Source organism: Passer domesticus, chromosome 6, assembly GCF_036417665.1.
Source record: "Passer domesticus isolate bPasDom1 chromosome 6, bPasDom1.hap1, whole genome shotgun sequence".
NCBI lineage: Eukaryota > Metazoa > Chordata > Aves > Passeriformes > Passeridae > Passer > Passer domesticus.
Genome location: NC_087479.1, coordinates 59,128,064 through 59,232,242, shown reverse-complemented (window position 1 = coordinate 59,232,242; position 104,179 = coordinate 59,128,064). Strand labels below are relative to the sequence as shown.

General features: G+C 40.3%; 1 protein-coding gene and 2 long non-coding RNA genes across 11 annotated transcripts; 1 reads left to right on the top strand and 2 right to left on the bottom strand.

The window, feature by feature from the left end:
- Positions 1 to 20,256: 20,256 nt before the first annotated feature.
- Positions 20,257 to 87,250, bottom strand: LOC135303885 (synaptotagmin-9). 4 transcript variants are annotated; one of them, XM_064426096.1, is made up of 8 exons: positions 86,949 to 87,250; positions 56,355 to 56,706; positions 53,798 to 54,344; positions 28,637 to 28,757; positions 27,465 to 27,636; positions 26,756 to 26,885; positions 26,030 to 26,186; positions 20,257 to 25,040 (listed from the first exon to the last, which is right to left on the bottom strand). In XM_064426096.1, exons 1-7 carry the CDS (start codon positions 87,094 to 87,096, stop codon positions 26,079 to 26,081), a joined length of 1,578 nt encoding a protein of 525 aa, XP_064282166.1. In that variant the 5' UTR covers positions 87,097 to 87,250; the 3' UTR covers positions 20,257 to 25,040; positions 26,030 to 26,078. The 4 variants fall into 4 exon arrangements, 2 of the variants coding, with proteins under 2 accessions (XP_064282166.1, XP_064282167.1); XM_064426097.1 differs by lacking the exon at positions 26,030 to 26,186; XR_010365292.1 differs by lacking the exon at positions 26,030 to 26,186 and having other exon boundaries at positions 25,017 to 25,040; positions 26,756 to 26,880.
- LOC135303884 (uncharacterized) lies at positions 68,949 to 75,856 on the bottom strand. The gene is made up of 3 exons (XR_010365291.1): positions 74,929 to 75,856; positions 73,157 to 73,191; positions 68,949 to 72,907 (listed from the first exon to the last, which is right to left on the bottom strand). It is a non-coding gene; the product is annotated as an uncharacterized LOC135303884 (long non-coding RNA).
- On the top strand, positions 86,672 to 103,652 carry LOC135303886 (uncharacterized). 6 transcript variants are annotated; one of them, XR_010365297.1, is made up of 6 exons: positions 87,331 to 87,871; positions 88,000 to 88,137; positions 89,472 to 89,648; positions 97,932 to 98,053; positions 98,273 to 100,323; positions 100,434 to 103,652. It is a non-coding gene; the product is annotated as an uncharacterized LOC135303886 (long non-coding RNA). The 6 variants fall into 6 exon arrangements; XR_010365299.1 differs by adding an exon at positions 97,707 to 97,843 and having other exon boundaries at positions 98,273 to 103,652; XR_010365298.1 differs by having other exon boundaries at positions 87,338 to 87,871; positions 98,273 to 100,237; positions 100,295 to 103,652.
- Positions 103,653 to 104,179: the final 527 nt, after the last annotated feature.

Below are 104,179 nucleotides of genomic sequence, written 5' to 3'. Positions count from 1 at the left end.
TGGAATGCATAAAAGTATTTACCAGAACTGTAATCTGTGCATGTAAAGCTGTATTGTCAAAAAGCTCTGAGCTAACAGATCAGTCTTAGGTGCAATGGCTGAGATGCCTTCACTCTTTAGGATGCAGAATCCATGTTCAGGAGAGTTCTAATGGTGATCATTACGCCACCAATACACGTTTCAGGAGAAAAATGAAAACCACAGGATTTCTACCCTGCTGCAATTTTTTTTTCTGACCTGTGCACTTGCTAGGCTTCAAGAAGGTTTTGCTGCGTGGCTGATACATAATTTCAGAGTTTCACAGAGTAATCCACAAGGCTCAAACAGTAAATTCATCCCTTGAGTTATTGTAATGTAGTTTCTCTGGAAGGAGCTGCCTTGTTGTGATGTTTAACAAAACTCAGACCATAGAAATAAATAAGCCAAAAGAGGTTAAAAAAAAGGAATAAGGGACTGGAGGTGGTTAGAGTTATTTCACAGGAGACCTATAATTTGTTTTTTGAGTGTAGACTCAATAGGTTTCTCAGTTTTTAGTCTTTCATTGGTGGCAGTTAAAAAGCAGGTATCTTTTATGAAAGAATATGATTTTATTTCTAATTCTAAAACTGCCACTCAAAACTACAGCTTGTTTCATTCTAAAATCTACTCTCAACTTTCACTTGCCTGAAAATGTGAAAATAAATAAAACTGACGAGATGTTCATACCCAATCTTTTTTTCAGTTATTAGTGCTTCTACTTTAGGCTGAGGTTCTGGGGTGAGGTTTTTTGGTAAAGGAGTAAACTCTGTGTCTGCAGCCTTGCAGGACAGGGAGAGGCCTGATGGTTGGTGGAATTAATTACATGTGGACATACTTCTTCTCTGTATGAGATTTTGCTTAGCAAAGACATGCTGCTCATGATCAGTGGCTATTACCCAGTCTGTAGAAGAGGAAAAAACTGAATTATTGACTCTCAACTCTGTCTATTCTTTGATAAAATTATTGGTTGCACATGTTTATGCTTATACATAAAACAGGTTTTCCTACCACTCACGATTCAAAGATCCTTGAAATTTAGGTTCTACTTAAAAAATTTTATATGATCCTACCAAAAGAGTAAGTTAAGAGAATTCCAGAATAATTAAAAAGTCAAGAAGCACTGTGCATTTGATTTATTAACAAGGAGTACATTTGACAGGTGATGTGCAGTCACAGGTGAAAAAGGAATGCTATTTATTTGGTTGATATTGCTATACTGTAAGGACTGGGCAATGTTCAAAAATGAATTCCTGCTTGAATTTACAGGTTTTGGGTTTTATTTCATTTTGCTTAGGGTGTTGTTTTGTGAAATTAATAATTTTTAATGCTTGCTTTCTATATTTGCACATTATTTTCTTTGCACACTATTTTCTGTTTGGACTCACAAGTTGTCTTTTCAAAATTTCACAGCTGTAAATTTGGGATCAATGATTTAATAGACTTAGACACAAGAAAATAAGATATGAATACCTTAAATGCACTTTTAAATTATCTGACACTCTTCATTTCTCCTGGGTTCATTGATGACTAAGTTGCAAATTTAGTAGATCCATCATAAAAAGGATTTGAAATTGCCTTTTACTTCGCATTCTAAAATGATCAGAAAGTTTTCTGGTTTTGTGAAGAGGATGTTCAAATGGCAGCAAATTGTAAATGAATTTTAATGATACATTTTAAAAATTGAACTAACCAATAAAGTAAACCAAAATAAGTTCAATAGACTAAGGGGGAAGACAGCTCTCCTGTCTAACTGCTATGAGATGAAAATGTGTATTTTAGAAGGTTGGATATAGTTTATCTTGGAACATATGTCAGTCGAGACGAGATGACACATCCATTAAAGAGAGTATCCAAATTGCTGCTCACAGCATTAAAGTCACTGTTCTGTTCCAGCAGATCTGTTTAATAACTTCCACGAATTACATTTCAGGAAATGTTATGCCCTTATTGATGGTGAATGTTCTGGTGTGTAGCTCTGGTCTCCAGGCATTTGGCTTTCATTGAGAGAATTTATTTTGATCAGGTCAAAGAAGACAATATTTGGTCTCTGACTTCCTGCATGTGTGTGATATGGATAGGTAAGAAGAAAATAGTGATCATATTGTTGTATATTTTTGTTCTTTACTGAATTTTTCATAAGCCTCTATTTTTCTGCCTTCCTGAGCTGCTTATTACCTATTTGATACCACTCTGAAACGTTCTGCAGCTTCTGCTAGTAAGTAGAATAATGTTTAAATTGCAGATTTTGGCATGATTGTGATTGTCAGCACTGAAAGCTGCACTTCAGTGCCATTTGGGGTACCAGAAGTGGGTAAGTCACAGCAGCAAAGACAGACTGTTTGATCATTAAGTGACACACACTCTGATGTGTGTGGTGGATTGTTTTCTGTTTTTTCTAATAATCCTTACTGTTAAACAAACATTGTTAATCATCTTCCGAGATTCTATTTACCCTTCTCAATTAACTGTAGTAAGATCAGGGCTGTTTTTCTGCACAGGATCACACAACATTTTGTTGCATGACATTTTTTGCAGTGCACAAATAGAAAGTTTATCTGTATTTGTCCTAATTAGAATTATTTCTAGAGAACTGTTCTTTGTGCATTCAAATCAGAGCAATATGACCTACTAGCCTGTTTTAAAGAAAAGAAAATGAGGTGGAGTTGCCATTACAGTAAAAACCTATCAAGAAATATGGGTTTCTTTTATTTATATGCAATGATATGCAAAGATGCATTGAAGCTAATTGGCTTCCTTTGAGAAGCAGGCTCAGGCGATTAAAGGAAGGTGTAAATTATCAGAAATACAAAGACTTTTGGTAGATCTGACAATCAGGCATAGCTCACTTCATCTGGAGTGTTAACAGCTTTTAGCCTGAGTGATTAATCCCTTGAGGTTTCTGTTTGGAAGCACAGATCCTTTCCAGAGACCTTGCTAATAATAACATCCCATTCGATCCACACCTCAGCAGAGGGATGGGCCTTAAAAAGTTATTAGAATTATTTCCCTTCACCCCTTAATGAATGCAAGGTGCACAGATAGAAGGCATAGAAGGCTTCAGAAATTCAGAATTCAGCTTCAGCCTGTACAATCAAGCAGAGAGTAGTGTCAAATCAGAAGCAGAGTGTTTATCTGATGAAACACACTCCTCTCGGCAAATCGTTGATTACTCTTTTCTAATGAGAGCTGACTTGGAATAATACCAAGAAAAACCACTGTTTCCTTCACTGGAAGTTTAAAGAAAAGCAAATGCCTTTATTCAAACCCATTTACGGTGCAAGAAAAATTAATTTTTATCATTGCAAAAATCAGAAAGGTTTGATGAGAAAAAAAGAGATTTCTGCACTAGCTGATGGTGTTTTTTAATCTAGTGATAAAAAGTCAAAGCTGAAGATTTCCCTTCTATAAATTCAATTTAAAATATACAAAGGGGAGCTATTCCTCCGTGATCATTACTTTTGGACACACAGTAATAGGTATTGGCTGAAAAAATGCAGACAACATGAAGAATTATTTCACCAGATCACTACATTGCTGAAACTCCAAAAGGTTCAAACTGAAGTGTTTGAAAACCATCCTGTAGGCTAATTGTGTTTCCTCAAGCCCCAAGGGAACACATGATGTCTCCATGGCAACTGCTCCTTACTTTTTTATTTAGAAAAGTGTTTGTGCATCATACTTCACATATTGTCAGGTGTAGGGAAAACGTAATACTGGAGGGTTTTAATAGTCAGCAGCTTTTCCTTTTCCAGTATTGCCCTTAGTGTGGATATTCCAGTTGTGTTTTCTGGCCCTAACTGCCTTTTCTTAATCAACTGTTCATTACATTTTATTTTTGCATTGCAAAACATTTACCTGATAACAATAACAAAAAAAAAGGTGTCTTATTTCCTTGCATTATTGCAGTGACAATTCAGCAGGTTTGAACTGCCCTTCCTGTGTGGGCAAGTCTCATGTTAATTTAGCAGAGATACCAGAGCTGAGGCAGGGATTGACATCGACACCAAATCCGAGCACGACGAACCAGATTCTTTTTGATTTTTTAATCCATACCTTGTGATCAGTACCCGGCTACTTCACCAGCTACCAACTGGTGCAGAATAAGGTGTAACACACTGAAAAGGGAACCCAAGTTCCTGGGAGTGAACAGGAACCTGCTCTCTGTGGTGTTCAGGCTGGCATGTTCAGGAGATGAACACCCAGAGTCTGTATTTGCCTTTCAAATGAACTCTCAAAATGAATGCAAACAACTCATTTTACCTCTGTAACTCAGCTCCTGCATCCACAGGTGGCATTAATGATTTGTTTTTCCAAAACACTGCAGCATCTGCACTTTTGCAAGGAGATGAATTGCAGCTCAAGGCTTTTCCCTCTTGCTGAACACAAACCCACTGGCTTTCAGGAAATATTTTGCCATCCTCAGTCCTTGCCTGTTAATGTTTATTTACACTGATGATCCCAGGGCTCTGTGGCTGTTTCAGACACCTGTACAGTTCTTGTAGTTGTAGTCTGTAGTAATTACATATCCCCTGAACAGAGAGAGACATGGTGCTTCCTCCCAGGAAAATCCTGGGAAGCTGTGTAGAAGCTGTGGGAAACTTAAAATAAAGAATTCAAACAATTATTATCTCTCTTTTTGTAAATATTGTTAGTAGATATAGTTCTCCAAAGTGTGCTATTCATAATTCACCAATAGTATAAAATTTTTTCACTTTAAAACCAATCAAGTATCAACTTAACAAGTCAAAGTATAAAAGTCAACTTCTTCTTAATGAAAGAATTTTATTTCACCTTCTGATAACTAGAGTCATTCACTGCATCCCTAACTCAACAGTGTCAGCAGTCATTCTAGAGATTTACTCAGCAGTTTCAGTTTCACCTGCTCATTTTTGTCAACCCCCTCTTTTGGCTAGGTCTACAGAATTGTAGCAGAATTGTATTTCTCTGTATTTGACTCAGAGCAGGTTGAGGATTTCCTGGCCATTTGTCACTACCCATGCTTTAACTCACAGCTAAAATTGTGCCAGGGCAGGCAAGAGATTTATTTATCCTGTTGACTTCCCCTCCAAACCTATTCCTACAGCTTTCTGGTACTTTTCAATAAGGATAATTTTTAAAGAAAAATTTATTTTTAAATTGTTACTTTACTGACAAAATTTTTTCCCTTCAAACATTTGGCTTTGAAATCTGTGTGCTTAAACTCCACATAATGGCAGGCTATAAAGCAAGAATTGATTTAGATGCTTTATTGAAGTCTGTCCTCTCAGTGTCCCCTTCTGATTCTTCCCCCTCTCCTTGAGGAATATGATCCCAGAATGGTGATGACTACAGTGCTGCTGTTGTTGTTGTGGTGTTTGGATGCATCAGTGAGGAATATTTTTAAGAACATTTCCTATTTTTTCAGTTATGCTTCAATAAATCAAGGAATAGCAAAACTGCTGTGTCACCTTGACCAAAAATAAGTCAACTTCAAGGATTTAACATAGAGAAAGCAGTTCCCAGACAGTTTGGAGAGTATAAATTGCTGGTCCAGAATAATCACCCAGTAATGATCACATCTATAAAGAATTTATAATTGGCTTTTATGGAAAATATACAAACAACACTCTTGCCCCAACTATGTAAGACTAATAATTAATTTAATTATTACTGATGTATTGTATTACTGTACAATTACAAACTGCCAGTCTAATTTCTAGCTCGTCCTGAGAAGAACTTTCTATCTCCTGTGCTGGGGGAAATATTGGAAGGCAGATTTAGACATGCATTGTGCCAGCTGATCCAGGCATTTAGCTGCCTCCATTCCAACAGGTAAACCACTTGCTTGTGTTTTTTATTTTCATAAAAAGCACCACCATAAATCTGTATCTTGCCATGAAACTGAACACCAACTACTTGTTAGCAGCTGGTGGGAGAGAAAAATATTGGCTTCAAATGTGTTTGGTGTAGTATTTCGGATTTATTTTTCCCAACAGGAGTAATAAGCAAGAAGGTGCTGTAGAGTGAGAGCGTCCCATTCACAATGGTATTGTTTTTCCCAAAACCTAATAGCAACAGGATTGCTGGCATTTATTGAATGTCTCCTTTAATATCACCAAAGAGATGAGCTATGACTTCCCAGGAATATTTCAAACACATAGTAACAGTCCCTGCTTGAGACTCTCAGGCCTTTTACATCTAATTTTGATTTGTTCATTTGCCTGACTTACAGCAGAAGACATTTCTTAATACTTGACCTCTCCATTTATGAAGTCTTCCTTTAGATCAGAAGCATTCAGAACTAAGTCTTAAACTTTTGTTTTCTATTAAAAAAGTAAATAATGTATGATCTGCTGTAAGAGCTTTTGGGGCTCCTAAAGCAGCCCAAAGAGAACAGGGGAATTGCAGATTATTTGTCAGATGGGTAATTGTAAAAACCATAATAACTGACTGCACACCTCCTAAAGGCTCTTGTCTGCAGGCAGAAAACCTGGTAGGAAAAATCTGGCTGCCTTCTGGTGCATTCTCAGTGCAGAATTACAATAGTGCAAGATAATAATAGAGAATCTGCTTTCAGAATTAATAGTCATATCCACTTCAGGTATTTTTAGTGATCCTAATGGGTTCTACGTCTACAGAAATGCTGGGGCTTGTCCCTTATATTATAGAGTATGTTTCCAAAATGAAAGAAAAAAATTAAATTTTGTAGAAAAGAAGTGAAAATGTGAAGCATTCCAGAATTCATTATGCTCTACTAGTAGCAATTTTAACTCTTTGGGTGAAAATCCAGTCCCAGAAACAGATGTTGGCTTCAGCAAGCATTTCAAGCATGGCTCTTACACTGTGCTGAGCCCTCCAGGCTTAACCTGAAACAAAAAGAAGACGAGTAGTTGATGAAAATCTCTCTTTCTTGAGTGATATTTGTATCAGGCAGGATTTTTCAAATTAAGAATTTAGATACCAGTTAAAACATTAGTATGCAAGGTACAAGGAGGAATGATCATTAATGTAAGAATGAATTGAAGGGATTTGAGTTAGAGATACTGAAAAAAAATCAAAATTATAATAAATAGGAATATAACCTTTTTTTCTAAGCAAAAATTTCTGTGGATTGCAAACAAACAGCAATAAACTTTGGGACAGTCATTGTGGGAGGGTTGTGAAAGATGCTGACAGGAAAATGCAGAAAATTGAGAAGAAAGGGTTACAGTTTATTTTCTCCATCACTTTATTAGCTTTCCATTCCTTTTGTCCAGGTACCAAAATGATAAGTTGATTTCTATGATTTCCATTAATTGACAAATAGCCTTAAAGAGACTTGTTAATGTTAGATTTAAGAGGTGGTTTATGGAAGAAATGTAATTATGTGGTAACATCTGGATCTTAGCTTGGAAACAGAACCCCTGAAGGACCTTCACTATTCCTGCCATTATCCCACACAATTCATGGGTGCAGAAATACCAGGGACTGCACAGTAACTCATAAAAAAGAAAAAAAATAAAAGACAGTAACTCATAAAAAAGACAGTAACTCATAAAAAAGAAAAAAAATCTGCTTTCCATAAATAGACATTCATTTTTAAAAAATGGCCGGAAAGGAAACACAGAACTCAGAGAAACAGATTGCTTTTTATGGCTGTATTTTTAGCACTTTTCATGAGTGACAATTACTGTGGAAAAACAGCTTCTCTAGTACACTTTTTCTCAATATTATGTGTGTGTGAGTACAAATTTACATACAGGGCTAATAGGGAAAGATTTTTAGGGTGGCATCAGTCATTTAGTGCGTACATTAATTCCCATTTAAACTTTATTTGATCATGTCTTTTAAAGCTACATTTCTCTAGAAATGTAATGAAAGATTGTTTTTTCACCAGTCACAAATATCATCTGCTAATTTAAACCTACCTGGGGTTGTTTATTCTGTACCATAGAGGCACATAAAAGCTGATATTTCCCATTCTCTTTTTTGGGAAAGAAAGAAGCACATTTCTCCTGGTGTGCCTGGAGATGAAATGGAGAATCACAAGATCCAACTGATCCCACATTCCTTTGAAGGTGTCACAACATCCTGTTGTAGGTCAGGGTTTAGGGACCACAGCAGAGTCCTCAGTGCATAATTTGCATTTTCACTTCTGAAATGTTCTCCTTTGCTATTGTAGATATATTGATTAAACTGGGAATATTAAGAAAACTCGTTCCTCCTCTTCACCAGCGCAGGAAAAAGCCACTCACATGCTCACTCAGTAATTGTATGTAGTCCAGTTAAACCAAGTAAATAATGAATTTGATTAAATCAAGGATAATGGAAACCATAGCATTATGGTTCCTTAGCATCAGAGACCATGGAAGCTAAGAGAATTTTCCAGGAGAAGCAGACTGGAGATTTTGATGCAGGTTAATCTTTAGAACCACTACAGCTGCATATGTCATAAACTAAAGTAGCATTTCATAAACAGCAATTTTAGTTTATTAGGTAGGGTAGTTTAATTTTGGCATCCTGAAATAACAGATTAGACACTTTGCTCCATTTCATTTTTATATGTATTTTTATGGCTCTGCTTTTTTTTTGTTTCATTTGTTTTGGAGCCTTTGCAGATCTTCTTTGACAACCCATTAAAGCTGTCAGGAATTTTTTTACATCATTGCCTTTAATTCCAGTCCTGTCTCATTTTTTCCCATCACATTTTCCTCTCCTCTCCATCTCTCTTGCTGTTGTCTACTTTTTTTCTTTACGGCCCTCTTGCTGCTTTGCTTTGTGATTCATTATTTGAAGTAAAACTTTCTCCATATGATGAAGAATCACAGGCATGAATAACATGATATATTCTTTCCTCCAATACAGGCATTTATCCCAAATGGCAGCCAGGAGCTTCTGAGTAATTTTGTTTCAGAGTATCTGTTGAATCCCTGTAGTTTCAGCAGAACATTGATTATTTCTCTGATAATGTTGTTCAAACTCAAAAAGACTGTCAGTAATGTAGGGAAGATGAGATAAGTGGAAGACCACTCTGAATTTGAGTGAGGAGAATGTACACTGGAACAAAATAAATTCCCTTAAAAGCAAACGCTCGTAAAAATAAACAGGGCTAAAACTGGGAGTGTATTTATTATGGAATGTGTTGCAGAGGCTCAAAACTTTGATATTTTTACTTGTGCTCTCTTGAATAGCTGGGAAATGCATCAAATAAATGCTGTTTATATCTGATAGAGATGGACAGATAAATAGATTTCAAATGTCTAGAGCAGTGGGAGCTGTTTGCAATCACGCCCCTGAATTTGTTGCACTTAGTTGGGACAAGATTTTCTGAAGCAATGAGTAACCTTGAGGATCTAAATTCTGATGTCACAAGGGGACCTGCTCTAAGATCTTGCTGTAAATTATATTTGTCTGTTTCCCTACATGTATTCCCAGCTAGGCACCGAAAATAGAAGCCAGCTGAATCAGTAAAACCTGTTAATTTGGCTTTAAAAGGAATTCTTATGGAGAAAATGCTCAACCTCCTCACCTGGGGATTCCTGATGGAGAGGGGTCAGGGTAAGGGGTTTGACAACAAAGCAATGGGGCTGGTGAGAAGAACCAGCAGCACTATTAATTACTGTTCCTTCAGTGGTGTCCCTGTGCTGCTTTGGCAGGAGAAGGGCAAAATGTTTCCATTTAATAACATGTTATCAGGGGATAAAGGGACAGAAAATTGTGCGGTGCAGTTTCCACAGGTATTATTGTTGTTTTTAATGAAGGAATGGGACTATTGCTGGGTTAAGAATGATTTATTGCTTAGATAAACATTCATTTTAGAGGTTGTGAGATTTTAAAGGAGTTAGTTGTTGGTTATAGCTTAAAGTAGTCAAAAGTGTTTTTGTTATAAGATAATATATAACTTTCTAGTTTAATGGATAGGTGTTATAAAGGAAAACATGAATTTTTTGCTACCATCCAGTCACTCTACTTCTTCCTATGATTGCAACATATCCCTCCAATAAGGATGATTCACACAAGTCATAACATCCTTAAATGAATATTTAGTTTTTTAATACCGAAAAAAGAAGCACTGCAGTCCTTTGTTAATTTCCTAGGTGTTCTGGACCTTGTATTTTAGGTATGAAAATAAATGAACAGGTTAAGCAGAACCATGTTAAGCAACTTGCTGAGTTATTATTTTATAAGCTGAGGCATATATTAAACCAGATATTATTTTTCCTCATTGTAGTCAATGGCAATATTCCCAGTAGTGTTATTAAATACAAGAACAGGCCAGAAAGCTGTTGTGCCTGAATTAAAAGAGGGCAGAATAGATTATTATTTCAAGAACTTGGAGCTTATTTAAAACATTTTTGTATTTGGGATTTTGTTGTTGGTTTCTGGTTTTGTTTTGTTTTTACTGAGCATCGTGCAGTCACTCTTTGCATGAAAAGTGCACTAAAACTTGATTAAAATATTTTAATGAGTCACTGAGGGACTGCAGTGATGCCTTCCTGTGTTAGATTATTTGCAAAAGGAGGGACTGTGCCATGCAAACTCAGTGCTTAAATCACAATGTGAAGCTGTAACAGGAATTGTTTGCTGCAATTAGGGAGCAGCAACAATTTGAAAGGCAGAGACTCCAGGTTAGTCTGGACTAAGAACCTTCCAGCAAACCCAGTGGAAAGCTTCCCTCAGAGACTGGATGGAGTCAGCAGCACTTTGTGGATTCTCAGCAGATGGCCAGGAGGTCTCCAAAACTTAAATCTGAAGGAAGGGCTCTAATTCTGCCACCTCAAAGTCGTGGCTGTGCCCAGGGCACAGCACTGCCCAAGGGAATCTGCCACGTGAGCTCCACCAGACACCCCAAACTGCAGAAAATTCTGAATATACCAACAGAAAGGGCAAAGTTTGTTAGAAATCACAAATTCAAAAATCATAAATAACGTGAAAGCCACATGAAAAATCTCCTGAAGTCTAAACACAACTGAAATGGATGAGTTAATTTACTCTCTCATGCTGAACATTCTGATTTTTCCAGAGACTTTCTCAGAAACAAAGTGAAAGCTGAGATGCTCACCCAGTGTCTTGGTTCTGCCTTGACTGTAAGGAAAAATTCTGAACTCATGGCACTGATGAAAAAAAATGATATTTTGTGTCACTGAAAACCAGAATGCATTTAAGGGCATAACAAAAGCATTTAGATGGATTTTAGGTGCCCAAATCCGAAGCTGCAGTTTTGAATCTTTCAGTGCTATTGATAATTTTTTGTGAGATTTGGGAAAGGATTAGATGTGTGAGATGACAAGGATTTAAGTAACTTATCAGAACTGGGTGTGGAGAACCAGTTTCTGAAGAAGACCTGGATTCCCAGTTATATTTTACATGAAAAAGATGATGAACAAAATACAGAAAAAGCCTTGGGCTTCAGATAACCAGATGTCTGCTGGAAATACAAGAGAGAGGAAACATTCCTGGACATTCCTGGCTGTACACTGGCAGGTCTTGCTCAAATAATAACAAGTTATGCAGGAAATATCATAAAATGACACAAATTCTCTGAAAAAACATTGCATGTAGTTTTATAAGTTTCTAAGTACTTTTAGGATTTCTTTTATTACTGTTCTTTGACATTGTCAGTAATTTAGATAATCATACAAAATTTTGAAGATTATAACCTCTTAAATGATGTTTATTATGTTATGTAAATGTTCCCTTTTCAAATGTTTTTTGAAATTTTATAGTGGCTTTTTTACAATTGGGAACCATAATGATGGGTTGTTGGAAATATCTCAATTTTCTCTGAATTTGTTTCAGGAGTAATTTAGATTAATAAGGCAAAAATAGCATTTTTAAAATTACATATAAAATAAACTCTCACCCAAATACTCTAGACTTTCTTTATAATTTCTGGCACCCTGTCTACTTTACATTCTTGACAGAAACAAAACCATCTGATGGGATTCCAGCTGAAGGTGTGGACATCACCTTAACCTGTGAGGCAGCCCAGGGTCTGACCTCAGTGTAAATACCTGGGAACTTTCATGGACAGGCTTGGAGCTGGAACCAAACTTAATCTTGAGTTGCATCTAAAGTCCATTTTCAGTGTAGGAAGCACTAGAAACACACTCAGAGCTGTGCCACTTGGAAATGATCTCTGCTTGATCTTCATTTCCCTGGTTTTGTTCAAGGCTTCGAGCTTCAAAGCCAGTCGTGTGAATTTGTATGAAAATTCACATTTGCAGGTATGAGCCATGCAAAATTCATCCTGTCCAGGTGGCATTTTGGGGGACATTTCCTGATGCATTAGGCAGGAGCAAGGGCAATGATGCTTCTTGCTGAGAAGATGAAATAAATGGTTGATCCTTTGAAATACATTTTTCTAGAGAAGATATGATTAGTGGGACACATTTTGAATAAATTCTATGTGTCTGAAGGAGAAATCGACTTCTAATGAAAAATATAAATACCCAGGGAAAACCTTCTATGTATGTGAAGCCAAAGGAGTTACAGGAAGGCAGAGGAAGGAGAAAATTACTTGTAAAAGGATGTATGAAGTAAAATTATTTTGGAGACGAGAAACAGATCTACCCTGTACTTTTCTTAGCACTTCCCAGGAAGTCCTGTGTTTCTCATTTTATTGGCTTAAGGGAAATGCTTTTATTTCCAGAACTCAAACCAAGGCACAGAAGAAGAATGCCCAGAGTAGGCAGTGCAGAAGGAAATGTCAGGGACTGAAGGCAAAACACTCATATCAGATTGCATTCGTTTGTCCACAGTGATACTGAAATTCATTCATCCACTTCAGTAAAACCCAAACCTTCTTCTTTCTAAGCTACCACAGGGCTTTTTCCAGAAACACAGTGAATGATGTGAGGATTCATGATAGAAGAAGGTCATCTTCCTTGACTGTGTTTGTTCAGCATCCTCTACATAAGCAGGAGTGATGCCCGCCACTCCCGACACCAGGATGTTGGAAAAGCTGTTTATGACTTTATTGAATTAAAAAATACAACCTGAAGGAGACTTTGTTTAGAGGATTACCTGGGTTGTGATTTAAAGGTCAAAGGAAATACTTCAAAGCTCACTTCATTTTTAAATATAATAGTTCTTGGTCAGGTAGTCTCAAATTAAATACTGAAAAGTCTCACCATTTTCCTGTGTAGAAGACATCACTCTAGGTGGATTTCTGTTTTGTCTGGATTTCCCATCCTTCCATTTCTGATGTGTTTACACGAGAGTATTTTTAGGACTTTATATTTTCCTAGTTTAGTAGCATCAGAGTGCTGCGAATAGCTTAACAATTCACTGGAACTTTACAGTATCTTAACCTGAGAGAGCAGACTCCTAACTATAAACTAATTACAAACTGAGCCCTGCTGATTCTTACTGGAAATGGGGCATTCCTTTGCATCCATGCCTGACATTACTCAGAATTACTGCAACATAATCACAGCCATCAGTAGGGGGATGCAGAAATCTTTACTCTGGTTGTGGTCGAGGGTCCCAGGACAAGGGAAGAGATGAGAATCTTGACTCAGAAGGCTGATTTATTATATTATTATATTATTAAATGCTACAATAAAACTATATTAAAAAGAATAGAGAGAAAGAATCCATCAGAAGGCTGGAAAGGAATAGAAAGGAATGATAATAAAATCTTGTGACTGCTCACAGCCTCAGCACAGGTGGCTGTCATTGGACATCAAGTAAAAACAATTTCACATGCTGGGTAAACAATTCTCCAAACCACATTCCAAAGCAGCAAAACGTGGAGAAGCTGAAGCTTCCCAGCTTCTCAGGAGAAAAGATCCTGGCAAAAGGATTTTTCATAAAATATGTCTGTGACACTTTACACTGGAGGAAAAGAAGTCTTTGTGCCAGAGATGATCTGCATTAAAGACAGATAAGGGCAATTTTACCAGCAGCAGAAGGGGAACCAGTAGAAACTCAAGGTCTCACACAGCTTGTCCAGGCACTGGTGATGCTGTGAGGGCTCCCCGGGCCCATCAGGGAGGGTGAGTGCCTCCTGCTCTCTCTGCTGGTGCTTTCCCCAGGAACCCCAAAAGGGAACTCTGAGTTCTCCCTGCAGAGCATCCCTGGCACAGTGCTGCTTCAGAGCTGTCACACTTGGCACAGGAATTGTGTCAGCAGGTGCAAGGAGAGCCAGAGGATACCAAGCATTTGTTTTAAGCTCTTGAAATACACACCAGTCCTTTGATTTTGCCTGACACACAGCCCTAGGCAGCATAAAAATGTGTGTTTATGCACCCCCTCTACTGCCCTGTTCCTTTGGTAAGCAGATCAGGATGAAGAAAGTTCAGGAGTTTCATGAGTGTAAAGAAGATTTATATTATTGAATGTCAAAATTGGGAAGTCTGGGCAAAATTCTGGAGCAAAAAGGCTGTGCTGCCAGACTGAAGTTATGATGGCAGATGCAGACTGGTACCCACAAAAGAGGTTTGGGATCTTTTATCCCAGGTACCAGCAGTGGATAAACCAGACTTGATTTTACCCCCCAGTTAACAACTTGGTGATTGTGTAGCCCTCCATGAAGAAAAGAGGTAAAAGGCTCTGCTTGGAGCTCCAGTCTCAATAGAGGAATTATGCTTTCCTGTAGTTTTTCAGTAAGCATGGTCATTTTTCACTTGGAAAAAAAATTTTGTAGGTTCAGGAATTTGGGAATCTGTGCAGTTCCATTTATGAGCAGGATTAGATGGTAATGATTTAATTGATGGTTGAGCGTGCAGATAAACCATGTGTAAAAGATCTCTTCAATAATTATATCTTTTCATGGAGCAACAGGTTTTTGTAATTTAGGTTCCAGACAGTAATTACAAACCAGATGCTATTTTAGGCACAGTCTGCAGCACACCCTTGGTACTTACTAGGAAATTCAAAACAAACACAAAACCACTGCTGGAACACTTGAGGCAGAAAGGTGAATTAAACTGAGGTAATGTGGAATCACACATGAATTTCTGTGAGAGTATTGTATATATTGTTATGATAACCTCTATCAGGGGTCACTGCCATGGAGCGTGAGTGATTTGGGTAGAATAATTTTTTTTTAAATGTTTTGCATTAAATCTTCTGCGTCAAAAAGTCCAGGTTTTGTTTGCAAACATTGGATGTGGAAAAGAAGGGATGAATTGTTTCCTGATTTGGGGGTTGGACCCTGGTGGGAGCTCAGGCACCCACAGGAGATGCTGCCACCACCTTGCCATGCCAAGAGAGTACACAGATTGAAACTAAGGCTTGTTAGCAACCTGGGAAAGCCATTCATGTAACAGGGTGTTAGGGGAGTCTGGGTAAGAGAAATAATGCACTTTTGGAACAAGATAATGCCATACTCTGAGAAACATGAGACATTCTGTGAGGAGCCAGGAATTGTTAGCACTGAATACAGTGCTGCTGACTCCTCCTAAACCCTGAGATGTGGGATTTACTCAGGCAGCCAAAACCAGTAATGATTTACAGCTTGCTTTTTTTTTTTTGTTTGTTTTTTTTTTTTTTTTGTTGTTTTGGTTTTTTTTTTTTTTTTTTTTTTTTGTTTGGTTTTTTTTTTTTTGCTTTGTCATAACTAATTGCCCTTCTTGTTCATGGCAGGTGCCAAAGGGGAAAGGAAATTAATAGAGAGCTGTAAGTGCAAATCTTTCTTCAGAGATCTTTACTCTTAAGGACAGCAACATTAGAGTTTGTGGCTTTGGTTTAAATAAAAATTCCAGAAGATATTTCTCATTTAATTGTTGTCATTTGGACAGCTGGGTGGTTGTGTCTGTTCCCCTGAATCCCCTGGTAACTCCTTTTATAAACACAGCTCTCTCACTTGTCTATTTGCTCTCTGTGTGGCTGAATATTACATTAGAAAGGTGTCAGAATGTTCTGACATCTCAGCCTGTGTTATGGCCTCAAACATTTTATTAAGATACTTATTCAAACACCTGAAGACACCAAATGTTTGATGTCTTTAGGAACAGACATGAGTAGCTATTGATTTTGTGATTTGCTGTCACCTTGGATTTTGCAGCATTCATCAAAAGTGTTTCAGGCCTGGCCATTACTATTAACTCATTAAAGTGAAAACTGGCAACTTAATTCTATCATGTCCTCACATCCTGCAGCAGCCCTCATGTCCCTATAATTTTGGACTGTTACCTGAAGAGAAAATACACATCTTTGTAATGAAGCTGTTATTGCTGTGAGGCGAGTGGCAGATGAAATGTGAGTAAAGGCTGAAGCAGCTCATTACCAGCCTTGTCTGTTGGACCTGGTCTCGCTGGGACAGCTCACAGGTGAAGAGTGAGAACAGCTGAACCCATCTGTCCAGTAAAAATCACTGAGGGAAAGACAATCATGGAAAGATTTTGAGGATAGGAGGAGGAAAAACAGCAGGTTTTTCCTCCTCAGACATAAAAAAAACCCCAAATAATAATAATAATAATAATAATACCAGTCGACAATTAAAATGAAAATCCATCAGATATATATCTAGATGCAACTTGGAAGTTATTTTTTCTGGCAATGGAATTTCCAAGGCAAGTGGTGTCAGATCTTCTGAAAAGCTGCAGAACCTTTTAAAGTTTAGCTCAAATTTGTGTTCTGCCTTGGCAGGGCAAGGGCAGAAAAGGGAGTGGGGCAGAGTGGGACTCCAGTTCTCAGGCAGATTGGAGGAAATGGAAAAGCAGTTCAGCAGAGCCCCACACCCAGTAATAAAGATGCTCCTGATGAAAGAAAGGATATTTTTTTGAGCAATCTTAACCTATTATTTGGAAAACCGGATTTTTATTTAAAATGGATTTATAGTAAGAGTAGGAGGAAGTAACTTCCTGTCTTTCCTGATCAAGGGATGATGCAGCTCCAATGTCATATTGGAAATTGCTCCTCCTCTTTCAATCCACTTTAACTTTTCAAGAAGTTTAAGTAGTGTAGAAAAGGAAGAAGACTTTTACAAGGGGCATTTACAAACAATTCAGTAAAGATGCAAGAAATTAATTAATTAGGGGAAATCTGACAGAAAGGCTTAGGTCCTGATAAGAATAGTAAAAGTTATTTATTGTCCAAAATTGTACCTGTATTCCTAATTGATTCAGGGCCAGACTTAGAAAAGATGTTCTGAGGACTTACTGTTCTTTTCCTGAAACGTGGTCTATATTAAACCCATTTGAACTGAAAGGAAAATGCCAACATTTTTTGAGAGCTAGGTTTTGAAGTGAGGAAATACCAATATCAAAGGTTGTCTTCTGGCAGATGGAAGAGATATTTCCACCGAAACAGCAAACATTTGTACTTGAGCTTCACTAAAATACAAAAACTGATTGATGAATTTGGAATTTCTTCTAAGCTATGTGATTATTCTTCAAATGTTATCCAGGTTTTTTTTTTTTTAATACTATTTTATGTTGGAAATTATATATTTATTTTTTTTTTAGGAAGGCAAAAGTTATTGACAAGGGTCCAAACTGTTACATTTTGAAAAGATAGTTATTAAAACTATATTCCATTTTCTGGATGAAATGGCTACCTAATGTAGCTGAACTCTATTTAATATATTGCTTTAAAACTGCTTTTGTGTCAGTTACCAGGATATAAATGATGGTATTATAGTAATATTCTTGAAACAGAATTTTGCCTGCTAAATTGAAAATTACAGAATAAGGGTGCAGTATAGATTTTGTTGTTGTTATTATTAAGAATGATTACTCCAACAAAAATATTTGTATTGACAGTTTTACGTTTGGGTGAGGATTTAAGACTAGTTAGTTTATTGACATTTCTGACACTTCTAAGCGATTCTTTAATGTTAGAGAGCTTTAGTCAAGCTCTTTGAACCAGATTGTTCAGGCACATCTGATGTCTTGGAACATTTGCAGATTTTTCTACATGTGCTGCTATTGGAACATGGGTTCACTGAATGTTTTTTGGCAAGTTATGAAGTGGTTTAAAGCCATGGCCTTTTGGATGGTGTGGTGGGCTAGCTTGAAGTGTGTGGCTAATTAATATGGGAATGATAAATGCATTGTAGAAGGATTCTTGGCTGAACAAGGCCATGATATTCTCCTGTGGGAATTGGACAGCCCTGGCCTGCAGATTGCAGAGTTACTCTGAAGACCATGTACCATTGTCAAACAGGACCAAGACAGACCATGCACTGTCCTCAAATAGATACAACAAGGAAAAATGAGCATTGTGCCAACATGAAGCTAATGACATGCATATCATGGAAATTGCTAATTTGGCACACCTTAGCTAAAGATGCTTATGGCATGACAACCAATCAGTAATTAACATGTGTGTGTGAATACAGCTACTTAACCAGTGAGCTTTAGGCATCAGTGGTGTGTGACAGTGTGTAGAGAAGGATAAATATGCCAAAGTTGCTGAGTAAAGTAGAATGACATGTAGCCACATTGGTGTGAGTGTCATTATTCGGCCAACTCTCCGTGGGACCCTCCTCAGCTTAAAGCCATGACCTTTTGGATGGTGTGGTGGGCTAGCTTGAAGTGTGTGGTTAATTAATATGGGAATGATAAATGCATAAGTGTACCTAGAGAATTATGTGATTCTCTTTAAATGGCAATATAAGAATACCAATCAGGGAGAAAAAAACATGAGAAACCTCTGCTAGGGCCCACTGTGACAATATTGTCAGAGGTGACTGGAATTCATTCTCAGAACATGACACTCTGTGACTTCCTTCCCTGGAAAGGTTACTTTTGGAGCCCACAAGTTTCCTGACAGGATCCTGTCTTTAGAGCTTGCAGCCCTGCTCCCTGCCTCTGCCCCTTGCTGAGGGACTGATTTCTGTGTAGCAGCTGGTGTCCTCAGCTCCTGGGGGACATCCTGCACTCCCACTGCTGTCACTTCAGGCTCTGCAGTGTCCTCACCAGGCATTCCCCCGGCGGGAAGGCACAGCCAGCAGAGCTCCTCGCTAACGAGGCACCTCCCCTCATTTTCACCTCACTGCTGATCAGCTGGGCAGGATTACAGGGCTCCTCAGGTTGAAGGCCATGTGGGATGCCTCGCTGCTACTGATCAGGCTTTCCCGGGGAGGATTCTCAAACTTTGGCTTGCAGGCATTAGCAGGCTGTTGCAACCACTGTCCCTTTTCCTCTCAAGTCTGTGGGCTACATATAAAGACTTAAAGGATGATTCTGCTGGGAAAGTGTCTCAGAAGGAGAAATGTGTGGGCCTGTTTTGACAGAGGAAGAGGCTTTTGCTTGCTTATTAACAGAGAAACAGAGACGTGCAAACCAGTATTACTGAAAGACATAAAAAACAATTTTGAAGTTCATACACCTCCTCTGCTGAGGTGTATTTTATGGTGCCTTACGGGACAGGGAGGGATAATTAGCACTACATTCACTGCCAGGGACAAAATGCCTACAGATGTGTCCCTTGCCAATCTTCCATCTCCCAGTACCCCAGCAGGAGTCTACCCAGGGCCTAAAGATGTTCCCACTATTAAGGACAGGTCAAAACTACAGGCCTGTTCCCATCTCTTTTCCAAGAAGAAAATATTCCCAAGAAGAAAGCAGATCAAAATTAATTTCTTAGTGGCATGGAATATTGTTTTGTGTCTTTATACGACGTGTCAGCAGCCCAGTATTAATGTGGTGTGTGCAAGCAGGCCAGAGCTGCCCAATGAGGAGAGACTGCGCTTATCCCCAAAGACACAGAGGGGCTCTTACTTAATTAGAGTCATGCACAGGTAGGACTCTTGCTGAAGGATATGTAAGTTCAGTAGGTGAGAAAGAGAAGGAAAAAGGACAAGAGTGCTACTTTTTTGGGTGCAGTTTGTGTGGTCATACAAGATATATTTTTGCTCTTTTCCATTTGTTTCTGGGCTCTGCCAGGGAACCTCTCAGAATTTCCTGGAGCTACATGTCAGGTGTTGACAGGAGGGCTGCTAATTTTGCCAGCATGCCAGGCTAAATACTAATTTTGGTAATTTAACACAATGTCACTTGATAGAAGCACTTCTGTAGCTTCTTGGTTTTCTTTTTAATATGAAACACAGATGAGATTCACCACTGACATGTCAAATAATCTTTCTGCCATGATGGCTGTGGACACAGGATGAAACATGAGGAGGTTTCAGTATCCAAACTCCTAAATTATGTGTGAGGGCTGTAAAGTTAAAAGCTTTTTCTCTCTGGCCTCAGGTACTTTATTAAAACATGTTATCTGTGGAGAAAAACTCAGCAAAAACATTTCCAAAGTGTTTGCTGGCTTTCTGAATAATGAATTGAACTTTAATATTTATTAAATACAAAATAGTAATAAATTACAATTGCACAATTTCTTGCAGTTTTTATTAAGATCAAAACTTATTTGTTCAGACTAGATTTATATAAATAAATCACAGTACATTTTTACTTGTGTTCAGAAGATTGTAATACATATTACAAAATTAAGAATTTCTTTGTCCCTCAAACCATCACTGCAAAAGGAATCATGCATTATTTCTACTAAACAAACAAAATGCCCACCTAACTGAGAGAGCCTTGATACGGGTATGGCCCTGCTCTCCAAAATTAGACATGAAACATAGAGATACCAGGACTATTTATTGAACAAGAAATAATAAAGTATAGTACAATGTCGATGTGTTATCAAAACCAAAAGTATACCAAAACAACACACCTCTCTTCACGCACCTTTGCGATGGGTATCGAGGATGGCAGCTGGCCAGCATGCAACCGAGCAAAACACCTCAGTTTTACAATGTCTACGTTCGAGCAGAAAGGAGGAGGAACCAAAGAGCCCAGACACCAAAACAAAGGAACAAATGAAGAGCCCAGATGTTTGCAAGTCCTCCCGTGGCCTCCCCCTGAGTGCCGCACGCGCTGCCTTCGCTCCGCGGGTGCCGCCTTCCCTGGGCAGCGCCGCCACCGCCCTCTGCGCGCCTCCAAGGACATGGGTGTGCTCCCAGGGAACCTCCAGATGTGGCTCCTTGCCCAGCCCACTGTGTTAGAAAAGAGCTGTAGACACAGCTCTTGGAACTGCCTGGCCTTGGAATGCAGCTGGCACCTGGCACGGCTCGGCTCGCGTGCTGCCAGGCTGGCACTGCAGCACGGAGTCATGGTGGCACTAACTGCAGCAAGATACAAGGTGGTGCTGTCACCAAGTCTGTCCTGCTGCCCTTTTCTGCAGCACAGGGGGCTTCTATTAAATTCTACAGTATTGGGATTACTTTCACTATACGATTTTTCCCCCTACTGGGTAAGAAATCCATTGTTTTCTCTCTCGATACTGAGATGCAATCGTTTGGCAATGCACTAAGGGGAAAAAAGCATTTAATCAATGACACTTCAGATGGAGTCACCTGATCCACTTTTTTCACTTCCTTCTGTTCAAACAAAATGTATTAACACCAAAATCATTTCAGATGGATTTCTAGCTGGGTCAAACAGATTTTTCAGCTGAATTTCCTGGTCCCTGTTTATTATTTGTTACTTTTCAACCAAAAGAGTTTTCAGCTATTTTTTATTTCAGTTGCAGACGCGTCCCCACAGTACTGGAATGTTGCTAGGTGATAAGCATGTAAATCAATATATCTCCTGTGTCTGTGGCTTTGGGTGCTCATGTTAATATAGCTACATACGATGCTTGGTGTTTAAAACACATGAATTAAACCAAACTAAACCAAACCAAACCAAAGAATAAAAACAACCCAAAAGCCCCCTCAACAACCATCCCCTCAAGTCAAGAAGGGTGGACTAAAATTACCTTTTTTTTTTTTCATTCTTTTGCATTGTCCTTTGCTGTTGTTTCATTTTGTATTGATCCAGGTGTTCCCCTACCAGTAGTTAAATTGTACCTCTATGTAACAAGTGTCTCACATGTGCTGCTTTTGTGTTTTATGGATCTGCTGGCATGGAAAACTGAGCCATGCAATGGCTGGTAAGAACAGTTTTAACACTGGGTCTTTTATGCTGCATATTGGTTTTCTGTTCTGGTAGTCCCCACTTCCCCAGACTGAGATGAATGTTTGCTTATCCACTGCCAGGGCTATTTTCAGGGAAAAGTGAAACAAAAGAAAACAGCAATGCTTTTAATGTCTTGTGATTTCAGTGGAAGCAGATAAAGAAATATCTGAGCACTCAGCTGCAGAGGAGTTGGGCTGTTGGTGTTTTGTCACGGGAATATCAGGCCACTGTCCATGGTACTCGGCCTCACTGTCACTAATTGTGAAGGTTTTCCCATTGCCACTCAGTGCTTTTTCACAGAACAGCACCCGACACAGAGGCTTGTTATGGAAAACTAGAGGTAACAATTTAATAGCATATTGTTATAGAGCAAAACGGGATTAAAATCTTGCTGAGATGCATTTCTAAGAGATTTTCTTTTCTATTTCAGAGTTACGATATTTGTCAGTATCGTAATAACGCATTCGCAGCAAATAAGAAAATAAATTAGGGTTTCAGCTTTGAAATCATTATCGTGAGTCTATTGGTAATTACCACTAAGAATCATAGCTCAGAAAAGAAAGACTGAGCAGCATTGGGGCCATAGCTTTCCCTGGGTTTCCAGAGGAGTTTATAGCAGAATTATCTACCCACTGGTCCTTCCAGCAGGCTGTGGCATTGTAATACAGCCCAAAGAGAGCAGCAGCCTACTGGCCAACCAGAACCAGAACAGAAAAATATTTAGGGTCTAGGGAATATCACTGGTTAAGTGGAGTATAAAGGTGAAGAGTGAAATATCCAAATATAGAAAATACCTATCACTCCATAGATGCAGTACTATGATAAGGCAGGTATTTGTAAAAAGCACATAGTAATGCCATAGCCTGAGTAACAGTTTGCAAGTCATGACCAAAAATTAGGAGAATTCAATAAATTTCGGATGTTTTCCTTGTCTCTAAGCCTTTGAAGTCTGCTGGATTCCACTTTAAATGCTCACTGTCACAGAGATTTCTTTCCCTGTTTTAGTAGAACTTCGTTCAAAATAATTCTTTTGATGCCAGACCCTTGAGCATTAAATAAACTGATCACGTTAATAAAACAGAAGAATTGCAACCCACTGGCAATTATAATAATACCACTTTTCAGCTGATGTCCCTTTGAGCTGCTGGGGACAAATCCTAGAAAGGCTCCTGCACTTTTCCATGGACACAAATTGAGCCTGCTGTGTAGGTGTTTTCCCCTTCCCAGCAGTTTCTGTTGCTAATATTGCAGTGGGAAGAGTGCCCACTCTGCAATCCAGGCAGAGATGCAATGTAGAGCGATTTCTCCAGGACATCAGAGAACTCCACTCCAAGGAAGAGCTCCTCCTCCTCCTCCTTTGCTCAGGCCCATCTCCCCTCGGTGACTCCTGGGTAAAGAGCACAGGATTCTGCCCCAGGGGAGGCTGATGCATGAACAGAAATGCACATTGTCATGTACCACTGGCCTCCTGATAGAAAGCTGAAGGTGCAGTGAAACAGTTTTGCCATGGCAACATTATTTTGATTCCTTTGGAAATGCCCAGTGGTTGCCCTCCTGAAATTGTGCTTGGGCAGGTTTGGAAGTGCTGGTTAGTTTGCCAGGTATACCCTTGCCTGTGGTAGCTGTATTCTCCACAGCATGGCAAGAGATTTTGGAAAGCCACGGTGCTTACAGGAACTCTGATTTATACCTGCAGCATACATTTAGGGCAGATGCAAGGTCTCCTGCAAGTTTCAAGATATTCTTTACCCACAAGTAGTTCTGATTTTGTGGAAGATTCTATTTCATAGATTATAAAACCAATTTTTCAGACTTGAGGCCAAAATGTTAAATATTTCTTCAAATCTGTGCATGCATATTTGTGTCAGCAGAGTTGCAGGTCCAAAATGCTTGGTGAACACTCATCACATACAAGATGTGAAACAATGTGTGTGCACATAAACTTATCTGAACTCTATCTAATGACCAGGGCTCCCTCTCTGTAAGTACACAGCAGACAGCTGTATTGTATAAAACATCCATACTTTTCATTTTCATCTTTAAAACAAAAAATTAATATGTAAAGACGTGAGTCAAGTTCTCTGTAGAAGACACTGGAGGATGAGAGAACTCCATGCATGGCTAAATGAGTGGTGAAAAATTTATTCCATGGTTCCTGCTTTGGGGCACAAATTTCATTACGTGACAAAATGCAGTGCTTTGATTCATTTTCTTTTAATGGTCAGAATTTGTCAGAATTTACAATATACCATCAGTAAAACAGCCCTGCTAACTCTACCACAAATAATAAAGAAAGTCTTCACAGGCACTATATATTTGGAACAGCATTTTCAGACGACATGGGGTGCATGTGTTTGTTTGTATGATCCAGCATTGCCACCTGGGACACACTTCCAACAGTTTGCAGTGTCGTGGACATGACTCAGAAACATTGACTGGAAAATCATCCACAAAGGTTGAGCACTAACAACCTCCATGTTATACAGATGGTTATCTCCTTTCTCAAAGAACATGCTGTCATTACAAATACCATATGCATCTTGTTCTCACCCAGAAGAACTTTTTTTACAGTTTTTCAGATTTGAAGGATTTCTGCAAGGAACCATATTAATTTGTTTTCATGTCAGGTGAAAGGAGGCACCAGCTGAGACTGAGGACACAACTTGTAATCAAAAATAAGTATCTGATGGCAATCATTCTTGAAAAAAAAACAACTTAGAAAGCAAATAATTCACAATACTGCACCTTTTTTGCAAATACAAGGACAATATTTGTTGCTGCTTCCCATATTTGTTGGTTTACATTGCTATCATTTTGCTTGTAAACCTGGGTTATTCTACTGAACAGAAATGATGACTCGAATTTGGGTAATGCTTACGACCATACAAATAATCTATCAGTAGCAGTGGTGTCAGCTGGAGAATTAATGCTACAAGTGGATAACATCACGCTATTTGAAACCAATAGCTCTTCACACAGTAGAAGACTGAGGGTCCTATTCAGCAAATATTCAGGGTCCTATGGCTGTGGCCACAGAGGTTCCAGAAGCTCTCGCTGAGTCTAATCCTGATTCAGGAACCAAAATGATATGCTGTGTATATATTTCTCTGCACAGCCTGGATGCGCTGGACACCCTCCCCCACTTGATTCCTGGGAAGGAAAAAAATATGTCTCTGTTTAGCTTTTGGTGACATGAAAAGCAATCCAAAGTAATGAAATCTAAAGAAGTTAGCCAGGCATGTATGAAAAGAACAGGATGCCTGTGAAAAGGGAAGAGCTGTCAAAACCTAATTGTGGGCTCTGGCTGCAATGAAATTTATCAGAGAGGGAAGACAGGTTGGATATAAGGATGTAGACAACTTCTGCTAAGAGACACTTGTTGTGCTCTGGGCAATAGTAACCCTTACACCACACCTCGTGTGCTGTGTCGGGACATTCCTGCCAACACTTGGCTGTAGCTGAGAGCTCCCAAATGCCCAGGTCAGCATTTCAAGCGTGGCACTTGAGCCAGCATCCACCCTGTCACTGGGGGCACAAAGAGCTGGGCAGAGCTGCCCCACTGCTGGCAGCAGCTGTGCTGGGAAGGCATCGAGCCTTCCTCCTGCCACACAGCCCGTGGGCACTCCCTGCTCAGACTGTGCTGCTGTGGCACCAGGAAACACAATTCCTTACGGACACAGGACAAGACTGTGGGATTCTTCCCAGCTTGCAGCATCTTCATAATGCCTGACAATGTTTTATGAACTGCCTATGGCCAGTGGTCACAACCAAGCAGGGAAATCTTCAGTGGCACTGCGGTAACACAGCTGCACTCTGGTGCAGAAAGTAAACTCAGAGGAGCTGTGAACTGCCTGCCTCCAAGTATTAGTGCCCACAGCATGATTCCTGGCTTCATATGGGTACTGTGCTCTTTCCTGTCTTTCAACATGACTCTGGGGCTGTTCATAAACAAGATACTTCCCTTTGACTGGGAGCACTGCCTGACTCAGCCAGTGAGAGCAGCAATGGGAGCAAGTCATGGTAACTTCAGGAAGCAATTTAGTTTGATCTTTGATGAATTTCTGTGTCTCATGAATCAGGATTAGTGTTCCCTGTATTGGGGAGAGGATTAGACAGAGGGATTAAAAGGACATCTTTACCCCACTGGACTCTGTGGAATAGCCCCTGAGGATATGGCTAAGAAAGAGTTCAACAGGAATGCCAAATTTCTGCTGAATAGGTTAAAAGGGTGAGGAAGCCTCTTCGGCAGCCATCCAAGCGCAGAAGACCTGCATAACATTCCTGCTGAATAGGGCCCTAAAGACAAAAAACAAAACAAAACAAAACAAAACAAAAAAACATAGGAACCTTGAAAAGCTTTTCTGATTGTGTCGCTTCTTATGAGCGCCTCAGATCTCCAAAGACACTTAAACATATTTTTGTGAGTGCAGTTAGGCATCCTTTGAGACGTGCTAGTGCCATGGATGATATATTGTTACAAGAAAAGAAGTCAGATTAGGTGGTTGTATATAAAAGAAATAAGTCTTGATTGTTCTGTAAACAAGGTCCATTTCTTTATATCAATTAACAATGAAAGTTACCCAAGATCTTATTTCAAAAGAAAAACCAAACCCTCAGCTGAGTATATAATGTTTGGTGTCTGTATATTATGGACAACAATTCCCTTCTGTCTCCCTAAAACTGAAAGGAGCAGACTTAACTTGTGTGTCACATTTTAACTTTAAAGAGTTTCCAAACCCTTTTCTGGGATTCACCTCATGCACGCGGATCTTGGGTTTGCTCATAAAATTTTATCCAACTTCTAATGCCGTGTGGGAGAATGTTGAAGATGGTTGCAAGGGGGAAGCAGCAAATCAGAGCCTTACCTCCACAAGAGGATGCCAGTGAGCGATGGGCTTCCGAGGGTACGAGAGCATTTCGTTCCAGTGGTCGCGACCTAGACTCTCCGCGTCGTTGCCTACTTGACAAACTCCAATGACCTCATTGTGACCTACACTGTGAAAATGGTCCATAATATTTTTTTCTTAAAATTTTACCTTTGGAACCACACCGGTTGCATATTTCATCAGAAATGTTAACCGTGGATTTTTAGGATTACTTCTTGCCTGGGGAACACAAAGCACTAGGAAATACGTAGGCTTGCTCTTTGCATTTCCACTGCTCAGAACAATTTGAAATTTCCCCCCTTGTAGCACACAAAAGGTTCTTTCCCTCTGCTCTGTAATTAGCTGCAAAGGCAAACAGGCTCTAAGACACAACTTTATAAACGGAGCGTGTGTATGTAAAGGCTTAGCATAAATGTACAAACTGAACATCAGTGCTTAAATGCCCAATTACCTCAGTTCTGCTAAACACATCTGCAGCTTACTGATGTCAGTTATGGATGCAAATCTCTATTTTAAAATTTAGTAAGGAAGTTCTGCCTGGCAAAACAAAAAATGTGGAGACTTCTACCAAGCTCAACCTGACATTAATTCCCTGCTTATAGGGAAAAAAGTAATAACTTTCTTTCTGGGTGCAAATCCAGCGTGCAAGACTTTATCAGCCAATATTTGACAGCTACAGGCATCTCACCGGTCATAATCCATAACAGCTATCGACAAGTTAATTTGGTCAATGTTTTCTGGAGGGACGTCAAAGACTATGGCTTCATTGTAAACGGGATTTAGGGTGTTCCTCTTGGTGGAAGTTTTCCTTTTCTTTAGCCGCCTTCCTTCACACATTAAAGAAACCTTCACGTAGGGATCTGTGTGGGTCATAAGAACAATGTTGGTTTTTGACAAATGCAAATGGAAAGTGAAGGGAGACTTCTTGTGTGCCCATACCTGCTTGCAGGATTAATCTCCTGGAATTTGAGCTTCTCTGTCACCGTGGAATGCACAGGAGGCAGTGCAGGTTTGAAAGCTTTACCTGGTTGACTGCTTATAATGAACTTTTTAGGTTCAAGAAGCTCCTTGTTGTGTACCAACTTCTCAAAGGATATTAAAATATCCACTGAAGCATGTTATACATGACTATTTTATACAACAGCCTGTGTATCAGCCTATTTATAGCAGCCTAATTACTTGTTAGATTTGTAGGACAGACAGAAGATGACAATGTTTTTCACAATGGGATTTACTGATGTATGGTTAAATACAATTCAGAGTGTAACAATTAGTGGCTTATATTTCTCAAGAGAATTATAATTATTTTTAAACTCCTGAATGTAGCAAAAAAGAAAGCTATTTCTTTGTAGCTCCTTTCTGAGAGCTCTACAACTCCCTGCTAGTATTTAAAAAAATCTATGAAATGTTATTTATATTTATAATTTTTATTGTGGGCTTCTGAAAGGATTGCTTAAAGGATTCTGGGATGATCTGCACTTTCTCCATATGTCAGCAACAGCAGAACTGGCTCAGTGGCTCTGGGGGACTGTCAGAGAGGGCCAGTCTGCCTTTGTGTCTGCTGCACAAACAAATTCCCAGTGCTGGGAATGCATTTTGGCCAGCTTGTTTTACTCTGAATTACAGTGGCAATAATAATCTTGCACTCTTTCTGAGAGAGAAACTTATTTTAAACTGTTGCTTGGATCTAAGCAAACTAAAATGTATTATTTATTTCTCATCAACTGCTGTACTCAGGTAGAGCTCACAGTATAACAACCCCCCTCTGAAAAATCATTCTGGGAATTAATAGTGTTGAATTCTGTGTCTTGGGAGGGAAATGGGACAGAAATCCACACTGAGCATTAAATTCATTCCTACCTGATGCTCCTGTGATATCCATTGCCTTTAGATTTCTTGCCTTTATTATTGTAATAGTTAGTCTACCAGCTGTTGGAAGGTAGCAGAGCGAAAACATGAGGTCACCAAGATCCACATTATCCTGTTCCAAGAAAAGAAAGATAATGTGAAGCAATAATAACAATTTTTCTACTCCTAGCAGGTTTTAAAGATAAAAATATACCTTTGGGCATCTGCAGTTATGCAGTAAAAGCTGAATTCTCTTTCTGAAACATATCTGAAAAATCCAGCCATCCATGTGCATACAAAATTCAAATCACTCTGTTGCTAGACCACCAAAGTTCTGCAGGGAAAATGAGGTTAGCACTCAGTCCTTGGAGATGACACACATATAAATGATGAGGTGCCCTGTGAGGGACTGGAAAGCCTTTGTCCTATTTTATATATTTTAGTGATTTGCCTGTTTTGCTGACAAGCAGCCACAAATGTCTGTGCCTTTCTCTCTGGTCTGCAGGAGGAACCCCACAGAGACAGTCATAGAAAAAAAACCCCATGGTTTGGGCAGGACAAAGCTTATTCCAGCTCTTATTTTTGCATGAACTCTGGTGTGACAGGTCCGAAGTGTCTATGGCAATGGGACAGTCTTCACCAGAAGAAGAGTAAGGGTTATCAATAACTGTTGATCATAATAATTACAATAATAACAACAACAACATCCTGTGCCTCACACAGACAAGTCCCCTTAAGTAGACTTATTCATCTGTTTCATTGATAGAGTAATTTGCAGCCCTTTCCTGTGTTGATGGCATCAGGGTTCCAAAAAAAAAATTTGCAAACCCTGCTTGCAGTTACAAAGCATCACTATTTTTTTAAAGAGTGAAATCCAGCTCTTTCATTAAAAAAAAAAAAAAAAAAAAAAAAAAAAAAAAAAAAAAAAAAAAACTCACAACAAAGGAAGGATTGCATTAAATGATTTCTTTGATTTGATTTGCATTTTTTTGACTGAGCAGTGAATTCACACTTTCACAGACCTGCTTCCTGTAACTTAATATTCCATTCTTGACTGAAAAAAAAAACCAAGTTACCTTGAAATTAGCAATTTCAAGGCCACGTTCCAGGTTTTATAGGGAAGGGAAATGCAGCTGTTGTAGAGTATGTTTATCTTGCTTACTTAGCTTTGTGCAAAAGCTTCTCATCTTTCCTGCTGGCTCCTTCTCTGTCAGTCACCAAAATCTGAAGGGTGGTGGATGACAGAGAAGGAGAGGGAAAATACCTGGAAAGAGCCCCTAGCCCAGGTTTGTGTCTGAGGCAGCTGCTGCCCAGCCCGGTGCCCAGAGCCTGTGCAGTCCCTTTGTGTCACTCCATGAGTTAGCAGGGGACAGAAAGCCTTGCTGGCACAGAGCTGTAGAAAAATATTGTGTCAGAAGGGAATTCTGGAGGTCACTTTGTCCAACCCCTTGCTCAAGAGAGGCACCTTTGCTTTAGCTCACAGCTCATTCAAAAAAAACCTCAACAGGTACAGTCATTCAAAAGTAAGTCCCTTCTTTGTGCTGTTATTTAAGAGATGCAGTCAAAGAAGGAAAAGGCTGATATTATGGGCCATTTTTTCAGGAATAACCAGCTTTTAACCCTATCACCTTTTCCATTCTGAAGATCAGTGTTTCAGGGTGGCTGAAAAGCTAATAAAGGCTGGAACAATATCGAGGTGGCTGCTGTGACTCAGGCTGTTTAGTGCCTCTTGATAGCTCCCACTTGGAAGCAAACCTGCTGCAACAAATTGTGTCCCTGACTCACTTGGTGGGAGGATCAAAGCGCTGCTTGGGATGCTGTGAGAAGTCCTACAGGTGAAAGAGGTGTCAGCACATCCAGGAGAAATGTCTCTTGGCTGACACCTGCCCTTATCATTACAGGAAAATAACTGACCTCTGAGATTTTCCCAGTGATCAGCTGGAGCTTGATACCTCTAACCAGGAAAAACTATACCTATAGGTATAGGTACCTAAACCTATGCCTATAACAGAGGAAGCAACGTTTTCACGTGTCCTTCCCAGTGTGAGAGCAACTTCCAACATGTCAACGTACTTCCCAGCTCTGAGGTGCTGAGATTTGCAGCTGTGAAATTCTCTCTTGTGCTGCAACTCTGAGGGGACCAGAATCTCATAAGCCATTTAAAGATATTATTGACTGAAGCCATCTTTTGGGAATTTGTCACTCTTGCAAACACTGATAGGTTGTTTTTCCTGAACTGGTCACTATCCTTTAGAAGACAGTGTTGCTGAATCAGTCAGGTTTTTCCCTTTACCACAAAGAAGCCCATCAGGCTGTTTTAACTGTGTATTTTGGCATACTTTAATATTGTCAGCTGTGGCAGATTTATATGCATAAATATGGACAGTTATTGATTGGGGATATTACATAATTTTTTGTCATTTATTTTGTAGTGCTTTGCAGTTCATCAGATAAGGGTTAGGTTTGACTTCAAATGTTTCAGAATGTACTGACACAGCATTTTGGATTTAATGTAATCATGGAGGTACTTCAATAAAAAACATCTGATCTATGCACCACTGAAATATTTGTATATTTTTATATCTGTATTACAGAATAACCTTCTTACTTATTTTGTACTACATTATGGTAGACACTCAGTACATTATTACTTGATGCAGGTATTTCCAACTGCTTTGTGTGTCTGAATACAAAATTCAGAGCTATACTCTGTACTGAATACTCCATATTCAACTCCAGTGCTCTATGTGGTGCCTAGGAATTCATTCTGTGAGTACTGTAAATTTACTGCCACTACCAAATACAGAAGTTTCCACTCCAGACTTGATCATCCTGAATGAACATTAAAAAAAAAAATTACCAATTTTATCAAGAAGTTTATAGGTAAAAGAATTGTTATACAATTGTTTTAGGAATTGAATTCAGATGCCAAGAAAAATCAGAGAATCACAGAATGTCCTGATTTGGAAGGGACCCATAAGGATCAGGGAGTCCCAATCCCACTCCTGCACAGAACAGCAGAGTCACACCCTGCATATATAACTGCAGAAATGAGCTGCAGAAATGAGCTGCACAAATGAACTGCTTAGGAAAAGAAAGGATCACACGTGTTGAATGCAGTATCAGAAATTAGGCCATAATATACTTACCCACAAGCTACAACTGAAAAATAATTGTCACCTGCACTGTGATGGGTCTTTTTAGCAAGTGCTGTGATGACAATACTTTGTTAATACTTTTTGAAAAACTGCACCAGGCATCATATGGGAAAAAAACCAGAGTTATACTGGAAAGAAAGCCTGTGATTTCTTTACTCTTTTCCAGTTGTAGAAATTGTAGGTGTTGCAGCAATAGGTCACAGATGATTGTGAGATTGTCTGTTCACAAGCCATTGCCTGAGAATGAGACTGAAGGGAAGCTTGAAAGCAGCAGCAGGGACGAGGCACCTTTTGCCATGCAAATCCTTCTCTCAGTCTGAACAAAGAGGCTCTATCTTCTCATACTTTCATTTTAAATTGTAGGGAATTAATGCCTACTCCATCATACTGGCTACTTGTAAAGGTTTTCTAAAGTTTGGAAAGGATTTTTATAACAGAGAGAGTCTTGCCCCTTGTCCTGGCTATTTCTCCGTCTTACCCCTATTTTCTCTAATCAAAGGGCAACATTGAAAATTTTTACAAACAATGGGTCCTCAAGGTTCAGTTAGATGGGTTTAATGAGGGAATGTTCTTCAGAGAGTCCCACAAACTTTGACTGCCCCCTGTGGTGGAGAAACAGCAGCCAAAGGCTAAAAACAATTCTGGCTTGAGCTGTCAGAAGCCATGAGAACCTGACAGCTCTTCCTTAGCATTACCTCTGGTTGATTGACACATTAGTTCTTTGGCTTCTTTATTTACTAATTATTTCTCTAATTCATCTTGCAATTGCCCTATGAACTGCAAATATGGCTCTATAGCACCCTGGTTTATGGCTGTGTAGCTTTGAGATGGTGTGGACATGTCAGCAACTTTTAATATTGCCTGCAACCCCAGATCTTTGGCCTGCTGCTTCACTACCAGAGCCCCCAGAATCTGCTGGTGTGTGCTCATGTCTCTGGCACCATGCTCTGGCTGAGACCAGCCCTGTCACAGGGATGACCCTCACATCCAGCAAACACAGGTCTTTCCTACAAATGCAGCTTTTATCAACCAATGTATCCGAGCGCAGAGAGGATTAGTGCACATCTTCACAAGTTCAGAATCACTGAGCTACACAGCTTAAGCCACGGATTGTCACTAAAGGTGTGCTGTATTAGCAAGAAATCACTTTGAGGAGCAGAATTAACAAGCACAGAGGGCAGGATCTTCTGCAAAGATTAGTTCCTGTTTGAATTGAGTGCTTAGGCACTACTGTGTATGCTCCACAAAACGTGGCACTACTGCCAGGGGCATTTTGGAATTCCTGCTCAGGAGAAGATTTCATAAATAGTGTAGGTTATCAAGTCATGCATGTTGTACTTTCCAAATTTGTGTCTAACCTCATTCAGTGTGGTTGTAATACCATACTGGGCATGTTACAGTGCAACTGTGACAGCCCTAATATAACCAGACCTAAAGGCTGGTCACTTTCATTAGTAACTCAAAAGAAAATAATCAGACAATACTTAAACTAAAATTATAATTTACTTATATGTACATGCCCTATATAATTTTTCATTTGGTCCCATTTAGCAGGAAGCATAACTGAATATATATCCTCTAACAAACACACCACTCTCCCATTGTCCTCAAAACCTGCCCAGGTTCAGAGGTAGAAACACAGCCTTTATTTTTAATCTGTAACCTGCCTGTTCCTGTATTCTAAAACAAGTGAAACAAGATTGGGATCAGCTTTTCTTTTGCAGTGCCCCAGGCTTGGGCCTCAGGCCCGGGGTGAGGGCTGAGTGCCTTGATCTTGTGAGCTGTGCCTTACAGGGAGCCTCTGATAATCCCACCTGGATTTGTCTCTGAGCCCTTGCTGTGTCCCTGCAGTTCTTTATTCAAAGGAGCAAGAGCATGAAGCTTCTTCCTTGAAAATGTCCCAGTGTTACCTGGGAGAGTTCAAACCAGAGGTGTAAATCACAAGGTTTGCCTGAAAACTGTAAATAGGATGAATCCCATAATCCATGAAACCTCAAGGTAGATAAGGTTGCTGTTAGGAGCATGGAGACATGACCCCCTCCCATCTTATGCTTCCTTTTTGCTCTGTTCCCGGTGGAAATACTTGATACATTATAAAAATCATATTTTTAAAACAATTTTCAGTGGCTTCTACTGAAAAGGTAGGTTTCTGCTCTTCTCAGAAAAGGTAGGTTTCTGCTCTTCCCAGAAAACACTTCAGGTTTTCCCCCCTGTAAAACTAACCCAAAATAAATATACCTTTGAAAATGCTGAACTCTAATAGTGACATTAGCAGGCTTTTAGTCTATAATCACACATGATTTATAGTTTTAAAAATTATTCAGTTTTGCTGGAGATTAGCCTGCAGGATAAATCCCTCCCCAGCACTGTGTCAGCAGCTCCATGCTGTTGCTTGGTGAGTTTAAGTCAGCATATTAAACAGGGAGATGTGTAACCTCCAGGAGGATGGTGACTGAGGGCCCTGAAATGGCCTCACCTTTGATGCCTTTGAGGCTGCATTAAGCTGCTCAGGCTGGATCAAACCTTCCCAGGGAAACCTCCAAGTCACCTGGTTGTTAGGGGTATTCTGACAAATGGGAATGACATTTGGGATCAGAGCTCTTCTCATAAATACATTAGAGTGCAGAAAATGGGTATGTAAAGCAGGCAGCAGGGGATGGAAGAAAACAAGACAATTTATATCATTTTGCTTCTGCCTCAGATCTGCAATGAGATTTGCTGTCCCCAAGTTAGGCATTCATAAGGTTTGTGCTCATTTCTTTGGCAACTTGAGTTTTGTATTTCTGGAGCAGAGAAGCTGTGATGGGCCTGCACCACGCAGTGCCTGTGCCACTCTAATTAAAGCATATGTCTCAATTATACCAGGTTCCTCCCTTCTCCAGCTATAAAAAGACAGACACCACTTTTTCACTTTTCTGCTATGTTGCAAAACTAATTATGGGTTGTGAGGTGCCCACATGTATTTTTATGCATCTCACCAAGCTAACATTAACTGGAGCACTTAGCAGGCACTGATGCCCTTGCTTATTTCCTATTAAGTTAGTAACTCTTGAGAGAGGTTTTTGAGGCAGAAGTGGTTTCAGAGATTTGCTAAATTCCTGCTGCTGTGTCAGAGCTGCACAGCTCAGGCCATGGTAACTCTGCATGCTGCCTCCTGGAGCAGCTGGACATGTCTCTGCAAAGGACACAGGAAAACAGGAACTGAGCAGAGGTGTCATGGAATGAGAAGGTATCGTTTGAATTTCACAGAAAGGACAGATTGCCATTATTTTATTTAAGTCTCTTTTTCTTCTCCAAGCTGAGGAGCATCAGTTGCATTTTAAGCAACACAAAAATATTCCTAGTTACTTCCAAATCTTTCCTGGAATTAAGGGAATTAAACTACTACAGTGCAAGATAAGTTTCACTGTACCTCATTCTAATATTTGCTAATGAGGGGATTTGAATTTTGCCAGGATTTATTTCAGAGGAGGTTCACTCAGCTAAGGCAAGGATGAGTTAAGTACACTAGGTATATGTGTTAAGCCCAAATGATTTACACATGCTTTAAGTAGGGTTATCTGCTTTTTGGGATATACATTTATTCAATTACTTATCTGTGTTGAGAAGCCTGGAATAAGATTTGAGTGATAAAATACTAATTCTGCTAAGGAACATGTCCAGGACACAAATACTATACAAATCCCATAGCCTATAATCTGTTTGGGAATGATAGTAAATCTAAAGTATCTAACATGAAGAATTTGTGAAATTAGCTGAACTTTTTTTTTAATATAATTTTACCACAGAGTAATTTTGAGTTATAGCTATGAGAAATATATACAGATAAAAACTCTTTTGAAATGTTGGATTTTAATTGAATTTGCATGTGACTAAAAGAGTGCCAGTTGCTTCTCATCACACATTTTGAGATGAATAGAAAAGATATGACTGGAAAATTCTATTTTCATGACATCTTAAATCAAAGAAATGAACCCTAGTAGAGGAGATATTTATTAATGCCTGAATCAATCCATATCTACAGAGATGTGATTAAGTAAAGTAAGTGGAAAATGGGAATGGCCTATCTTTTAGAATTATTCTTTCAATACATCAATGTCAGGCTATATTTCATGTTTTAAGTTAATTTCAAGGGGTACCATTTTCTCATTGTGATTTCATTTAAAAAAAATTATTTCATTGTCTCTATTTCTTTATGCTTTTCTTTAAAAATGAAAGCAAATAGGCAAAGCCTTTTGAGCTTGGTAGGTCTGGTTTCACTTACTGGGAAAGAACATGAACAAAGAATTCAGGAGCTTGTTTTCACTGCAGTGAAAACCGAGCTGAAGTGTTTGCATGTAATTCACTCTGGATTTTGCACTCATAGTTTCCTGAGCATATTGGCAACTTCTCTATGAAGACATTATCAAAAACAAAGCCAAGACCATTTCCTCTGTCTCCAGAGTGTGAAGATCTTTAACATGGATTTTTAGAGTTTGTGTTTTGGGTTTTCTGGGTTTTTTTCCTCTCCTGATTCCATTATCCTTGTGTCATGACTACTTTTCTTTAATCTAGGCCACATAAGAAGGATTCTCCAGCCACAACTTTGTGCTGTGTCAGTCATTCAAGATGCCTCAGAAATGAGGGTAGTGGGAGCCAAAGTAAGAGACTTTCACTTCATGAAACTCGAGAACAAATCCAGTCAGTGTCCTTGAGGAGAACATGCTCACAACTTTCTCCTGCCACAATGTCCTCAGCAGAATCAAGGACAGAGGCCTTTTCTTGTAGGTAATCAATGTACCTATCTCTCTAAAGACCCAACAACTCCAATGTCATCATTTATATCCTATAAATAAGTTGGCAGTGATTAACTGAAACTTTCAATTGGTGAGCTGCATACGATCCTTGGGATGCATTTATAGGATATGCTTGTTCTTAGAGTAATTTAAGAATTTGTTGGCAAATTATTCTGTATTAAGAGCCTTTTATAAAAGCCTCCATTCCATGGGATAAACTTTATCTCATACCTGTTCTTAATAATATAAATATATATATGTTCTTATATATATGTAAACACATATATGTTCTTAAATTCTATAGATTTTACTAGCTTTGAATCCTATATGCAGATTTTCAGCTCACAAGAACTACAGTGGTTTGCTGAATCTGGGCCTAACAGTGAATCTAATTAATTATCCTGTAGCTATTGAGTTAGAAATAATGTCTTAATTTGTTCCAAACTAAATTGATGAATGGCAGAGATAGTCTGAATTGAGCTAATGAAAATTAGCAGAGACATGACTGCAAAAGCTGGAGTACTTGTCCTGTTTGTGTGTGTGTGCCTGTATCAGAAATTGATTTCATGGGAAGAGCAGAAATGAGGCCTTCTGGAAGTGAAACTTCTGCAGAAAGTTAATAGAAGTAATTTTTAACTCCCTCATCAGTTATTAAGGAATAAGTATAGAATTGGTTCTGAAGGCTTTCTAGATGGCATTGTTGGCCAGAGAGAAAAGTTAATTGAAGTTTAAGTTTCGCCTTGCAAATTAAACTATTCCTCTGAAAATTATGTTAGTTTCTTGAATTGTTAGTGCCTTTTATTTTTTTAATTATTCTATGACTTGTCACTTTCTAGAAAATGGAAAGTTCAGTATGGAATTAATAATAGAAAAAAATCTGCCCTAGCCCTTGTTTTCCAGGCTGCCTTGGATAATTTTGGCTGGTGCTGGGAGGCAGGGTGTGTTTATGGGTGGGTAAGTGGGTGTAGGTCAGGGAAGGCTTAAAAAGTAGAGGAAATAACTGTGCCTTCACGATGGGATGTATAAAAATGGCACAACCTGTGAGACGTGAGTTCACAAGCAAGGTGCTGTGGAGAAATTGGCTTCTCCCTTTCTCCCACCTCGAGGTATCCCCACCTCATCAGTGCTCACACCTTTGGAATGACACTTCCAGAGCCTCCTGAGGGTGGGTTTCATTTCCCACTCCTAAAGCTTTAAGAGGAAGCACTCTGGCACAGAGCTGAGTCAGACCGTTCCCTCTGCAGGGAAGGCAGTGCTTGCTTCAGAAACGTTGACAAGTTTTGGAATAGCAATGAAATGCAAATTGCCTTAGACAGGAATATGTGTTTGGAGGACATGTGCTTTCTCAAAAGGAAATGAGGAGGGAGCTTCCATTGGGAAAAATAAGAATGTTGTTGTCAGGTGAAGGTGGTAGAAATGGAAGGACAGCTAGGTCAGGCAGACAGGGAATGTTCCACCGAGGGCAGTGTCACAAACCAGTGGAACGGTGCAATCTGGAAAACTGGGACACTGACTGGATCTGAATTCTGAAGCATTCATCGCCTAAATTAAGGACAAAAGTTTTTATGAATGTCCATCAGCATCTGTCGTGTGAAACCCAGTAATTTTCCCACAGGCTGGTACTGATTTGGATTAGACCTCTCTTTTTTGTGAAGCGTGAGACTGAAAAGACCAAAGTGAAGCAGAGGTTAATGGCATTATAGTATGCACTGCCTTAAACCAGTTTAACCTGGGGGGGCCAACCTTGCAGATTGAAAAGAAAACTTTTAGTGAACATCACAGAGATGGAAAGAAATGAGAAAATAAACCCCCATAGTTTGAAGGCTAAAGGCTGGTTTGTTACATGAAGGAGAGGCTAAATTATGTGTTAAGTGTTCAGTATCTCTAGGCAAACATGAGTTTGAAGAAAATGAAGCAGCAAATCCATTCTAATGCATAAAATTATTTTTACCACGAATTATTTTCCAGTTACCCTTTGCTTGCATTCTGACATAAGTTGAAAGATATGTTCAGTTATCTCCATATACCACTAATAATGAACATTTCAAATACATCGAAGAAAAATTGCAAGGGAGGAAGCTGGTTTTAAAGGGAAGTTAACTAATCAAATGTTTTAATCCAAAATGTCTTGCCTGTTATTTTTTTTTCCCCTAGTGTGTTTAAATGAAAATGTCAATTTAAACTAGATCTGTATGCAAATGAATGGATTGGCCTTTCACTCTACCTTGAGTTACAATGGCTGCACGTGAACTCACAGCTCCACTAAAATATCAATTTCATTCTCAGTGCAGGCATTTTGTGTTGTGCAAAGCAGCTGTCTGCTACATCATGTATTCTGAGCACATCACTCTGAGGAGAGGAACTAAGTACCTGGGTAATGCTGCAAAAAGATGGAGAAAGTCACAGTATCAGGGAAAAAGAAGTTCTTTTCAGTCTGCAGAAGCACCTATAATGTGTTGTGGATGTCCACATGTTCATTACACTCACATTAAGTGTTCTGTACTGATGTTGCCCCTCAGGCTTAGCACAAGGTGTTCACAAAATGGGTAATAAGGAAAGGCCATTTTCACAAATCTGAATGTACTATTAGTCTAAGTTTTTTCTACAATTTTCCATAAATCGATACAAAAAAAGAGTCCAAATAGCATCGTGTTTGAAAAACAGAAAGTTAATGTCAAACTCTATGCTGCAGTAGCCTGCCATTCTAGAAATTTTCTCTGAGGTATGTTTAATTTTTTAATTTAATCCGATGTCTCTTCACAGATTTTTTCCATCTGTAGTGGAATTCTACTCCAGGTGTGATTTCAGGGGAAGATATGGGGGCCAGTGTAAAGAATGCAGAAGCTGGAGAAGCACATGTGCCTTGCTCCCTGCAAACAGGCAGCCCCTACATCCTGACCCTTTGGAAACACTGTGCTCCCCTCACAGACCACCAGAATAATTTTAGTGCCATGAATCCAAACCCTGCCAGATCATTTAAAACTTCTGCTGAGTGGAACAGGCTGCCCAGGGAAGTGGTGGGGTCACCGGGGATTTAGAAGACATGGGGATGTGGCACTCAGAGACAGGGTTTAGTGGTGGCCTTGGCAGGGCTGGGTTAATGGTTGGGCTACTTGATCTGCAGGGTCTTTTCCAACCTAAACAATTCTGTGGTTCTGTGATATCAGGATATCAAATCCACTTTCAATGAAACCCCTGGTGCTCCTTTTCTCTGTCTCTCTCTGATCCTTTTTGGCTTCTCATCCCACTAAAAAAGTAATACAAGTGTTATTACCTAAGTGGGACTTTACAAAAGCAATATTTTCTGTGAGTAGCTCCTTTTAAGTTCAGTGCCAATTCAGCAGGTGGGGAAAGCAGCATTGACTTATGAATCTATTTCTCCTACTTTTTTTCCCCTATGATTTACAAAGGGATTTTCTTCATTGCTATTAAAAGTTTGGAGGGGGTTTTTTTTGTTGTTTTTTTTTTTTGTGTGTGTTTTTTTTTTTTTACTTTTCATAGGCGTCCTTGTGATTCTAAAGCCAATAATCAAGTGTCTTTCTGCTGAAATTTCTCCATGTCTTTTGTTTCTCTTGAGAAAATTTTGGGCCATGCATGCCCTCAGATCAGGTAACACTGAGGACAGTTCACAAAAAGAAGTATTTTTTGCTGCTAAAAAGCAACCTCATTTCTAGAGTTCCCTGATGCTGAAATTCTGTTACCTTTGACTTGGTTGCATTAAGTGGTGCCATTAAATACAAAACAAAAATACACTTTCTGATTTGTCACTTGTGTAACAGTAACCTAAATAACAGTAACAGTTGTATAACACTAACTGTGCCTGACTCCAATGCAACATCCACAGAAAGCTTCCTCCACCTGAGAAAAGGTGAAAAGAGATCATTATGACTCAAAACCAGCTCGGAGAGCATTCCACATAACCTTCCATTGGAACAAAAGCACAACTAAATTTCACAACACACATTGTACTAGTAATACTCCTACATAAAACTGCCCACTTTTAAAGACAGAGAAAACAATTTCCACAGAAGTTTCATTTACTTCTTTATACAGAAATATATAGAATATAGAATAGAAATAATAGAATATAGAAAAGAAAATATCTGCAAATTTCAAAGTGAAGCAGCCAAGGTAAAGAGAATACTTCACTGCTGGAAGTATTTTACTAATGGATGTGGTGCAAAGGTGTGCAGTTGTAGTGCTTTGAGTGTCCTTGCACAGCCATTTCATCTTAACTGCAACTAAAATGTAAGGACAGAACCATGTACTTTAATCTTATAAAACCCTAAATATGTCAATATGGATAAAACTCCTGCAGCATCAATACTGCAAAATGATCTCATTTTATAACTTAGAATCTCTCTGGTTTCCAAATGCAAAAGGAATTAAAGCAGTAGTGGGAGGAAGAAAGAGGATGACAAGAAAATTAATGATAACCAGACAGCATCTTTCCAGAAGTGTGGACAACAGGACAATTTTCATCCTTTGGTTCTCAAACCATGCTAAAAAGAAAATTCCACATTTGAATCAGGAGAGTTTTGGTGATGGTTTTTTGAGGCATGGGGTGGAAACACGGGAGACAATGCTCTTTTCTTTCCTCCTATGGGTGCTACTGAGGATTTGATAACAGCCTGCAAAACCTGCTGACTGCATGTCATGCTGAGATGCTGTTGGTATCTAACTCTCAAAGGTTAGAGGTATCTAACCTCCCAAACCAATGCCATGGCATCCATGGTGATCCACTTCTCTCAGGCAGTACCAGGAACGTTTCAGTGTTTCATTGCTGGTGCTGGCCACAAGTCATTTCATGCAAATCCAGCTGCCTGCTTTTGTTCAGAGACAGCTCTGGACTATTGCCATTAGGACACAAATTGACACACATTGGGATATGTGGATCTGGTCATGGAGAATTCATGCTGTTGCTGTGTATCATCCCCCTACCTTACAAATAAACAGAGTATTTTAATCATGAAGCTGCTAAGCAGTTTACCAACCCAGCACTACATCTACTTAGCAGTACACAGAAAAAAAAAAAGAGATTTAAAGCAAAACAAAAGACTGTGAGGAAGCTGAAGGAAGGTGAAGAGAGAAGACAGGAATCCATTTTAGAAAATGCAGACCCTGAAATCAGTGCATCATCCATCCAGGTGTCTACAGCCTGAGCAGGGGAAGGTGTGATTGTGCAGAGCTGATAACAGCTCTTTTTCTGTAACACTTGTTCTCTATCAGATGTGTTCCTGCCTCCCTATTATATTTAGATGTGCACTGGAGGCAATTTTAGGGCCACTTCAGTGAGCACGTTTTTTGTCCTAAAGAATGCACAGAGGGTAGTGTAAGATGTGAGATAAAGAGAGCACTAAATATAGAAGTGCTTTAGTGCTTTAAGTCCATAAAGATGAGTCAACAGAAGCCTCTCCTCCTGGCAGATTTTTCTTCTAACTTGTTTTACCTGACACATGCTACATGTGAAACACACCTAGAGAGGAAAATGACTGTAGCTTGTTCTGCTCTTCCTCATGGAATTATGAGTGTGGTGAGCTGCCCAGACTTAGAGCTGGTTATGACTATATTTTCAGAATAAATGGTATTATTCAGTACATTCTCACTTATGGGTGGGGGAAAAAAAAGTAAGTAACACTGTTAGGCAGCTTGTGACTTAAAATCTCATGGTTACTTAAATGCCTTCTCAAGTTTTCAGTTTATTTGAATCAGTTTGATTAGTTTTGGAATTGAAATAATTTGATGGTTTCAGATAAGAGTTGTGAACTGGCTTGTCCTAAATTATGAGTAGACTTTAGAACTCTGTTGATCTGATTTTGGGGACTTGATTTGATACCTTATAAAAGGGCATAACTTCAATTTTTTTGGAAGTATGATTTTGAAAGAATTTAGTGTACTTACCTCTGACTGTCCTGACTCAAAACTGTCAGAAAAGGATGTGTGTGCTGATTTTGCACTGAAATGTTTCCCAAAATAAGTAACTTTTGAGAAGAACATGATGATGGGGATGAAGACAGTGAGCATCTAATGCTATAGATAAATTAAAAAAAATCTGTATTGTAATGAAAAAAGCATCACTGTTAGAGATGGGATAAGAAGCTTTTTATGTGTCCTTTTAGGATAAAAGCTTGGTGTCAAATGAAGTGTTTTTCATGGCTTTCCCAAGAATGCTGGTGCTCTATACATTAAGTAAAGTGAAGGATTTGGAAAAGGAGTTGGAAAATGGGAAACAATGCTGAGCTACCAAAAGGGATGGGTCAGGGTGCTCACAGCAGAAATCTTAGGGGAAAATAATCTGTCTTTATTCCATCAGCACGGCTTCAGCCAGTCAGAAGTGATGAAGCAGATGCTGAATTCAGGTAATTTCTGATGGAGAGAACCCTCTCTGCTTTCTTCAAAACCAAAGTTGGTAACTCGCTCACATTTTAATAATCAGGTTTTGGGGAGGAGGACTACCTTCAAATCTTTGCTGAGTAGGTCATTTTCCGTTTTTTTTTTTTTTTTTTTTTTTTTGTTTGTTTGTTTGTTTGTTTGTTTGTTTTGTTTTGGTTTTTTTTGTGTTTTTGTTTTGTTTTGTTTTGTTTTTTTTTGTAGAGAGGAATAGAAGGGTGGTAATTTGCTTATTCTTCAGTTCTATTGCATTTCCTGATGCACAGCTCAGGCTACCTGTTTACATGATTTCATTTGTCTTTTTGTTCTGTTTACAAGATACTATTTCCAGACTATTTCCATCCAAGCAAGAGGATGTGCATGAAATCTGAGCTTCAGTGGGAATTCCTTCCCTGACTTTACATCAGAGTCAGGATCTAATCCTGAGCACTACTCATTCCTACCTGCATAAAGTGTGGTGGTCCCAACAGAGTGAAGTTTATAGTTAAATTAGCATTTACTGTAAGATCCTGTGCTCAGTGAAGTGCAGATATTGAAAGGTTTTCATTATTTTAAAGTGATTCCTTTCTTCCTGATGATCATAAATATCTCTCTAGGGTTCTTGAAACAAAAGTCTGCTGCCTTTTTTCCTATCATTTTTGTACACACTTTTGTTTCACTTTACTGCATACATATTTATTTTATTGTTGGGGTTATTCAGAAGAGTTTTCATAATGCAGATCAGATGGTTGATTAAATCACAGCTGGCCTTTAAAAATACTTATAAAACCCCAGCATGCTTTTAAAGAGAAAACACATATAGAGTTTAATGAATTCTGAAAACAGATGTACAAAATACAGTATGGAGAATTGTTCTGTTGTTCTTTGGAGTTAACCTTCAAAGTGTTTCTCCTGTTCACTGCTCCTTTCTAGATAATTTTGCTGCAGGAAACAGGAGGAGATGTGAGGTAGGGGGGGGCAATGACTTTAGACACACATTCTGAGGATGTCAGTAATTGGTTGCCTGGCAAGAAAAGTGATGTTTCCTGATGTTGTGATAAACTGTTGTTTTTTTAGATGCCAGGTTTGCCCCAAATATCTGAGAGGGAGATTTCTCCCCAATAGTTCATATAATCCACTGTGAAAACCACCAGCTGTCAGTTGTTTTCTGCTTCCCTGCCCATCACAAGCAAGATCCCACCACTAGTCAGGAATCCTCTTCCAGATGGTGCACGTAGCTGTAATCTGAAGTTTGCCTGGAGAAGGGAGTAGTGAATGATTGAGCACTCACTAAGGTAAGAGGTAGCTTGTGACTCCTGTTTTCTGGAGTAAATAGAGCAAGGTGTTTAATCAAGCAACGAAGGGCCAGGAGAATGTAGCTACACAAATCACAAATGCCATGATAGCACAGACATTGCTAATGCATTCCCATCATTTGAGCCTGTCACTTCTCCACAGGACATGGTGTGAAATGCTCACTCCAAATCTCTGTTAGGGAGCCACAGGAAGGCTCAGACACTGCACAAGCCTCTCTGCCTCATTTACCCCTGTGAATACTTCCAGTAGCTTCAGCAAGACAAGCTACAGGGATCATAATATCCATGATTTTAGATTTGGACTGTGCATTGAGCCTGCATTGCCTTTGTGAGAACAGTGCAGAATTCAGAGATTTGTGTGTCTGTCATTTAACCTTCCCCAGGCAAGCACAAAGCGATGTTGCCATGGCCTGTTGGATTTTTTGCACGAAACACCACACTTTTCATGTTGTTCCTGATACACATGTATTCAGAATGTTTAGAGAAATGAGCGTACGTGACAGGAAATGAAACAGTGAATTAAAATGAAGTTCTCTGCTGCAAAGGCATCATAAAGTTGGGGCTGATAAATCTCAATGAAAAAGCATTCAGTCAGGTCCTCAGTTCTGCTGTTGTTTCTTTAGCTCAGCTCTCAGAAAAATAGCTCACTTAGCATGAAAGAGTGATGCCTTCTGCCCCTCTTCCCCTGGGTGGTTTGGCTGCCTATTTTTCACAAAGTGAAAGAATGGAGGAGTAGAGCTGTGGATCTTTCTGCAATGACCTGAGCAAGGTTCTCCACAGAGAGAGCCCTCGTGCTCTGAGGGGCTGTGACTGAACACAGCAAAGCTGACACACACCTCAATCTCCATGGCCACCCAGGGACAAACAGGGCCTCCACAACATCTGGAATTCTACTTCTCACAGCAGGACAGAATATTCTGAGTTGGAAGGAACGCACAAGCATCACCCAGCCCAACCCTTCAGTGAACAGCCCTTTACAGGGATTGAATCCCCAACCTTGGCATTATCAGCACCCTGCTCTGACCAGCACAGCCAATCTTGCACTAAATCTTAGCAAAAATGGTTTGTGTGTCCTTTGAAGTTCCTACTGTCATGTTTGGCAGTTCAAAGTCTCCTGGATGAGGAGAAAAGCTAGAGAATCTACATGTACATATATAGATACATACTGTGGGAATAATATGTCCTTCTCCTCAGGCCAGCTCCCACTTCAGCTGCAGCTTCCAATGTTTTCCCCCTACAGGGCCATGGAGAGGTCTGAAGACAGTCCTTGTGTGGTTATTTAGCAAATGGTATATCCTTATCTTAATTTTGGCAAGATCCATAATTTAATCTCATGCCTCCTAGCACTAGTTGTGATCCAGCAATTCCTCCCTTCTGTAGAGCTGATATTTTGTCCTCTGTTACAGATCTTGGAATCCTGAGAGGTTGAAGTGTGACACAGCTGACATCCTCTAACAAGAATTTGAAGGGAGCCAGACAAATCTTTTGGTGAGAGAAGAGCCTGTGTGTAGTGGCACTTTCTCTCTCACCTGGGTCACAGGTGTATTAGAGGAGGTGAAGTCAGGGCTGTGCCCTGGCACATCCACATTTCAGGCTGTGTTAGGATGCCAGCTTGTTGGATTTAGTGTGCTGGAGGTGCTTCCCAAACAGCTCTGCTGTCCCCTGCCCCAGCTCCCAGGATATCCTGCTGGGATTCAGGGCACACTTACAGTGAACCCCTAAGGAAACTGGAACAGAAAAAGTCCACTTACTCTTAAATAAAAGGCCCTGCCAAAATAACATGAGGACTGGGTAAACAGACTGCACAGAGAGGGAACTGTAAAACTCTGAAAAACTCTCCCTGTTTGGTGGAGAAAGATGCCTGATGGCTGTGATATCTAGTGGGGATTAAAGGCTTAAAATGGCTTGAGGCTTTTCACATAAGCACAGTATGTTCTTATGAGGGAAGAATACTTTCAAGTTTGGCTCCAAATATTGAAACTTAATTTAAAGTGTAGGATTTTGCAGAAATTTTGATAAATCCATAAGCTATTGAAATGCTTTTTGTGACCTCTGCTAGAAAAAAAACAGAGTAAGCATTCCCAAAACTGTTCAATAATTAAATGCGTGTTTGAAGCGATTTTTTTCCCCTGCCTGGCTAAATACATGTTTAAATTGAAAGTTATATAACCCCGTAGAAAAAAAGGCTATGGCACAGTCTAATCCTGAATTATGTGCAGAATGGTTACAACCAAGATCCCTTTAATACAGCTATTTTAGTCCCAGCACTGTGCAAATGCTCTTTGCTTGTCTTCAAGAATCGCTGCCTATGAATTGTAAAATACTGGAGCAAGATTTTTTTGGTATTTGCAGCTCCCACTGACAATTTTGGATGGTATAATTGAAGGACAGGCTTGGCTGACCGGGATCACATTCTGCCTTTGGTTTATGTGCAGTCAGTGTTGCTGGGAGCTTTTTCTCTCCCAGAGCCTTGCTTGAGAGAGATTTCTGGGAGAAAAAAAGGATTGGCAGAGGAGGGTGAGAAGAAAGGAGAAGGGGAACGTGTGGAACAGGGACACTCAGAGACACTTCCACTAACAAGGAAGCAGGAATTTAGGATGGTGTCTGACCTTTTTCAGCATGCAGCTAATGTGTGGAGGAAATTATTCTTCATACAGAACTGCTGTTCTGGGGCTGTTCCACCACGGAAACATGGAGGATACAGGGACCACGGAGAACTCAGCACTGATGGGCAGGGGAAGTATCAGTTTAGAAAGCAGACTTCTAATTTGATAAGGAATTTTGAGTTCTTTCCATTTTGAAGCAGAATACCCATCACTTGACTCCAAAAAATTTGCTTTCAAAATATTTTAAAATATAGTCATAGAAGGGCATTCCAAATGAGAAATCAAAAGTCTCACTTTGAAATTTCAGTTTTCTCAAAATACTAACTTTGAAACACCCTTTTCTATTAAATTTTAACTGAAATGATGCCATTTCTACTACATAGGTTTTTATTCTTTTGGCTGCTTCAGCTTCTTTTGTTTGGTTGATTTTTTGTATGTAGGTTTTTTTTTTTTGTAGAGAAATATCCATCCTGAGAAAGCTCCCCTGGAAATTCTGGTGGCCACGCTCCTGGGCTCTGTAACTTCACATGGTGCATACACATGGACACAAATCTCTGAATTATTATTTCCTTAAACTGCTCCCAAACCCCCAGTAAATGGTAGCTGAAGCCTCAGTGATATTACAGGATCCATCCTGTTTCTGCCCATGCCTGTGGAATTACAAGGCTGTTGGGAAATCCCTTGCAGGAAAAAGTCTTCACTGCTTTTAGAGCCAAACTTGCAGTGCTTGTACCACTGAAAAAAATTCCTTATCAAACCACTGCTCTCCAAGGCATTTGACTTTTATTTTTTACTCCTGACCCTTCCCATGTTTTGTTGGTTAATATTCTCACCATTACCCAGTTACTCCAGCAGAATTGGGCATATGCTGCCTTTAACTTTCTGAAAACCTCTGAATATTTTATCTCCACCCTTTGTGGTTGTACATAACCGTGTCTGTCCTTTGTTTAGCCATGCTAAAGTGCTGGCCCCTAATCATTTAAATGTATGGCATTCCTGACAAATCTTCTCCTACAAAGTAATTATTACAATCATTAAATTTACAAAGAAAAAGCCACCAAAAGACAAAAGGAAAAGCCCAGTTTTGAAAATGAATGCATATAAATAGTAGTTAAAAAGGTGTTTAAAAAGAAAAACACTGGCTGCAGCTGTTCTCTACTGTACCCTGAGTACTATACCTGTTGTGCTGATGCTGAAGCCTAATTAATTTCTATTTCCTCCTTACATTGGTGACCCTTAGGAACTGGAAGGATTAAAGATCTATGACTTTCCAGCATCTTTTGGCTATGAAATGATTCATTACACATGCACTTTCATTTTTTTTTCTGTACAGTTGATTAAGAACAGACAGAAAAAATCACGCAACAAAGGGTGACCTTGTGACTCAGGAGAAGATGAATATCCACTGATCTGCCTCTCAAAAGGCAATTATATGTTCTGGTTTTGGTGGTTTTTTGAATACTTCCGGTTTTGATTGTGGTTTGGGTTTTTTTTAATTAAAAAAAATCATTAAACAAGGTGAATATTATCCCTTGTGTTTACTGCCTTAAAATAGCCATGAAATTGTTTTTGTTGCTGCTAAGCTTTTGCCATGTTTTTCAACAGTGAAGATTCATGGGTTTGCAAATCTGTATCTTCTAAAGTCACTTGCATTTGCAAATCAATTAAATAGGTACATCTCCACAACCATAACTGATTGTTTCCCTGATACCAAAGCTTAAAGAAATAGAACACCAGGTTAATAGAGGATAGGTTTTCTGTATTAAAAAAAATAAATTAAAAAGTCAAGTTTTGTTTCTCTTTTACTGACACAAAAAAATGTAGGTATGGCACTTGACATTGATGGGTTGGATTTGAATTCATAAACAGAGATTTGGTTTGTTTCTGTTCCTTCTCAAGTTCAAAAGTTTCGTTAGCCACTGTAAACATTTTAAAGGCTTTTCTGAGCTCTTGCTCACTGCCGTCACTTCTCCAAACCCTGCAAGTTGCCAGAACAGGGATTTCAGAAACACTAGCTAAAACATCTTGACAAGCTAAACAGTTTTTAGAACTGGAGTAGGTGGACTTAGCTGACTTGCTGCCAGCTCCAGAGTCTGCACACTGTCGAGGGAGATAAGCAGTGCAGGCGGAGTGGATTCAGGCTGGTGCCAGCAATCTGCAGATCCTGGACCTGCTCTCATCTCTGCCATTAGCAGCGCCGTGTCCTGAGCAAGCCCTGTCTTGTTGGCCACGCCTGTTCCTCTGTAGGTGAGCTAGGGGCAGGATTTACCTATTTCTTTCAAAAAATGTTTGTTTTCCTCGATTTTTGAGGGTTTAAGCCCTCAGCCTTATGACCTGCACCTATTCATGTGCATTTGGCAGATGCTGAACTGCTCACAGCTCTTAGCAGGAATGGACCTGAGCAATGCAGCCTTTGAGGAAGATTTTTTCACTTCAGATTTCAGTATTTTATGCTTTTTATTATGCTTTCCATGAACAACTGACTGAAAAATTTAGCCTCTTTTCATCTCTGTTCCACACATACCATGGTTGGCATTAACATCTCCAAAACAGGGAACTTGAAACTTCCTTCTGGTGATGTTATGATTCCAGTTGCATCTCAGTTATACAACATAAATGCCTAAAAATACAAATTCGCAAATCTTTCTTGCTTGGGCAAACTCAAGAACAGCAGCAGTGAACAATTAGCATTTTTAGAATGCAGAAGTTCAAATACTTATAGACACCCTAATTTTTAACTCTCTCCTTGCCAAAACACTAACATGCATTTCAACATGCATCTTAAATTAATTTTTTTTAATATGCTTTTATTTCCTGAATCTGTGCAAAAGTATTTCAGCATTGTCTGATATACTGTTGTATTTTTGACCCAGACCCTAACATAGCTTGAAGATTCTTACAAACAGATGAAATCAATTTCTTGGCTTTGAAATTTCTGGCATACTCTGGTTCTTTATGGATGTCAAAGTGAACAACTTGATATACAGCTCATGTCTCTTCATAGCTTTGAACTATCCATAACTCTCTTTTGGGTTTTAGTAAACACATTCCTTAAAGTCTGTGGCATGCTACTTCTCAAATTCTATCTGTACTAGGGTCTTGTTTCTGCACTCTCTTCTCTCTTAGATTCAGAAATATTTCCGTATATTTCCATTTCTATTTGCACCTTGATCTGTTGGGGTTTTTTGTTAGAAGAGAAAGCTGCCAATAGGCTGTTAGGAACAGGATTTTTTTAAAAAGTGTATATATGAACTTAAACATTCAGAAAAAGAGCAATTTTTGTTTCATGCCTATATATTAAACATAACTATATTTGACAACTGAAAAGATAGCACCAGTGGCAGAAGCTATTACACTCTAAGACCAAAGCCACGATTTTACCTGCTAAAATGACTTCCTTACTCCACTTATCCCCCTCATCTAAGTTGAGAAAACTCCTCAAGAAAGTTTACCTGCTTATCAAGTGCTGAGCACTCTGAGAATCCCAAGAGCCAGGAGGAACCAGAGCTGTATTTCCAGCTGGCTCTCTGTGCCCTGCATTGGCTAGCGATGTTTAACAAGCAGCTTTTGACAGAGGATCTTCCTTCCTAGGGGCACAGAAAGTTATGAAAGAGGATACTTGGCACCTTCTGAAAGAGAAGGTTTTTTCTTTTATCTGAAATGGACCATCTGACACCTTCCTGCTTCATATCTGACACCTTCTTCTTTCATAGTTTTCTACTTTATCTTGTGACAAAGCCATGTGTTTTTGCTTGATCCCACTTGAGTTTGAAGATGGCAACCAAGGAAATATCAGCCACTTGTTTTTTTCTCTTCAAACATGCCATCAGTTTGTGAACAAATCCAACCAAAAACCCCACCCCAAACCCTGACTATGTTTTAGATGCTACTAAACAAAACATGCTAACAGGAGAAACCCAAGCTAAAAATAAAAAGTATCCTGTTTTCTTGATAAACCATCTATTAGTGTAAGCTGACTGGTAGATATTAAAAAAAAAAGGCAAAAAAAAAAAAGCTTATCTAGTACATTTCATGCTCATACTAAAGTTGATCCACTTAATTATTTCTATCATTATACAGCCCACTGCTTGGAAAAAAGTGTCAGTGTTACAGGAGAGAGATTTTATGCTCAGAGGGCCTTGAATTAGAAGAACAGTCATTTTGATATTGGAGATTCATTTGTGGCATCAGACTGCTTTTAAGCATGTAAAAAATTTTTATGCTGACAAGTGTCTGTTATGAAATAATTTCAAACACTGGGATGGTAACAGATGTTATAGTCCAAAGAATAAAAACTGCTGGTTTAGGATAAAAAAATCTTCCAGTGTTATTAGAAAACAGAAGAAAGCACATGGCATAATAGGTCAGTTTAACGGCATTGTTTGCAGCAAAGCTGACATTTCAGGCATAATCTGCAGTGCTCACTTGAAGTAGGACATTTTGCTGGGCAGAGAAGGATTTGATACATTCTTTTATATTGCTGTGTCAAATTGGATTAGAACATAATAAAATGGAGAATGTAAAATAAAGGCCTTTGGGCTCGCTGGTTAGGCAGTGTAATAAGATGCACAAAGAATTAAAATGAATTGTGCTCTTCAGAAGTATGACAAACCTGGCATGTGCAGTTTGTGTGGAGCTTCCCTTTTTCTCATTCATTTCCTAAGAATATCCTTCCTGTGTGCACTTTCTGCTGACCTACATAAAGTGAATTCCCTTCAGCGGCTTTGCCCAGCATTTTTCTCTTCTCTTAATTATTATTTGAAACAAGACGACGTTCGAATATGAATTATTGAAAACCTGTTACAGTTGATACAGTTTTGGTTTCCAACCATAAACTTCCCAATGGAGCTCAAAACTTCACCAAAATTTCTTTCTGAGTTTCACTAAAGCTGCCTGCTGGCTGGCCTGGAGAGCAGCCACAGGAGGATTCACCGAGCAGCCCTGGATCAGGATCCAGCTTCTGCTGTTGGGCTGAGAGATATCTCAGCTCCACAGACAAGAAAATGGGCTGAAACTTGGTTTCTTAAACGATGCATGGAGTATTTCTCATAACCCCATGGAACGAATTCTAACCTTTGAAATTTCAGAAATGTTAATTGGTAAGCTGGGTACTCCACACTTTCATTTATCTGCTACTCTTATCTCAGAACCCACATTACCCAAAATTGGATGTGTCTCCTATGTGCCATGAGTCACTTGCTTTGAAAAGGCCTCTGTTAGCTGGAAAGCCAGTGACAAGTCTAGATGGCAGGTCGTGTGTTCTGTTTGGATAAACAGGGTTACACTTCATGGGAGAACTGGTATCAGGAGGAATTAATAAATGACTCATGTTGCAGTCCTGAATTTCATTTCAGATATTACAGAAAATCTGAATACAAACGATATGCTGCATTACTTTTGAAATTTGGAAGAAGTGATTCAAAAGAAAATACCAGAGCCAATCTTCTGCCTAAGTTAAAGCAGGGAAAAATGACCCATTCATATCAAAGCAGCCCCAGTGTGCGTGCACACCCAGCTTTCAGTTGACTGTGAAAAATGAAGTTGATCTTTGGACACTTAATGCTGTATGAAGGCAGCCTTTCACTTGCAATAACTGTCATCTGCTCTGTCACATCCTTACTTTTCCCTTGCAGCTGAAAAGCAGTAACTTCTACAAAAGCCAGGTTTATCCTCCCTGACACCAAGTGTCCCTGCCCCTGCCTGTACCCCAAGTGAGGAACTGCTTGTGCTGCTGCTGCACTTCCATCGTCATGTGGGACAGGATTGTGCAGAGAATTCACCTTAAAACTAGGAAAATATCCTTTTTCATAAAGAATTTTCCAGGAAAAACAAAAATATTTAATCAATTTGGTCTGTAATATGGCCGTGCTAGCAGACCACAGAGGTATAAGGTGAGGGTCTACATTCAGGCAAGTTATTTGTCTCAGAACATCCTTTATTTTTCAATGACTTCTTATTCTCAGCTAAGCAGATGTTTCAGAGCTTTCCTGAACCGAGGTCTAGAAAACTTACCCTTTGATCTTCCTGCTAATGATGTCTGGTTTATTTGACTCTAAAATGTGCACTGCACTGGAGTGTGGTTTGACACAGCAAATGAAATGTTTCCTGACACTTGGCACTGGTGCCTTCACCCCTGTGGATTTCTGCACTGTATCATTCTCACTGAAGGTCTGTCCTCCTGAGGATGCGTGGGATTCATCTCTAATGGCACTACAAGGAGGTTGGCTCCTGCTCTGAGTAGAAAGTTCCTTCTTTTTGGGAAGCAATTTCCATGGTTTTATATCTAATCACTGTTTGGATTCCTGCATAGAACTCGATAACAGAGACTTTGAGATAACTGAAATACAGACTTCTAAAATACATTCCTCATTTCCCTGGGAACACAACGATGCCAAACAAAGAGTTAAACCAATTCAGTGTGTTAAACCATTCACTGCTTTCATGGAACAGCATTGTATGAACTCTGGCTGGCTGGATTGTAGCTTTGGGGTTTTCTGACTTTATAAGTCTTTTGACTTCAGTCTTTTGAAGAACTGAAGATTGCTGCATAAGAAACGTTGAATCTGCAGTTCTGGCTGATTAGTGTGCTGTAAGTTACATAAAAAATCATGCAAAACAGGAAGATAGGCAAAATAAGAAAAGTAATATTTCCTTAAGTAAGTTTCAGATTAAGTAAGATTAAAACATTCTCCAGCATTTCTGCCCTATCAGCAGGGCAGTGACTAAGCCCACTGTCTCCTACATAAAACATTCTTTAATATATCCAAAGAACAAGAAATGAGGACTGAAAATGTACTGTCAATTTCCCTGGATTAAGGTCAAAGCTTGAGAAAGAGAGAGAATAGTGTATTTTTCTTCACAAATTCAACAGACAATTTCAGTTTTAATCAGATTAGGGAAATGAATTCAGAAACAAATAAAATTCGAAAAGAAGAATTATAATACTTACATTGGTGACATATTCAATATCCTTCCAAATATTACATTCCCTGGGAAAATCTGCCAAATCTAAAAAATTATCCACTACCACTTGGCCAATCAAGTCGTGCCTGGAGAATCTGTCAAAGTCATACACAGAGAAATGGAGTTTCCTTGTGTTGAGATCATTGTAAGGGACAGTAAATAAAAAAACTTCATCAAACACTGGATTTAGGGTCTTTCTGTGCACTTTAGTCTGGTGTTTTGTTTTCCTGTCGGGGAGCAGATATATCTTCACATAGGGATCTGAAGTTCCAGAGAAGTCCTTTGCCGGCAGGTTGACGGCCTTGTGAATCTTCACTATCAGCTGCTCTAGATCACAGTCATACTTGAGGATGAAGTTGAGTTTTCCACAGGCCTTGCTGTTACTCCTCCGGCCGTCGTCCGTGTCCAGCGACCTCTGCTTGTAGAGCTCTGGCTTGATGCGGCCGATGCCCGTCAGCTGCTCCTGCTTCTGCACCTGCTGGATGTTGAAGTCAGGGTTGGACAGGTTGAGCTGTCTCCGGAGTGAGTTGTGCCTTAAAGCCAAAGAGAAAGAATTGAAACAGGCTGTGCACACACGCTGAAGATCCCGCTCACGTTCGGCGTTTCCGTAGTGTACAACGGGGTCGGGTTTTTAACAAAGGCATCAACCCTGAGACCCGGCGTTTGTGAGAGCTGACCTTCAGCACCAGACTGCTACTGCCACATCAGTGTCTGTTCCCACGTCTCAGTCTGGGCTAGAACGGTTTGCTGACCACCCCAACAATTGTTTTCCTTTTTCTCTCACACCTGATGTAATAAACTCTGTGGTACTTAGGCTGAAAAGCTCCTTTACTTTCATTAGCTGAGGATAAGAATGTTGCTTTTAGCTTTGGTCCAGTGAAATTTAATAATTCACACTTACTGTGACTGAAATTTCTCCTTCATGGATGGTAACAAAAATCAAATTTGCAATCCCTGTTGAGGTAGGGGGATGTGAAAGTGAACGTTGAATTAGGTAAAAGCTTAATCTTCTATGAGTTCCATTTTATTGTCCTATTCATATGCAGCAATCAGTGTATTGAAGCACCAGGAGCTCAGGTTGAACACAGAAAGAGCATGTGGAAAATGCCAGCACAGGATTAATCCAAAGCTATCTATATTGAATGTAATCAGCAAGAGTTCCTCTGCTATAATTGTTCATTCATTCCTGGTAAATATCTGTTTACCCATGCTTAAAACAGGAACAGCCTCTTATGTGCTATCCTATTTTTTTTTCTCTTGTTGCATAATAAATACATAATCTTGTGTCTCTACATTAGTCATTTCCAGGATAAAATATTATCATGTCACCAAAGAAAAAAAAATTCAACCCTTAAGCGCCTCATGGCAGTGAGAGGCACAGAATATCCTGTGGAGGAATACAAAGAAGAGGCTAGCAAAGAGCCACTGGGATAGTGCTGTACCTTCTTCAGCTGAAGTGCATCTGCTTTGACTCAGGCATTTACTGGCTCTTCACATGCTGATCCTAATTCTTGCTGTATGAAACATAATCCTTTTTTCACCTGCCCCTGCACACACTCTCAGCCTCCCCCTTTCCTCTTCCCTCGTGTACTGGTTTTCCAGTTCCCCTGGAGACTTCATGGGCTCTTGTTCAGTCACTCTTCCCCCCACAGTCATGATTGTGGCTAAAATCTACAATTTTTTTAATCTTATTTCTAACTCTTGCAAGAGTTTCATTAGCTTGCCCTACTTTTCTTCTTTGGAAAAATCTTTAAGGAGATATTACTGAGTGTTCAGCATCAGTGCTAAGTGCAAATGAATATGCTTTACAAGCTAAATCTAGGCTGTCCTGGTGCTTTTAAGGGATGCAGGACTCTGTTATCCAGGTCCTGAGGGAAAAGCACCAACGAGACAGTAGTTGTGATGTCTCAGGATTTTAGCTTTTATATTTTTCATATATTTGTAATCCTGCAATTCTTTAGTGTATAACTCTAAACTCCATATAAAGTGTTAGCTGCTCTTCTCCCAGTTTGGGCAGGCAGAACAATTCCTCTCCAGGTCTGGGAATCAAGGACACCTCACTGCCTCAGGCCCTGAGAGATGGAAACAAAAGTGAGCTGGGGGCAGCAAACTGGGGGTAAATGACTTCATTACCTGAAGCTGTAATTGGAGGATTAACCCCCAGTATGAAAATGGACCAAGCTTATAAAAGTATGAAAACCTGTGACCCGTCGTCCATTTTGGGTATAGTCCCTGGGTGGGCTTTTTCTCCCCAAAATGTACCTGAAGGCCCTTCAATAAATATAACTGCTTTTTATTCCCTTAGTTTTGTCTGGCCTCTGTTTTTAGGTAGTCCCAACAAGGCATCAGTTGTGAGGAGAGTGGAATAGGATTGTGATCCTGTCGTTTCGACCTACGAGGCTTGTGCACCTCAGTGAACAACTTCTGTATATAGATATACTTTTAAAGGAACATGGCAAGAAAATAATACCTTTTTTTAGATCAGGGCGCCATGCTTTTTGGGCTGTATTCAGGGATAACAGAGACAAATCGGAGCTACTGACCGGGCAGACGAGGTGGGCTCAGTGGTCTGGCGCTGCATCCGCACATTGGGCACGCAGTTCTCCTTGGCTCCCGCCTGGGTGTCCAGCGGGAGGTCTGGGGAGGTGTGGCTGATCTTCATGGAGGCCTCGGGGTAGGCAGCAGGCTGCCCCAGGTACTCCTCGCTGTAGTCGCGCTCATTGGCGTCCGCGTCCGCGTAGTGCAGCGGCTCCTGCTTGCTGTCCTTGTTCCCAAAGGGCAATCCCCGCTCCCGCCACGGGATCCAGCACAGCTTCCAGGACACGAAGAGGGACACGCCGAACAGAGCCAGGCCACAGGCTGTGACAACCAAGGACAGCAGGCTTATGGAGATATCTGCAAAGGAGACAAGTGCATCTGTGTCACGCCTCGGCGCTCCGTGGAGCTCAGTGTCTCCGGAGCGCCAGCACAGCGCCCAACACCTCTGGACTGCAAATTAAATTCTGGTCCCTGCAACAGTCAGAACATTTTTAATAGTTCTAATTTCTTTCCCCCAAAGGAGAAAAAAAAAAGTTTGGAATTCAGTATAAGACCTGAACCTAGCTTACAATTTCCCTCCAAAAGCTGGGTGGGATGAAAGGTTGTTCTAAATTGGAAAAGGGCTGTTCACTTGCTCATTCAACTTCCTGTTGATGAAAAAGCTGTGCCTGCAGTACATTTTTCTTTTTGGGTTTTTTTCTTTTTATGTAGTGCAGTTTCCTCCACCTGTTTTACCAGTTCTTACTAGCTTCTCTTCCAGAGCCTGTATTAGCCTTAAACACCATGAAAATATGCACACAAGCACCTCCGTGACCAGAATTTTTAAAGTATTGCACTGCTGTATCTTGGTTTATTATTTTAATTCCATTCCATCTAATTTTAGACTCATTCCTATATTTACAAATTATTTTTGACTATCAATGCATGGCTTGCTCTTTGTAATTTAGTTAGGATACCAGTATCTCTTCAAAACAGGTTTTACTGGGTTTTGTAACTCCAGAGGCTCTTTCTTTTCTTTTTCCAAACTTCTGGTATAAAAAGGAATGTGGAGATGAGCTTTATGTTGTTTTTCCCCACATTTCCAGCATTATCCTACTCCATCAACAGAAATAAGTTACTGGGAGTGAGTTTTGCTCTGTTTTGCTTTAAGTTGCAGGTTGGGAAAATGACTCAGTGGAACAGCTGTTTTTGTGGTTACAATGTTTTTGAAATGAATCTCTCTGTGGATTACACAATACATCATGCCTTGAACACAATTAGTGAGGATTCTATTTTACTGCCTTCAATTATAAACACAAGCTGATCAAAGCAATTTTTCACACTGTGTGTAGGTTCAGAGTGTCAGGCTGCATCTCTCTAAGCAAACAGCTAGCCTGAATTCTCAAAGGATGGCAGAAGGTTGAAATGTACTGCTTCTACTAAGACAATTATTTAAAAATGACAATTCAGATGAAACAGCCCCAGTCCATTCCAAAATAAAAATAACATTTTTTTAAAAAAGTGGAAAAGTCAATACCTTCTGCCCCTGCTGTGAGTCTCATTCTCACCAGGCAGACAGATTAAATTTCCACAGTGGGGGGAGTGACACTGCAATCCATTTCACACAGGAGCTGTCCAGTTTATTTTGCATGCTGCAAACCAATTTCAAACAATTTTAGCCAGCATGGCCCTTTCTGTCCTTCTCCGAGTCATATCAAGACAAAGCTCATTAACACTGGGGACAGCACAGCAGCTGCTTGGAATTACAGCAAAGAGTTTCTCAGAGCTAAAATTAATTAAAGAATTCCTCCCATGCATGAAAGGGAATTTGGGAGAGAGTGGAATGGTAGTTCTTGATAATTTTTGAATATTTATTGGTAAACAAATGTGGCAGTGGAGGCAGAGCACAACCTCTTTTTGATTAAAAAGCTGAGGATCAAGGATGCAGAAGTGAAAGAAGGCCTTTAAAATAATTTGTCTTGGATTCCCTGGAGAAGAAGCAAGGTCTGCATGAGAGGTCTGCAAAAAGGCCATTTATTTCAAAGAATTGATTCAAATAAATGACCCAGCATTGAAAGAAATGAGAAAGTTGGAGTTATCAGAAGCAGCCAGAAGATTACAAGGTGAGAACAGAAGACTGCCCAATGATAAGGGTGTGTGAATACAAAGATGAGGAATAATTTGAAAAGTAGACCAGCAGTCCCCTACCCTACTTTGAAGATGGCTTAGCAGAGGAAGTTTTCTAGAGAACAGACACTGTTCTGTGAGAAGAAACACATGATGGCATTATGAACTGTTTTTTATCTGGAGAGTCTGGGGGGCTTTAATAACATCTACAACACCATCATCTCACAGCTTGCTTGCAGAAAAGCTGGGCAGTAAACAGTGCAGGTCACAGCAGGAGAGGAGAGTGTTTATCCATCATCTTGGTTTCACTTCTTCCTGACTCCTTTGTGGCAGAAAGAAGTTTTTGTATGAAATTTTCGTTTCTCTGGGTGGAAAAGAGACCATCACGTATCCGTCTTGCTTCTGTGGAAGACAGCAGACTAAAGGGTCATGCTCTAAGCTTTTCCCTTTCATCAGACAGTAATTTTCACATCCTGCGTGCCTGGCAGGCAATTTTCAACAACAGTGCAGATCCATGGTGAACATCTGAGCTGAGCAAAGTCCCACGTGAAGAGATTTTTGGCTGCTTCCCTGAGCTGCTTTTCTATTACCCACTTGTACTGTTACATACTGTATTTTTACATAAAAATGTGTAATTTTTACTACATCTTTCCAGATGTCTCAGTTTTTCTAAGCCTGTTTATCTGTATTCTCCTGTGGTAGCAGTACTCATCTGATGCCAGTGATTTCCTCTGCTTTGTAATGAGAGCAGACTAAGTCTTTACTACTTTGTCCTCACAGAAATGAGATCTGCAGCACAGAAAGTGTTCTCAGAAATCCAGCTGCTTCTAAATTCCCCCTGTGAATGCCATGGTGCCAGCCAAGCATCTTGATATGAATCCAAGTCAAAATTTCATAGTTCTACCTTTGTCAACATGGCTGCACTAAGAGCTGAGCTCCCAAATTCCAGCACGTCAGAATACTTGGAATATTGCACCTTGCTTATAGCATGTTGCTGCTGGACAATGTGTTCCCCACTAGCAAAGGAGGCTTTTGGATAGACAGAAAACAAGAGGACAGACCTTTAGACTCAGATGAAACATTCTTGAGATTTGGTAGTTGTGTCTTAATTCTTTGTATATTGAGACCGTGACTTCATTGTTAGAGGACTCGGGAGGCACTGCCACTATTTCCATGCATTTCCAACAATCAGGAATTCAGCTGTGGTTTCCAGAAGAACACAAGCTCTCTAAATATCTTGCTCATGGCATTGTCTCACAGATATTCTGATGCAATAATCAATTTTTGACCAGGTTTCCATGTTTCAATGCTTTTATTCTACTGACTTCAACCTCATTTATCTACTATGCTTATCAGCATAATTTTTCTGCTTTTTTTTGTTGTTATTGTTGTTTTTGTGCAGTTTTGTTTGTTTGTTTGTTGTTTTTTGGGTTTTTTTGTTGCAATCACAAGGTTCAAAATGATGTGGAAATAGCAAGCGAAATGGAGTTTTCTACCTGTGGATCACACCATCGTTGTTACCACAGATTGGAAGGATGAACGTGGTGTTTCTGTCTGTGACAGATTTTATTACAGTCAGTGAGATAAAAATACCCTCAGCCCTTTTATCAAAAAGACTCAGTTTGGTCACTGCTGAATGCTGAACCTTTTTACAATTTTTTACTTACATTTTAATGTAGATCTTTTACACAGAAAAGAGAAATCTCACTTTTTATGTCAAGAGATTGTATGATATGAGTATAAATTCTCCTTTTAAAGAGAATCACAGGACCTTTGGGGAAGGGACCCTTCAGATCATTTAGTTCAACACTCTGTCCAAGCAAGGTCACCTTACACAGAATATGCCCAGATAAAATTTTTCCAAAGATGGAGACCTCCCCAGCCACTGTGGGCAACCCATTCCACTGCCTGAGAACCACCAAGTAAGTTCATAGCATAATCTCACTTTGGCAGGGATGAAATACTAAGTGGGTAACATTTGTTAGATCATAATAACCAAAATTTCAGTAACGTTGTAAGACATAGCTGCACTATGCAATTATCTAGTAAAAAAGGAAATAAAATTATGTTTATATTTCAAAGGTTTTTAGTACATATCCACTGAACATAAACTTTTATATTTGAATAAAATAATTTGTTGTTCTAGAAGAATTTGAATTGTCTTCAACTTTTACATACATGGTGCGTGAGTGTTATTCAGTATGGGAGGCTGTAAGACCAAAGATAAATGTGTAATGATTCCATTAAAATACTAACAGTACCACACTGCAAGCCTGTGACTTGTTTTTTTCTGGAATAAATGGTTGTGCTTTACCATCTAAAACTCTGATGCTGAAAAATCTCACCAAAAAATCAGACAAGCAAAATACAGAAATGTGGTGGCTTTGTTTTTCATATGTGAAACAAGCATTGAAGTGGTTTTTCTTCCTTCTTGTATTTATTAAGTTACCATTTGGATTGCTAAATTTTATACAAAATAAAATATCTAAATTAGCCAACAATGGGAAAGGTCAATTGCTAATGCAGATCAATTTATGTGTCTAGACATGCAATTGGAGTTGTGAAGTCAAAAGCACAAATTATACTGTTTGGATTTGTCTGACTCAAAGGATTCAAATAAGAGCCAACATATGATGAATAAAAAACAACTGAACTGGCAATTTCTCATCAGCCAGGTACAGAGAGAACATTTAATCAAAGGAACTGCTGATCAATAATGTAATTTTTTAGACAATCAAGTTGTTGGTTGACTAGATGTGACTGGTGTTCCATCAAATGAACTCCTTTCCCAACAAACTGGCTGTAATTTGGTTTAACTTGAGGCTGAATGAGTTTTACTAGAAATCCTAACTGGGAGAGTTCTTTACACATTCTTGTCAAAGTACAACAAACTTTCTTTTCTCTGCTGATTTACTCTCTTGTTTTTATTAAAATGACTATTCCAATATTCCAGAAATATTGTAATATACAGTTGATCTGCTAGGTGAAGTTTGGCTAGCAAGTGGTAAAACAAATCTTAGCAATTCAAAATCTTGCAATACAGATATTTTTAGTCCAAAAGAAGCAATCTTCCCCTATTTATACCCAACAAGTTGCAGAAAGCATTCAAATAAAAAAACAAATTTCTTTCTGAATAATCATATTACTAGAATATAGGATATATTGGGACAGATCAATCTTTGCAAATATGATTCTGTCTAAATTAAGTGGAAATTTCAATCTTGTCATCTCCTGAGGGAAAAAAATTCCTCTTTTCATTACTTTTTTGTTGTTTGGGGGAGGTTTTAAGGAATATGTTTAGAAGTCTGGTTTCTTAAAAAACAATGAAAACATCAGTGCCTATTTCTGAAATCCCAGCTGTGCTTTTGACAATCTAAATTGCTTTTCTTTTTGCGCAAATATATCCATGGAGGATTAGTAGCCATCATCCAGCTCAGTAGTTGTACTGCAGGAGCAACTGAAGCTGGTTTTTTAAACCTAAAAACCTAAACTCCTAAGTTTTTAAACCCAAACCCCTAAGTTTTCCAGAGGAGAAGTGTTAGAATCAAGTATCTGAAGCAGTTTTAACCTGGTCTTGCACTGTAGTTTCCTCTGTGCTCTATAAGTTTTCCTTAATTAACATAACTGGCACTTGTTCAGGATGGAAGGTGTCCCTTGGCAAAGACTCCTGGGACAGAGGAATAATTCTCAGCTAATGTATTCTTCTCTGAAATGCTGTTAATTATCCTTAATACCATGTTGAGAAACTTTCAGTGCAATTCTTTAAAGGAAGGCAGCTGAAAACCAAGGGAATGAAGCTCAAATTCATTTTATAACACATACGTGCTCCGACTGTGTCTGACCCTGACATTTATGAGTGTGGACCAACAAACCAGGCCTAAATGAGATCAGTGCCAGGGCTTCGCATGGTAGTAACATTCTCCATGCTCTGAAAATGTATTTGTAGCTGGGTCTCACTGGTATTTGAGGCTGTTATTAGCTTTTAGTGATTTTTTTTTATTCCCTCGTTGTGTGTTCTACATCTTCTAGGTAGGCTTTAGGGTATGTAAAGCTCTTGTGTTGGTTAAGAAACTGTTCTAATCCTCTGAGTGGCTTGTATGTCTTTTTATTCCTGAAAAGTTACAAATTCCAGTTTATCAGTGTGTGCTTTCTCTTCATCTGCTTTGCTACAGTTACCAATTTGTTTAATGTTTTTTTCCAGGTATTATTTAACATTAACTATGTCTCATAAATGTAATCCTAGGACTTCACCAAGGTACTTGTCAATTAGTTTAAATATACATAAATTTCACAGCACAATTTCAAGATGAAATCAGAATTACTAAATGGCCATACAATATATTCACAATAACAAGTGCAAAAGCAGTAAGAGATTTGTTTGTGCAGAGTATTTTTCTAACAGGAATCGCTGTGATACAACTCAAAACTGACATAAGACTGAAATAACAGTTTATTGATAAGGTCAGAAAACTAACTCTTTAAGCAAAAAAAACAAACGAAAAACCCCAAACCAAACAAAACCTAAAGCAAATTGTTAATGGATATTAAATAACAACAAAAAAGTACTCAAAACATAGTAAATTACACCTTTTTTTTTGTTTTGCAAAAAGAAAGTTTTGCTCATTAAGATGAAAAGTTACGTAAGCAGAATGTCTTGTTGTAATTCAGGTAAGGTCATTTCATACTTAGATAGTTGATTAATTACAATTGAAATTGTATATGACCTTGTTCTAAGAAGAATTTATTACTGTTTGCACAGCGGATCTCTAATATATTTAGTCTGCATTAATGTGAATATCTTTGACAACTTAGCTGACACATAATACTGTGCTACAGTTTGTAAGTGACAAAAAAGCCTTCACTGATCAGACAGCTGGCTGCATGAACAGTGAATTTTAAAGACAGAGTTGAGAGGAGTCGTATGTCCAAGGACTTGCATTTTTCCCTGCCATCTTGCAGACAAGGAATGATGCTGTTCTTCTGGTGGAAATGAAAGCTTCTGCTCCACAAGTGACATGGACACAAAGTGCAGCAGAATAAAGAATTTTTCATGTCTGCATATACATGGCTACAGCAAGAGTTTCACAGGTTCCCATGCCTCATTCTTGGCTCTTTTTGCTTATTATTGATTTCTCTTTCAATGCACACTTCACACAACTGATAAAATGGGTAAAATTACTGTATACCTGTGGTTTTCTAATGCTGAGTGTAAAAAATTATAAACTGGGGAAAAAAAATCAATAAATTAAAATCTAACAGAAGAGAAGACAGCAGTTCTAAAGACACCATGCCAGATTTTCAAGTCCTCTGTGTATGGAGATGGCTTTAATGGCTCTATTTTACCCTGTTAGGAAGAATCGTGGAGAGTGATACATCTGCAGGACAGCAAAAGGAACACAAAATCTTCTAAAAGCCATGTGGCATTTGAGGCATACTTGTGTCTTAGCTAAAAGGGGAAGCTGGTGCTGTTACTAGTGGGAAAGACATTTTGGGAGTAGACACTCACACTGCAAATTCCTGTGACCATCAGGCCTGTGAGGTCCTTCACAGTGAGCAGTTGTGTTTTGTAGGACTAAAGTGACTTTTTCTGCTTCATCTTTGCATGTCTTAAATCACAGAATCAGATTATTTATTCCAAGAAAATAATTAATATGATACACTTTGCCTTTTCTTTTTCTTGCAGGATCTTTCACAAAGTGAGCAAAGCTGTTACCTAATGTTTTGCAAGTGTTTATCCTGGATATTTTTACGGTATGCAAAATAGAAGTTCATGCAGTAATTCAAGAATTTAACTTCTCATCTATTTGAGCAAAATGACTAGTCACTTTTGGCAAATACTGTACGCTCCCTCATTAGCAGAATGAAAGGTTTTAATAGCAAAATGAATGATGAAGAATGAATAAAGAATAACTTAAGAGAAATTTTCCAGGATAAATTTTTTTGGACAAATTGCGTGTGTTAAAAATTATGAAACCGTTAAGATTTGTGAATATTTTAATGACTAAGCCATCTGAGCACACATTAATCTTGAATATTATGACCCTATGAATAATAATGAAGAGAAATTGCCATTTATTTCTGCAGTATATAGCCAGCAGCAGGAAGTCCCCAGGTTATGGAAGAGCAAACAGCTCATTTGAACCACACCAAAAAGCTCCAAGTTCCATTATAGTCCTTGAAAGCCCAGTAAGCTGCAATAACAGTAAAGTGTTTTAGAGTGCTAAAGGAAATGACAGAGCAGCATTTCATTTCCCATTTGTATGAAACTGTACAGTAATATTCTCCCAAAGTGCTCAAAACAACAGCTAGAGAGATCATAAAATCATGGGATGGTTTGGATTGGGAGGGACCTTAAAGATCATCTCATTCCAACCCCTCTGCCATGGGCAGGGACACCTCCCAAAATCTGTGAAATTAAACTAATACAAAGGACTGGAAGATGTGGACAGAGCACTAAAGAGCACGAAGGGCTGTTTGAGTCTCAGCAAAAATTGTCACATTAATACCTAAAAACTAAATAAATACACACAAATCTATAATGTGATTAATATGATTAACAGATATTTTCACAGAGACAGACATGGTTAATAGGAGTTGTGTTGCTCATGTAGTTCTGGTCAAAATCTGTATTTTTCTTTCAAACTTCCAATCTTTTTCTTCCAGAAGCACTGAATTTAACATATCAGTGGTCTCTAGTTCTTTATAATCTCATTATGACTAGTGGAAACCCTTAGCCTTTCTGATTCTGAATAACCTAAAATATCAAAAAAATACCTATTTTTGAACCTTTCTTAATTTGTTGGTGTATTTTTGTTTTGGGTTTTTTTAACATAAATATGTAAGAAATAAGACACCATTACTTTTCTGGACAATTTACAGAGTAGAAGTGCAAGCTTCTGTTTAAAGTCAGATTGCTTGCAATGGAAACAAGGTCAATTATTTCATTAGCTTCCTTTTCAGAATCAACGACTCTAAGCCTACATTATGGCAGTCTGGCACTTCACAGTGGTTCAATATTTACAGTACTTGCTTTACATTTAAGGAAGAGCCAAAATTCATTTGCTGTCTCTATACTGGCAGATCATAAAAAGGTTGTCATGAGTGTTGAAACCTCACAAGGCACTCCAAGAAAGTTGCCTGCATAGACTGGGATGGATAAAGAGGAAATTCATCGCTTGTTACCATCACAAATCACTAACATCTTAAGCTAATTAAATAGCCTGATTTTTCTTTTAGGAGGAGGTTGCTGGCACAAAGGGAAATAATGGCAGCCTTGAAAGCATTTCTCTTTCTCAGATGAGGAGCCAGATGCACTGCAACATTCAGACTGACTTCTTTTAAAAAGTATTTCAGCCACAGCTAATGTATTCTGTGTATGTTCTTTGTAAACTTAGGGTTCCCACTTTATAAAAGGAAGATTTTTGGGCTGATCCATAAGTTTTATGGTGTGATGAAAGCCTTGCTGGCAGGGATATCTACTACTAGAAAGGTAATGAATTAATAATTTACCATCAAATCACGTCTACTATGAGTTCACTGTTAGGAAAAAAATATGGAATATATATTTTATTCCATTCATACTCCATTACTAGAGAGCAAAAGAAATAGCTTAAGAATTTCAGACTTATGAAAGAGTAATTCTGGAAGTCATAAAATCATAGAATCATTTGGCTTGGAAAAGATCCTTAAGATCAAGTCCAAGTGTCTTATCTGTCAACAGCACTGTCTAAGAGAAAACTGCAGAACAGATATGAAAACAGAGAAAATCAAGAGAAATCTAAAGTGAAACATCTTAGCAATGCAGCAGCTAAAGAACAGAACTGAGAAACAGATTTGATAATGCTATCATTCAGACTGCTCTTCTGCTTTTTCATTCCTAGACTTGGATTATTTTAAAGCTGAGATGCTCTTGGAAGCCTTCCTAATTTTGGCAAATCTGAATAAAGAAAAGAACTTCAACTTGCTTATTTTTGCAAAGCATATACTAAAGAATGTATGCTTTGAGTAAGGTTTGAATATATCTGGATTGCTGTTTTCCTGGGTTTAATTGTACAGCCATGCAAGACATTTTATTTAAAAGCAATCTGTAAAAAGAACAAGTAGCAACAACTCTTGTAAATGGAACAATTTCTTATGAACTGAATCATTTCATGTTGTATTTAGTTGTGAATATAAAATTGAAACTGGACAGCTTGAGGGGTTTTTCTTCTTGTATTTCTCACTCCACAGTGGGCAGGAAGCATCCAATTCTGCAGCTTTCTCAGGGAACAGCAAACTGAAGGTACTGTAGTTCCCTGAGGGATGAATTCAGAGCTTTACTTTCCACAGCTCCTGATTTAAGCACTTTGATTGAGCTGTGATAGATTAAAAAGAGGGGAAAAAAAAATCAAGATGATAATAAATATGAGCCATGCACTTCAGCATCAGTGAAGCAATGGTGGGATTGGTACTCTGCAACATAAATGCCAGAGTTCATGGATGGGATGCAAAACTCCTGTCAGTGACTTGGGAAGATTAGTGTATTAATATGCCCTTAAATTCCCAAAGTGTATTAATATGCCCTTACATTCCCTGAGTCAAACTGGGCACCTACACCTGGAGAAACATGGCCCTGCCACACAGCCAAAGGGGCACACAACAAATCACTTACTGTGGAAAGGTCAGGGGCTGCTGAGAACCTGCTGCATTCATAAGGAACACAAATCTTTAGAAGGAGACAGGTGGGGGACAAGGGACAAAGATGAGACTTGGTATAACCCTACATGCTGTCAACCCTGATCCCTCTGGTACCTTCCTGTTAACAACACCCACAGCTTGTACCCATAGAAGAATAAAACTGAAATGCCACAGAACAGTATCAATACCTAGTTCTTTAAGGCTAGAAATTCTGGCAACCATCAAGATGAAGATATTTCAGCATTTATTAAAAACAGCTTATTTTTGCCCTTCTGCCTCTATGTAAAACCAGACATTTTCCAACCAAAGCAGTCCTGCAGAATGGCCTGCTGTCCTAGAAGTTAATTTATTTTTCATTCATCTTGACATAAAGGTCAAGATAGTAATGCTTCAGCATTTCAGGGTTTTAAGGCTGATAGTAACTTCACCAAACACATTAGCCTTGCATCTGTCTGGGGGTTTCAAAAGCTGCAAGGGGCCTTGTGGTGGATTTTGCACCTAATAAAAGCAGGAGGTGTTTTTATTTTAGATATTTAAAATCACTCTGAGCCACAACTCAAGAAACCTCTGAACACCAGAGACTAAGGCCAGAGAAAGGACCAGAAGCCCTTATGCTCATACAAGAAGTAATTTACAGCAATGGCTGCATGTTGAACCCTATTTAAGGGTATCAACCACTTTAAAGGAATGTGTTAATTTGATGCATGTAAAAATATTCAGCAACTAAAATATGAATGGTTAATATCTTAAAACTGCCCTGAAGATTTTCATCTATTTTCCTCTATGACAATGAACAGGCACACTTCATACACTCCATTTTTTCAGCACTGCAGATGGATCCACACCCATTTTCTTTGGTTTTTGTGTTCAGAGGTTTCTTCTTCTCCTTCTTGTTCTTCTCCCTCTCTCCATCCCTCCCCTGTGACATACACACTCAGTCTAAGATACATCAGCATGGGTGGAAAGATAAGATTCTGACATATGTATTAAATACATATAAAATGACCACTGACATAAGCTTAATAAATGATATTTATTAATATAAGCCTGTAGGGCTTTAGTAGTCTAAAAACTTACTAATGCTGAGTAGGATGGATGTGTGTGGCTGGAGCCACAGTTGCTTGCTCTGTTTTGATGGAGTTGTAAGGAGCTGAAAGCCAAATGCAACCTTCCCTCCTTGACCTTACAGGGGCTGAGTCACCCTCCCTGGAGGTGTTTAAAAGGTGTCCAGACATGGCACCTCGGCACTCAGGGCCAGGTTCAGTGCTGGAATTCCCAGGGCTGGGTTAAGAGTTGGACTCAATGGTCCTAAAGGGGCTTTTCCAACCTTAAGAGATTCTATGCTGTGATTAAATGAAGATGTCATCAGTCATCAGTGAGCTTAGAATTACAAAGCTACACCTTCTAAGCACCTATGAGACCCTGATTTCAGGAATCTTTTAATTGCTCTTCAGGAGTGATTAAGAGAAGGAGTTGACACTTTTCTTGTCCAAGTCTCCAGACCACCTCTCTGATGCACAGTTACTTCGTTAATGTCCATCAATTTACAATATTGGCCTCCTGGATTATGACATGAAGGTCCATTAAAATATGTTTCCTCGATGCTTTCAATTATCATACAAATAGGAAAAGATATGAAAATTTGTACTTTTAATTGGAAAGATGACATTTATAATGTTTTAAAGAGCAATTTGCAAGCTATTTTTTTCAGTATTTATTTAAGTTTAGTGACTTCTGCTCTATATCTGAGACATAACTGACAGCCTTCTGTCCTAATTTAAATAATCAATCAATCTGCCATTGCTGAGAGGGTAATTTTTTTTTAATCAAGATTTACTTATGAAAGCTGTGAGAAAGCATTAAAATGTGTCTGGATAGATACAGTTGAAACCACTGTGAGTAAATCTGTATCTGTAGAATGTTAATGGAATGTAAACAGTGCAAAAATGTGCTCAGAAACCCTAGTGGATATTTGAAGAAGTGTTTATTTTTCTATTCACAATACTAAGTAGACCACAGAACAAAGCTGTTGAATTATCTCAGTGATTAAAGTGTTAATCACTGAGTAGCTTTTCCCTTTATAATTCTCAAAGTTACTTAAATGTCTTTTTAGAAAAAAGAAAACCAAGACGCAGAATAGAAACCCAAGACGCAGCACAGTTCTCAAGGTGAGCCTTTGTAAAACAGTCTGAAAAGTTAAAAATGGAGCTTGGATCTTCTCACTCCTCACTGTGAGTCTAGCAGCTTTCCAGTTCCTTCTAGAGAAGTGTGATGCAACTGAAGAGAAGGGAAGCAGGGACTTTGACAAGCATTGCTTAGCACACAAGCAAGGTACTGACCACCAGACAGTTGGGATAGCCTTTTCAAATAATCCAGTTAAAAATGAGTTAATTAAATAACTGAGTCCTGAGATAGTTGTCATTTCTCCAAATGCACCTGCTTTCAGCAGGCACACGGCCAACACGTGAAGGACTGAGAGGATGAACAGATTTTGGAGAAGGAAAGTGATACAGGCAGCTGAAAAGCCACGTCACCAACCCTGCAGAGTAAAAAAACTCATGCTGAGCATCAGTTCTTAGGTTGTAAAGCAGTAGGATTTCTTTTTTTTTTTTTTTTTCCAGAGTAGATTCTAGGAAGACTGAAATACCATGAATCACTGATATCACTGAATCACACAGACTGAAATATCGTGAATAGAATGGTTTGGGTTGGAATGGAACTTAAAAAATCATCTACTTCCAAACCATCTGCCACGGGCAGGGACACTTTCCAACAGACCAGGTTGCTCAGAGCTCCATCCAACCTGGCCTGGGACACTTCCAGGGATGAGTCACCCCCAACTTCTCTGGACTCACCACCCTCACAGCAAAGAAATATTTCCTAATATCTGATCTAAACCCTCTTTCAGTGTGAAGCCATTTCCCTTTGTCCTGTCACCACAGGCCCTTGTAAAAAGTCCCTCTCCCTCTTTCTTGTAGGCTCCCTTCAGGTATTGGAAGGCCACATTTAGGTCACTTTCTCTTTTCTGGGCTGAACAAACCAAATTTTCTCAGTTTTTCCTTGTAGGAGAGATGCTCCATCTCTCTAATCATCCTGTTGGCCTTTCTCTGGTTCCTGTGCAACTACAAAGTTCTAAATCAGTTATAATCAACATCCGTAATAAAAAAACTGAAATAGAGATTTTGATAAATGCAGCAGTTCTGGAAGGTCTAAGCAGAAAATACAAGGAATGGTATTTATGTACAATCTTTAATGATTTATAGTTGTCTTCCATTCCCCAAGTGATGCACCCCATTTTCTTGTGGAATATGCAATTGTAATGGTACATGCAACTGCTATCAAAGTTAACAGCCTCTTTCAAGTTGGAATTCTGCAGATTTCAATCTTGCTGAGCTTTCTTCTGAAGCAAACTCTGCAGCATTTCTTTTATAATCTTTTATTATCAAAAGACCATTTTACATATTACATAAGAACCTTAATCTGATAATTAATTGAATGGAAAATAGCAAAATAATTAACTGGATGAAAAGTAAGATCTAAACTAGTTTGAATATCCTGGAAATCAGTTCATGGTATTTAGACTTGTTTTTTTCAATCTGCAAGAGTTGAAAAAAAAATTCCTTCTTTCATCCAGTATTCTGATATAAGATATTTTTAATGTTTTAGACATACAATTATTGCCACTATTTGTCAAATCCAGACTCTTGGAGATATTTTGTGCTGCAGCAAGTAGAATCTACATTCTCTACTAGAAAATGTATTCAACTGGATTTGCATTTTCTTTAATTAAGTTAATTTAGCTTGATCTGTATCTTACCTCCTAAAATTATTTTCTTCAGAAAAAATTAGAACAGCTAGTTTCTTAACATGAGGGACTGAAGAGTATCCTCTGTTTTAGCAAGGATAGCAATGAAATTTCTGATTAGGTCTTCCTTGACCAATCCATTACCACATGAAAAGAGCAGGTGACCCCATGTTAAACTTGAGAACCAGACCTGTCCTCCAGCATCCAGCCCCTGGATGACAACAGGAGACAATGCAGCTCTTCATTCCTGGGGAGGAAAATTTTGTGGATTCCTGTTGTTGATCTGTGAGAAGGGCTTCACTTTTTTTTTTTTACTTTTTTTTCTGTCCTAGACTGTTTCTTGGCAAAGCACTTCGTTTTATTGAGGTTTCTAGACAGTCCATGCTAATTCTGGAGCCTTGGCTGTTTAAATAGAAGATATTGCCAGGATAAACTGGCAGAGGAATTCATGCGAGCCATTCAGTGCTGCTTCTACCTTGTGACCCAGAGGATGTGGAGCAAACACTTTCCTTTAAAGAACTCCTGCCCAGTTCCATGTGCAGAAGGAATTGCTCTGTCTTACAGACAGCACAAGAACTTGTTAACTTTGATCCTGGTGTGCAGAGAATCCAGCTCTTCTTGCTGTGTCCCACAGTTTGGCAATGGAGATTGACTTGTCATGCCTTTATGCACAAGTTCCTGTCCTTGAAGCCAGGGTGATTTCAAGTACAGGAGGGCCATGAGTTTGGAACATGCATGATATTAAAGTCTCCGTAATTTTCCACTCTGAAGAAAAGTCCCTCACCACAAAGGTTCCCTTATTTTGAGCTGTGTTTTTGTAAGCAATTAACTCACCATTTTTGAGAACCAAACAACAAACCAGCAATGTGCTGTGTGCCTCAGAATAAATACAGTATAGCAATTATGGCTAATTGCATATGAGATTCTCAATGAGACCGGGGATGAAACAAGGGTGACAAGCAATTTACCAGGCTGCACTTTCAGTGCCAAAATCGATTTCAACATTCCAAATCCTGTAAACATTAATAGCAAACTCTGTGTCATTGTGCATCTTTGACTGATGTCCAGCATGTACTGTCTGCTTGTGTCTAGCTGTGGGGAAGATGCAGTAACAGCTCCTTTAAAAGACAGTCTACAGCACATATATATAGTGGGAGAACAAAGCATCTGCATGTACATAAAAATATTTGCATGTACAGATATTGCTGCTGCCAGTGGCTCCAGTGTTTAGGCCAGCCTCTGGATGTCATTGATAGCATAAATACAGAGTAATAGTTAATTAATTTCTAAGCAGTGCTAACCAATGCAGAATGAGGCTGAGTATGAGGCTGAATTCATAGCACTGAGCTCATTATTCAATTTGGATCACTATTGGATGATAGTACCAGGGGATTACAAATCCCTCTGGGGGTTATTCTGCAGTGAAATACCACCAGTTGCACAGTATCCTACTTCTTCTAAAACAGAATTTCAAATGTGCTAGCTTCACTCAAGCAATAAACAAGAAAGAGAAGATAAACAACCTCAGCAGAGAAATTATAATCATGGGGTATGGCACAGTTTTTTTAAGATGAGTTCAATTATAATCAGTGATACACTTTCCACATGATGCACGGACCAGGTTCTCCAGGAGGATGCACACAAACAAATGGGATGTAGAGAAGGGACCATGAGCCCTGAAACCTTCTTCCTGCAGACTCATGGCTGCTCTTCCTTGGGCCTGTTGGTTCTCCAAGGAGAACCACTGCTCTCCTCATCTCCCTCCCAGAATTACAAGGAGTGCAAAGGAGATGGTGCCAGCCCCTTGTTCCTAAAAACCAGAACACCACTGCTGAGGGATACTTAGGAGAACAGAAGTGGAAACACTGAGCTTTCACGTCTTCTCTCCTCCTCCAAGGCTTGCTCAAGCTGGATTGCTCTCAAATCTGGGGTTTTCCTTGGCTCTGAAGAACTTAAAAAGTTCTGCTACTTCTAAGGGAAAAACAAACACAATGGATGGTAAATTTATAGCCACAGTTTTTTCATCTTCTGCTCTCTAAAAATAGTAATGGGGGTTCTCATTTCTCCAGAGACAGCTACACCTCACTTTTCCTGCTAGCTGGAATACACTGATGGGATTTGCTAACTTTTCAGCCACTTCAGTGGAATGATTTTAGGATAATTTTTGAGAACTTGGTACTTTTTTCTTTGTCATCCAACACAGATAGATAAGGTACTCACCAGTATCTATTTCTTATCCTGGTTCCACATGGCCCCTCAAAATAAATAAAGAAATGCGGTTGAAAGAGGAAAATAAAATAATTCATCTGATAATTTGATTATATTAGGGAAAAAATACCTAAAACTGAATCACATGAGCAGTACTTTAAATCTTTTCTTTAGACTCAGGTGCTTGTACACATCTTTTTCTCAGGAAGTCCTTGTGATTCTATGTCCTTAATATCAAAACAATTCCCACCATTAGGTTGACTCAGATGATGATTGTAGGGAAAAAAATGAATAATTTTATGAATGACTAAATGTGATTAAATGTGAATGTTAAGAACATAGAAAACTTTTCACTTGTAAGCATGAGATTAGATTCATTAAGAAAAAAACTGACAGAAAAGAAGAAGGGAAAAGGACCAAGCACTTCCAGGAATTGCATGTTCCAAACCTCCAGACTTGTGGAAGCTGTGCTGTTAGTGGGTTGTTGAGTAGAGTTATCCACTGTAATTTCTCTAGAGGATATTCATGTAAGAGGTGGGTAATTGTAGGGGTGCATTAATTGCAGGTAATTAATTCTTAAAGTTTCCTAAACATGAGCACAACATACATTGAGGCATACTGAAATGAATAAATAAATATATATCCTTAAGAAAAAGTAAATAGAGCCAGTAAAAAGACACTCTTTAATCCCAAATGTGAAAGGGACACAAACTGGAAATGGGGCATATGTCCCTCTCCGAGAAAAATATGTTTTATTCTGCATTTCTGCTACAATTATGTGAACAGGATTTCTATGACCATATTCCTTTCAGTTTCAGTCTCAAATGGTGTCACACCAATATGTGCATTTGCAATCCAAGCCAGGCCATGAAAACAAACACACAAAACTCTGAAATTATGCTGAAAATGGGGCAGTAAACAGCAAAATGCTGGGATATGCAAAAGATTACCTAAAGTTACCCTGTTAGAGCTGTTGCTGTGTCAGATACAGGCTGAAGTGAGTGGCATGATTTGAGTCTGAGAATGTAAATCCAAGCTTGCAAAAAGGTATCATGAATAAATCCCATAGCTAAACATATGAAACCCAGCATAGAAATAGAAGTTTTGAAATATTCCTCATGCTTTTATTTAGTCCTATTTGAATGTGTATTCCACAAACTCACTGCCTCTCAATTATGGCTTCCTTGCTGATAACAGAGGCACATTTCTATTTGCTAACCCACACAGGAGGAAAATGTATTCTGTTTATTATTTATAAGATTAAAGTGCTGAGAGGCCCCAGCAAAGCCCAGGCTCTTATTTTGTGTTTGCAATGAAAATAGAGTGAGCCATATTCAGGCTGGCTACTTTCCACCTAAATCCTTGGGCCCACAGTTTTCTCTTGGCTGCTTTTTAGCCCGTTTTCTGCTCAATGCTTTACTGACATCACACTTGAGACATGCCCTGCTTTCTCTGCTGATTACAGACAGGGAATTAGATGGAATTTTTACTGCATATCACTACTGAAAAAGCAGCTGAAAGAGTAGGGAAAACCAGCACTGACAGATTTCTACAAGATCACATCTCAAGTGCACAATTCAAAAAAACACCCTTAGTTTTAACAGTCCCCAACTAGTAATCTATGGCAGCCAGCTAAAGCATGACTCCTGTCTCTAAAAAACATCCCTGAGTCAAACACATTCGTATTAACAGATTGTTGGGTAATATTTGATTGGCAGGATTTACAGCCAGGCACCTCCTGTGCTGTTTTGTGCGCTCACAGTCCTCCTCAGTCATTCCATTACCTTGAACCAAGTGCGTCAGCATCGTTCCTTCCATTCAACTGCTGAGTCAGGAAATACTCTGTCAAAGCTTGCTTTTCCCCCTTATTTTTTTTCCAGAGGCTAACAGGTAAAAGAAAAAGCAACATTTGGGTTTTTGAAAAGAGCAGTATTAATATGTTCAGTATGACCAAGGGATTTAGGATCTATTTGCTGTCATTTACTGGGAACAGTACTTCTTGAACGCTGCACAAGGGGAACTTCCCTGCTCATCAAGGCTGGTTATGCAACACTTCTGTATCTAATGTTTCTTCTATTCCTGTCCTACTAAAACTATTTTTATTTATTAGCAACATCTGCAAATTTAACAACCCCAGCACGTGCTATACTACGTACAAGGAATCCAAGATCTTATGTGAATACCCACTGTGAGGTGATGTTTCTTTTAATGTCAATGACTCCGTGATTGCATTTATTAGTTGCCAACTATGATTCAAACCACTGGGACTGCCACAAAAGAGAAAGAATTGCTCTTCTTTTACAGCTTGGGAAGTTTTATACTGCTGGAGTCCAAGGACTTACATATTTCTCAGATGCAGCTGGCTGTTCTTGCTGTCATGCAATCCACTACACTCCTTTACTGATTGCTTTATCACATCCAGTTTGCTCACATATCTTTGAGATAGCATTTTAAGACACTAATTTTTCAGCTTTCTAATCTGCTTTTCTTGGTGAGAAAATAAAAAGGGATTTTCACCAGCCTTGATGCAGCAGTGAAGACTTGAGAAAGGAAAAGAGAAGAGGATGGAGGGACTGCACAGTTTCTTTGTCTCTCCATCTCCTGTACAGCACATGTCATAGCAGATACTGTCAACAGGGCTGGGAGAAGAAGCAGACAATGGAGAAAGAAAGGCAAAGGGAAGAGAGCTGTTAAATTTATCCTTGGCAAAAACACCTCACAGAGGCAGCAAGACCATCCTGAGAAGAAATCCAGTGTGGGAGAAAATTTAGGATGCTGCTCAAGAGAACAGGACATGGTGAAATAAAAGGCAGTACTGATTTGGGGTTTTGAATTCCCTAATTCCCCTCCTCCCTGGCTCTCATGATTTTGAATGAAACATTAATACTGCTTCAGATGCTTCTTCCCTCCAAGGCCAATCAGCTGCTCGGCAGGGCGTGAAGCGGTTGCTCATTTGAACAGCTAACGAGGGAGTGGAAGGACAGAGCTCATTCTGAGGCTTTTCCAGCACTGCTGAAGCTCACATTTGTCTTGACACACAGGGAATGACCTGAAGAGCCTCTCTTCACTTTGGAAGAAGAGGAGTGGTGTGTTAATTCTGCGTAAACAACCCGAGTTGTCAGAAGGGATAATTTTTCATGATACGGCCGTAAACATCCAGTTTTGAGGCTGGAGTAGACACCTCGTCCTGCTTAGTGCCATGGCAACAACTACCACTGTAAATCTTCCACAGAGAGAGGGGTGCAGAAAAAAGGGAGGTAAAACTGCCAAATGACCAAAAAATGTTACATCCCAAGCCTTCCATTTTAACAAAATTACTGTTTCATCTATCAGTGCGCCAAGCCTTTAGGATAAGAAGTGAAACCTGAGACTGAATTTTGGATGTTCCTGAGGGTGAAAAACTGCTTTCCCCTAATCTGGGAAGGAAAAAAAAGTTGAAGTGGCTGAAGATGCTGCTGGTCCTGTTGCTATTAAGGTCTGTTCTGGTTTCCAGCTCCCAAGAAAATGAGAAAAAAAGGAAGAAAAATCCATCACAGGAAGAAAGAGCAGTTTTTGTTCACAGTGCTGGGTCTCACTTGTAACACTACAGAAGGACCTATAGAGTAATCACCATCCAATCGCTCTGGCAAACCTATACCTGTGCACTGCTATTTTGGGAACTGCTTTCAGCTATTTTATCATCACTGGCTCCTAGCAGCAGCAGGAAAGAAATCATCTTGACTAGTCAATTTGCTCTTTATAACACAATGACAACAGAACAAGAGACAGGTACAGAACGAATAAGGTAGGCAGGAACAAGACATTAACTTGAGAATGAGAGCAGATATAAAAATGTTACACCTTCTGCAGCTAAGAGAAGATGGCAGGAACAGTGATGCTGCTGCACAGGGAAGAGTCAAGGTGACAGCTTTTCCAGAATAGGGGAAGCCACAATGGCCAAGCCTTCTCTTTCCTTATTAGCCACAGACCAAATGTCAGCATCAAATCCTGATTTCTCAGGCTGGCTTAAAAAGCTACTGAACCCACAAAAAACCCACCAGTCAACAAACAAACTCGTGAAAGGATGCCAAGAGAGACAAAGAATTTGGACAGATCTGCTTTATATTTTTTTTTTTTTTCCTACATCAAACTCCACAAAGAAGCTCAAAAGGCTTCAAAAATCTGGACAAAAAAAAGGGCAAGTTTTATTGTAATATAAAACAGAAATAGAAATTCTTACAACAGAGGTATAACACAGTACATCTACAGCCTTTTCTGTCCACCATGTCCCCACAGGCAGGTCCTCAGAACCCCAGGCTTCAACTCTGCTGACTCTAATTTGCAGGTGACAGCAAGCCTGCTTGGTGCTCTTTGGTTCCTTAGGAACATGAGTTTTATCTCTCTCTTCACAGGCCTGGCTGCCTGTTCTGCTCCTCAGGTCCATCTCCTGAGCAGTGCTTGTGCCTGCTGCACCTCGAGGTTTCACCACTCCTTGTTTGTGAAACACCCCTGAACTTGGAACAAACAAAATAAATGGAAACAACTGGGCCAGCCCCTCACCTTCTGTTTACCTGCTAAGCCTAATTTCTCATCTCTGCTTTTTTTTTTAACTCATTAGTCATCTTTAATGTTTGTCAACTTAAAATGAAAACAAAAAGGAAGAAAAGTTACATTAGACTTTTGTTATCATGGATGCCTTAGTGGCATCTGGAGAAACAGTACCCTTTCTTGGTGGCATGATCTACTGCAGGAGAGAGCACAATCACAGAAGAAAACAAAATGTGAGCAACTGGTTTAGATTTGTGTCTTGTATTACCCCGAGTAAATTGGTATAGCTCAAAAAAATAGACTTGTACTGTTAAGAGAATTTTCTCTTTAGAGCTTTCATATTTTTGAAGCAATACCAGCTCTGTTTTCTCTTGTATTTAGCTGCTAATGGACCCAAAATCTCTTTAGAGCAGGTAATGCCACTGCTACACATATCCTACACCAGCCCTACTAGAGGGAAGAGGAGAGCACTCAGTGAAAACAACTCAATACCTGCTGCATTTCCCTGCAGCCAGGCTCAGGAAACTCTCTTTTCCTCTCTGCTGTGCAGAGAGAACTTAGCATAATGAACACTTGAGATCAGCCTATTCAGGGTAGGCTTCCCAAAAAGAGAGGGAATAACTCAGCATTAATCTTATCCATTTCATTTCTCTAGGGGGAAAAAAAAATAAACTCCTCTTTTAAATGGGTAAAACATCTGCTACAAATGGAAGCAGAAGATCATAAGACTGTTGGTCTCATTGATCATTTTCTAATTTGCATTGTACATTCCTTACTGTAACAGTGGGATAATTTGTACAGAACTACAAGTTGCAATTATTTATAAAATTGGATAGATGTGAGAAACAGCTTTTAGAATGTCTTAATCTGTACTCATGAAACCAGGAACTCCATAGCCATGAACCTCCTGAAAACAACAAAAGAAGCAGAAAGTTTTAAAAGGGAGCTCTAAAGGAATTTTATACAGCTGCAGGCAGATGCCCAGTGAGACAAGAAAGGTGTAAGACAGGTCAAACTTTATGTACTGACTGATTACACAGCTACTGAAACTCTCACTGCATTCTGAAATTTCACTAAATGTGAGAAGAAAACAAACTATATTGCTGAAGTCAGACAACTAAAACAGAGATGAATAAAAGAGATTAAAAATAGGGCAGTAAATAAAATGAGAAAAGGAGTGGGAAGACCCCAAGGGGCAAACACATGGAACACTAGTGTATAAACACATGTAATTTAGAAAAGGGATGGAGAAACCAGGCACAAAGTAACCGGGATGGGAATGATGAAGACTGCCAGAAGAAATTTTCAAAGATAAATATTAAGCGTTTTGTATACACACAGGAAAGGTCCATCACAGCTAGAAAGGAAATAGTTACAGAGTTTCACAGTCTGTAAAATAGAATTAGGGTATTCCAAACAAACTCCCTGATGGACATGTAATGAACTGAAGAAACTTACATCCAAGGGAAGTCAGCAAGACTTTCTTTTTGTGTGCGTGAAACTCAACAGGAACAAAAAGAAAGTGAGAAAGTATCCTGGCAGGAATGATCCTCTTTCAAATCCTCATTATTCTTACTTTAAAAAGAAATTGGGAAGGTTTTTGAAAAAGCCCTTTGAAAGTTTTAGCTCTGAAATCATTAGTGCCTGACTTTTTTTTGTTAGCATGGTGGATTTACAGCAATAATCTGGGAAGCTTTTTCTGAAAGATTATAGACTCTTCCAACATTTAGCTTTGGTAGACACACATCAACTGTAAACTGGCTTAAAACATACAGACACACACGCCAGTTTCAACTGCATCTCCTGCACTGCTGAATTCCAGCTAACCTTGGGAGATGCACAGGATCAAATCCTGCAGTGCACATGTCAGCCAAAGGAAGCCAAACTGATCTCGCTTGCTAGTGAATGCCTAAATCTAAAAAAAGAGAGGCAGCTGAACATCTTGAGCAGCTTAAGCCACACAATACCCAGTGTGACTACAATAGCAAATGTAAGAAATGTGTAAACCACCACCTGTTATGCACAACACTTTATTTCTGTACTCTCCAAATAAATTGATCAAGTACTCTCTACTTAACAATACTACAAAAGCATGCAAAAAAGATTGATCTTGTAAGAGGATGAACTTTAGGAGCTGCAGTTGCAACTGACAGCATCTGTAATTAATGATTCTAAATTTTTATCCTTTGGACTAAAATTTTGCTAGCAATATGAAAGAGACATAAAGCTTTAGGTCAAAATAATCTCTCTTTATCTCTTTGGTCTAAATAAAGCCACAGAAGAGCTTAAATGAATGACAAAATATAGCAAAAAATGTACAGTGCAATGTTCTTAAGTAAAGCTTTGCACTACATCAACAATGATCATTATTTTCAGTGGGGGAAGAGCTAAACCCTAGAAATGTGGTTTTAAACAAAAATACATAAATTGCAGCTTGTGCTCAGCCTCTACATATTGCACATCAAAGCTGGTACAGAGCTGCACAGCCTCGAGACTGAGTTTAAGCAGATCTGCTGTTATGACAGCAATAATTTTGGACTTACATTTCTAGGTCTCTGAATTGTCAGTGTAATTAAACTCACACAAATTAGTTTGGAAAGGAATTTTCCAGAAAGCTATCTGGGACAACATGTGGCTGATCATTTGTACTTGGGTCACTAAATGTGTGGATCACACAAATACCTAACAATACAGTATTCTACCATAACAAAATACTAAACATGTCATTATTGTAACACAAGTTCATGGGTTTTTTAGGAATCAGTAACCCATAAATCTGTTACAGTAACATTTCTGCTTTAGCAATTGGAGCTTTTGGTGACAAATGTAAACTGTGGCCTGCACAAAGATAATGGGTAACTCTAAGGAAAGCATAATTAGAAAATAATTTCCCCTCTCCCCCCATCTAGGAGGAACATGCAAACCCCATTGAAACAGGAGGTGTGACAAATGCAGTGATCAAGATTTAGTGGCAAAACCAGTTTGTATGTACAAGGGCTAAATTAACCTATTGCTCTTCATCAGCAAAACTGGCACTTAGGACAGGAATTCAGGTGCAAGAAAGCCTGTATACTATCTAGGCATCCTAATTTTCCAAGGTCATTACTCTTCAGGCTGTTTTCAGTGATAGATATCTTTGTTTCTCACAGCTGAAAATAACCTGTTTTCCTTCATGTTCCCTGCACACTTGGAAGAGACTTGCACAAACTGTGTGGCTGCAGAGACAACTGATTCCTGATTTGGTTAGCATGTTATTCTAACTTGTAGAATTACTTCACAAATGGGCTTGCAATGACTTCAGGAAATAAGTGTTATTTTTATATACATGTCATATATGAGTAAACACATTCTTATATACGTGTCATATTTGAGTAAACACATTTTTTTCTGTTAGATACAAAGAGGTGTAGTTGGCATCAGTCTATTTAACACGGTGTTCCACATTGTTGTAGTTTCAGGGTATAAGGCAGACTGTAAACAACAAACATTTGGTGAAATCCCCATATAAGTGAGGACTAAAACCAAAATGGAAATGGAAGCCCCTACTTTCCACATCTGTACTGAATCTGGATGTAGAGGCCAAGGAGGGCTGGAAGCCACCTTCCTCCTGCCTTTTCCTCACAGACTTGAAACATTTCTGCTCCCCACAATGTGCAGGAGCAGCCATGGGACAGCAGTGGAGTGAGGTTTGGTCACGGGGACTACAGAAAACCTCCTCATGTTTGGCTTCTCCTGTTAAAGTGCAGCTGCTCTGCATGTCTGGAAAATAGAAAGTGATCTCAGTAGAGCAGGGCTCTTTCATATCTGAAGAGTATTTAACATGACTGTGTTCCAGCCTGATCAAAGCTCCGTTTTATCATGAGGAAAATCTTTGTAGTCGTCCTTTTCTCTGGTTCTGAAGAGTAAGTCATAACTTAAACACCTATAATTCTTTAAGTTAGCTGCAAAAGAACAAAAATGCATTCCAGGAAAATGTTATATGCTGTTATAATAAATTCAGATCTTTACTTTTATTTAAATTGATTTACCTTAATTATAGTTTCAAGTCATTATTAAGCACACAGGTAGTCCCTTTACTTTGAACGATTTGCTCTTTTCTACAAATTGTTTCAAAATTTAGCTATCTGTTTAAAACAGATTTCCAAGGAGAAAAACAATATTAAACTCCTCCAGTACGGCAGGAAAGTCTCTGAGAGCCTCTTTGTTTAGAGGGAATTAAACTAGCAGAGCATTTTAGAATTCAAGCAACAGGAAGTAATTGTTTTTACCTTCTTCAAACTTGTTCCTGACTTTTCAAAAGAGAAAATGAATACCTATTTTTAGTCTTAAATACATAACATCGCTGTAGTTTTTTCAATTCTTGAAAGAGCACTTTGGTTCTCAAAATCCAAAGGAACTTGGGCCTCACACATCTTCATTCATCTGACCTCAAGAGAGGAAATACAATTTACACTTGTCCTCTGTCCTACAAAGTCTTGCAGTAGCAGCACACATTGAATACTATCAGGAAAAGAAAATTTAAAAATAGGGAGAGCATCAGCTCACACTGAAGAAAATAAAATGAAAAAACATACTGGAAGTTATTTCACCCACTCAAGTGTTTTTCATGTCTTTAAAACTTGCAAATGCTTTTTGAATTTATCTAGATAAATCTAGATATACTCAGTGTCTTGAAGAAACCCTGCAGCTCGATATGCTCCTGGAAAATTTGGGGGTTGAGATGGAAATAAATCAGAAAGTAATTTAAGGTATAAACATTTTAAAATACCTTTTTAAGGAAACAAGGTACTTTCTGAAGACAGGTTTTGTTTTTAAACTCAGTTCTGAATTAAAGGGAAACTTTCTGTGGTACGATTTAACTGCAAGTATTAGCTTTCTAGGGAACGAGCAGTCTGGGGGAACAACACCCTCCACAGAAAACCTGGGATCTCACATTCCACCAGAGGGCTGGGAGTCCACGGTGATACCTCTTTGGCTTTCTGTTTCTTTGTGCTTTTCTCTGTCCTGGAGCTGAAAGCAGACATTAAAAACGAAGTACTGATTCATAAAATGCTTAAATTCTACTGAAAGACTATAACTGCAGTTTGTCATACATTTTGTCTTCAATATCCATCCCATTTCCACTCCTAGATTTTTTAATTTCTTGACTATCTTTACCTCAATCAAATACTAAAATCTGGCTTTCTGTCACTGTGAAATATTGATCTCATACCTATGACCTATAAAACATTTCTGCCATCGCTACGCCCACAATATTCATAATTTATTCTGTTTTAGCACCTATTAGTCAATTTTAAAGAACATAATTAAGAATATTATAAGACCTTGATGGCTCATCCTCAAGATGTGCAACCCAAAGCAACAGAAAACTTTACTTTTTATTTATATTTATATAATTTTTCTACTACAAAATTAACGAAAAATTCCATATGATTAGTGGCCTGGACTTTTGTTAGAACCCTTATTTCACAAACATCTCTTTTGTCCTGATTCTTCTTTTAATGGTCAGCCTTTCATGATTTTGTTGCTGTTGTTTTGGTTTACTGGATTTTTCTTTTTTTACACATTGAAGGACTTCTGCTCTTGCTGCTCTACAATATTTGCTTTATCATGTATCATGGGGTGATATTCCATGATCTTGAATGATTGTCTTCAAATGCCCACATGACAAACATTGTTTTTACTCGAATATCTCTGAGAGGTCCATCTGACTCTCCTTTATGAATGTATTACATACCAGACGTGTTCAGACTCTGCAATTTACCCTCATAAAGCCCTTCAATGATACAGAAATATTATTGACATTTTACAATGGAACAGAAAACGAGTCAGCTTATTAAGGTATCTAAATGCCTAAGGATGCCTTTTGGGGATTTTCAAGGTTGCTCTGACATATAACTCTTATTGAACTAATTGAAGATTTTTCACTAAATGCCTAATTTGCATTTTTAGTTTTCTGAAAAGCTTTAAAATCTGACTCACTCGTGTCACCCTTGAAATCCAGTGGACCAGCATGTTAAACCCAGACCTCATTAGCCTTTAAACTCGTGCTCGAAGCACATGCAGCACGCCCCACAACAGGGGAAAACAGCTGAAATATACTGAGAAACTGAAAAGTAAAGATGTGGCACACACCACAAGCATCCAGTCCCCTCCTGGCCTGAGTCACACAGCAAAGTGCATCAGATGTCAGGCAGGAGAGGAGTGGATCTCCAGGGATCTGGCTGCTCCGTGCTGGGGCTGAGGGGCGCCGGGAGCCGGAGCTTGGACAGAGATGCTGGCACCAGGCTCAGCAGCCCCTCAGCTCCCTCCCTCCCTCCCCCAGTCAGGGCTGGGTTTTTCCAGCAGCTCCTGACAGGGGACAGAGCCAACATCCATGAATGGCTTCAGCCAAAGATGCTGCAGAATTGTCTGTACCCACCATGGATTTGGGCAAGTGCCCACTTCATTTCAGAAACACTTTTCAAAGCATGTCCCTATGGTGGTGTTCGAGGGTCCCAGGATGAGGAAAGAGAGGATAATCTTTTTCCATGTTTCAGAAGGCTTATTTATTATATTATGATATTATATTATATTATATTAAAATGCTACACTAAAACTATACTAAAAAGAATAGAGAAAAAAGATCCATCAGAAAGCTGGAAAGGAAATAGAATTATAACAAAATCTTGTGACTGCTCAGACACAGGTGGCTGTGATTGATCATCAAGTGAAAACAATTCACGTGGACCAGTGAAAGATGCACCTGTTGGGAAACAATGTCCAGATCACAGATAGTTATTGTTTACATTTCTTTTCTGAGGCTTCTCAGACAGAATAGGAGAAAAATCCTAGCAAAGGATTTTCATAAAAATGTCATGGTGACATGTCCCCAGGCACTAATTCCTGTACATGTACCTCATCAGATACTTAATCATGCACTTTTCTCCACTCTGATGCTGTAGATCTTTTTAGATTGCTGGTTTGGGCGGCCTAAGAGCCAGTTGTTTAGTTCAGATTGACTCAGGCACATCACCTTCACACCTCGGGGGCAGGAAGCTGGAGCAAGGACAGAAGGACAGCTTCATCTTCTGCCCGGCTCGGGTAAGGAGACGCTGTCCTTCAGCACCACTTTTCTCCACATCCCTGCTCAGGCCTCTAGCGGCTGGAAAGGGAATGGATCAGCTCTCAGGGCTTTTAAAAGCTGTTTTGCCCTTGTTAAGTCAATGAAACTGACTACACACAGCAAGCTGGGTTTGGTCAGTGTTGTTCACTGTCCTTTCACGGTGAGCATTGCTTCATTTTGGAACTCCCGTGCGCTGCCTTCCTACAGCCCACAGCACCACACCTAGGGACCAGCTAAACAAGCCACGTGGACAGCCATACTGGGGTAAGAAACACATTCTAATCAAAGAAATGTGAGATAACTAGGTAAATTAACAAATTCCTGACACGACCACCTCACAGAACTATCTACCAAGTCAGGGTTTATGGGTAACATGTTGCCTGCTAGACCCTCTGAGACTGGCTGCAGCTGCAAAAAATAAAACCGTTCAGACTGAGGCCAATGGGAAGATGCTGCCTGCAGCATAATTGCTCAGGGTTGTTGCACATTGGCTGGCGAAGGTTGGGGACTGCTGCTCTGTGTAATCGAGCAGGTTCCCGACAACACTGGAAGGCTGTTGTGTAATATCAGTTCAAGCAAAACAGGTAGAAATAAACAGACTTTTTTTTTTTTTTTTCATCTTTAGGTAGAGGTGATAAATTTTTACTGAGCACACCATGTTTTAAAATCACTTCCAAACAGATGCCAGGTATTCTTATTGCCTGGGGCTGATTAAAAAAAAAAAAAAAGGCAGGTAGCTTCTGAAAGAAATCTGAAAAGCTGTTATCCAAGTGGCGGAGGTTAAAGTCTCCATATGCATTTCAAGTAGTTTTGTATCCAAAGCGAGCACTGATTTAAGCAGACAGCTTTGGAATCATGACCTGACATACAAATACATGACTGATCCTATAGTAAATGAAAATTACAGAAAATCACAGGTGTCTGTCCTAAAATTACTGCTTATATGAACAAAGTAATTAAATCTGCCTATATGAACCAAACAATTAAATTTGCCTACTTTTAAAGAAACCCTATCAAACATAGCATGAATCACTCCAATTTGAATATTTTAAGTAGTGAAAAGCCAGAATGGCTGCAAATAGCTTCGGATACAAGCAAACTGAATGATGGAAAATTCCTTATTCATTTATTGTGACAGCACATCTTTTTCCTCCCTTGAGTATTTTTTTATTTAGTTTTACTTGTTTTCTCCAGGCCTCCAGCATATCCAAGGATTTGTCAGGAAGTTGCACTCTGAGTGTTACTTTAGGCTACTAAATTACAGAAAAGAGTGTCATTAGACTGCCCTGTGCTGAACGGACTGATTTATTTCAGAGAATAACAAAGCAATGAACACTCTGCTGTGATGACTTGCTGATCTAACAGCAAGGCTTCCCAGTACTGCACACGTTTATCAACTTCTGTCTTAACTCACTAAATTCCTCCCCATACTGAGCAACCTCAACTTGATGATGTAAAAATAAATATAATAAGCTCCTGCTCTAAACTGCAATTTGCCCTTCCCTTGCACCCAGAGACAAATCCTCAATCTTTTCTGGTTCTGTGCAGCTAGAGCTCAGCTTCCTTAAGTTAAAGTTTTTAAGTAAGAGTGTGGAAGCCATAACGCTGACAAGCACACAGACCCCAACGCAGTGTCCGTCCTGTCAGACCCGCACATCTGCTACAGGCACGCCGGGAACACTCTCCTTAGCTCGTGGCACACGGAACCGGGCAGTTGCGTTGAACCGCCCTCCGGTTCAACCGAGCGGCGAGGCGCCGGGCCGCTGCACCCCGAGCGCCGGGAGGGAGCGGCGGGGCAGCCGCGGGCGCTGCAGCAGCGGCGCCGGCCGGGGCGGCTCCGACCCGCTCCGGGCGGCAGCGCCCGCGCGAAGTTGCGCGCCCGCCCCCCGCGCTGCCGCACCCGCCGCGGGCTCGGGGAGCGCTGCGGGCTCGAGCTCGCGTCTCCCCCAGCGCCGGGCGCTACAGCCGAGCCTGGCGGCGCCGAGCCCGGACCGGCGTCCTCCCCCGGAGCATCCCCCCGCCGCCTCCTTCCCGGCGCTGCCGCCCGCTGCCGGCAGGCCTCTCCCCGCGGCTCCCGGCCGCCCGGGGATGCTCGGGGAGCTCGCCCTCCTCCCGCAGCCAGGGCCGGAGGGAGGCCGCCGGTGCCCGCGCCCCCGAGGGCGGCGGCCGTACCTGAGTCGCTGAGGCGGGGCCGGGCTCTGTCCCGCAGGTAGTAGATGAAATCCCGGCAGTTCTCGTTCTCCACCGCCCCGACGGAGCACAGCTCGGCCAGCAGCTGCAGCGCTTTCTGGCAGATCTCGTCCTCCCTGTCGCCGGGCATCGCCCCGCAGCATCCTCGGGAGCGGAGCGGAGCCCTGCGGTCAGGCGCCGCGCCGCTGCCCGCCGCCCGCCTGCGGCCGCCGCGCCGCCGCCCGCATCCTCCTCAGCCGGCGGCGCCCGCCCCGCCGGGCCGAGCCGGGCCGGGCCGGGCCGGGCCGCCCGCCGCTGCCCGCGCTGCCGCGGCCGGGGGCGCACGGGGGTCCCACCAGTTGAACGCGAGGGCGGGGAGCGCCGGCGCCGCGGCCGCCCAGCCGCGCTGGCGCAGCGCTGCCGGCGGGGGAGCGGGCGGGTGCCGCCGCGCCCCTCTCCGCCCCGGGGGCAGGACGGGCCCGAGCGCTCACGCTCCGCGCGGGAAACTTCAGAGGCGGCGCTGGGGCCGGCGGGGCGCGGAGCTGGGCGCGGGCCCTGACGGACAGCGCCCCGGCCCCCGCCTCCCCATGGCGGGCAGGCCCGGCCCTCCGCCCGCCCGCTCGTCCCGGGCCGGGCGCCCTTGCGGCTCGGCGCCCGCCGCCGCTCGGCTTCGCTCCGGCTAGCCCGTTCGCTACCCGGAACGCGCGCCCTCGCAGCCGGCAGGGGAAAGTGTCAGAGACCGGTGCTCATTCAGCGGATTCATAGCGACGGGCTAAAAAGAGTTAAAGCGCGGCTGGGAAAGCTCGGGCACCTGAGAGCCAGCCGTAGCCGGAGGGGAGGGCAGGAGAGCCTTGGCGGAGGAGGAGGGGGCTGAGGAGATGTCTGCCATTAGGCATGTTTATCCTGGCAAGTCGGAGATTCGTAAGGTGCTGCTTCGCTTTCTGGGTTTGTAGGCTGGGAGGCTGGTGGGTGTCATGAGGGGAAAAGCTGAGAACTGGCTGCTCCATTTAACTTCATTTTTTTCCCTCTCTCTCTCCCTTTTATAATACTTCAGGCAAATATCAAAGGCCACGGTAAGCTCAGGAAGTTCAGACTGGTGTAGATGTTCAGCCTCCTGTTTAAAGACTGCTGATAACTGTTCTAGAAATAGCATCATCTTCTAGTAGAAGCTTTTTTCTTCTTAAAGAAAAAGGTATATCATCGAAATGAGATGCATTTTGGGAAAGGAGAGGGTATTAAGAAAAGTTGTTTACTGATATAACTTGCCTCCTAGTGCTTTGGCAACATTGCTTATGTCTGAAAGGCATTCCCCCCTCCAACTCCCCCTTTTAAATAGAAAAATTATATCTGTAAAACGTGATTGTATAAGCCAGGCATAATTCCACCAGTAATCAGGCGACTCACTCAGGCTGGCTTGTCGTTATTAATAATTACTAATAGCTAATAAAATAGTGTGTAGCTGTCACAGTTTGTTACCATTGTAATCATATTTTTGAGGGCCAGAGATTTTGGTGGCATCAGTATATGTTTTCACGTCTAACCATGTGAAACTCTCTGCTGGTGTCAATAAATGCCACACAAATACTCATCTTGGTGCTGGAAAAACCAGTGTCATTTCTTTGCTTCTCTAAGCTGCAGGGAGAAAGACAATTGGTAAGAGGTACTGTCAGTCAGAGCCCTTCCTCTGAAAGTAAGCATCAGGCTCCAGCAGTCCTGCTGCTTAACCTACTGCAGTGAAGAAGGGGCAAATTTTAAAGAACTTCATAGACCTAGAGGCACCAGAATGTCTTTTATGGAAAAACAGGTTCAAGAGGGCTATCAGATTATTAATATGCATGTAAACTCTCAAAGCTATCAAAGATAGAGATAGCTGTAAAGTTCAAAGCCCAGTGATCGTGTGTGACCAGAGTTTGAATTACTGAATACAATTTGCCTATAATTTGTATATTATTTAACATATTTTTTGGCTCTATTTTGGTAGTTTGGCACTGACCATGATGGCTGTGCTGTTCTGTAGCTTGACCTCTCTCCAGGACAGACAAATATATCAACTGCAAAGTGATGTTAATGCCAGAGTGTGGTTTTTATCCTGTGGGACCACAAGGCCATTGCTAGCTTGGGATTTGGGCTTGCTGCAGAGTGAGCTCTGGACAGCCTGGTGATCAAGCAGTAATTTCTTTGTCCTTCTCCTTTAACAAAAAACTTGCTTCATTTTTTTGAGTAGCAGCAATTTGAAGGTGCTGAGATGTTTGCAATACAGGTGCTTGGAGATGGAAATTTTTCAGTCTGGTGGAGGAGAGAAACTATTTGGACATCACTGCTTGTAAACAAAGGCATCTATTCTCCAAAGCCCTGAGCTCTGAGTGCACTGTGAGAGCAAATGCCCCCGTCTCTGGAGATAACAGCACTAAATGTAATCAGCTGTGTCTCAAAGCAAGTGCAGCATTTCCTTCCTGATCTCGCCTCTGAGAAGCAGCTCATATCTGCCATTTTGTTATCATTGATTGCATGTTTGTCTTCTTGCAGGCGCTCCTGGTTTGCTCCTGTGTCAGCCGCAGATTTCCCCAGTTGAGGAGACCATGTTACATTTGAGATCCCTAATGAGTGCTGCACTAATTAACTTTGGTCCTAGAAGGTCACTGAGTGATGCAGTGGGATGCTCTTATTAACCTTATCCTGAGAGTCACAATCTCTACTGACACAGTAAGTCTATTTTTTTTTTCTGTTTAGCTCAAGCTGCTCTCACACAACACAGTGTACTCAGAAGTCAGAAAAAAAATCCCCAAGCCTGCTACACACAGAGTCAGAATAAGTTTAACTGTTTGACCTACAACAGTTCTGTCATCATCAATTGACACATTCGTCTTTCTTTTCTTGAAATAAAGCTTTTCCCCAGTGTTCTGGCAGCAGCACAAGGATTGCTGGCAATGAAGTCACCTTCAAAGCTGAGGCATTTGTGAAACAAATGCATTTCTGGAAGCAAGTAAGGCAGCTTGCATCAGAATTTTTGTTATGGCTAAGCTGCAACCAGAACTTATCAAGTATTTGTGTTGAGTATTTGTAATTGCTTGACTTCTATTTGCCCATTTGGGCACAGCTCATGATGGGAGTACCTTTTTCTTGAAGAGGGAGTATTTCAGGAAATCAAGAAAACTTGTAGAACAACTAAGTCACTAATGGAATACAGCAAGTCAGACTTTTTTTCATGCCGAGAAATCAAAGTTTGTGAATCTGTAGTTAAACAGGAGGACAAAATGACTGAAAACAAGAAGAACATTGCTGTGGTTAAAGGAGGCCATTTCATCAAAGGCAGTCACCTGTAGTGAACTGGTTTAGGACAAATTAGGGAAAATATCTCCAAAGGAGCCCCCTATAGGAAACAAAACCCTCCGCACCTTCCCCCCTCCCCACCACTGGGTTCGGGAAGAATTTCTTCAGAGGGGAAGTGGAAAAAGCTTGTTTATTAAAGAACAACAAAAAAACACTCCCAGCCCAAGAGAAATAGCCCGAGATGGCAACAGATGTTTCACCAGTCCAAGGGGTCGAGCCGTTTCTCTCTTCGCTGCGGAGGGTACGAAGCTTCTCTTGCAGACCCCGGACAGAGCCCCTTGCCCGGTGCCGGTCCGATATCTTCGGGGGGGAAAAGGGGGGGGGGGGGGGAAAGGGGAAGGAAGGGAACAACAGAAACCGGGGAAAGGAGGAAAAAAAATGGCGAAAAAACAAGCGAGCTAAAAAAGCAAGAAAAAAAAGAAAGAGAAGCAAAGCTAGAAGAGCAAGCAAGCAGCCAGCCGGCCAAGCAAGCATGCAAAAAGCCGAGCCCCCAAGCGGGGGGGGGGGGGGGGGGGAAGGACAAAAACGATAGACACAACAAACGGAGCAGGGGACAGAAACCACGATTTGGGATAATAAGCATGAAAATGTCCTGTCCCCACGACATTCCACCCCTTATCCCATATCGTGAACATGTTATTGAACAATGTAAACTTTCTTCTCACTTGCTCCAACCTTCCACACTTACACGTTTTCTTTCATTCTTACTTGCTCAGACCTTCGACACTTTCATATTTCCTTCTGTTTTATGTCTGTATGATCTAATGTACAGACAATGGTGGTCACGCTTAACAAACAATGATATCATCCCACAATCAGATCTCTCTGAGGTACGCAACGGGTTGTCCTATCTTTCTGCATTATCCACCAGGTATAACCTGGTCTTTGAGCAAAGACAATCCCACGAATGGGTTTGCCTGTACTCGAGGCAGGATTAATCCATACTGTCTTCCCCAACAAACTTCTGACATGGGCCACTGGGACTTTATCTCCATCTACTATATTGAGGGACTCAGACTGGGCAGGACCTGCTCGGTTGGTGGAACTTCGAGTGTTAACTAACCAGGTGGCCCTGGCTAAATGCTGCTCCCAGTTTTTGAGAGACCTCCTACCCAATGCCTTCAAGGTGGTCTTTAACAATTCATTGTATCTCTCCACTTTACCTGCAGCTGGTGCATGGTAGGGGATGTGGTATACCCACTCAATGCCATGTTTCCTAGCCTAGGTGTTAATAAGATTATTTTTAAAATGAGTCCCATTGTCTGACTCAATCCTCTCAGGGGTACTATGTCTCCAAAGGACCTGCTTTTCAAGGCCCAGGATGGTGTTATGGGCGGTAGCATGAGACACAGGGTAGGTTTCTAACCATCCTGTGGTGGCTTCTACCATTGTGAGCACGTAGCGCTTGCCTTGGCGGGTTTGAGGCAGTGTGATGTAATCAATCTGCTAGGCTTCCCCATACTTGTATTTGGACTACCGCCTACCGTACTATAGGGGTTTCACTTGCTTGGCTTGTTTGATGGTAGCACACGTCTCACAGTCATGGATAACTTGAGAAACACTGTCCATGGTTAAATCTACTCCTCGGTCTCGTGCCCACTTGTAGGTGGCATCTCTACCCTGATGGCCTGAGGCATCATGGGCCCATTGAGTTAGGAATAACTTTCCCTTGTGTTCCCAATCTAGGTCTATCTTTGACACTCCTATCCTCGCAGCCTGATCTACTTGATGATTGTTTTGCTGCTCTTTATTAGTTCTGCTTTTGGGGACATGGGCATTTACGTGGCGAACCTTCACAGGTAGTTTCTCTAACCTGGTGGCAATATTTTTCCATTCTTCAGCAGCCTAAATTGGCTTTCCTCTACGCTGCCAGTTAGCTCCTTTCCATCTCTCCAGCCAGCCCCACAGTGCATTGGCTACCATTCATGAATCAGTGTAGAGGTAGAGCTTTGGCCACTTCTCTCTTTCAGCAATGTCTAGAGCCAGCTGAACGGCCTTAAGTTCAGCGAGTTGGCTTGATCCACCCTCTCCTTCAGTGGCTTCTGCGACCTGTCGTGTGGGGCTCTATACAGCTGCTTTTTACTTCTGTTTCATTCCCACAATGCGGCAAGAACCATCAGTAAAAAGAGCATACCGTGTTTTTTTTGTCGGCAGTTGGTTGTATGGTGGTGCTTCTTCCGCTCGTGTTACTTCTTGTTCTTCTTCATTAGCGAGACCAAAATTCTCACCTTCAGGCTAGTTTGTAATTACTTTCAGAATCCCAGGTCGATTCAGGTTTCCAATACGGGCACGCTGTGTGATGAGAGCAATCCACTTGCTCCATGTTGCACTGGTGGCATGGTGGGTAGAGGGAGTCTTTCCTCTGAACATCCACCCCAGCACTGGTAGTCGGGGTGCCAGGAGGAGTTGTGCTTCCGTGCCAATCACCTCCGAGGCGGCTTGGACTCCTTCATAGGCTGCCAAAATTTCTTTCTCTGTAGGAGTGTAGCTGGCTTCAGACCTTCTATAGCTTCGACTCTAGAATCCTAATGGTCGGCCTCGAGTCTCACCAGGCACCTTCTGCCAAAGGTTCCAGGACAGGCTATGGTTCCCGGCTGCAGTGTAGAGCACGTTCTTCACATCTGGTCCTGTCCTGACTGGGCCAAGGGCTACAGCATGAGCAATCTCCTGCTTGATCTGGGCAAAGGCTTGCTGCTGTTCAGGGCCTCAGTGGAAATCGTTCTTCTTGCGGGTGACCAGGTAGAGAGGGCTCACAATCTGGCTATACTCCGGAATGTGCATTCTCCAAAACCCTATGGCGCCTAGGAAAGCTTGTGTTTCCTTTTTGCTGGTTGGTGGGGACATAGCTGTGATCTTATTGATGACATCGGTGGGAATCTGACGCCGTCCATCTTGCCACTTTACTCTAAGGAACTGGATCTCTCGAGCAGGTCCCTTGACTTTGCTCTTCTTGATGGCAAAGCCGGCTTTCAGGAGAATCTGGATTATTTTCTCTCCTTTCTCAAACACTTCTGTTGCCGTTTTCCCCTACACAATGATATTATCGATGTATTGCAGATGTTCTGGAGCCTTACCCTCTTCTAATGCAGTTTGGATCAGTCCATGGCAGATAGTGGGACTGTGTTTCCACCCCTGGGGCAGTCGGTTCCAGGTGTACTGCACGCCCCTCCAGGTGAAAGCAAACTGAGGCCTGCATTCTGCTGCCAGAGGAATGGAGAAAAATGCATTGGCAATATCGATAGTGGCATACCACTTCGCTGCCTTGGACTCCAGCTCATACTGGAGTTCCAGCATGTCCGGCACAGCAGCGCTCAGTGGTGGTGTCACTTCATTCAAGGCACGATAAGTCTACTGTCAATCTCCATTCCCCTTCAGATTTACGCACAGGCCAGATGGGGCTGTTGAAGGGTGAGTGGGTTTTGCTAACCACCCTTTGGCTTTCTAGCTCACGAATCATTTTGTGGATGGGGATTACGGCATCTTGATTCGTTCTATACTGCTGGCGATGCACTGTCGAGGTCGCAATTGGCACGAGTTGCTCTTCTACCCTCAGGAGTCTTACTGCAGATGGGTTTTCTGTCAGTCCAGGTAAGGTGTTCAATTGCTTAATATTCTCTGCCTCTACAGCAGCTATGCCAAAAGCCCATCTGAGTCCCTTTGGGTCTTTGTAATAACCGTTCCGGAGGAAGTCTATGCCCAGAATACACGGAGCCCCTGGGCCAGTTACAATGGGATGTTTCTTCTACTCCTTCCCAGTTAGGCTCACCTCAGCTTCCACCAGGGTCAGTTGTTGTGATCCCCCTGTCACACCAGTAATGGAAACAGGTTCGGCCCCCACATGTCCCGATGGTATTAGAGTACACTGTGCACCAGTATCCACTAAAGCGTTATATTTTTGTGGTTCTGATGTGCCAGGCCATCGGATCCACACCGTTTAAAAGATACGGTTTTCCCATGCCTCTACCTGGCTAGAGGCAGGGCCCCTCTACGCCTGTTTATCCTTCTTTCCTGGGGCATATGTCTTGGAGGTTCCCTCAAGGGGATTAGACATGTCATCATCATCATCATACCTGGCTGTTCGGCTACGGGCAACTGGGGCTGTTTTCCTTTTCTTACCTTCCTTCAATTCACGCACTCGTTGTGCTAGAACAGCAGTAGGCTTCCTATCCCATTTCCTCATGTTTTCTCTAGACTCACGTAAGAAGAACCACAACTCAGCTCGTGGGGTGTACCTTCTCTCTTTAACAAGGGAACGTTTGCGTTGGGTACCAGGGCCTCTAATTTGTACAGCTGAAATTTGGAGGAGGTCTTCCTTAATCTCTTCCCTGAGTTTCTTGCTGCTTTTCTCTATTTTGTCTTCTAGTTCCTGCAGTCGTGTTTCCACAGTTGCAATTCTGGCATGAGTCGGGCCATGTACAGCATCCGCATATGCCCGAAGTTTCTTCGCCATATCGAGTACAGTCTCATATACCTCCTCCCGCTTCATTATTGCTAGCGCAGAAGCATATTCAGGTGGCCCAAGTCGCACCAGTTTCCTCCACATTACAGGTGTGCATGGTACAAAGTCTGGATTCCTAGTTGTTACATCGTCTGAAAAAATGATCTCCACCACTGCCATCTCCCTCAGGCGTTGGATTCCCTGTTCTATGGTCTTCCATCGTGTCTGCTGAACATAGAGGTCATCGGCACACAGATATCTCTGTGCCACGCTGTCCAGGACCCGTTCCCAGAGGCTGTGAGGGCTAGCCCCCCTCATCATGCCTTGGTCGATGACGGGATCATGTGACAGGGATCCCAAATGCCTCGCTTCAGTGCCATCCAGAATGGTAGCCTCCCCTGCCGCATCCCAAAGGCGGACCAGCCAACTAATTATAGATTCGTCGGGCTGTCGCCGATAATCCTTCCTTAGGCCTCGAAGGTCCTTCAGGGAGAAGGAATCAATAGTGGCCTCTGATCTTGTGCCAGTTGCTCTGACTCCTGATTTTATGTCAGGAGGTGTTGAGGGTCCTTCTCCTGCATCGTAATCATCATCATCCTTCACTGGTCGGTCAGTCTTATCTGTACACTTTCCACTTCTTGTACTAGTAGCAACAGCCCTTGGCTGAGGCTCACTGTCTGATTTAACTGCTGGCTTCGAGCCTGGGGTGTTAGCTGCAGCCTGAGTAACTGGGATAGCTGCTGATTTATCTCCCTGCCCCCCTGCCTCTGTCTGCTGCCCTACAGTATCTAGCAGGGTACGATAAACATATGCCAGGGCCCAGCTCACTGAAAGGATCCTTTTCTCCTTAGGGTTATCCTGGCATTTCCCTTTCAGGTACTTCGCCACCTCAGCCGGGTTCTGAATTTGTTCAGATGGAAAGTCCCAGTCTACCGGATCAGAAAACTCCTTTAAAATTTGGCCCATATCCTCCCATTTCCCACACCACTCAGGACTTTTTACCCTTGGTTGTACCCCTAAATCAGGGGTCTCACCAGCCCCTCTAGAAATTTCAGCCTTCATCTTATATAAACTGTAGACAGTATAGAGCAAGGTTGTTAAATTAAATAACAGAAAGATGGTGTCCTTGGCAGTCAGGGAGAAGTGATCATTTTCTAATAGAAATGTAAACAATTCGGAGGAGGAAAAGGAAAACAAAGGCTGAATAACCTCCTCCCCCATAACAAATTTAACACACAGCCGCAACCACGAATTATACATTCCTGGAACCGATAACAACATTTTTATAAGCCCCTTGCAAAATATCACACCCAAGCCCAGCCCGATGAATATTCTGGTTAGTGCCCCTCTGCTACAAAAGCTACGTATTAGGGACAATACCGGAGCTATTTCTGGATGAGAAAATAACCCCAGTGACCATAAGGCTATGAAAACTTCAAAGAACCCTAATGACCAGAGATAGAGGCAGGCTTTCACTCCAAATGACATTACAACTTTAAAAGGAGACATACCAATATTTCCACAAACAGTTAAAGCCAAAAAATATTATTAGAGTAAAGCTTTTTCCACTTTGTCCTTTTCCCCGTACGGGCCACCAAATTATTTAACTAGTTTAAAACAAATTAAAAAAAATATCTCCAAAAGAGCCCCCTATAAGAAACAAAACCCTCCGCACCTTCCCCCCTCCCCACCACTGAGTTCGGAAAAAATTTCTTCAAAAGAAAAGTAAAAAAAGCTTGTTTATTAAAAAACAACAAAAAAACACTCCCAGCCCAAGAAAAATAGCCCGAAATGGCAACAGATGTTTCACCAGTCCAAAGAGTCGAGCCGTTTCTCTCTTCGCTGCGGAAAGTACGAAGCTTCTCTTGCAGACCCCGGACAGAGCCCCTTGCCCGGTGCCGGTCCGATATCTTCGGGGGGGAAAAAGGGGGGGGGGGGGGAAAGGGGAAGGAAAAGAACAACAGAAACCGGGGAAAGGAGAGAAAAAGAAAAAAATGGCGAAAAAAAAAAAAAACAAGCGAGCTAAAAAAGCAAGAAAAAAAAGAAAAAGAAGCGAAGCTAGAAAAACAAGCAAGCAGCCAGCCAGCCAAGCAAACATGCAAAAAGCCCAGCCCCAAAGCAGAAAGGAAAAAAAAAAAAACAAAAACAATAAACACAACAAACAAAGCAAAAAACAAAAACCACAATTTAAAATAATAAACATAAAAATGTCCTGTCCCCACAACATGTAGTCCAGGCTGGAGAAGGGAAATGCCATGGTAGGCTCAAGGATTGATACATCTTTCAAAAATGTTTCTGCTATTGGCCGTGCCAGACTTTCTGCCTCACTCTCCCTCTTATATACAGTCACCCTTCTATTCATAATGGGTATGCCTTCTGCTGCTGCTGCTGAAAAGTAGAAAATGCTTAGGTAAACATACAAGAGAAGGGAAATCTGAGTAACTACAACTGGGGTTTTTTTTAAGATGATGTTTTCTGAGCAGCGTCTTTCTTGAGATGAGTTAGTTATTCACAGAAGGTTTTAGGAATGCTTTTAAGGGGAGGTTAGTTAGAAAACAGGGGTATGTCCCCATCTGGGCTTTCCCTCATCATTGACTTTTAGAGGTGATATGGAAACAGGTTGGTGTTAACTAAAGGGAAGGTGGTAACATCACTTTGATGATGTTAATGTGAAAAAATAGCTGTCCTTGAGTATAATGGAGTCATTTGAAGATTTTGAGATCAGAATTACATACTCTGATGAAAGAAGGAATAGTAGTGTATTTTCCTTATGGTTTTTATAAAATCTTGGGGCTTTTTATTTGAACTCACATGTCATTTCTTGATGTGTGCTCAGATTTTTAAAACATAATGCATAAACACAGTGTTAAATGCTAGCATAGTACTGATCTTTGTATTTTCCTCTGCAGGAGGCCTGTGAGCTGTTCCCATGTCAGAACGAGTAAAATGTCATTTTGGGGTTTTCTGAATGATGGTAGGGAGCTTTCTCACAGCAGGTCCTGAAGGAAGAGCAAAGTGTCCCTCCTGAGCAGAGGAAAAGTGTGTCAAGTGTCTGAGATGCCATCAAGTGTCACTAGAAGCTGTGCTGTACCAGAGGATTGGGAGTGTACATCTGACAGCCAGTGCCCTGGTACAGCTCAGCTACGTTCTACAGAGTGAGCTGAAGGGGTGTGGATAAAGAATGAGTGGGATTTTTTATGGTTCCTTTTTTTTTCCAGTTGTTCTTTTCCCCATGCCTCCATTAGACTAAACTTTACTGCCTAAGGAAAAGTTGCAAGCTCAAAATAGGAGACACTGCACAGAAGACTGTAAACAGCTCAGCATGAACACAAGCTCTTTGGTATGATGGACCACTTTCATGACCTCCTTATAACAGATTACCATTTTTTTCTTGATCTTTATACCATTCACATTGTTAATAGAGAGTACCCTGGGTGCTGTAGCATGTCACATGCAATTTTAATCTATCTTAAGAAAGCTTCCTTAAAACTTGAGAAAGAGGGAGGAAAACACATCTCTTCTGATTTGCCTTCTAATTTGACAATCTCTTCCTTGACAGCTTTTGCGAACTCTACTGGGAGAACAAAAAGAAGTGTACTGAATAATTCAGCCTTGAGGAGAGTGAATTGAGCTTGAGGAGAATTGTTGAATTCCCAAGTCTGTGGTTTGTGGTTTTTGTCATCGACTGCGCACATGGATTGAAAATCTTGTCTCTGCAGTCAGTGGTTTTTATCTCCTCTTTGGATTCTGCAGTTTTATCTGGCTTTCGATCCCTGATCACCAGCTCTCTGTTCTTGCAAATAAACACAAAAGAACCATTGAAGGACCTTTCTGCTTCCAAGGGGAGCCACAAAAAGCCTGCTACACTAATAAATCAGAATTTAACTTTGGACCTGAATGTTGTAGATAGTCCAATGAAAGTTGATGGAGTCATCGTGCTAAATGTGAGGCACTCTTCCTACTGTCCTACCCTCACATGCTGGAATATCCAAATTCTCAAGGAAGGTGAAAGTTTGATATCAGAAAAGAACTTGCTGAAAATAGGGTGTCTTAACTCACCCTAAAATTTGTTATTTATATTAACATGCTGATGGGAGCCAGACAATAACAATAGGAGCTGGTCCTGCATGTTATGCATTGGCAGCCAATAAGTGAAAAACCCCAAGTTAATATCATTTGAGAATTTGTAAATGCATAAAATAGAGAGCCCATTTTCTGCAAGGTGGAATGATGATGCAATACCTGTCACTGAAAGTAGTTTGCCCAGAAAAATGTTATAATTGTGAGAGTCTAGCCAGTATTCAGGACTCTATATAAAACCTGAACCATGCTCATAATTTCTTGAAGCCACTAAACATGGTAAATGTTATTAGCTCTAAAGGATTTTTTTCCCTGCTTCAAAAAGCAGAATCATCTGCAGAAAAAAAAAAAAATATATAGTCTGAAAATTGTTATCACACTGTCAGTAGAACTTTTATTTAATTAACTCTTATTGACAATCTCACTGAGTGGTATAGTCCATATAAGTAAATATCTGAGCTCAGTCATAATGTGGACTGCAGGAAAGCTCTGCTAATGTATTTCTATTCAGCTGCTTGCAGCTACAAATTAACATTTCCTAACCAAAAGAAAGAAATAAAAATGTTTGGTGGTTTTGTGATGGATTTGTAAGACAATGCTAAGTAACTTTCAGTGAGGAGGATATGGTCTCTTATCCTTGAACTTTAAGAGATAACAGAACCTTAACCTAAAAAAAGGAAAAAAAAAAAAAAACCCCAAATCAAAGCCCAAACCAAATTCTTAATACCCAATTAAAAAACCCTCAGTTTTGATTCATGGTAAATTAATGCTTTGTAACTCACAGTTATCACTAGTGTTTCTGTAGTCATGGACTTCTTTGAAAGACAGCTAAATCTAGAAAACTTTTTAAATTAAGTGACAGGTCAGATGGGATCTGCTTGCAAGTGAAACAAATCCACAAGTCTCCCTGTGGAGGGACGAAAATTTTTATTCCTTTTAGCTCTATCTTTAGTTCTGATTAACATATAATCAAATAAACTGGAGTCCATCCAGAAGGCAGTTTTGGTTAAAAATAGTCAGATAACTGCATCAAGAATATGCTTTCTGCAAGGTACTCCTGAGGTAGGAAATGCAGAAATGGTGTCTGTTCTGGGCTAAAAATCCCTTTTTCCACAAGCAGGAATTCAAATCAGAGTTGTAGCACATGCATGCACACTGTTTCAAGTGCCAGAACACTTCTGGTTTTAGTTAAAGGGAACAACCCATGTCCCTAAAGGCAGGTGCTTCCCAGTGTGAATCAGGGCTGCCCCTGGAGAGGTCCTGGAATGCTGGTGTGAGGATCCTGAGGCAGAATCCTGTCCTCAAATCTCTGGCTAAAGATGAAAAACTTACCTTGAAAATGCCTGGCTTTTGTAACATCTGACTTGGGCACAGCCTTGTTGCTGGGCAAGGGAGTGACAGGAACAACAAATCCCCAGGGGAAGGAGGAAAGGAAGGAATCCCAGTGGAGCAATAACAAATCCCTGTTCTCCAGGTGAAGGGGGAGAGGAAGGAATCCCAGTGGAGCAATAACAAATCCCTGTTCTCCAGGTGAAGGGGGAGAGGAAGGAATCCCATGGAGCAATAACAAATCCCTGTTCTCCAGGTGAAGGGGGAGAGGAAGGAATCCCATGGAGCAATAACAAATCCCTGTTCTCCAGGTGAAGGAGGAGAGGAAGGAATCCCAGTGGAACAAGGTTCTTTGGCCACACTGTAGCTCGTGGTATCTCAGTGCAATATGTGCCAACCTCCTGTTCCTGTGCAGCCTCAGGACCCAGTGCTGGGCATCAATCTGCACAGGACAGGGAGAGTTTTATGGGATCTTGGGCATCTCCCTTCCCAACAGACTAGCAAACAACTCCTCTACGCCATTGCATTTGAAATACTGGGGGAATAAAAGAGCTGTGCTGCTGTGTGAGATACTTTTGAGGGAGAACCAGGTAAGCTGTTTCTTTGGCAGAGGGATAATTAAACTTGTGACTGAGTCCCATGTATAAATGAGTTTTTTCAACAAAATATAAACACTTCCATCAGCAGAATTGTGTTTTTTAGAAATGTATCTCTTTGTGATGCTGCTTTTTGCCTAAAAGACACTGCAGTTTGCTTTATTTGTTATAATAATTATAACCTATACCTTAGAATTTTTTTCTTCTACCCTGTGATCATCTCCCTGAATAGCTAGAAGCTATTTTTCCTTCTCTGAGGATGTTCTGATGAAGCTGATGCTGTGTGGTAGGTCCTGGCCACCTGCTTTACTTGGTCATGTGAATGTTTTCCTGAGTCATACTCCCAAAATACATTGTTGCCTAAATCTAGGGAAAACTGACAATCCGTAGCAGTTGAACTTTCATATTACAGCAGAATTTATGTTAAAAATAAATTGTCACAAATTATTACTTTCTGGAATACATGAGTTTCTTGCTAAGAACCTGGGTAAGGACCTAGTTCTCTGTGTGAGAAGGGTTTCTCTTGCCATTAATTACTCCAGGAACTAAAGTCCACACCAAAACACTAGATAGGAGATTGAGATTTATGTTCCCTGCTTTTCTGGTTAAATATTGAAGCTGTCACAGAAATGTTCTCCAGCCTATGTCAGCTGCTGTTAGCTTTCAGAGCTCATTCTTCTTTAGGCGCTGAGATTTTCAGCTTTTTTCAACACAGGAATATCTCTGCAGCCAGAAGGGTTAAGGTTGCTTTAGCAAGGCAGAGGGCACAGGCCATCTATAAGTTGTTCTGTGAGCCAGAGCCTGTGGGAAAACAATATTTTGTGTGATGAAATGACTCCTGGCCTCACCTTTTCCTATGTGATCTGTGCAAGGTGCTGTTTTACTGAAATCCTGCTGTTTTGGCTACTATGACTTTAGATTTTAACCCTTCTGGAACAGTGCCTGGCTTTAGGAGAGGATTCTAAACAGTGTTCCAGGTGGAGCCCACGTTTCAGTCTGAAGGAAAGAGGGGAAATGTAAAGCATGTGCTGGTCCCAGTATTGCCTGGGGCTGTCTCTGCAGTGATGTTTGAGTGGGTTGATGCCAGCAATCTCCCTGGTCAGTAACAGAGCTAGTTTGAATTTTGCTGAGGTGTGTGCCTGACTCCATGGATTGCGTGTGAAAGTCAGTGGCCTCTTTCCCCCATATTAGAAAATAGAAGGTGAAGAATGCATAATCCACCCTGTACTTGTGCTGGCTGGAGCAGGGTTTGGAACACAAACTAGGCTCATGGGGAAAAACAAACAGAGTGAGTTGACAATGTGAAGCTATTGCAAAAAGAGACAAATGTGACTCTGCAGTTTATCGTGAGGAATATTGCATGAAAGACATAATTGTTCTGATTTGAAATTGCTGATGCTTCATCTAACACAAGTTTTGGATACTGCAATTTCAGATATAGATGAGTTGGAGAGTCCAGAAAAAAGAAAAAAAATGTAATCTTACAAAACAATCATTTGTAAGCACTTCCTGTGAGGAAAAAGCTAAAAAGAAATAGGTTTCATAAGCTTTTCTAAAAGAAAATGATGTTATGACTGTGGAAAAAATTGTTGGTTTTGTAGCCAGGTTTTCTGGCTTCTTCAAATAGAAATTGAGTATGATAACAAAAAATGGGGCAAATATAGTCAACACAACATATAGGAAAGTAAATGCAGTTTTCTATGCAATAGAAGGTGATCTAACCAGAATAAAAAAATAATTTAAGTAAGAATACATTTGTGTCTCAAATGAAAATCATGCCAAAGCATTTTACATTGATGTCTTAAAAGTGGTTTAGTTTAGTATTAGTAAAAATGTATTATGATTTAAAATATTTTTCTTGAGTGAATAAGCATGCCTTTGCAGTTGCTGTTGAATGTGCATTAAGTTAAGAGAAAACATAAAAGGTTGTCTTAATTGTTCCAAATGCTGCCCATCTCAGGTCATTCAATATCCAGTGCAACTCCCACCAAATTCCTTGTGAAGACTGTGGTGACTTTTTCCACACTGTAAAACAGCCTTTACTCCCAAAGTTGGGTAAAATCAAAGTGATCTGTGATGGTGCCTGTGTTTGGGGTATTTCAGTACATGGCAGCATCAGTTCTGAGATTTGTTTGTCTGTGTGGGATCTGGGGATTTTAGTTCCAGGTGGATCTCATCTTGTCCTCCACATCTTAAGTGTCCACTGTAAATTGTGGGCTCACTTCAGCACTGCAGTGTTGCACAGAACCAAGGGATTCGAAGATGAAACCTTTACAGTTCTTTCTTCTGAATCACACAGTGGACTTCACTTTTCACACTTTCTCTTTTTTCACTTTTACTCCAAAACTGCAAAATGATTAAACCAGACAGGTATGTCTACTTCTCAGTATATACTTTATCAAAGTACAGATGTGAGCAAACTAAGGAATGTGTGATATGATTTTTTATTTGTAGTTCTCCTCACTGAACTGTCAGTGGTGACTTCAATTTCTCTACGTTACATAACAAAGATGTTATTGGTAATAACTTTGCTCTTCCTTGGCAGACATGCCAAATATCAAGGTTACAGGAATTTAATCTCATTATTGATAGCAACTAGACATTTTTAAGATATCAATCAAAAAGATCTTTGAGCTTTTTGTTCTGTCCAACAACATTATACTCAGGAAACAAGGAGAAATTATAATAAAATATGGTCACCGTGTTTTTTCCAAATGCTCATCTGCCTCTCACAGGAGATTTTATCCTTTGATCAAAGTATCTAAAACTACACAGTAAAGACCTTGATAATTAACAAGTCAAGATTTGCACTCAGTTATGTCTCACAACATAAGTCATATTCATGTGAATGTAGAAACAGTTTCTTCTGAGTGGATTTTCTGCTTTTCACATTGAAACTAACATTGATTAATAAATTTTAATAAACTTACTGTAGCCTTATGTAATCAGAGTGTAATTTATTTTTCTGACCTGAAAGTTATATTTACAGTTTGTATCTGAATTTAAACTTCCCTTTTTTTCATTATCGTGCAACTAGAGATGAATGAGAAATATCTTTACGATTATTTGAAATTTGGAGGACTTTTGTGATAGCTCCAGTTCTAGCATGGGCAGAAAACATGCTTTTTTTTAGAGTGTTTTGGACTTTTTTAGTTTTGCTGATAGAAGTGGAACTGTCTTCATTGAACCAAAGACTGTCATCTTGGGAATAGAGCACCCTGAAGCAAATGCCTGATGCCTCCTTCTACGTGAGTTTCCTCCCATTGCCGTATCTAGATGGGAGAAAGGAATAAATTTTTAAATTATTTTCTCCTTGACTGTCTAAGAAAGTTTATTTTTCTTATTAGCATTCCTGAACCAAATGAACACCCTGGCATTTCCTTACAGGAACCTGTTCAGTCAAAGCCTTCCTGGCAGTTTGCGCTGCTGTCTCTCGAAGGCTTTGGCACAGCAAGTGGTGA

What these genes read in the sequence shown, in the direction of transcription:
- LOC135303885 (XM_064426096.1), bottom strand. Translation starts at nt 87,096, where the DNA reads ATGCCCGGCGACAGGGAGGACGAGATCTGCCAGAAAGCGCTGCAGCTG. An exon ending in GCCCCGCCTCAGCGACTCAG is followed by an intron (nt 56,707 to 86,948) that starts GTACGGCCGCCG and finishes TCTCCTTTGCAG; the next exon opens with ATATCTCCATAAGCCTGCTG. An exon ending in GGATATCACAGGAGCATCAG is followed by an intron (nt 27,637 to 28,636) that starts GTAGGAATGAAT and finishes TGACCCACACAG; the next exon opens with ATCCCTACGTGAAGGTTTCT.